The sequence below is a fragment of the Giraffa tippelskirchi genome, chromosome 1 (genome assembly GCF_054371585.1).
Source record: "Giraffa tippelskirchi isolate mGirTip1 chromosome 1, T2T-mGirTip1v1.2.pri, whole genome shotgun sequence".
Taxonomy (NCBI): Eukaryota; Metazoa; Chordata; class Mammalia; order Artiodactyla; family Giraffidae; genus Giraffa; species Giraffa tippelskirchi.
Genome location: NC_137275.1, coordinates 209,121,934 through 209,255,687, shown reverse-complemented (window position 1 = coordinate 209,255,687; position 133,754 = coordinate 209,121,934). Strand labels below are relative to the sequence as shown.

The 133,754-nt window shown below is 36.5% G+C and overlaps 5 protein-coding genes, 2 long non-coding RNA genes and 1 pseudogene across 7 annotated transcripts in view; 5 read left to right on the top strand and 3 right to left on the bottom strand.

Moving 5' to 3' along the window:
- Positions 1 to 16,126: 16,126 nt before the first annotated feature.
- On the bottom strand, positions 16,127 to 26,000 carry LOC145519821 (olfactory receptor 13C8). The gene is made up of 2 exons (XM_081524652.1): positions 25,970 to 26,000; positions 16,127 to 18,142 (listed from the first exon to the last, which is right to left on the bottom strand). Exons 1-2 carry the CDS (start codon positions 25,998 to 26,000, stop codon positions 17,211 to 17,213), a joined length of 963 nt encoding a protein of 320 aa, XP_081380778.1. The 3' UTR covers positions 16,127 to 17,210.
- A 15,664-nt stretch (positions 26,001 to 41,664) lies between these two features.
- Positions 41,665 to 45,822, bottom strand: LOC145519825 (olfactory receptor 13D1-like). The gene has a single exon (XM_081524667.1). The coding sequence runs from the start codon at positions 42,598 to 42,600 to the stop codon at positions 41,665 to 41,667; it is 936 nt and encodes a 311-aa protein (XP_081380793.1). The 5' UTR covers positions 42,601 to 45,822.
- Positions 45,823 to 66,029: 20,207 nt separating this feature from the next.
- On the top strand, positions 66,030 to 70,568 carry LOC145519812 (olfactory receptor 13C3). Its single transcript, XM_081524580.1, has one exon. It carries the CDS (start codon positions 69,579 to 69,581, stop codon positions 70,566 to 70,568), a length of 990 nt encoding a protein of 329 aa, XP_081380706.1. The 5' UTR covers positions 66,030 to 69,578.
- Positions 70,569 to 90,099: 19,531 nt separating this feature from the next.
- LOC145519817 (olfactory receptor 13C9-like) lies at positions 90,100 to 91,062 on the top strand (annotated as a pseudogene).
- Positions 91,063 to 105,079: 14,017 nt separating this feature from the next.
- LOC145519813 (olfactory receptor 13C2) lies at positions 105,080 to 109,294 on the top strand. Its single transcript, XM_081524594.1, has one exon. It carries the CDS (start codon positions 106,377 to 106,379, stop codon positions 107,349 to 107,351), a length of 975 nt encoding a protein of 324 aa, XP_081380720.1. The 5' UTR covers positions 105,080 to 106,376; the 3' UTR covers positions 107,352 to 109,294.
- Positions 109,295 to 111,377: 2,083 nt separating this feature from the next.
- LOC145519861 (uncharacterized) overlaps positions 111,378 to 133,754 on the bottom strand; it is a 34,148-nt gene continuing 11,771 nt past the window's right edge. The window contains exon 4 of the long non-coding RNA XR_014063976.1: positions 111,378 to 111,673. This is a non-coding gene — a long non-coding RNA (uncharacterized LOC145519861). The remainder of the gene's footprint in view (positions 111,674 to 133,754) is intronic.
- Positions 119,758 to 120,717, top strand: OR13F1 (olfactory receptor family 13 subfamily F member 1). The gene has a single exon (XM_081573729.1). The coding sequence runs from the start codon at positions 119,758 to 119,760 to the stop codon at positions 120,715 to 120,717; it is 960 nt and encodes a 319-aa protein (XP_081429855.1).
- The window catches only part of LOC145519872 (uncharacterized), a 53,561-nt gene continuing 46,987 nt past the window's right edge, over positions 127,181 to 133,754 (top strand). The window contains exon 1 of the long non-coding RNA XR_014063991.1: positions 127,181 to 127,282. This is a non-coding gene — a long non-coding RNA (uncharacterized LOC145519872). The remainder of the gene's footprint in view (positions 127,283 to 133,754) is intronic.

Sequence of the window (133,754 nt, the reverse complement as noted above, 5' to 3'; positions counted from 1 at the left end):
TCTCTCTGGGTGTTCTGGGCTGTGGAGAACACTTAGGGAACTGATTACTGGCTAGATTGGTCTCTCCTCTTTTGACTCCCCCTCTTCTCCTCCTGGTCACCTCTATCTCCCTCCTCCATATTCTCTTCTCTGTGTAACTCTGTGAACCTCTCTGGGTGTTCCAGACTGTGGAGAGCACATAGGGAATCGATTACTGGCTAGATTACTGGCTAGTCCTTCACTGTGGAGAATCTTTTCACCATTAACCTAGATGTTTTATCATCTGTGCTGTATGGATGGAGAAGCCTTGAGGCTACTGTAAGAATAAGACTGAAAGCCAGAGGCAGGAGGCTTAAATCCAAAACTTGAGAACACTAGAAAACTCCTGATTCCAGGGAACATTAATTGACAAATCTCATCCAAAAGCCTCTGTACCTACACTGAAACCAGGCACCACCCAAGAGCCAAGAAGTTCCAGAGCAAGACGTACCATGCTAATTCTCCAGCAATGCAGGAATACAGCCTTGAGAATTAAAATACAGGCTGCCCAAAGTCATGCCAAACCCATAGACACCCCATAACTCACTACTGGACACTTCATTGCCCTCCAGAGAGAAGAGATCCAGCTCCACCCACCAGAACACAGATGCAAACGTCCCTAACCAGGAAATCTTGACAAGCCGCTAGTCCAACCCCACCTACAGGAAGCAACCTCCACAATAAAGAGGAACCACAAACTTCTACCTACAGAAAGGCCACCACAAACACAGCAATCTAAACAAAATGAAAAGGCAGAGAAATATTCAGCAGGCAAAGGAACATGGTAAATGCCCAACAAAACAAACAAAAGAGGAGGACCAGAGAGTCTACCTGAAAAAATTCAGAATAATGATAGTAAAGATGATCCAATATTTTGAAAAAACAGATAAATAGACTAGAGACAAGGATCGAGAAGGTGCAAGACATGTTTAACAAGGAACTAGAAGAAATAGAGTCAATCAATAATGAATAATGCAGTAACTGAGATCTAAAGCACTCTGGAGGGAACCAACAGTAGAATAACTGAAGCAGAAGATAGGATAAGTGAGGTGGAAGATAGAATGGTGGAAATAAATGAAGCAGAGAGGAAAAAAGAATGAAAAGAAATGAGAACAACTTCAGAGACCTCTGGGACAATGTTAAATGCTCCAACATTCGAATCATAGGAGTCCCAGAAGAATAAGACAAAAAGAAAGGCCATGAGAAAATACTTGAGGAGATAATAGTTGAAAACTTTGCTAAAATGGGGAAGGAAATAGCCACCCAAGTCCAAGAAACCCAGAGAGTCCCAAACAGGATAAACACAAGGCGAAACACACCAAGACACATATTAATCAAATTAACGAAGATCAAACACAAAGAGCAAATATGAAAAGCAGCAAGGGAAAAGCAACAAATAACACACAAGGGGATCCCCATAGGGATAACAGATGATCTTTCAATAGAAACTCTTCAGGCCAGAAGGAAATGGCAGGACATACTTAAAAGTGATGAAAAAGAAAAACCTACAACTCAGATAACTGTACCCAGAAAGGATCTCATTCATATATGAAGGAGAAATCAAAAGCTTTACAAATAGCAATAGCTGAGAGAATTCAGCACCACCAAACCAGCTCTTCAATAAATGCTAAAGGATCTTCTCTAGACAGGAAACACAGAAAAGGTTTATAAACTCAAACCAAAAATGACAAAGTAAATGGCAACAGGATCATACTTATCAATAATGTAAATGTAAATAGGTTGAATGCCCCAACCAAAAGACAAAGACTGGCTGAATGGATACAAAAACAAAACCCCTATATATTCTGTCTACAAGAGACCCACCTCAAGACAAGGGACACATACAGACTGAAAGTGAAGGGCTGGAAAAAGATATTTCATGCAAATGGATACCAAAAGAAAGCAGGAGTAGCAATAATCATATCAGATAAAATAGACTTTGAAATAAAGGCCATGAAAAGAGACAAAGAAGGACACTACATAATGATCAAAGGATCAATCCAAGAAGAAGATATAACAATTATAAATATATATGCGGCCAACATGGGAGCACCATAATATGTAAGGCAAGTGCTAACAAGTATGAAAGGGGAAATTAACAGTAACACAATAATAGAGGGAGATGTTAATACCCCACTCACACCTATGGATAGATCAACCAAACAGAAAATTAGCAAGGAAACAGAAACTTTAAGTGATACAATGGACCAGTTAGAACTAATTGATATCTATAGGACATTTCACCCCAAAACAATGAATTTTGCCTTTTTCTCAAGTGCACATGGAACATTCTCCAGGATAGATCACATCCTGGGCCATAAATATAGCCTTGGTAAATTCAAAAAAATTGAAATCATTTCAAGCATCTTTTCCGATCACAATACAGTAAGTTTATGTGTCAACTACAGGGAAAAAAAACTATTAAAAAAACAAACATATGGAGGCTAAACAACATGCTTCTGAATAACCAACAGATCACAGAAGTAATCAAAAAGGAAATCAAAATATGCATAGAAACAAATGAAAATGAAAACACAACAACCCAAAACCTATGGGGTTCAGTAAAAGCAGTGCTGAGAGAAGGTTCATAGCAATATAAGCTTACCTCAAGAAACAAAAGAGAAATATCAAATAAATAACCTAACTTTGCACCTAAAACAACTAGAAAAAGAAGAAATGAAGAACCGCACGGTTAGTAGAAGGAAAGACATAATAAAATTTAGGGCAGAAATAAATGAAAAAGAAACAAGGGAGACTATTGCAAAAATCAGCAAAACTAAAAGCCAGTTATTTGAGAAGATAAATAAAATAGACAAACCATTAAACAGGCTCATCAAGAGAAAAAGGGAGAAGAATCAAATCAACAAAATGAGAAATGAAAATGGAGAAATCACAATAGACCACACAGAAATACAAAGGATCATAAGAGACTACTATCAGTAACTATATGCCAATAAAATAGACAACTTAGAAGAAATGGACAAATTCTTAGTAAAGTGGAACCTTCCAAAAGTGAACCAGGAAGAAATAGAAAATCATAACAGACCCATAACAAGCATGGAAATCAAAACTGTAATCAGAAGTCTTCCAAAAAACAAAAGCCCAGGATCAGACAGCTTCACATGTGAATTCTACCAAAAATTTAGAGAAGAGCTAACACCTATTCTACTCAAACTCTTCCAGAAAATTGCAAAGGAAAGTAAACTGTCAAACTCATTCTATAAGGCCACCATCACCCTAATACCAAAACTAGACAAAGATGCCACAATAAAAGAAAACTACAGGCCAATATCACTGATGAACATAGTTGCAAAAATCCTCAACAAAATTCTAGCAAACAGAATCCAACAACATATTAAAAAGATCATACATCATGACCAAGTGAGCTTTATCCCAGGGATGCAAGGATTCTTCAATATTCGCAAATCAGTCGATGTGATAGACCACATTAACAAATTGAAAGATAAAAACCATATGATTATCTCAATAGATGCAGAGAAAGCCTTTGACAAAATTCAATATCCATTTATGATAAAAAAAAAAACCTTCCGGAAAGCAGGCATAGAAGGAACATACCTCAACATAATAAAAGACATATATGATAAGCCCACAGCAAACATTATCCTCAGTGTTGAAAAATAGAAAGCATTTCCCCTAAAGTCAGGAACAAGACAAGGGTGCCCAGTCTCACCACTGCTATTCAACATAGTTTTGGAAGTTTTAGCCACAGCAATCAGAGAAGAAAAAGAAATAAAAGGAGTCCAGATTGGAAAAGAAGAAGTAAAACTCTCACTGTTTGCAGATGACATGATCCTCTACATAGAAAACCCTAAAGACACCACCAGAAAATTACTAGAGCTAATCAATAAATACAGTAAAGTTGCAGGATATAAAATTAACACATAGAAATCTCTTGCATTCCTATACACTAACAATGAGAAAACAAAAAGAAATTAAGGAAACAATCCCATTCACCATTGCGACAAAAAGAGTAAAATACTTAGGAATTAATCTAGCTAAAGAAACAAAAGACCTGTATATAGAACTATAAAACACTGATGAAAGAAATCAAAGATGACACAAATAGATGGAGAAATACACCATGTTCATGGATTGGAAGAATCAATATAATGAAAATGAGTATACTACCCAAAGCCATCTATAGATTCAGTGCAATCCCTATCAAGCTACCAATGGTATTTTTCAGAGAAGTAGAACAAATAATTTCACAATTTGTATGGAAATACAAAAAACCTCGAATAGCCAAAGCAATCTTGAGAAAGAAGAGTGGAACTGGAAGAATCAACCTACCTGATTTCAGACTATACTACAAAGCTACAGTCATCAAGACAGTATGCTACTGGCACAAAGACAGAAATATAGATCAATGGAACAAAATAGGAAGCTTAGAGATAAATCCACACACCTATGGACACCTTATCTTTGACAAAGGAAGCAAGAATATACAGTGGAGAAAAGATAATCACTTTAACAAGCAGTGCTGGGAAAACAGGTCAACCACCTGTAAAAGAATGAAACCAGAACACTTTCTAACACCATACACAACAATAAACTCAAAATGGATTAAAGATCTAAATGTAAGACTAGAAACTATAAAACTCTTAGAGGAAAACATAGGCAAAACACTCTCTGACATAAATCACAGCAGGATCCTCTATGACCCATCTCCCAGAGTAATGGAAATAAAAGCAAAAATAAACAAATGGGACCTAATTAAACTTAAAAGCTTTTGCACAACCAAGGAAACTATAAGCAAGTGAAAAGACAGCCTTCAGAATGGGAAAAAATAATAGGAAATGAAGCAACTGACAAAGAATTAATCTCCAAAATATACAAGCAGCTCATGCAGCTCAATACCAGAAAGATAAATGACCCAATCAAAAAATGTGCCAAAGAACTAAACAGACATTTCTCCAAAGAAGACATACAGATGGCTAGCAAACAGATGAAAAGATGCTCAACATCACTCATTATCAGAGAAATGTAAATCAAAACCACCATGAGGTACCATCTCAGGACGATCAGAATGGCTGCTACCAAAAAATCTACAAACAATAAATGCTGGAGAGGGTGTGGAGAAAAGGGAACCCTCTTACACTCTTGGTGGGAATGCAAACTAGTACAGCCACTATGGAGAACAGTGTGGAGGTTCCTTAAAAAACTGGAAATAGGACTCTCATAGGACCCAGCAATCCCACTGCTGGGCATACACACCGAAGAAACCAGAATTGAAAGAGGCACGTGTACCCCAATGTTCATTGCAGCACTGTTTACAATAGCTAGGACATGGGAGCAACCTAGATGTCCATCAGCAGATGAATGGATAAGGAAGCTGTGGTACATATACACAATGGAATATTACTCAGCTATTAAAAAAGAATGCATTTGAATCAGTTCTAGTGAGGTGGATGAAACTGGAGCCTCTGAAAGATGGTAACAATAGCCATATATGCAAGACAGCAAAAGAGACACAGATATAAAGAACAGACTTTTGCACTCTGAGGGAGAAGGCGAGAGTGGGATGATTTGAGAGAATAGCATTGAAACATGTATATTACCATATGTGAAATAGATCGCCAGTCCAAGTTCGATGCATGAAACAGGGCACTCAAAGCCAGTGCACTGGGACCATCCTGAATGATGGGTTCACGAGGGTGGTGGGAGGATGGTTCAGGATGGGGGACACATATACACCCATGATTGATTCATGTCAGTGTATGGCAAAAACCACTATAATATTTTAAAGTATTAGCCTCCAATTAAATAAATTAATTTTGCAAAAAACAAGAATATCAGTGGAAATTTGCGTGTGTGTGTGTGTGTGTGTGTGTGTGTGTGTTATGTGTGTGTGTGTGTGTTTGGGGAGGAAGGTGGTATTTCTGAGGACAAGTTAAAAGGAATGGCCTGAGATTTTAATGAGGCAAGGTCTTTGGATGCAGACCCTAGTGTTTGTGCTCCCTGAGTGATGGCAGTGGATGTCTTCCTAAGGAATCATTTCAAGTGAGAGGTGTCAAAGAATAGATCTACAAAAAGACATCTTTTTGATCACAGTCTTTCTATGTGTCCCCTTCCACTGGACTTAAGCAGTGGCCAGTTAAAATGGCAGTTAAAGTTGTTGCATTAAGAGAATGAGAAGACAAGTCACAGACTTGTAAACAGTATGTGCAAGTATATATCTGATAATGTTTCGTAACTGGACTTGATAAAGACATCTCAAGACTCAAAAATTAAAAAACAAGTCACAGACTTGTAAACAGTATGTGCAAGTATATATCTGATAATGTTTCATAGCTGGACTTGATAAAGATATCTCAAGACTCAAAAATTAAAAAAACAAACAACCCAATGAAAAATAAGCAGAAGATATGGACAACTCTCTTCCCTGGTGGCTCAGATGGTAAAGAATCTGCCTGCACTTCAGGAGACCCGAGTTTGATCCCTGGGTTGGGAAGATCCCCTGGAGAAGGGAATGGCTACCCACTCTAGTATTCTTGCTTGGAAAACCCCATGAACAAAGAGGCCTGGCAGGCTACAGTTCATAGGGGTCACAAAGAGTTGAACACAACTAGGTGACTAATTCTTTCTTTCTTTTTATTAAAGAGAATACATGGATGGGATAAAACCTCAAACTATACTCATTAGGGAAAGGAAAAAATTAAAATCCTGATGAGATATCACCACGTACCTATCAGAATGGGTTAAAAATGTATATATTGACAGTATGAATTATGATCAGGATGGAAAACAACTAGAACTCTAATTCATTGGAATGGAAAAATGATAGAACCACTATGGAAAATGGCTTGACAGTGCCTTATAAAATTAAATATTCTTGTCTCATATCATCTATTAATAGTATACTATCCCAGGATCTTTACCCTAGAAAAATAAAAAGTTGTAGTCACATAATATCTGGGCAGAAAAATTAATAACAGCCTATTCATAATTGCCTCACTGGAAACAGCCTGAATATCTTTCAACGGGTGTAATAAACTGTATTATAGCAATATTATGATGTGTGTGTGTGTGTGTGTGTGTGTGTGTGTTAGTCCCTCAGTCATGTCTGGCTCTTTGCAACCCCATGGACTGAGCATGCCAGGCTTCCCTGTCCTTCACTATCTCCCGGAGTTTGCTCAAATTCGTGTCCATTGAATTGATGATGCCATCTAACCATCTCATCCTCTGTTGCCATCTACTACTCCTGCCCTCATCTTTTCCAACAATAAGGTCTTTTCTAATGAGTCAGCTCTTCACATCAGGTGGCCAGACTATTGGAACTTCAGTTTCAGCATCAGTCATTCCAATTAATATTAATGGTTGATTTCCTTTAGAAGTGACTGGTTTGATCTCCTGCTTCAGTTGAAGGGACTCTCAAGAGTCTTCCCCAGCAGTTCAAAAGCATCAATTCTTCAGTGCTCAGCTTTCTTTATGAAATTTTAGTCTTAGTATGCATACTTAGACTCTGATTTTTATCTCACAATTTGAGTCAGCTCTTTCCATAAACTCTCTGGGATTACTGATTTAGGTCCTAGTCTTATATCAAATTTATAAATTTCAGCTAGAATATTACTTAAAGCAAATAGAAATTTTAATGTGCCTATTTCTCATCATAAAGTAACACCAGAAAGATTTTCTCCTGTCACAGAGTTGCAGAATCAAGGTCTGAAGTAAGGAAAGGCAAGTCACCTGTTTTGATATACCCACGTGTTCAAATTTGCTGGGCAAATACACTATCATTATAATACTGATGCACTTATTTAAAACTTGAGTCTCTGGAGGGTCCTTCATTCACAAAATTTATCTTGAAAGCTTTTCTATATTTTTCTAACTTCTCAATTTTTCTTACGATTTGTGATTTGGAAAGCATGAGTTTCTTGAGAAGGAATGGTAACACCCTCACTCTAATAATAATAATAGTTAATGAAATCATGTAATAGTAATAGTAGATGAAATAATTTCTTTCTGTTTGAATCATCCAGAGCATATTCTAATATTTTTAACTAAGCCTTGATTGACATTTATGGCAAATGAGGCACTCTTTGGTTTGTTTAGTTTCATTGTTCACTAACCTAATCAATCTTTATTTAGGTTCCTTTGATGCTGAGTTATTTTCTTTCTCCGCATTCATCATGACATGTCTTGTCTTTCACCCCGTTGTTTTTGGTTCTGCTTCTTGGACGGTCCTTCCCTATATTACTTATTTCTCAAACTTTTACTCACAAATTAAGAATCAGTTCAGTTTTCACCTCTCCTGGAAATTATTTCTTGATTCTGAATTGCCAGTTTCATTTATACTTTCATAGCACAGCATCATCGTTTTTATTGTAGCATTTACCACTTTTTTGTAGAAGTCATCTGATTATATGGATATTTTTTCCCTACCTATCAGGTTCTTGAAGGTAGAAACTGTGTCTTGGACATTTTGATATTCACAGAGTTTCGTGAGCTTTACTGAGTATGTGTGCAATAAGTTGGATTAAATGGAGGTGATTAGAACATATAAATCATCTAATACAAATATAATTCTGATACTATGGCTCAGATGGTAAAGCATCTGCCTACAATGTGGGAGACCTGGGTTCAATCCCTGGGTTGAGAAGATCTGGAGAAGGAAATGGCAACCCACTCCAGTGTTCTTGCCTGGAAAATCCCATGGACGGTGGAGGCTACTGTCCATGGGGTCGCAAAGAGTCGGTAGAGGACATAAGTACACAACATATAAAAAAGAAAAACAGCCATTAAAGACACACAAAATGTTAAATATCTCTAGTAGTTAAAAAGGCCATTTGAAACAATATTGAGATATCATTTTAAGCCCTTTAGATTAGAAAAATATCTGATCTATTGACAACATCTAGTGACAAAAAAAGAGAAGAAAATCAGCTGTACCATAACTCTGGTGAAACATATAGTAGTATTATCTTATGAATTCATACAAATCTTCATTTATTTTGACCCATTTATTTCACTACTGGGCTTTCCTAGTGGCTCAGTGGTAAAGAATCTGCCTGCTAATGCAGGAGATGTAGCTTTGATCCCTGGGTCCAGAAGATCCTCTGGAGAAAGAAATGACAACTCACTCCAATATTCTTGCCTGGGACATCCCATGGACAGATGAGCCTGGTGGGACACAGTCCATGGGGTTGCAAAACAGCCTGACATGACTTAGTGACTAAACAATGACACGACAACATTTCACTACTAGAATTCTATCCTAATGAAAGAATGTAAGCTTACTTTGTAAAAAAATATATTAAAAAAATGAAGTAAGAAAAAAGAAAAAAAAAGCATTGAAAAGTATCCAGCCTAAGGTACTTCAGTGGCTGCTCAGAAGAAAGGTGGAAATCATTTAGCTTGAATTATTGTTTTATAATGCAGACTGGTCTTCTTTCAGAACTGTGGTTATCACCAGGTTCTTTAATTATAACTTATTTTCAGCTTTTTCTTTAAACATAAATATATTGCCTGAGAATATCTTTTATTTCCTTGCCCTACCTTCTTTTCCCTTCCTCCGTTTAAAAAATTCTTTTTTTTAAACAATGTGTATCACTTTTACAATATTTGCAATATAATTATGTTTATTTAAAAAGTCAATATTTACCATAAGTAATAAATAAATTTAATAAATAAATACATAAATAAATAAATTTATAATAATTTATAAATAATAAATAAATTTATAAATAATAAATTTAAAATATAAAATATAATTTAAAATTAAAAATATAAAAAATAAAATTATAAATAAATAAATAGATATAAATATAAATTATAAATAAATAAATAATAAATAAATTTATAATAAATATTATTATTTATTATAAATAAATAATAAATAAATTTATTTTTAAAAAGTTGCTTGTATATTTAAAAAAAAATATTTACCATAAGTGAAATGTATAAAATGAACAGAAAATTTGTATAGTAAATAATCATTTATACTTTGAAAATGGTGTGTGTGTGTGTTTGTGTCCATGTATGTGTGTAAGAGAGAGGTGGGAGGGTGAGATTTGAGAGAAAAAGAGAGAGAGGAGAGCAGAGGAGAGAGGAGGGGAAGAGGAAGAGATTGAGAGAGAATTCACCTGGGGAAACTGATTACAATACATAAGCCCCTTACTGATTTTGTGTATGAAGTAGAGTAATAGGCTTCCTGTAATTAGGCCTTTAGCACTTTGTTTCTAAAGCCTTGTAAGTTTTACATGTATTTCATCTCTGAAGTAAAGTTGTACATAGAGGTTTAGAAAGGTCTTTGAAAACATTTAAGTTTTGTCCTAAAACCTGAAGCAGTTTCTTTAGGTATTTGTGGGTCTCCACGATGGGGTTGTGTTTCAGCTTGGGCTTGGGGGGCAAATTGCCTTCCTAAAATTTATTGCTAAACATTAATTATCTTCCTATTTTTAACTAGAGGGAATCTAAAAAGATGCTTTTTTTTAAATAGAGAATTTTTTTTAACTTTATTCTTGGCTGCATCAGGTCTCAGTTTTGGCACGTGGGATCTTTGTTGTAGCATGCAGGATCTTTTCTTGCAGCTTGCAAGCTCTTCATTGACTCACATGGGCTTCTCTCTTGTGTTTCTAGGGCTCCAGAGCATGTGGGCACTGTAGTTTGCTGCAAGCAGGCTCTCTAATTGAGGCATGTGAGCTCAGTAGTTAGAGTGGGTGGGCTTAGTTGCCCAGTGGCATGTGGGATGTTAGTTCCCCCTCCAGGGATGGAACCTGAATCCCCTGCATTGTAAGGTGGATTCTCAACCACTGGATGACCAGGGAAGTCCTTGAGATAGAATTTATTTCAGTTATCATACCTGCAATAATCATATATCTATAAATGTCACCAAATCAGTGAATTTCTCTGGCAAAATGATTACTCATCAGTAGCTGCCTCTTTAGAGGTTCAGCTATGAGTGAGGAGTCATGAAAATTGGCTGCAAGTAGAAAACCAAGATAAAAATATCTGGTGTTTCTACAGTCTAGAAAGAGAGGCAATCTCTGGTTTGGAGGTAAGTTATTGCAAAGACAAGAAGCAAATTTTATCAGCTATAAGAAAGAGGTGGACTTATGGGTTAAAGGTATGAAGTTTGAAATTGAGATGTTCTCACTAAAGACAGAGTATTAAAAATGAAATTTAAGGGTTTATCCATTGAGATGTAGCAGGAAAAATAAAGACCTCTGAGACCACAAGAGCAGTTCTGCATGCAAAGGCAGTTGGCAACCAACTGAAAGCAATTTGCCCAGCAGGTATGAATTACTTTTTGTCAACATGTAGCTTTTAGTGCATCACAAAGTATTTGTACACTCTGTTAATCATTTTTAGCTAATTAAGGCTCATTGCACAATAGACAGCAGACTCTGTATTCTGTAGTATAAAATTCATAACAAGTAAGTCTTTCCTGGTCTCCTAGCAAGAATTCTGATCCATTTGGCTCAGTCAGCTGAGAACAAAGTGAACTACGTGCCAAGTACTGTGCTAGGGACTCTTTATGCAGAAATAATGAGGAGACTGTGACCAGTTTGCATTAAAAAACCTGAACATAATCACTTCCTGAGATATGAAAAGGAATTTACCAAAGAATGAATAACCAGAAAGAGACCTGCTTGAGCATTATTCTAGCGTGTTTGCATACAAGATGGGTGACTATTTTGAATATAATTGTAAAAGTGAGTGTCTTTTCCCTTTATTTTTTGTGTTAAATAGTCTCAGTCAAAAAAGTTATCCATGTTTTTAAGATAAGGAACATGCTGACACTTTCTTAAAATCCTACTTTTTATGGAGTTAGTTGGATCTTTTAGGTGATTTTTTTTTTCTTTTTTCTTTTTGCCACATAATTGCTGGCATCTAAAGTTCTTGCCTTAATTGTGTATTCTCAGAAGAGATTGCAGGTCATTGGTGCTTAGAACAGTACTGTCAGTAGAAGATGTAATTCATATTTGTTGATGTTTCAAAGTGGACTGGATCCTAGATGTCTTTTCACACAACTCCTAATCTTTTAGAAGAAATAACCACTCTGTGGTTCAATGATGTGGGACTTCATCCAGGCACCATTTTAGTGTTGTAACAGATATAAATGAAAGTCTGTAATTTTTTAATCTGACTCTAATTTTCTAAAGCTCTCTAATTTTCTTTTTTCTCTCTAGTGTCTTTCTTTTTCTTTTTTTCCTAATTTTCTTGAAAGACCTCTAACTTCTAAGAATTTTTTTTTTTTTTTTTTTGCTTTGTTCATTGACTTGGCTACTTGAATATCTAACATTTAAAGTACTAAGATTTTTCTTTGAAAAACAGGTAGCATCTATACTATAATATCTTACCTGAGGAAATAATTATTTTATTCTCTCCAGTTCTTCTAAAAATCAATTAAGACAATTGATGTTTTGTAAACATAATTGGATTTTCCAGGTCTCAGTTTATAGACTTAGAATCTTATAAACTTTAATCTTCAACTGAAATGACATAGGGAAAGATTTATTATTTTATCTCACCAAGAGATGAGTAGTTGACAGCAGAGAGGTCCTAGTCTGTTTAGGCACTTCATATAATTTTTATCATTTAACTCTCAGAATAATCCAAATATTTTTGTGAGTTTTTTAATAATGAAAAAATTATTTTGAGATTTCAAAGGTCAAGTATAATTTTCAATATCTTATAGTTTATAAATACCAGAACTATGATGTAAAACCTTATCTTTATGATTCTCAAGCCCTCATTTTACCACTGTGTCACAATGTTTGCTTATTTATAAATTGTTAAATAAAAATTACAATTTAATAGGATGTATTTAACTTTCATTAAGGACCCATATGGTAAATATGCACATAGAGTAAATATTTGCTTCTTTTGAAAACAATGAAAACAATTTATTCTTTTCTATATATTTGTTATCTTACTTTTGATTTCCCTGGGTTTTTGTTGCTGCACAGGCTTTTCGGTAGTTGTGGAGAGCAGGGGCTAGTTGTGGAGAGCAGGGGCTACTCTCTAGTTGTGGTGTGCAGGCTGTCACTATTGTTGCCTCTCTTGTTGGGGACATAGGCTCTAGGGCATGCAGGCCTCAGTAGTTGTGTCATGTGGGCTCGGTAGTTGCAGCTCCTTGTCTCTAGAGTCCAGGCTCAGTAGCTGTGGCCCACAGGCTTAGTTGCTCCAGGGCATGTGTGATCCCAGGACCAGGTATTGAACCAGTTTCTCCTGCATTGGCAGGCAGATTTTTTACCAGTGAGGCACGAGGGAAGCCCTATTTGCTATTTGTATAAAACATTACTTTGCTTAACTTTTTATTCCTATGGTTGCTAATTGGTTTACCATTTCTTCTATACTACTATTTATATTTACCTTTTTATTATTCATCTGTACCCTTTGCTTAACTATCTTGGTATTTTGATAATTTTCCTCTTAATTTATATGAACACTTAATAAATTACCACTTTCTCTGCAAATTTTCTGCAAATGCTTTTCCAGTTTGTGGTTTTCCTTCTTATTTTTGACATGCTATATAAATTTTCTTTAAGATTTTCATATTATCCCTAAAAATATGAGTGAAATTTTCCTCTATGGTTTTATTTGGCTTTGTTTTAGCCATATGATAACTATATTGTTTTGTGTCTAATGTGTGAAATAGACTGATATTTAAAAAATATTAAGTAATTTTTCCAAAATATTTTATTAAAAACATGTCATGTTATTTTCCATTATTCACTTACCAAGTATTTTTTGAGCACCTGTTAAGGGGCAGGCCTTATGGTCAACATTGTGATGAACTTGGTCATAATTAATAGAAAAATACAGTTTCAAAAACTTTAAAGATAAGCATGGGAAACATTATGTTATAGATCATAAAATTTCTGTGTTTATCTATAATTTACATCCTGTTAGGTTGAACAGTAAATCATAAGCATTTTTCACATGTAATCAGATACTCAAGGCATATGTTATAATGCCTATTTAGTTTTCTATTAGGACTTTCCAGGTGGCACCATGAAAAAAATCACCTTGGCAATGCAGGAGACTCAAGAGACACTATTTTGATCCCAGGGTTGGGAAGTAGGAAATGGCAACCTGCTCCAGTGTTCTTGCCCAGAAAATTCCATGGACAGGGGAGCCTGGCGGGCTACAGTCCACAGGGTCACAAAGAGTTGGACACAACTGAGTGACAGAGCATACACACATATTAAATACATGTTTCAAGATTTATTTAATCTATTTTCAAGTAATGGATATATACATTGCTTTTATTTGTTTATTTATCTATTTTTACCATTATAAGCAATGGTGCCATGATAATTCTAATATAGGGGGAATGCATGTATTTTATTTATTTTGGAAAAATCTCAATAATGATAAAGTTAATTAAATACATACTCTTATACAGTCATACTCTTACAAAGTCAGACTTTATTTTCTTGGACTCCAAAATCACTGCAGATGGTGATTGCAGCCATGAAATTAAAAGATGCTTGCTCCTTGGAAGAAAAGCTGTCACAAACCTAGATAGCATGTTAAAAAGCAGAGACATTACTTTACCGACAAAGGTCCATCTAGTCAAAACTATGGTTTTTCCAGTCGTCATGTATGGATGTGAGAATTGGACTATAAAGAAAGCTAAGCACCAAAGAATTGATGCTTTTGAACTATGGTGTTGGAGAAGACTCTTGAGAATCCCTTGGACTGCAAGGAGATCCAACGAGTCCATCTTAAAGGAAATCAGTGCTGAATATTCATTGGAAGGACTGATACTGAAGCTGAAGTTCCCATACTTTGGCCACCTGATGGGAAGAACTAACTCATCTGAAAAGACTCTGATTTTGGGAAAGATTGAAGGCAGGAAGAGAAGGGGATGACAGAGGATGATTGTTGGATGGCATCACTTTCTAAGCCTCAGTTTCCATGTCTGTACAATTAGGAACTTAAAGATACCTGATATTGTTATTATGAGAATTAATGAGGCAGTGCATATGAAAAATTTAAGGTAGGTATGGATACATACTAGGTATTCAGTAAGGGTGCTTGTTATTCTAATTATATTGATGATTCAAAATATGCATTTTGCAATTATAAAATGAGAATGGCTTTGGAGTTCAGTATTCTAACTCAGAGGAGGCCTTACAAATGGCTGAGAAAATAAGAGAAGTGAAAGGCAAAGGGGAAAAGGAAAGATATACCCATATGAATGCAGAGTTCCAAAGAAGAGTAAGAAGAGATAAGAGCACCTTCCTAAGTGAACAATGCAAAGAAATAGAGGAAAACAATAGAATGGGAAAGATTATAGATCTCTTCAAGGAAATTAGAGATACCAAGGGAACATTTCATGCAAAGATGGACATAATAAAGGACAGAAATGGTAGGGACCTAACAGAAGCAGAAGATATTAAGAGGCGGCAAGAATACACAGAAGAACTACATACAAAAAAGATATTAATGACACAGATAACCACGATGGTGTGATCACTCACCTATTTCCAAACATCTTGGAGTGTGAAGTCAAGTGGGCCTAAGAAAGAATCACTACAAACAAAGTTAGTGGAGGTGATGGAATTCCAGCTGAGCTATTTCAAATCCTAAAAGATGATGATGTGAAAGTGCTGTACTGTATATACCAGTAGTGGCCACAGGACTAGAAAAGGTCAGTTTTCATTCCAATCCCAAGAAGGGCAATGCCAATGAGTGTTCAAACCACTGCACAATTGCACTCATTTCACAGGCTAGCAAAGTAATGCAGAAAATTCTCCTATGCTAGGTTTCAACAGTATGTGAAACAAGAACTCCCAGATGTTCAAGCTGGGTTTAGGAAAGGCAAAGATACCAGAGATCAAATTGCCAGGATCCACTGGGTCATAGAAAAAGCAAGAGAGTTCCAGAAAAACATCTACTTCTGTTTCATTGACTACGCTAAAGCCTTTGACTGTTGGATCACAACAAACTGGAAAATTCTTCAAGAGATGGGAATGCCCAACCATGTTACCTGCCTCTTGCAAAACCTGTATACAGGCCAAGAAGCAACAATTAGAACTGATCATGAAACAATGGACTGTTTCCAAATTGGGAAAGGAGTATGTCAAGGCTGTATATCGTCACCCTGTTTATTTAATTTATATGCTGTGTACATCATGAGAAATGCCAGGCTGGATAAACCATAAGCCAAATCAAGATTGCTGAGAGAAATATAAATAACCTCAGATATGCAGATGATACCACTCTTATGGTAGAAAGCAAAGAGGAACTAAAGAACCTCTTGATGAAAGTGAAAGAGAAGAGTGAAAAATCTGGCTTAAAACTCAACATTCAGAAAACGAAGATCATAGCATCTGGTCCCATCATTTCATGGCAAATAGATGCACATTATAGCAAATAGATGGGAGAAAAATGGAAACAGTGACAGACTTTATTTATCTGGGCTCCAAAATCATTGCAGATGTTGACTGCTGCCTTGAAATTGAAAGATGCTGGCTCCTTGGAAGAAAAGCTATGACCAACCTAGACTGCATATTAAAAAGCAGAGACATTACTTTGCCAACAAAGGTCCATGTAGTCAAAGCTATGGTTTTGCTAGTAGTCATGTATGAGTGTGAGAGTTGGACTATAAAGAAAGCTGAGCACCGAAGAATTTATGCTTTTGAACTGAGGTGTTGGAGAAGACTCTTGAGAGTCCCTTGGACTGCAAGGAGATCCCATCAGTCCATCCTAAAGGAAATCGGTCCTGAAAATTCATTGGAAAGACTGATGCTGAATCTGAAACTCCAATACTTTGGCCACCTGATACGAAGAGCTGACTCATTTGAAAAAACCCTGATGTTGGGAAAGATTGAAGGCAGGAGGAAAAGGGGACAGCAGAGGATGAGATGGTTGGATGGCATCACCGACTCAATGGACATCAGTTTGAGCAAGCTCCAGGAGTTGGTGATGAACCGAGAAGCTGCAGTGCTGCAGTCCATGGGGTTGCAAAGAGTAGAACATGACTGAGTGACTGAACTGAAACTGAATGATCCTGCCATTACATTCCTCATCGTATATCTGGAGAAAAACATGACCTGAAGCGACAGTTGCAGTTCAGTGATCTTGTAGCACTGTTTACAATATCTTATAGTTTTGAATGACACTTTGTGAAATTGTTTTCACATGGTAATTTTCTCTATTTGAATTTTGTGTCTTCAGCAGCTTTGAATTCTGAGTTGCATAGTGTAAATCAGTACTCATATTCCATCAGAGAAGTTTTTCCTACCCAGCATGTTCCTCACAGCAATCTTTACATCCTTATTCCTCAGACTATAGATGAGAGGATTGAGCATGGGGGTCATCACTCCATAGAGGAGAGAGATGAGGGCCTCAATGATGTCTTGATTATCTGTACCAGTGGAGCTTTTAGATTTGGGCTTAGCATACATGAAGAAGATAGTTACAAAGAATACAATCACCACTGTAAGATGGGCTGAGCAGGTGGAGAAGGCCTTACGTTTTCCTTCAGTGGAAGGAATTCTTAGAATAGTGGCAACAATGAAAATGTAAGAGATGGAAATTACTAGTAATGGAACAACTAGAACAATCAGATTTGACCCTGCCATGCTGATCACATTAATTGAAATATCAGCACAGGCCAATTTTAGGATAGCCAGAATTTCACAGACGAAATGTTTAATGACATTGTCAGCACAGAATGGTAATTGCATTGCAAGAGATGTCTGCATCACTGAGTCAACAATACCCACAGCCCAGGATCCAGCTGCCATGGGCACGTAAACACCTTTTCTCATGATGACAGGGTATCTCAGTGGGTAGCAGATGGCCACATAGCGGTCAAGTGCCATCATGCCTAGAAGTACACACTCTGTGGCTCCCATGGCAAATGAGAGAAACATTTGCACCATGCACCCAGAGAAGGAAACCCTTTTCCTTACTGTAAGAAAACTGTTAAGAATTAATGGGACAGAGGAGCTTGTGTAGCAAATGTCCAGGAAGGAAAGATTACAGAGGAAGAAATACATGGGGGTGTGCAAATGAGAATCACAGATGATTACAGAGATAAGGACTCCATTTCCCAGCAGGATCATCAGGTACATACACAGAACTAGCACAAAGGAAACTGTCTGGAGCTCTGGGTGAGCAGAAAGTCCAACCAGAACAAATTCTCTCAACACAGAATCATTGGTTCTTCCCATATTGTGTATATCCTTTCTCCAACGGCACTCTATGGATAATACAATAGATATTTGTTCATACAGTGTCTCCAAGAGCTCCTGTTTAGAGAATCACATTCTTTGTTATTAAAGTGTTAGTTGTTCAGTTGTGTCCGACTCTTTGTGACCCCATTGACTGTAGCTCAGCAGGCTCCTCTGTCCACGGGATTCTCCAGGCAAGAATACTGTAATGGGTTGCCATTCTCTTCTCCAGGGGATCTTTCTGACCTAGGAAATGAACCTGGGTCTCCTGCATTGTAGGCAGTTTTTTTACTGACTGAGCCATCAGGAAAGCCCTTTGTTATTATAGCTTTATTTGAAAGCAATAGGATAACTCTGGTACAATTTCTTACTCTAAGCCTTGACCATTAGAGCAGGAATCCTAAGCTAATTTTCTCAGAGTTAACAGAGAACACTTATTGATTGTAGGATGCTTGAATCTCAAGCCAGCTTATTGCCATTTCTAGTGGTTCTACTTCTTAACACATTGATTTAATATCGGTAATCTGGATGCAGCAGGCAGATAGAATTTATTTGCAGCTGGTGCCTTTGCTGTGTTTATTGAATTTGTAAATTTGAATTACATTTTAAAAACGAGTGGTTTAAAGGTAGGATATAAGCTATAAAATTATTTTCAGCTTATATTCAAAAAATTGTAGTATTTGAAAACATTAGATCCATTTCCATGATGGAGCTCAGGTATAACTGACTCATTGGGTCTGAAGCACACTCTCCATTTTATCAGAATGTACCAAAGTACCCTCCTCTCTCTCTTCTTTGCTTGTCAGTGGAGATGATTATTAGTTGCCAATTGGTGGCTCAATGGTAATGAATTCACCTACCTATGCAGGAGCCGTGGGTTTGATCCCTGGGTTGGGTAGATCCCCTGGAGAAGGAAATGGCAACCTACTCCAGTATTCTTGCCTGGGATATCCCATGGTCAGAGAAGCCTGGTAGGCTACAGTGCATGGAATCACAAAGAGTCAGACACAACTGAGTGACTAAACAACACTTAGTACATCTACATTAATACCAACATAGATGAAAGGTTTAATCTTATTTTATGGAAGAAAGGGCCCATGAAGACAAAAAATGTCTAGGGCTCATCAAAGTCATAATGCAGTCCTGTGTGACTAAGTCTCTTTTTAGAGCTCAGTATCCTCTGGTGGTAGTTAGTCATTGCATATTGCCCCATGAGGACAGTGGCCTCACTGAAGGGACATGTCTTTGTATTGCTACAGTATCTAATTCCCTCAGTATAATGAGGAATTAAGTGTTCAAGTAAGTGTTTTTTCTTTTTTTAAATAGAAAATAAAGGAATATATTTAGGAAGTCATTTTTATCCTGAATAGAGACTTTAAAATTGTGTATTGTAGGCCTCACATAATTTATTTTTACCTATGCACGAACTGTCACTTAGGGAATCAACTCTAGTAACAATGCTTTTATTCAAAATATGTTTAAATACTAGTGACATGCAGCTATCATTTTTTTCCCAAATAATATTTATAAGAAGGATAATATACAAAGCAAATAAAAGAGAGTTTCTCTGATATAAGTTACAGTGATTTGGAGGGATGAGAAAAGAAATATCTCTTCAGTGTCTTATTCACTCTTCCTCCTTCAATTTGATTTTTATAGGATTCCAAAGGACATAGTTTGAAAACCACCAATGCAATAAATAATAGATAATTTTAATAATCTGCATTTTAAATAATTTTATTAGCAACAATAATTATAAAATAATAATATATGTATTGATTACTTTATGCCATATACATTTCTAAAAGTTTGTATTCATAACAATCCAAGGAAGGACTGTTATTTTATGGCATATGGATTGTTCTTCCTTGGACTTTTGTTAAACATCACCAGTAAATCATGATATCAGTAGATGAAGGAAAATAAAAAGAAAAGAAAACCATAGAAAAAATGAAAAGACAACCTAAGAAAAGGGAGAAAATATTTGCAAATGATGAGACAGATAAGAGCTTATTCTCCAAAGTGTAGAAACAGCTCATACAACTCAATAACAAAAAGCAAACAACACAACTGAAAAATGGTCACAAGACCTTAATAAATATTTCTCCAAAAAAGACAGATATGGTCAGTAGGCACATGAAAGAATGCTCAACATCCTTAATTATTGGAGAAACACAAATCAAAACTACAATGGAGTACCTACCTCACACTGGTCAAATGGTCTTCATTAAAAAGTCTACAAATAACAAATGCTGGAGAGAATGTGGAGAAAAGTGTTGGTGGGAATGTAAGGTGATGCAGCTACTATGGAAAACTGTGTGGATGTTCCTCAGAAAACTAAAAACAGAATTTCCATATGATCCAGCAATCCCACTCCTGGATTTATACCCGGACAATATTATAATTAAAAAAGATCCATGCACCCCTATGTTCATAGCAGCACTGTTCACAATAGCAAGACATGGAAACAAACTAAATGTCCATCGATAGACGAGTAGATAAAGAAGATATGACACATGGATACTATTTAATACTACTCAGTCATATAAGGAATAAAAGAATGCTATTTGCAGCAACATGGATGCAACTAGAGATTATTATACTAATCAAAGTAAGTCAGAAAGACAAAATACCACATGATATCACTTATACATGAAATCTAAAATATAGCACAAATGAACCTATCTACAAAACAGAAAGACTCAGTGACATAGAGAACAGACTGTGGTTGCCAAGGGGAATGAGGGTTGGGGAAGGAAGGTGTCAGAGTTTGGGATTAGCAGATGTAAACTGTTGCATATAGGATGGAGCAAAAACGAGGTCCTACTGTATAGTACAAGGAACTATATTCAACATCCTATGATAAACTATAATGCATAAGAATATAAAAAGAATGTATATGTGTGTATAATTGAGTTACTTTGCTGTACTGCAGAGATTGGCACACATTTAAATCAACTATACTTCAATTAAAAAAAATTAAACAAAAGAAAATAAAAAGCAATTATTTCAAGAGAGGCACAAAATAAATTTGGTGAAGATCAATTCTAATTTTCATATAAACTAGTTGAAGTTCACAAACAGAAGGTTACTTCCTAATCTTGAAAGGAAACTATATACTAAAAATCTATAGGAAATTACTATTCACTAATAATTAATGGAAACAGGTTATACATTCTAATTGAGATATGGATTAAGATAAGGATGCCTAGTTTTACAGCTGCAAGGGCTTTACACAAATCATTAAAATTTAAATAGCATAGCAAAACAGGAGTAATTCAAAAGTATAATATGTTAAGAAATGGGATACAAATATAAGGCTTCCATTTTCCCCAAAATTAGTCTACACATTCAATTAAATACATCCTAATTTTAGCTGGATTTTTTTGAGGTATATTATTACCTGTTCTAAAATGTATATGGAGGAATAAAATTGTACAACTTGCACACAATTTTATAAAAGAAAAGGAAGGGGAAAATCCATATTTAAAATACACAAGAAAGCCACAATAACAAAAATCTTATGATAATGGTTCAGGAACATTTAAATAGTCTGGTAGAAAAGAAAAGAGATCTCACATATAGACACATGGTTTTATTGGAATGTGGCAAATTGTAAAATTGTCATACTAAAACAGTGGGGAAGTGATAGCTCAGTCGGTTATGTTAAGAAAATGTCTTTATATATGAAAAAAATAAAATTTGATCCTTGGGTTATCATACATACAGTTGGAAATCAAATATATTAACAACTTACATGTGAAAAAATTATTAAATTAATAGACAGTATAGAAAATCTTGGAGACTTTTGGTGGAGGAAAAACTTTTAAAATATAGAGCCTTAAGCTAATAGAAAATTGGTCAAAGGATATCAACCAGTGATTCACAAAAGGGTTGACAAGTACATGGAAAGATTCTAAAACTTGGAAAATCTGAAAAATGATTACTAAATGTTCCATATCAGAAAAATTCTCATTGAAATATCCATAAAACATTCATTTTTCTTTGAAAAAGTAGATGTATCAAATGTTGGCAAGTATGTGGGCAGGTAGAACTCGAATGGGAGTGTACACTGATATACTGGAAAATGCTATGGATGTATTAAAGTTGGACAGGACCCAGTCATTCCAGTCCTGGGAATATGCCTCAGGTAAGTTCTTGCCCATGACTGTAAGGGGATAAGCATGAGGATGTTCATCCTTGTGTTGTTTCTGGCAAAAGCAGTTTGGCAGCATCTTTGATATTCATTATCTGAGGAATGAGTCTATCATATGTGAGTATGCATTATGGAACAGTTTGCATAAGTGAGGAACAAGTGAACTAGATGTCAACGTAGCAACATAAATAGATTCTTGTAAAAGTGTTGAAAAAAAGTAAGCAATGTTGTGGTTTATAGCATGGTAAAATTTATGCATCAATTTTAAATACATATTTTACAAGGGTTCATTCATTTTTAGGGACAAATCAAAAACACAGTTTTTGGTTTGGAGGGAAATGATAGTGGAATCAGTAGTTATGGGAAAATGTAGGGTGACTTTTTAAAGACTGAGGAAAATAATGTACATTATAAAAAGAAAAAATACAGAGGAGCATGATTAACTAAAACCTAAGTTTTAAAGCAAAACAGACAAAAACACATGTAAAATCATAGAGAGCAACATAAGGCATATACATATGAAGGAGCTCTGATCAATAATATAGTTTAATAGAAGGAACTCATATATGTAAAAGAAAAGGAAAGTTGAGTTAAATGTCCAAGAAAAGGAAAATTGGGTTCTGACACCATAAAAACAACACATAATGGATTGGAAGGAAACATAAGGCATTTAAAACTAGTTTAAAGCTTAGTTAGACAAGATATTGCAAATAGTTTATAATATAGTTAAAAAATATCAGTGATAGATTGGTTGGTCAGCACTGAAGAATGAAAGGATGTTTCCAGGCTCAATGAGATGCAGTTGCTCATCCAGCAAATTTTAAATCAAGTATAACTTTGGAGGGACTTGGTGGTCCAGTGGTAAAGAATCTGCCTGACAATGCAGGGGACTTCAAAGAAGGGGAGATCATGTGAGAGAGATCTAGGGCAATGTTTCATTGCATCAATTGAGTTTGACCTTGATGAGCTGAGGAGGAATAGTTTTAGGTAATGAGTTGAGATCAAAATGAATCAGTGGGGCTTCTGATGTATAGGGGTGCGATGTATAGGGGTGCAATAGTCAGAAAAATAAAGAAAAAGAGGAACAAAGAGTTGCCAGTTTGTAAAGTACATTAAATATAGTATTCAGCAAATATAATTTATTCTCCAGGCAATTGAGAAGCTTTGGAATTTTGACAAAGGGAATATTAAGATGAAAAGACAGAAGAAGGTTAATATAGAGACATTCTTCAGGGTCATGTACTTTTCTCACCAGTATTGAATTGTGTTTGGTGGGTCTATAAACATTGTTTTTGAGGGCAGTCATTGGCTCCTCCTCTAGCTTTTAGAGAACCTGACTCATTTGGACGTACACACAGAATAGAAGTAATAACTTTATAGAGCTATTGTCAACTGGGTGAAGAAGAACATATTCATTTTGTCTTCAGTTATTCTCCATATTCCCTAGGATGTGTTGAACATTATAAGCAATAGTAGCCAAATGTACATGAGCTTAAAAAAATCTGGTTGTATCTCTTATGAGCTCTGTGACATTATGCTCACATTTTTAAGCTTCTCTCAGCAGCTATGTGCTCACCTGTATAATGGAGCAGCTTGGTCTCGATTTATCTATTATCACATGTACTAAGTTTATGGAATAGAGTAGGAACTTAAGAAACATTTGACTCTTCCTGCAGTCATAATTGTTGTTGTTCAGTTGCTAAGTCCTGTCTGACTCTTTGTGACCCTATGAACTGGAGCATGCCAGGCCTCCCTCTCCTTCACTATCTCCCTGAGTTTGCTCAAACTGATGTCCATTGAGTCAGTGATGCCAGCTAACCAGCTCATCCTCTGTCATCCCCTTCTCCTTCTGTGCCCAATCTTTCCCAGCATCAGGGTCTTTTCTAATGACTCTTCGCATCAGGTGGCCAAAGTATTAGAGCTTTAGCTTTAGCATCAGTCCTTCCAATGACTATTCAGGGTTGACTTCCTTTAGAATTGACTGATTTGATCTTGCAGTCTGAGGGACTCTCAAGAGTCTCCTCCAGCACCACATTTCAAAAGTATCAATTCTTCTGCGCTCAGCCTTCTTTATGGCCCAACTGTCAAATCCATACATGACTACTGGAAAAACCATAGCTTTGATGAGATGGACCTTTGTTGACCAAATGATGTCACTGCTTTTAAATATGCTGTCTAGGGTTGTCATAACTTTCCTTCCAAGGAGCAAGTGTCTTTTAATTTCGTGGCTACAGTCACCATCTGCAGGGATTTTGGAGCCCAGGAAAATGAAATCTACCACTGTTTCCACTTTCTCCCTATCTATTTGTCATGAAGTGATAGGACCAGATGCCATGATCTTTGTTTTTTGAATGTTGAGTTTTAAGCCAGCTTTTTCACTCTCCTTTTTCACCCTCATGAAGAAGCTCTTTAGTTACTCTTTACTTTCTGCCATTAGAGCGGTATCATTTGCATATCTGAGGTTGTTGATATTTTTCTCCCAGCGTTCTTGATTCCAGCTTGAGCTTCATCCAGCCCTGCATTTCGCATAGTGTACTCTACATATAAGTTAAATAAACAAGGTGACCATAAACAGCCTTGATGTACTCCTTTCCCAATTTTGACTGAGTCCATTGTTGCATGTCCAGTTCTAACTGTTGTTTCTTTTTTTTTTTTATGTGAAAAAAGTCCAAGTAACTGTTGCTTCTTGACCTGCATACAGGTTTCTCAGGAGGCAGGTAAGGTAGTCTGATATTCCTGTCTCTTTCAGAATTTTCTTCAGTTTGTTGTGATCCACACACTCAAAGGCTTTAGCATAGTCAATGAAGCAGCAGTGGATTTTTTAAAAATTCCTCTGCTTTTTCTGTGATCCGATGAGTGTTGGCAGTTTGATCTCTGGTTCCTCTGTCTTTTCTAAATACAACTTGTACATCTGGAAGTTCTCGGTTCATGTACTGTTGAAGCCTAGCTTGAATGATTTTGAGCATTACCTTGCTAGCATGTGAAGTGAGTGCAATTGTACAGTAGTTTGAACATTCTTTGGCTGTGTCCTTCTTTGGCATTGGAATGAAAACTGACCTTTTCCAGTCCTGTGGACACTGCTGAATTTTCCAAATTTGTTGGCATAATGAGTGCAGCGCTTTAACAGCATCATCTTTTAGGATTTGAAACAGCTCAGCTATAATTCCATCACCTACAGTAGCTTTGTTTATGGTTATGCTCCCTAAGGCCCACTGACTTCACATTCCAGGATGTCTGGCTCCAGGTGAGTGACCACCCTGTTGTGGTTTCTCAGCTCATTAAGACATTTTTTTTTTTTTTTTTTTTACAGTTCTTCTGTGTATTCTTGCCACCTCTTCTTAATCTCTTCTGCTTGTTTGGTCCTTGTCATTTCTCTCCTTTATTGTGCCCATCTTTCCATGAAATGTTCCCTTGGTATCTCTAATTTTCTTGAAGAGATATGTAGTCTTTCCCATTCTCATATTTTCCTGTATTTCTTCGCAGTACTCACTAAGAAGGCTTAAGGTGTCATAATTAGTTGTAATTCAAAGAAGATGTGACCTTAAATTATATTCTTAGGAAACTGAATTCCAGTTTCTGTATCTTTCACATGCTGTGGAGGAGAGGACTACACTACTTTGCAGAATCTAGGTTTACTCACCTGTTATCACAAGCTTATTCATAGATTCCATGAGTGAATCCAGAGATACGATATAATGAAAGCACTTTGGAAGCTAAATGTAATATCCAACATTAATTCACTCAACATATGTGTAGCAATGGCTTTTTGTGCCACAGAATATAATAAGGGTTGGTGGGGAGTAAATGAAGTTATTACAACCATCTATTTTTCTCAAGACTAAAGGAGAATTCTTCATACAAATATTTTAGTATTTGTTAAACAACTTAATGTTTTCTTTCATATGACTTTACAATTTTGAACCTTACAAGGCATTTTCCTAAGCTCCTGACTTTTCATTTTAGAACCAAAGAAAGCAATTCTGAATGAAGGTAAATTACTTAGTCAGTGAAGGTAAATTATTTACTCTGTTCTGTGCCTAATTAATTGTGTGTAGGAAGCAAGTGTTGACTGGCTTTAAAGATCACTCTCTTTCCAAACACTGCGTTATCTCACACAGGGGAAGTGTGCTGTGTTAAGTCTATTGGTTTTAATTTTAATGGCAATTGGAGAGAGGCTAAATCAAGTAAACTTGGAATCCAAACAGAATAATGGGCATATGAATTATATGAAAACCACAGATTTATTTGATCCAATGAGCCAAATTTCCCCTACAAATTATATAGCACTTAGCACAATGTAGGAATAGATGGAATAGATGCTTTTTTCCCTGTAGCATTTGTGTTATACAAAGTTAGTAGAGTAATCCAGGCCAGTAGTAATCAAAATGAGAGATAAAGGGCCTATGGTGGACTTTTGCTTCTACATAATTTACTCTCTGAAGTCAAAGTTCACTCTGGAGCTCAGGGGCATTTGATTAAGAGGTACTGATTTTGTTATCCTGTCCCAAGGAGCTTCCAGAAAGCATTCATGGAAGAGGTGGTTTGTGTTTATTCATACGTACAGGTTTAGATATAGGAATCATATTGTTTGTCTTAATTTGAATTCAATACTTATTTTGAATATAATTTAGGTGTTATGGTATCTCAGGTATTTTTAAGAGCTTTTAAAAACATATTTTTAAATATAGTGGTCATGGAAACAGCTAAAATGATTCCATTGCAGTTCCATACATTTGAGACAGATTAATTTTTTTGGCAGATTATAGGTCTGATATTAGCATTCAGATTGCTTAGATGTTAAAGAAAATATCAGATAACATCTGTTTTTCAGTAATGTCTCTAAGATCACCAATTAAAGGAATCTAATGTTCTCATTCTATTTGCTGTGGGGAGGGTGGGAGAGGCAGAAATGTTTTTGAAGAGGCAGATGTAGCAAAGAGCACTGTATTCTATTTTAGAATGTCTAGATTTGAAAATGATTTGGAATTTTTTTTCTATTCTTTAAATGCAGCCAAATCATACCTCAGATCTTTGATATGAAAATTACCCGTCAATGGGTCTAAAATATAGCATGGAACATTATGACACTAAATGATGAAAACTTGAAAGTTGAGAAATTAGACGTATCCAGTTAAGCATATAAAATTGATATCTTACCGAAATCTGAGAAACAGTATTTATAGCAGGCAAATATGGAACCTTTTATCATTTATGTACCTTTGAGCCTGAGGAATGGTTTCCTTTTCTTGGTTTGAGATCAGTCTTCTTCCTTAGTTGCAGATTTGCTTTACAGACTCAAAAAATGCTTTCAGTTTTATGTATAATATTCAGGATAAAGAGAGGAGATATTGGTAAGCATTAGATAATAATCAAGGTGCTATAATTACTTTCTTCAAGTTTTGACTTATCAATAGATTATTCCTCAGGTAAAACTGATAGATGAATCTATTAAAACTATCTTTCCTCTAAAGTCCAGAGTTTCTAGTTTAAGCTTAGGAAAAAATACGTAAAATTACTCAGAGATTCTTGGGGACTTTGTGGTTGTCTAACTGCTTTTCCACATTTTGAACTCCAGAAACATCCTCCAAAAGACCAGCCATTAGCTTTCTAAGACAATTTATAAGCTCTTTGTGGCAAGTTGCGGGGGGGTGCGTTCAGTATTTGAAAGAAAATAAAAGTAAGAATGTAAACATGGAGGATTAAAAACTTTCCCAAACTCCAGAGGGAATGGAGTTAGATCCAATTATATCATATAATTAGCATGTTCTTGTAATGCAACTCAAATATGAAACACGTATCACTGTCTACATTACCACAACATTTGAGGATTTTAAGACCCAAACAGAAAAAAAAAGTCTTTAAATAAGTAATAGTGTTTTGGTGGGGGAGAGGGGTGTTATTTGAAAACTTGTATTGTTTTCATTTGCATAGTGCTTTCAAATATCAAATGTGTTTCTTAGAATACTACCATGAATTAGTCCAATTATTCCTATTACACAAATGTAGAGGCTCAGACTCTGAAAGTTGAAGTATTTTGCTCAAAGTTGTTCAGCTATTATATGAGAAGGTAAAAATGATCTCAAATTCAGCTTTCGTGACTTTTTAGTCCCTGCAGTCTGTCTGTAACACTGCCCCATCTAGCACTGATAAGAGCCTGAAATGAACTTTTAGAATTTTACATCCCCACTCTGCAATGGATGCAGGAAAGTTAGTAGAGAAGAATGTAAACAACTGAAACTGACAATTAAATGTCAATAAAAAGTTACAAGTGAACTTCTTCCCCCTCTAGATCCAAGTCAAAGTTGAAACAGATGGAAGAATGTAATCTTTTATTAAAAACAATTTCTCTTTGATTTTAATAACAAAGACTCAGACTCAACCTTTGTCCAGAAATGATTTTGCCTTTCTCAATCACTTCCTGGTAAAGCTGTTTAAGATAAGCCTACTTTTTCAAGTTGGTAATTTCTTTTTAACCTTCTAAATATTTTTTTTCTAAATTTAGTTCACTTCAAATGCTATAATTTGTTTTCCTTGGGCATCTGACATTTAATACCAAAGAATAATAAATAACACAAAATCAAGTGTCAAGAGAAGAGCGTTTTTCTATATACTTTTCATGTATTTAACAGCAAAAGATGCTGGAGAAAGGGTGTTCAAGTCCTCATCTTTCCAACATCCCTTAATTATTTATCCTTTAATTATTATCCCTTAATTATTATTATCAGATTATTTCTGATCTTACAATCTTAAGAGATACATGCTTTTATTATCTTCATTTTAAAGATTTCAAAACTGAGGAGATAAAAATAGTATTCATTGCTTGAGATACACACACACACACACACACACATGCACATATATATGAAACAAATTTTCCTAAAGGGACAAAAAATATTTGGTGGCAGAAAACTTTCTGTTTTACTTTTCTGTATAACAACATGGTGGAAACTCAGAATATATACTTATAAACCAGTGGACAATATACCGTATACATTTAGTTCTTCAAATACTGTGTATAGTTTGTATATTATGAACTTATATGTTGCTTTAATATTTACAGCAACTACAGTAGTAATTTCTACTAAAAGACCACCAAAGAATTAAGGGATGTTGGAAAGAGGAAGGACTTGAACCCTCTTTCTCCAACATCTTTTGCTGTGTATTCAACCTGAAAAACTCAAAATCTGTATATTTTATGTGCTATTCTGCATTGTTATTGACACTGAATTGACACATAACATTGTATAAGTTTGAGATGTGCAATGTGTTGATTTGATACACTTATTTATTAATAATGCAATAGAATACTACCATAACATTAGCTTACACTTTTATCACATCATATAATTATTTTTTTGATGATAAGAACTTTTAAGATCTAGTCTTTTAGAAACTTTTATGTGTATAAGACAGTTTTGTTAACTATAATAACAATGCTGTGCATTAGATTCCCAGAATGTATTCATCTTGTAACTGTAAGTTTATACACTTAGACCAGCATCTCCCCAGTTCCCTTACTCCATAACCTCTGGTAACCACCATTTTACTTTCTGTTTCTATGAATTCAGCACTTTCAGATTCCACATGTAAATGATATCAGATACTTACTTTGTCTTTCTTTGTCTGACATCTCACTCACCATAATGCTGTCAGAGTCCTCCATCCATGTTGTTTCAAAAGGCAGGATTTCTTTCTTTCTCATATCTGATTATTGTTTCATTGTTTATATATACTATATTTTCTTTATCATTCACCACTTTGACAGATACTTAGATTGCTACCATACCTTGGCTATTGTGAATAATGCTATAATAAACAAGCAAGTACAGGTATCTTTTTGATATCCTGCTTTCATTTTCTTTGAATGTATACCCAGGAGTCGAATTTATGGATCATATGGTAGTTTTATTTTTAATTTTTTGAGAGATTTTCATACTATTTTCCTGGTGGCTGAAGCAATTTTTATTTCCACTGACAGTGTACAGGCCTTTCTTTTTCTCCAAATCCTTACCAACACTTGCTTGCTCTTTTCTTTCTGATGACAGCCATTCTGACTAATATGAAGTGCTCTCTGATCATGGTTTTGATTTGCATTTCCTTGAAAATTAACAGTGTTGAGCATCTTTTCATGTACTTGTTGTCAGTTGTATATCTTCTTCGGACAATGTCTGTTCAGTTCCTCTGCCCATTTTTTAATTGGACTGTTTACTTTTTGTTATTGAGTTGTATGATTTCTTTATATATTTTGGATATTGACCACTTTTCTGATACATTGTTGTATATATAATACATAGGTTGTATTGTATTCTGTTGTTGTTTCTTTTGCTGTGCAGAAGCTTTTTAGTTTGATGTAGTCCCACTTGTTCATTTTTCCTTTTGTTCCTGTGCTCTTGGTGTCATATGCAAACCTGATTGCCAAGACCAATGTTAAGAAAATTTTTCCTTATGTTTTCTTCTAGGAGTTTTATAATTTCAGGTATTATATTTAAGTCTTTAATTTATTTTGAGTTAATTTTGTGAGTGGTGTAAGATAGGGGTACAATTTCCTTTTACTGCATATAGCTTTCCAGTTTCCTGACAGAGTTTATTGAAGAGACTATACTTTTCTTATGGAGTATTTTTGGCTGCCTTGTCAAATATGTTTTGACTGTATATGTGGGGGTCATTTCTGGGCTCTTTCTTTTGTTCCATTGGTCTATGTGTCTGTTTTTATGCCAGTACACGCTCTTTTGATTACTAGAGTTTTGTAATATAGTTTGGCCCCAGGAATGCCTTCAGATTTGTTCCTATGTCTCAGGATTACTCTATTTGGGATTTTTTTATGATCCCATACAAATTTCAAGATTTTTTCTATTTCTGTGAAAAATGTCATTAGATTTTTGATAGACATTGCATCGAATGTATAGGTGACTTGGGTAGTATGGATATTTTAACAGTATTAATTCTTCTCATATAAAAATTGAACTATCTTTGGATTTGTGTCTTCTTCAGATCTTTGATTTCCTCAGAGTCTTATAGTTTCACCTCCATGGCTAAATTAATTCCTAAGTATTTTATTATCTTTGATGACATTGTAAATGGGATTGTTTCATTTATGCTTTTTCAGATATTCTATTGTTAGTGTATAGAAATGCACTGAATTGTGTTTCTTCAAAAAGCTTATGTTGAAAATCTAACCCCCATTTCCCTCCTCCCCCCAATTCCTAGTACCTTAGAAAGTGTCTTCATTTAGAGAAATGGCCTTTAAAAAGATGGTTAAATTAAAATGAGGCCGTTAGTGTAGGTCCTTATACAATCTGAGTTGTGTCATTATAAGAAAAGAACATTTGGATGCACAGATACATCTGAGAAGGTGAATATCTATAAGTTAAGGAAAGGCATTAGAAATCAAACCTGCCAACATCTTAGACTTTAAGCTTCCAGAACTGTGAGCAAATAAATTTGTTTTTTTAAGACATCCAATCTGTAATGTTTTGTTATGGCAGCCTTATCAAACTAGTTTAACTTCTTTTTCAGCATTGTTAGTAGAGGAAAACAATAGAATAAGAAAAGCTAGAGGTCTTTTAAAAATAACTGAAGATACCAAGGGAACATTTCATGGAAAGATGGGCACAATAAAGGAGGGAAATGGCAAGGACCTAACAGAAGCAGAAGAGATTAAGGAGATGTGGCAAGAATACACAGAACTGTACAAAAAATATCTTAATGACCTGGATAACCACAATGGTATGGTCACTCACCTGGAGCCAGACATCCTGTAGTGTGAAGTCAAGTGGGCCTTAGGAAGCATTATGATGATCAAAGGTAGTGGAGGTAATGGAATTACAACTGAGCTATTTCAAATCCTAAAAGATAATGCTGTTAAAGCACTGCGCTTATTGTGCCAACAAATTTGGAAACCTCAGCAATGGCCACAGGATTGGAAAATGTCAGTTTTCATTCCAATCCCAAAGAAGGGCAATGCCAAAAAATGTTCAAACTATTGTACAAATTGCACTCGTTTCACATGCTAGCAAGGTAATGCTAAAAATCATTCAAGCTAGGTTTCAACAGTACATTAACTGATAACTTCCAGATGTATAAGTTGACTTTACAAAAGGCAGATGAACCAGAGATCAAATTGCCAACATCCTTTGGATCACAGAGAAAGCAAGAGAATTTCAGAAAATTTCTATTTCTGCTTCATTGACTATGCTAAAGCCTTTGACTGTGTGGATCACAATAACCTGTGGAATATTCTTTAAGAGATGGGAATACCAGACCACCTTACCTGCCTCCTGAGAAACCTGTATGCAGGTCAAGAAGCAACAGTTATAATGGGACATGGAACAATAGACTGGTTCAAAATTGGGAAAGGAATATGTCAGGAATATTTTCATTATGCTTATTTAACTTATATGCAGAGTACATCATGGGAAATACAGGGCTGGATGAATCACAAGCTGGAGTCAAGATTGTTGGGATAAATGTCAACAACCTCAGATAAGTGGAAGATACTGCTCTAATGGCAGAAAGTGAAAAGAAACTAAAGAGCCTCTTGATGAAGGTGAAGGAGGAGAGTGAAAAAGCTGGCTTAAAACTCAGTACTCAAATAGCTAAGATCATGGCATCTGGTCCTATCACTTCATGGCGAATAGATGGGAAAAAAGTGGAAACAATGGTAGATTTTATTTTCTTTGGCTCTGAAATCATTGCACATGGTGACTGTAGCCATAAAATTAAAAGATGGTTGCTCCTCAGAAGAAAAATTATGACAGATCTAGACAGCATATTAAAAAGCAGAGACATCACTTTGCTGACAAGGGTCTGTATACTCAAAGCTATGTTTTTTCCAGTTGCCATGTATGGATATAAGAGCAGGACCATAAAGAAGGCTGAGTGCAAAAGAATTGATGCTTTCAGAATGTGGTGCTGGAAAAGACTGTTGAGAGTTCCTTGGGCTGTGAAGAGATCTAACTAGTCAATCCTGAAAGATATCAACCTTGTGTTCACTGGAAGGACTGATGCTGAAGCTGAAGTGAAGAGCCATCCTATGTGAAGAACTGACTCATTGGAAAAGATCCTGATGCTGGGAAAGATTGAGGGTAAGAGGGGAAGGGAGCAACAGGATGAGATGATTGGATGGCATCACTGACTCAATGGGAATAAGTTTGATTAAACTCCAGGAGATGGTGAAGGACAGGGAAGCCTGGAATACTACAGTCCATGGCATATGGTCCCATCACTTCATAGCAAATAGATGGGGAAAGAATGGAAGCAGTGGCAAACTTTATTTTCTTGGGCTCCAAAATCACTGCAGATGGTGACTGCAGTCATAAAATTAAAAGAAACTTACTCCTTGGAAGAAAAGCTGTGACAAAATTAGACAGCGTATTAAGAAGCAGAGACATTACTTTGCCAACAAAGTCCATGTAGTCAAAGCTATTGTTTTTCCACTAGTCATATATGGATGTGAGAGTTGGACCATAAAGAAGGCTGAGTGCCAAAGAATTGATGCTTTTGAATTGTGGTGTTGGAGAAGACCCTGAGAGCCCCTTGGACTGCAAGGAGATCCAACCAGTCCATCCTAAAGGAAATCAACCCTGAATGTTCATTGGAAGGACTGATGCTGAGCCTGAAGCTCCAATACTTTGGCCACCTGATGTGAAGATCTGACTGATTAGAAAAGACTCCGATGCTGGGAAAGATTGAAGGCAAGAGGAGAAGGGAATGACAGAGGATGAGATGGTTGGATGACATCACTGACTCAAAGGACATGAGTTTGAGTAAGCACTGGGAGACAGTGAAGAACAGGGAAGCCTGGTGTGCTGCGGTCCACATTTTTGCAAAGAGTCAGACATGACTGAGTGACTGAACAACAAACAATCATAAGCATATGTAAGTAACAGCTATCACAGTGGTGAAATTAAGGCAGTTATTAATTCCAACTAGTCATATTCATTCATCTGCCTTCATTCAAAGATTAGGCTTTCACTGTCTTTATAAGACCAGGGTGTATCTGATCTATGGATGAGAAGATAAAAATTATCCAATCGTCAAAAGCCCTATTTCTATATGGACTCTTCCAAATTAAAGTTCGTATTGCTTTTAAAGTTTTCGGTTGTCTGTCCTTGGGTCTATTACCTCCAAGTGGGTACATTTCTGCAACTGACTTCACCAAAATCTGTAAGCATATGGTTATGCCTTAAGAGCTGTGAGTTCGATCCCTGGGTTGGGAAGATCCTCTGGAGAAGAAAATGGCAACCCAGTCCAGTTTCTTGCCTAGAGAATCCCATGGACAAAGGATCCTGGCGGGCTACAGTTCAGGATGCTGCAAAGAGTCAGACATGACTTAAGCAACTAACACTTTGATTTTTTTTTTTCTTTAGTTCATGAAGATGTCTTAAGGCTTCCGAAAGTATTATCAGTATTAATATTGTGGCTTGGTCTGCCCAATTTTAATAAACTTTAGTAGTACACATTGTAGATAATCGTGATTTTCTCATTATTTTATTGCTTATGATTAGTATTTGATTTTTTGGTTATTTTAATACATTTAATATTAGGATGGGATAGCATTACTTTTTTCTTTTTAAATACAATGAAATGGAGGGATTAGAATCCAATGTTAATGGTTTATCCCGTATGAGAAATAATCAATTCCTTTTAAAGTCAACACATAGAATGCCTCTGTATTAAACAGACATTGGAATAGATTATTATAAATAAAAAGGTTTGTGAACAAAGTGAGAAGCAGTGTTTAGACATATTAGTAAAGAAGAAGACAGATTAGTAAAATCCAGGAGAGAAATCAGGACTAAAGCTATATATCTAAAAGTCCTTTGCACAGAGATAGAAATTGAGCCCTAAGTGTAAATAATATTGTCTATGGAGAGTTTTAGGACAAATATGTATAAGATGATTGGTTATGTTTTTCTATAATTGATCAAAGTTGTGGTGTAGGGAAAGAACAGTATACTTGGAATCTGGAGTAAAGAATTCAAATTTGGTTTTCATATAAATGCTGAGTGGTATTAGGTTATTTTTAAACATCCTAATCTAATTTTCTCTTCTATGAAATAGGCATAGTTTATTTAATATAATAATAATGAAAGTTCTTTTTTGCACATCCAAAAGACCACCTGTCTGTCATCTAATATGTTAGATTTATCACTTTGATACAATCAAGGATTATTTGATACAGTAAGTTTTTGATCTTTATTCTGGCTAGATTCTGACTTCAGTTAGTCTAAATTTACTTGTGATTTCAACTGTATTGAGCAACACATATTACTGTATTATAAGTCTAGGCCTATTTACTCTGGTCACTTAGAGACATAAGCATAAAATACCCCAAGATCTCTCTCCCTCGATTTTGCTGTCTCTCCATCTCTTCTCTTTGTCCCACATTATCTACCTCTCTTTCTCAGCTTTACTCCATTGCCACCCATGGTGGAATATACAAAAAATATTTTTTTGCAGGGGACAGATAGGTGGGGAGGAGTTACATTTCTGTTTCTAACCAAGAAGGAGTTCAGTTCAGTCGCTCAGTCGTGTCCAACTCTTTGTGACCCCATGAATTGCAGCACACCAGGCCTCTCTGTCCATCACCAATTCCCGGAGTCTACACAAACCCATGTCCATCGAGTCGGTGATGCCATCCAACCATCTCATCCTCTGTCATCCCCTTCTCCTCCCGCCCCCAATCCTACCCAGCATTAGGGTCTTTTCCAATGAGTCAACCCTTCGCATGAGGTGGCCAAAGTATTGGAGTTTCAGCTTCAACATCAGACCTTCCAATGAACACCCAGGATTGATCTCTTTTAGGGTGGATTGATTGGATCTCCTTGCAGTCCAAGGGACTCTCAAGAGTCTTCTCCAACACCACAGTTCAAAAGCATCAATTCTGCGGCGCTCAGCTTTCTTCACCGTCCAACTCTCACATCCATACATGACCACTGGAAGAACCATAGCCTTGACTAGACGGACTTTTGTTGGCAAAGTAATGTCTCTGCTTTTAAATATGCTATCTAGGTTGGCCATAACCTTCCTTCCAAGGAGTAAGCGTCTTTTAATTTCATGGCTGCAATCACCATCAGCAGTGATTCTGGAGCCCCAAAAAATAAAGTCTGACACTGTTTCCACTGTTTCCCCATCTATTTCCCATGGAGTGATGGGACCAGATGCCATGATCTTAGTTTTCCGAACGTTGAGCTTTAAGCCAACTTTTTCACTCTCCGCCTTCACCTTCATCAAGAGGCTCTTTAGTTCTTCTTCACTTTCTGCCATAAGGGTGGTGTCATCCGCATAGCTGAGGTTATTGATATTTCTCCCGGCAATCTTGATTCCAGCTTGTGTTTCTTCCAGCCCAGCATTTCTCATGATGTACTCTGCATATGCAAGAAGGAGTAACAGGGACCATATCTGCCATACCCGAAGCACTAAAAATACCACCCCTCCTAAAATGTGAAATACCATTTTTTCAGATGTTGAACATCAAGCAAGATAGGACAGTGATCCCTGGGAGATGAGAAATTAATGAAGTGAGCCCTATAATTTTCCCAGCTTACTTTCTTGAGTGAGTTTCCAGGTAATAAAATAGGGAGAGGAAACCTATCTGGAAAGGGTTTAGGGGATGGAGTTGAGAGGCCAGGGAGAACAAGATAGCTAGTTTTCAAGTCAAAATCCAGAGAGGAGGAAGCAACAGAAGAAAAGAACTCTGGAGATCTAAAGCAACAGCCCTGCACTTTCAATGAGTACTTATCACTGCAGATATATGAGGAAACTAACTGGGGCCTGGGAAAGCATCATCCAAGAAGATTGGAGGGAATGATTTTAAGAGGTCACATAAGGTTGAAAATAAAACCAACACATTATACACTTAAAAAAAATCCACTTTGTACAACCTAAATAGTTGTACTTTTTAGTTGTTAATAATAATAATAAAGCTGAAAAAGGAAAGTAAATGTTTAAAAAAACACAAACGTAGCACTGATATAATTACTGGATATGGCATTTAAAAGTTATTCTGACTGTATTTCATATAGTTAAAAAGGTAGAGAAAAACTCAAGCATGTCATTTGAGATACAAAAGATGATATTTAAAGATATAGCACATGTCTTAAAAAGATAATTAGATCTAGGAATGAAGGATATATCTAGTATAAATATACGTACAATACTTTGAGTGGGATCAAAATAATTAGACACTGCTGAAGGAAAGATTAGTGAACCTGAAATCAGGGCAATAGTTACTCTTTATTTTTTTAAAGTTTATTTATTTTTTAAAAATTAATTTATTTATATTAATTGGAGGCTAATTACTTTACAATACTGTAGTGGTTTTTGCCATACACTGACATGAATCAGCTATGGGTGTACATATGTCCCCCATCCTGAACCCTACTCCCACCTCTCTCCCCATCCCATCCCTCAGGGTCATCCCAGTGCACCGGCCCTGAGCACCCTGTCTCATGCATCAAACCTGGACTGGTGATCTATTTCACATATGGTAATATACATGTTTCAATGCTATTCTCTCAAATCATCCCACCCTAGTCTTCTCCCACAGAGTCCAAAAGTCTGTTCTTTACATCTGTGTCTCTTTTGCTGTCTTGCATATAGGGTCATCGTTACCATCTTTCTAAATTTCATATATATGCATTAATGTACTGTATTGGTGTTTTTATTTCTGACTTACTTCACTCTGTATAATAGGCTCCAGTTTCATCCACCTCATTAGAGCTGATTCAAATGCGTTCTTTTTACTAGCTGAGTAATATTCCATTGTGTATATGTACCACAGCTTTCTTATTCATTCATCTGCCGATAAACATCTAGGTTGCTTCCAGGTCCTAGTTATTGTAAACAGTGCTGCGATGAACATTGGGGTACACGTGTCTCTTTCAATTCTGGTTTCCTCGATGTGTATGCCCAGCAGTGGGATTGCTGGGTCCTATGCGAGTTCTATTTCCAGTTTTTTAAGGAATCTCCACACTGTTCTCCATAGTGGCTGTAGTAGTTTGCATTCCCACCAACAGTGTAAGAGGGTTCCCTTTTCTCCGCACTCTCTCCTGCATTTATTTTTTGTAGACTTTTTGGTAGCAGCCATTCTGATCGTCCTGAGATGGTACCTCATGGTGGTTTTGATTTACATTTCTCTGATAATGAGTGATGTTGAGCATCTTTTCATAAATGGAGGATAATTATTTTACAATATTGTGATGGTCTTTACCATACAACAACATGAATCGGCCACAGGTGTACAATAGTAACTCTTTAAAATAAGATGAATGAAACAAAGAGAAAATGAACAGATTTGGTGAGAAAGCTTTAAGTAGTCTGATATACATGTAACTGGAGTACAGAAAAGAAAATGCGTTGGCAAAAATGTATTTAAAGAAATAATGGATGAAAATTTTCTAAATTTGATGAAAACAATAAATATACAGTCACAAGAATATCAATAACCAGAAGAAAGAGAAACAGGAAGAAAACCACATCAAGGTTAAGGTTTTTGCCAGCACCATTCTTGACGTTAGCCTTAATTCCTTTTTAGTGAAGAAAAGTATTACATTTAGAAATCAAGATCTGGCAATATATGTACAACTACTATTAACTTATCACTGATCCCAAGCCCTCTCAGTGGGCATATTTTGGGAATAAATGTGTTTTTTTATGTACATGTGTACATGTAAATATACACACATTTACAAACATTTACATCCATTGTTAATTTCTAAATATATACCTATATCAATCTATCTCTCTTATCTTTCTATAAGGATATTGCTCTCTATATGTATATATCGAAGGCAGTGAGCTCATGCTGTCTCTAATTCTAATCCAATACCACAGAGCTTATTCTAGTTTTTCCTTTTTCCTTGTGTCTTATGACTTCACTAGTAGAAACCTGGCTCTCACTATACCTCATATGTGTACTTGTTGTTTCATCCCCTGTATGTAATTTTGCTTCCATTTCTTTTGATTCACATTACCTTCTGTCACTTCACTGTCCCTATGCTAGTTTCCTTCCATTTTTTCTTACAAAGTGGTAATACTTTATTTGATCACAAGTAGAATTTTAATTTCAATACATCCTTATAGTCAATAAATTTTAATATATGAAACTACAAAAGGCAAAATGTATATGGTGATGTTTCTAAAAATACATTTTGGAAAGAAGTTATAGCTCACAAGAAATTAATTGTAGAACCACTTTCCTTAATTACTCCCACCTCTCAGAATAATACATGTACATGCACATCTTTCTAATACAGGACTGAAGGATGAAAGTGTATATCTTTTGCAGGGAACCAATAGGAGGGGGAGGATTTAGATAGAAGTTTAGGGCTTTATTCCTTATTTTTATTTCCCCTTTTTTATTGAAATTTAGTTGATTTACAGTATTAGTTTCAGATATACAACATAGTAATTCAATATTTTAATAGAATAGATTCAATTTTCTCTTCAGTCCTGTCCAACTCTTTGCAACCCTATAGACTGTGGTATATGTCTCAATTTAGAGTTATACAAAATAGTGGATATATTTCTCTCTTCTGCATAATATATCCTGCTGCTTTTTTATTTTTTTTTTTTCTTTTTTTTTTTTTTTTTTTTTGGTGATACCATTTACATGCATTTAGATGCAGTGAGGTAGAGTTTCAAAGCATTTCCATATTAGCTAAGTTAGTTGGACTAAAATCTGGTTTGAATCAAATAATTCAATTTTTTAAAATTTCCATTTGGTTATGAGCAAGTTTCTCAAAATTAATAAAATTAGATTTTAAAGAAATGTATTTTGCAGAAAGACAGCATTCATAATGATAAGAAGTCAAATAATGTCACTAATTTTTCTCCCTACCTTTTTGTTCTTTCTCTTCTTATGTGGAGCATTCTAGAAGTTCAGGCTTATAATGAATTTTTGTTGGTGATGTACATTTGTGTTGTTAGTTTCTTGGAGGCCCAATTGCAGAGAATTTAGTTTCAGATATTCCCTCCAGGAGGAAAAAATCCTTCCATATTTGTGTCTCTTAATCCCATACCCCTATCTAGCTCCTTTCCCTTTCCATCTCCACACTCTCCACTGGGGAGCGCTGGTTTGTTCTCTGTATCTGTGAATCTCTTTCTATTTTGTTACATACACTCGTTTCATTTTTTAGATTCCACATGAAATTGATAACAGTATTTTTCTTTTTCTGACTCATTTCACTAAGCATAATAAACTCTAGATCCATCCATGTTGCTTCAAATGGCAGAATTCCATCTTTTTGTGGCTAAATAATATTATTTATATATATATATATATATATATGAAAGTTAAATTTAAGTCACTCAGTCATGTCCCACTCTGCGTACCCATGGACTGTAGCCCACCAGGCTCCTCTGTCTGGAATTCTCCAGGCCAGAATACTGGAGTGGGTAGCCATTCCCTTCTCCAGGGAATCTTCCCAACCTAGGTCAAACCTAGATCAAACCTAGGTCTCCTACATTGCAGGCAGATTCTTTACCATCTGAGTCACCAGGGAAGCCCGAAATATATGTGTGTGTGTGTGTATGTGTATATATATATATGTGTGTGTGTATATATATATATATATATATATCCCTATATCCCTATATATATATATATATATATATATCCCTTCATCTCTTGTTGGACACATAAGTTGCCTTCATATCTTGGCTATTGTAAATAGTGTATTACTTTAGGTAAATTTTGGAAGGATTTTCAGAAGATGTAACAGTTAGGTGATGATGATGTCACCTTAGGAGATCTATCATAGTGGGGTAAAGTGACATACACTGTTGTCCTTAGGGATGAAAGAACATGATATATTTGGATAACTATATAGTGAATGCAGCATAGTGCATGCAGAGCAGGTTGGAGAAAAACAGCCAGGGAAAGAAAAAGGAAAAATATGTACTAGAAGAAATTGGTTGGGACCAGATAAAGTCTCTGGGTAAAACAGAAACCAAAAATAAACAAAAAACATGAAAACAAGTACTTCTCTCAAAAAGGGGAGTGAAAAATATATGTTTTATGTATTAAGCAGACATGTGCTCTGGATTTTTTCTTTAAAGTTTTATTTCAATTTTTGTGTACTAAAATTTTGTGTCAAAATTTGTGTCAAATTTTGTGTCTAAAAGTTTACTCCCTCTTCTAACACTAGTTGTCCCTACATTATGTTATTTTCATAAATGACAAAGTTGGATTATTACTATGAAATTTCTTTTCAACACTTAAATTCTGTGATTTTACATATATCCTTTATTTCCATTCTTATATTTATATTGAAAAACTTATCTCCAATATATGGGCTGATATTTGTGCAAAAACTCAAAGATGTAATTTCCTCATCCTTTCTTCCACAACCGTCTAGCTGTCAATTTTCTCATAGCGTCATGCACTTCTGTATTTCTCAGGCTATAAATAATAGGATTGAGCATGGGTGTGACTACTCCATAGAACAGAGCAATCAGTTTGTCAGAAGCAGTATCTTTGGACTTTGGCTTTATATACATAAAGAGGATTGACCCATAAAACATAGTCACCACTGTAATGTGGGCTGAGCAGGTGGAAAAAGCCTTTTTTCTTCCTCCAGCTGAATTGATTCTTAGTACAGTAGAAAGGATGAAAATGTAGGAGATGGAAATCAACAGTAATGGAACAAACAAAAATATTACATTGCCTAACATTAGCGTAATCTCATTCAAGGAAATATCTGTGCAAGCTAGCTTGAGAAAGGCCAATATTTCACAAACAAAATGATTGATGACATTTTTCCCACAGAAGGGCAACTGTACTGCAAGAATTGTTTGTGTCAATGAGTTGAGAAAGCCCAATCCCCATGAGAGAGCTGCCATCTGAATACAAAGTGCCTTGCTCATGATGATAGGGTATCTCAAAGGGATGCAGATGGCTATGTAACGGTCATATGCCATCACTGCTAAAAGTACACACTCTGTGGATGCCATGGTGAAGGAGACAGACATCTGAACAACACATCTAGTGAAGGAGATGTTTTTTTTCTCTGATAGAAAGTGTATCATTGTTGAGGGGATAAAGGAGGATGTGTACAAAATGTCAAGAAAGGAAAGGTTACCGAGAAAGAAGTACATAGGGGTGTGAAGGTGGGAATCCAGGAGAGTGAGGATGATCAAAGTGCTGTTCCCCAGGAGGATCACCATGTACATCACCAAGAAAATCATGAATAGGAGTTTTTCGGCTCTTGGATACTCAGAAAGTCCCTGTAAAGTGAACTCAATGTCTGTCCAGTTGGTTCTTTCCATTGTATTTTGTGCCTGGAGTAATTCAGAAGAGACGTGGGTTTAAGGAATCTATGCAATATTATGATATGAAGTAAGAGATGATTGCAGGAAGGCCAATAAGTGTGTCAGTACTAGCTGCAGTGTGTTTATAGTTGTGAGTTTAGCCTTTCAAATTCCTCTTCTAGCTCATAAATCAGGGGATAAAAGAGACACAATAATTACAGTGGTAATTTATTAAAATACAAACTCCTGAAACCCATTTCCTGAGATTATGATGTACAAATTCTGAGTTAGGGAAGAACTATTTGCATCTTAATGAACTTCCAGATGTTCAAGCTGGTTTTAGAAAAGGCAGAGGAACCAGAGATCAAATTGCCAATATCCGTTGGATCATCGAAAAAGCAAGAGAGTTCCAGAAAAACATCTATTTCTGCTTTATTGACTATGCCAAAGCCTTTGACTGTGTGGATCACAATAAACTGTGGAAAATTCTGAAAGAGATGGGAATACCAGACCGTCTGACCTGTCTCTTGAGAAACCTGTATGCAGGTCAGGAAGCAACAGTTAGAACTGGACATGGAACAACAGACTGGTTCCAAATAGAAAAAGGAGTATGTCAAGGCTGTATATTGTCACCCTGCTTATTTAACTTATATGCAGAGTATATCATGAGAAACGCTGGGCTGGAAGAAACACAAGCTAGAATCAAGATTGCCGGGAGAAATATCAATAACCTCAGATATGCAGATGACACCACCCTTATGGCAGAAAGTGAAGAAGAATTAAAGAGCCTCTTAATGAAAGTGAAAGAGGAGAGTGAAAAAGTTGGCTTAAAGCTCAACGTTCAGAAAACTAAGATCATGGCATCTGGTCCCATCACTTCATGGGAAATAGATGGGGAAACAGTGGAAACAGTGTCAGACTTTATTTTTTTGGGCTCCAAAATCACTGCTTATGGTGATTGCAGCCATGAAATTAAAAGACGCTTACTCCTTGGAAGGAAGGTTATGGCCAACCTAGATAGCATATTTAAAAGCAGAGACATTACTTTGCCAACAAAAGTCCGTCTAGTCAAGGCTAGATGGACATGGGTTTGTGTAGACTCCGGGAGTTGGTGATGGACAGAGAGGCCTGGCGTGCTGCAATTCATGGGGTCACAAAGAGTCGGACACGACTGAACGACTGAACTGAACTGAACTGAAACGTTTGTTGTTTCAAACTCAGTTGACTCACATACATATTTTGAATATTGTTATTTTGGAGATAGCATGTTTAATCTCTTAAAAGTGCTGATTTATTTGATTTTATACCTGTCAGTCATTAAGAGTAACTTAGTTTAGAATTTTACAGTTTATTAATATGTTCACACCTATTACTTAATTTATCATCACTGTAATTCTTTGAGGGAAATAAAGTTTATAGTTTAAATGTATTTTAAAGCAGAGTAAGTGAACAAATTACTATTGAAATCTACACTTTCTGACTTTACATTCCCCCTTTTTCAACTGCATGGTTGTTGCCCTCCCAAAATTATGCAAGTTGACTAAGGGGTGAGAATAAGGTATCTTTTGAAATAGAGCTCTCCAGTTGATTCTATTGTGCAACTGAGGAAGAAAATCAGCCATCTAGTGGAATGTAAAACCACCTATCTAGTGGAATATTTACAGAGTTAATATATATATGGATGAGTCACATGGAAAATCTTTGTAAAAAATTCTCCATCAGTGGATCTGAAGTGAGATCTAAGATCTGAGTTTATTAACATGTTTCCAGGTGCTGTTAATGCTGGTTGTCTAGAAGCACATGAATAACAAGGCCTTTTTGACCATCTCTCTCTGATATCATTGGAATATACCACTGGTGTTTCAATTCTATGTAGGATTGTAACTGAATAGCAGACAATACAAAACTAAACATTTTGGTGGGACTTTGAGGTGAGACTTCTGTGTGAATATATTGCAATTCGTTTTGGGTTCTTTAGAATTTAGAGAGATACAAACAACAAAACTACACTCAGAGGAGTTTGCCTTTTATTTCTGCCCATATGAAAGTTAATCCTCTTCTATTTGTTGAATTTTCAGTTAGGCTCAATATTTTCCAAAACAGGAATTTGAAATTGGCTCAAGATCTGAGTTGTGCACCATGGAGTATGGATATAATAACTTTAATTTGGAAAAATCTAACTAGTAGATATTAGTAGATGACCTCCTTCTTTAAAATAAATAAGTGAATGACTGTTATTTTCAAAACACCTCTCCAACCCCAAGACAATCTACCTAGCTTAAAAAATATCACTAGAGGAAAAAAATGATCAAATGCAGAGGATGAGATTGTTAGATAGCATCATCAACTCAGTGGACATGAACTTGAGCTCACTCCAGGAGATAGTGCTGGTTAGGGAAGCCTGGTGTGCTGCAGTCCATGGGATCGCAGAGTCAGAGACAACTTAGCAACTGAACAACAATATGCTGCTTTCTGTGAAAAGTCCAGTTTAGGATGTTGAGACAATTCAATCAGCATAATAGAATTTTTACATATCTATTGGCTATAGGAAGTAGGAGTGTCAACGTATTGAAGTTGAAACCCACTTTGTAGGTATACATTTCAAAGAGGATAAGAAGTGTTGGGTATGGCAGGATATACTTTTACTTGGTACTAAGACTGGAGTTTGATTTGCTGTAGGCAAACAGTATCAACTTACTTTTTCTCTGGGAATAAATATATAATATAGGCCTTGAAGGAACTTCAGTCGTCTGGGGTCTGAATGGACTGCAGTTTCAGAAGGGATATGCGAACCAAGTCACATGCCCTCTCTATTCTTTTCTATGGAATATCTTAGTGTTGTAACAAATCTATGACTTTTCTGTCCAAGATGTAACTCAAGCTCTCTAATTTTCTTTAAAGACCTCTGACTTTCTAGATTTTTTTCCCCTCTGTTCTATGGAATTTAAAGATCTAACATTTAAAGTGATAAGATTTCAGTGAAAAACAGATACCATCTATACTCTGAATTTTCACTCGAGTAAATAAGTCTGTTATCCTCTCCAGTTCCTATAAAAAGATCAGGTAAGACATTGATATTTTGCAAAGATGAATGGATTTCCCAACTCTCAATTTATAGTTTTTATGAACTCTGATTGAAAAGAGTATTATTTTAACTCACCAAGAGATGAGTAATTGAAACGTGAAGTCCTAGTCTCTTAGGGACTTCATATAATTTTTATCATTTAACTTTCAGAATAGTCCCCATATTATTATGAATTTTTTAACAATGAAGAAATTATTTTGAGTTTCAAAAGTCAAGTACAATTTTCAGTATTTATAGTTGGTATGTACCAGAACTGATTTAACCCTTATATTTATTATCCCAAACTCCCCTTTTTTACCACTGTGTAACAGTATTTACATATTTATTAATTATTATGTAAAATCACTATTTAATATGATGCACTTAACTATCATAAGGACCCATATAGTAAATATATACATAGAATATATATTTGCTTCTTTTAAAAACATTGAAGACATTCATTGTCTTCCACTTATGAAGACATTATCACAATAATGAATTCAAATAAAAAACATGCCCCAAACTTTTTTTTTCCTGGTTTAGTATAGAGAATTAATCTCTAGGTAGTGAAATTGATTAATTATATTTATAAGAACTCAAAAAATTTTAGTATTTTCATTTGCTTTGGCCTTCCTGACTCACACTAACCCTCATATTTACTTCTGAATTCTATTGCATATTTTTTGTGTCTAGTCCTATTTTTATCATAAGCATCTTTAATTAATGTATCCTCAAATTCTTATTGAGCATAGTTTATGTATGCATAATGTATAAATCACCAGGCGGTCTTTCTCTAGATACTTTTTTCTTAAGATTTTAGTGAACTCGATACTTGTCAGTACTCAAATAAAGTATTCATTAACCTATTATTTGCAAGGGCCTTTTGCATTGCAGGCAACTTTCTTTTCCTCACTTTTCCTTGGAATATTTTGGGATTTAAATGAAAATTAAGTGATATCCTGGTCTGGGAGATGGTGCCTATTTTTTTATTTTTATTTTTTATTTTACACATGTATAAACATATATGCATATTTTCAAAATCCCAGGTGCAATGGTCCCCTCACTCAAAAGTTTTTATATTTATTAATAGACCATTTTTCTTTTGAAATAATTTAAATAAGAACTTCTCAATTTTTCTTACCTTGTGGCTGAGTTTTAAAGTCATTCACACCATTCCATTCTATTAAATAATAGAAAAAATTCTCAAGAATTTGAATTTTTTGTGCATAATTAAAATAAGGCCAGAAGATTCTAAATTTGAAAGACAATTTATTTCTTCTCAAAAAGAAACATGAGAAAGAATAGCCACAATCAGTCTGTACATGAATATTCTTAAGAGGCACGAGGGAAATAAAACATAAAAAAAGATCAGTGATGCAACTCTAGTTTCCTATGATTTCCCTTAAAGTTGACACTTACTCAAGAGACTCAGACTTTTTTGGAAGATAATTTAGTACTTATTTTTACAAACTTGTTTAGTCCCTAAGGTTGTGAGTCAGAAACTTAGTATTCTCTAGAGATAAAGTTCCCCACTTCTGCTCCATATGAAACTCCAATTATCCTGACTTAACAAAAATCTTTCCCAGCCATACATTTCTTGGAGTATTCCATAAATACATATATTTAATGGCCTCAACATATATTGGGACTTAAATCAAAATATGTCCAAAAGTTCTCAGAAATGTTAAATTTTCACCTAAAAATTTATCTTTATATTCCACAAATAATCCTAGGTCAATGTTGAAAAAATCCTAAATAAGTCTCATTCTACCTCTTTAAACTATTTTTATCATCCATATTTTTATTAATTCACAACCACATAGAAATAATTTTTCTTTATACCAGTATGGATAAATTTTAATTAGCATTTTCTATTTTAAGTCAATAATGTTCTATGACTTTTCAGTCTTATAACCATCCTTTTTAATATTTGAAGGATAATCTAGCCTTTACTTTTAATATAGCTGGATATTCTAATTTGTTTTTAATATTTTGAAATTTTGATATAATGACCATTGATATCTATATATCAGGGCAGTCTAATCTGCTTTTCCTTGTATTGGGAATAACAAGGTTCAACTCTGAATATGGGATTATAGAATGGGGAGATATGAATTTAGAGAATTCTTAGTACATATGCAAAGTTATTTTTCCAAAACTTAACTTTTTATTACCTTGCTACAGCTATATTTGCAGAAACCATTTGTATATATTTTACAGAACTAGAGAATGTATTTATTTTTTTCTATTTGTATAAAATATTACTTTTTCTTTTTATTCTTATGATTGCTAGTGAGATCTACCATTTCCCCTATATTTGTTACTTATATTTACTCTTTTATTATGTATCAATACTCTTTGCTTAACTATCTCTTAGTATTTTGATAGTTTTCCTCTTAATTTGTATGAACACTTAATAAATTACCATTTTTCTCTTAAAATTTCTGCAAATACTTTTCCAGTTTATGTTTTCTCTTCTTAGTTTTGAATAATTTAAATGGTATTTAAATTTTCATTGATATTTTCATATTGTCCCTGAAAAATATAAGTGAAATTTTCTTCTATGATTGTATTTGGTTTGTTTAATCCATATGATAATTATGTTGTCTATGACTAATGCATGGAATAGATTGATATTTTAAAAATATTAACTATTTTTTCCAAAATACTTTATTAAAACATATCATGCTCTTTTCCCATTATTCATTTACCAAGTATTTTTTGAGCGCTTGTTATGGGTCAGGCAGTAGGATCAACGTTGGGCTGGAATGGGACATAGTTAATAGAAAAAGACAGTTCCAAAATTCTAAAAATAAATATGGGAAGCATTGGAAAAGACCCTGATGCTGGGAAAGATTGAGGGCAGGAGGAGAAGGGGATAACAGAGGTTGAGATGGTTAGATGGCATCACCAACTCAATGAACATGAGTTTGACAAACTTTGGGGGTTAGTGAAAGACAAGGAAGCCTGTCATGCTGCAGTCCATGGGGTTGCAAAGAGTTGGACATAACTTAGCGACTGAACCACAACAATGGGAAGCATTATATTGTAGGTCATGAAATTTCTATGTTTATCTGTAATTTATATCCTGTTATGCTTAATAGTAAATCATAAGCATTTTCACATATCATCAGATACTCAGGAAATAATTCATAATGCCTATATATTACTCTATTATATTCATGCTTCAATATTTATTTAACCTATTTTCAAATAATGGACATATACCATGCTTTGACAGGTTTTCAAAAAATTAGGATTGTGAGGTTTTTAGGATTGTGGGAGTGTTTTAGGATTGTGAGGTTTTCTCTGAGAAAGAAAGACCTTTCAGTACACTAGAGAGAATCAATAGCAGAAGAAGTGGGGCAGAAGAATGGATAAGTGACCTGGAAAACAGAATGGTGGAATTCACTGCTGCAAATCAGATTATAGAAAAAAGAATGAAGAAAATGAAGACAGTCTAAGATACCTCTGGGACAACATTAAACACCCAAACATTCATGCTGTGCTGGTCTCAGGAGGAGAAGAGAGAGAGAAAGGACCTGAGAAAATGTTTGAAGAGATAGTAGCTGAAAACTTCCCTAACATGGGAGAGGAAATAACCAGGTCCAGGAAGTGTAGAGTCTGGGCAGAATAAACCCAAGGAGGAACAAACCGTGACACATAGTAATCAAACTAACAATAATTAAAGATGAAGATAAAATATTAAAAGCAACAAGGGAACAAAGACAAATATAACACACAAGGGAACTCCCATAAGGTTATCAACTGATTTCTCAAGAGAAACTCTGCAAGCCGAAAGGGAATGGAAAGACCTATTTAAAGTGCTGAAAGGGAAGAATCTACAGCCAAGAATACACTTGCCAAGAATATCCAGCAAGACTGTCATTCAGATTTGACAGAGGAATCAAAAGTTTCACAGACAAGCAAAAATTAAGAGAATTCAACACTACCAAATGAACTTTTCAACAAATGCTAGAGGAACTTCTCTAAGCAGGAAGCACAAGAAAAGGAAAAGACCTACAAGAAATAAACCCAAAATAATTAGGAAAATGGAAATAGGATCACACATGTCAATAATTACCCTAAATGTAAATGGATTAAGTGCTCCAACCAAAAGACAATGAAAACATGTACATGTATGCACTTTCACTTACCACATCACTCTACTTAACCCCCAAATTGTATGTAATTATTTTGTATTGTTAGGTTAATCATGTTTCCATTATGGCTTGCAGTTTTAATTATCTTTTATATTTTTGCCTGACTATTGATTATGGAAACTTATAAACATCTTTTACTATTGTGATTATGTAACTATTCTACTTGCTGGTGCTGTCTGAGGGTGACTGAGAGTTTTATTTTCTAAGAGGATATACAACTTGGTGAGTAATAAGGGCTCATGGCCTCCAGAAACTACATCTGAACATGTCCATTTGTCTGCATACAAGGCAAGCCTGGCTCGCCTAGCACAGGAGGGGTCTCCTGATCTCCTCTCAGATCCTGGGCTCCACGCAGGGATCAGACTTTGCACCTGGAGGCATGAGGCACGAGAAGGTGGACATTGTGGGGCCAGAACATTAGCAAGAGCTTCAGCTCAAGCTGCCTTGAACTCTAGCCTCAGCTTTTCCACAGTCCCATGGAGACATGGTCAAGAACCTACCTTGGTTTGTTCTGCTTCCTTAATAGCTCACTTGGTAAAGAATCCACCTGCAATGCAGGAGACTCTGGTTTGATTCCTGGGTTGAGAAGATCTCCAGGAGAAGGGATAGGCTACCCACTCCAGTATTCTTGTGCTTCCCTTGTGGCTCAGCTGGTAGAGAATCTGCCTGCAATGTGGAAGACCTGGGTTCAATCCCTGGGTTGGAAAGATCCCCTGGAGAAGAGAAAGGTAACCCACTCCAGTTCTGGCCTGGAGAATTCCATGGACTGTATAGCCCATGGGGTCGCAAAGAGTCGGACACAACTGAGCAACTTTCAGTATGTAACTATTATTTGTTTTAATACCACTATATCATGATTGATCAACAGAAAATAATAGAATTCTTTATCACTACAACTACCATTTAATAGAAAATCCTGTAATCACTTTTTAAAATCCAAATGCACTTTAGAATTTTCTTGGAATTTGTTTAAAAAATACAAATGCCCTGGTATTGGTTTTTTCTCCAGAACTCCAGATGTGATTCTAACAAGCAGCTCTGTTTTAAAAAACTGAACTATATGATGATCTTTAACTTTTATCTAGTTTCAATTTTCTATTTCATAGTCAGTGCTCCTATTTCATTAAGTTTATGTTTTCCAATTTCTCCGTCTCTTTTTGTTGTTCTTTCTCAAGCCTTTATCAAATGTAGTAGACAGCTTTTATATACATATATATATATATAAGTAGTATGTATAATATATACATATATATTAGAAAACTTATGAATTTTTGCTTAGCTAAAAAATTCATGCCAGTTTGGTCCCACTTGTTTGACTAAGTATGAGATTTCTAATTTATGTTCACTCAAAAACTTTGATATAGTTCCATTTATTCTTTCATCTGGTATTACTGATGAAAGTCTAGAAAACTTTTGGTGATTTTTTAAAAAAATGAATGAGGCTTGAAACTTCTAATTCAATTCTGAGAATATAAAGAAATACTATGTTGTAAAAATAATACCAGGAAATTAACACTTGATAAAGTTCAGTTCAGTTGAGTCACTCAGTCGTGTCTGACTCTTTGCGACCCCATGAACCTCAGCACGCCAGGCCTCCCTGTCCATCACCAACTACCAGAGTCCACCCAAACCTATGTCCATCGAGTCGGTGATGCCATACAACCATCTCATCCTCTGTCGTCCCCTTCTCCTCCTGCCCTCAATCCTACCCAGCATTAGGGTCTTTTCCAATGAGTCAACTCTTCGCATGAGGTGGCCAAAGTATTGGAGTTTCAGCTTCAACATCAGTCCTTCCAATGAACACCCAAGACTGATCTCCTTTAGGATGGACTGGTTGGATCTCCTCGCAGTCCAAGGGACTCTCAAGAGTCTTCTGCAACACCACAATTCAAAAGCATCAATTCTGGCTATTATAAACAGTGCTGCGATGAACATTGGCATACTTGTGTCTCTTTCAGTTGTGGTTTCCTCTGTGTGTATGCCCAGCAGTGGGATTGCTGGGTCATATGGCAGTTCTATTTCCAGTTTTTTGAGGAATCTCCACACTGTTCTCCATAGTGGCTGTACTAGTTTGCATTCCCACCAACAGTGTAATAGGCAAAACAAATACAATATTGTAAAGTTAAAAAATAGATAAATAAACTAATTTAAAAAAAAAAGCATCAATTCTTCGGCGCTCAGCTTTCTTTATAGTCCAACTCTCACATCCATACATGACCACTGGAAAAACCATAACCTTGACTAGACGGACCTTTGTTGGCAAAGTAATGTCTCTGCTTTTTAATATACTATCTAGGTTGGTCATAACCTTCCTTCCAAGGAGTATGCGTCTTTTAATTTCATGGCTGCATTCACCATCTGCAGTGATTATGGAGCTCAGAAAAATAAAGTCAGCCACTGTTTCCATTGTTTGCCCATCTATCTGCATGAAGTGATGGGACTGGATGCCATGATCTTAGTTTTCTGAATGTTGAGCTTTAAGCCACTTTTTCACTCTCCTCTTTCACTTTCATCAAGAGGCTCTTTAGTTCTTCACTTTCTGCCATAAGCGTGGTGGCATCTGCGTATCTGACGTTATTGATATTTCTCCTGGCAATCTTGATTCCAGCTTGTGCTTCCTCCAGCCCAACGTTTCTCATGATGTACTCTGCATATAAGTTAAATAAGCAGGGTGGCAATATACAGCCTTGACATACTCCTTTTCCTATTTGGAACCAGTCTGTTGTTCCATGTCCAGTTCTAACTGTTGCTTCCTGACCTGCATACAGGTTTCTCAAGAAGGAGGTCAGGTGGTCTGGTGTTCCCATCTCTTTCATAATTTTCCACAGTTTATTATATTATTAACTAAAGATTTTGTTCAAATTTCACAAAATTTTGTGCTAGTGTCCATTATTTGTTTTCTTACCTTATTCAGGATTCTACATTGTACTTAGTTACATTGAGCAGCTTCAACTGCATACAACAAAAGCTGATAAATTCTCTTTTCAGTTTTACTATTATAAATATTTTCTAATTTTCCTTGTTATGACTTCTTAGATATACCCATCATTTAAAAGTGGACATTTAATTTCCAAATATCGGGTTTTAAAAGTATATTTGATATTAATTTCTCATTTAAATCTTTCATTCTCTGCAATTACCTTTGTTTTCTTTGAATCTTTTAGCTTTATTGAGGCTTTCAATAGCCAAGTCAAAGATCTCTCTTGGTAAATGTCACATTGCACTTGAAAATATGTGGGTTATTTTCAAATATCTTTTGATATGGATTTCTAAATATCTTTTGATATGGATTTCTAAATATCTTTTGATATGGATTTCAGAACTTTTGATATGGATTTCCACAGTGATAAGAGAACAGACTTTGTATGATTTCAATACCTTTAGACCGTGACATTTTTGCATCTTGTTTTATGTCCCTGATAAGTTCCAGTGTCTCTTGGTTTATAGTCTATGGGAATCTGAATAGAATTTGTATCCTGCTATTGTGGGAAAATTGTATCAATCTTAATTATGTTGAATTGGTTCATTGTGCTTTTCAGAGCACTATCCTACTTTTATGCCTATTCATTTTATTAATTTTTGAGAGTTGCTAAAACTCCAACTAACAATCTTAATTTATTTACTTAAAAAATAATTGTAATATGTTGTGGAACTATATGTAACTTTGTTTTGTATGTTTCAGTCAGTCAGTCAGTTCAGTCACACTGTTGTATCTGATTCTTTGCTACCCCATGGTCTGCAGCACACAAGGCTTCCCTGTCCATCACCAACTCTCGGAGCTTGCTCAAACTCATGCCCATTGAGTAGAAGATGCCATCCAACCATCTCATCCTCTGTCGTCCCCTTCTCTTCCCACCTTCAATCTTTCCCAGCATCAGGGTCTTTTCCAATGAGTCAGCTCTTCGCATCAGGTTGCCAAAGTATTGGAGTTTCAGCTTTATCATCAGTCCTTCCAATGAATATTCAGGACTGATTTCCTTTAGGATGGACTGGTTTGATCTCCTTGCTGTCCAAGGAACTCTCCAGTCTTCTCCAACATCTGTGTATCTGAGGTTACTGATACTTCTCAAACACCACAGTTCAAAGGATCAATTCTTTGGCACTCAACTTTCTTTATAGTCCAAATCTCACATCCATACATGACTACTGGAAAAACCATAGCTTTGACTAGACAAACCTTTGTTGGCAAAGTAATATCTCTGCTCTTTAATATGCTGTCTATGATGGTCATAACTTTTCTTCCAAGGAGCAAGTGTGTTTTAATTTCATGGATTCAGACACCATCTGCAGTGATTTTGGAGTCCAAAAATACAAAGTCTCTCACTGTTTCCATTATTTCCCCATCTATTTGCCATGAAGTGATGGGATCAGATGCCATGATCATAGTCTTCTGAATGATGAGTTTTAAGCCAACTTTTTCACTTTCCTCTTTTACTTTCATCAAGAGGCTCTTTAGTTCTTCTTTGCTTTCTGCCATAAGAGTGGTGTCATCTGTGTATCTGAGGTTATTGATATTTCTCCCAGCATTCTTGATCCCAACTTGTGATTCATCCAGCCCAAAATTTCTCATGATGTACCGTGCATATAAGTTAAATAAGCAGGGTGACAAAATACAGCCTTGATGTACTCCTGTCCCAATTTGGAACCAGTCCGTCATTCCATGTCCACTTCTAACTGTTGCTTCTTGACCTGCATATATATTTCTCAGGAGGCAGGTCATGTGGCCTTGTATTCCAATCTCTTTCAGAATTTTCCACATTTATTGTGATCCACACAGTCAAAGGCTTTGGCATAGTCAATAAAGCAGAAGTAGATGTTTTTCTGGAACTCTCTCACTCTTTTGATGATGATAATTATTAGTTGTAATTAAAAGAATATTAGACCATAAATTACATTCTTAGCATACCAAATTCCAAATTCTAAATCTTTCACATGCTGTGAAGGAGAGGGCTGCACTACTTTTCAGTATCTAGGTTTACTCATCTGTTACCAGTAGCTTCTTCATAGAGTCCATGGGTGAATCAAGAGATATGATACGATGAAAGCAATTTGCAAGCTAAATATGATGCCTAAATGTTTGTTCATTGATTTTCAACATATCTATAGCAACGGCTTAGTTGTATGCCACACAATATAATTAGGGATGGTGGGAAGAAAACTAAATCTCTTTTCTGTTATTCAGTTGCTAAGTCATGTTGGAATGTTTGTGACATCATGGACAATAGTACCCCATGCTTCTCTGCCCTCCAGTATCTCCCGGAGTTGCTCAAATTCATGTCCTTTGAGTTGATAATGCTATCTAACCATTTGATGCACTGCTGCCACCTTCTCCTTTTGCCTTCAGTCTTTCCCAGCATAGGGACTTTTCCAATGAGTTGGCTCTTCAAATCAGGTGGGAAAAGTATTGGAGATTCAGTTTCAGCATCAATCCTTCCAATGAATATTCAGGGTTAATTTCCTTTAATTAATTAATTCAGGGTTAATTTCCAGACTGACTAATCTGATCTCCTTGCAGTCCAAAGGACTCTCATGAGTCTTCCCCAGAAGCACAATTCAAAATTATTGATTCTTTGCTCAGTCTTATTTATGGTCCAACTCTCAAATCTGTACATGAATACTGGAAAAACCATAGCTGACCATATGGACCTTTGTTGCCAAAGTGATATCTCTGCATTTAAAACTCTATCCAGGTTTGTCATTTCCAAGGAGCAAGTGTCTTTTAATTTCATGGCTGCAGTCATTTTCTGAACTGATTTAGGAACCCACGAAAATAAAATCTGTCACTGTTTCCACTTTCCCCCTTCTATTTGCTATGAACTGATGGGACCAGAAGCCACTATCTTAGCTTTTTGAATGTTGAGTTTTAAGCCAGCTTTTTTCACTCTCCTCCTTCATCTTCATCAAGAGGCTCTTTAGTTCCTCTTCGCTTTCTTCCATTAGAGTGTTATCTTCTGCATATCTGAGATTATTGATATTGCTCCCAGCAATCTTGATTCCAGCTTGTGATTCATCCAACATGGCATTTCGCACGATGTACCCTGCATATAAGTTAAATAAACAGGGTGACAATATACAGTCTTGTTGTACTCCTTTCCCAATTTTGAACCATTCAGTTGTTCCATGTCTAGTTCTAACTGTTTCTATTTGACCTGCATTCAGGTAAGGTGGTCTGGAATTCCCATCTCTTTAAGAATTTTCCACAGTTTGTTGTAATCCACACAGTCAAAGTCTTCAGCATAGTCAGTGAAGCAGAAGTAGATATTTTTCTGGAACTCCTTTCCTTTCTCCATAATGCAAAAAAAAAAAAAAAAAGTTGACACTACGATCTCTGGTTCCACTGCCTCTTTGAAACCCAGCTTGTATATCTACAAGTTCTCGGTTCACATACTGCTGAAGCCTAGCATGAAGAATTTTGAGCATAAACTTGCTAGCTTGTGAAATGAGCACAATTGTACTATAGTTTGAACATTGTTTGATATTGCCCTTCTTTGGGATTGGAATGAAAACTGACCTTTTCCAGTCCTGTGGCTACTGCTGAGTTTTCCAAATTTCCTGACATATTGAGTGTAGCACTTTAACAGCATCATCTTTTAGGATTTTAAATAACTCAGCTGGAATTCCATCACCTCCACTTGCTCTGTTCATCATAATGCTTCCTAAGGCTCACTTCACTTTATACTCCATGATGTCCAGCTCTAGGTGAGTGACAACAGAATCATGGTTCGGTTCAGTTCAGTCGCTCAGTCATGTCCGACTCTTTGTGACCCCATGAACTGCAGTGCACCAGGCCTCCCTGTCCATCACCAACTCCCTGAGTCCACCCAAACCCATGTCCATCGAGTCGGTGATGCCATCCAGCCATCTCATCCTCTGTGGTTATCGGAGTCATTAAGAACTTTTTGTGTCATTCTTCTGTGTATTCCTGCTGCCTCTTTTTAATTTCTTCTGCTTCTGTCAGGTCCTTAATGTTTCTGTCCTTTATCATGCCTATCCTTGCATGAAATATTCCTTTGCCATCTCCGATTCTTTTGAAGAGGTCTCTATTCTTACTCATTCTATTGTGTCCTCTATTTCTTTGCATTGATCATTTAAAACGGCCTTCTTATCTTTCCTTGTTCTTCTCTGGAAGTTTGCATCAGCTGGGTACATCTTTCCCTTTCTCCCTGGCCTTTTGTGTCTATTCTTTTGTCTGCTATTTGTAAAGCCTCCTCAGACAACTACTTTGCCTTCTTGCATTCGTTTTTGTTTTGTTTTTTTTTCCCCTTTGGAATGGTTTTGTTTACTGCCCCGTTTACAATGTTATGAACTTCTGTCCATGGTTCTTCAGTCACTCTGTCTACCAGATCTAATCCCTTAAATCTATTTATCACTTCCACTATATAACTATAATGGATTTGATACAGATCATACCTGAATGGCCTAGTGGTTTTCCCTACTTTCTTCGATTTAAACTTGAATTTGCAATTAGGAGCTCATGATCTGAGCCACAGTCAGCCCCAGATCTTGTTTTTGCTGACTTTATGGAACTTGTCCAGAACTTCTCTTTGATTGCAAAGATCATAATCAGTCTGTTCTTGATACTGACCACCTGGTGATGTCCATGTGTAGAGTCGTCTTTTGTGTTGTTGGAAAAGGGTGTTTCCTATGACCAGCTTATTTTCTTGACAAAACTCTGTTAGCCTTTTCCCTGCTTAATTTTGCACTCCAAGGCCAAGCTTGCCTTTTGTTCCTGGTGTCTCTTGATTTCCTACTTTTGCATTCCAATCTTCCATGATGAAAAGGACATCATTTTTTGGTGTTAGTTCTAGAAGGTCTTATAGGTCTTCATAGAACCATTCAACTTCAGCTTCATTGGGATCAGTAATTGGGGCATAGACTTCGATTACTGTGATGTTGATGGTTTGCCTTGGAAATGAACTGAGGTCATTCTGTCGTTTTTGAGATTGTTCCCAAGTACTACATTTCAGACTCTTTTGTTGACTATGAGGGCTACTCCATTTCTTCTAAGGGATTCTTGCCCACGGTAGTAGATACAATGGTCATCTGAATTAAATTTGCCCATTCTCATCCATTTTAGTCACTGATTCCTAAGATGTTGATGTTCACTCTTGCCATCTCCTACTTGACTGCATCCAATTTGCCTTTATTCATGGGCCTAACATTCCTGTTTCCTGTGTAATATTTTTCTTTACAATGTTTGACTTTACTTTCACCACCAGACACATCCACAACTGAGCATTGTTTCTGCTTTGACCCAACCACTTCATTCTTTCCGTAGTTATTAGTAATTGCCCTCCAGTCTTCCCAGTAGCGTATCTGACACCTTCCAACTTGGGGGGCTAATCTTCTGATGTCATATCTTTTTGCCTTTTCATGTTTATGGGGTTCTCCCAACAGGACTATTAGAGTGCTTTGCCATTTCCTCTTCCAGTGGACCACATTTTTTCAGAACTCTTCATTATGACCCATCTGTCTTGGGTGGCCTTGCATGGCATGGCTCATAGCTTCATTTAGTTACACAAGCCCCCATGCCACAACAAGGCTATAATCCATGAAGGGGAAGTACCACTGACTTATTTGTTTCTTGATGAGAAGCTTTCCACGTTTAACCGTGAAATATAATGTCAGCTTTGATTCTGTTATATGTAGCCTTTATTAAGTTGAGATGTGTTTCTTATGTACCCAACTTACTGATTTTTTTTTATCATGAGAGAATATTGTAATTTTGTCAAATTCTCTTTTCTGCTTCTATTGAGATTATCATGTGATTTTAATCTTTTAATATTGTGATGTATTGCATATATTGATTTGTGTATGTTGAACCATCTTTGCATTCCAGTGATAAATCTCACTTGATCATGGTGTATGATTCTTATAATATGCTTTTAAATTCAGTTTGTTAATATTTGGCTGAGAATTTTTGCATCTATATTCTTCAGGGATATTGGTCTATAGTTTTTGTTTTTCTTGTAGTGTCCTTATCTGACTTTGGTGTGAGGGTAATGTTGACCTTTGAAAATAAGTTTGGGAGTTCTCCTTCCGCTTTCTTTTTTTTTTTTGGATGAATTTGAGAATGTTTGGTGAAATTTACCAGTAAAGCATCTGGTCCTGAGTCTGTTTTTGTTGGGGGATTTATAATCATTAGTTCTTGTCAGATTTTATGTACCTTCATGATTCATTCTGGGTAAATTGCTTGTTTCTAGGAATTTATCAATTTCTTTCAGGTTATCTAATTTATTGGCATATAATTGTTCATAGTAGTCTCTTATGATCCTATGTATTTCCTTACTATTATTTTTAATGTGTAATCTTTTATTTCTGATTTTATGTATTTGAGTCTTCTCTCTCTTTTTCTTAGCCTAGCTGAAGGCTTTGTTTATCAATTTTATCTTTTTTAAAAAGCCACCTCTTATGTTTATCAATCTTTCATCTTGTTTTTCTGGTCTAATTTCATTTATTTACACTCTGAGCTACGTATTTCCTCCTTATTACTAACTTTGGGCTTGATTTTCTTCTCTTTCTAGTTCCTTGAAGTTAAAGTTAGGTTATTTGAGATCTTTCTTTTCCCTTTATATATGTGTTTATCATTATAAACTTCTCTTTCTGAACTGCTTTTGTAGTACTTTATATGTTTTAGTGTGTATTTCCATTTTCATTTATTTCAACATATTTTTTGACTTCCCTTTGGACTTTTTTTTTCTTTTACACTTTGGTTACTCATAGGTGTGTTGTTTTGTTTTCACGTATTTGTAAATTATCCAGCTTTCCTTTGGTTGATTTCTAATTTCATACCATTGGTTATGAAAAAAAGATACTTGATATGACTTCAGTCCTCTTACATATGCCAAGGCTTGTTTTGTAGCCTATGATAGACATTTTTGTGATCTATCCTGGGGAATGTTCCATGTGCACTTGAGATGAATGGATATTCTGCTGCTCTTGGATAGACTGTTCTGTATATGTCTTTTAGGTCCATTTACCTGAAAGTATGACTTAAATCCAATATTTCCATGTTAGTTTTCTACCTGTATGATCTACCTGTTGCTGAAAGTGGGGTATTGAATCCCTCTACTATTTTTGTGTTGCTATTTCTACCTTCGTATCAGTTAGTATTTACTCAATATATTTAGGTGCTTTTTTGGTAGAGTACTTATATAATTGTTATGTTTCCTTGATGAATCCACTCCTTTATCATTATATAATGAACTTCTTTGTCTCCCATGAAAATTTCTATCTTAAAGTCTATTTTATCTGATCTAAGTATAGATACCCCCATTGTCTTTTGCATTTTATTTGCATGGAATATATTTTGCCATCCCCTCACTTTCAGTTCATGTGTGTCCTTAAAACTGAAGTTTTAAGGCAAAATATTGTTGGGTCTTATTTTTTTGTTTGTTTTTATTTTTAATTGGAGGATAATTGCTTTACAATGTTGTATTGATTTCTGCTATACAACGTTTATGAGCTCTAAGTATGACTATATCCACTTCCTCTTGAGCTGAAGTGAGGTGGATGACCCGAGATCCTGTTATATATAGTGAAATAAGCCAAAAAGAGAAAAAAAATCATATATTAATGCATATACATGGAATCTAGAAAAATGTTACTAATGAACCTATTTGCAGGGCAGAAATAGAGTTGTAGATGTAGAGAATGGACTTGTGTATGTAGTGGAGGAAGGAGAATGTGGGAAGAATTGAGAGAGTAGCATTGATATGTACACTACCATGTTTAAAAAAGATAGCTAACAGGAAGAAGCTATATAGCATAGGATACTCTGCTCGGTGCTCTGTGATGACCTAGAGGGCTGGGAGGGAGGCAGAGGCTCGAGGGTCCTTTTTTTTTTCTAAATTCATCCAGCCACTTGGATTTTTTGATTGGAGATTTCAATACATTTACATTTAGAATAATTTTTGATATGTAGTGACTTACTAATAGCATCTTATTAATTACATTATGGATTTTACATATTTCCATTGTTCCTTTTTCCCTCTTGCTGCCTACTTTTATGGATGCTGATTTTCCCTGTGATATACTGATTCTCTTCTCTTTATCTTTTGTGAATTTATGATGGTTTAAATTTCAGTTCAGTTCAGTCTCTCAGTCGTGTCCGACTCTTTGCGACCCCATGAATTGCAGCATGCCATGCCTCTCTGTCCATCACCAACTCCCAGAGTCCACCCAAACCCATGTCCATCGAGTCGGTGATGCCATCCAACCATCTCATCCTCTGTTGTACCCTTCTCCTCCTGCCCCCAATCCTACGCAGCATTAGCATCTTTTCCAATGAGTCAACCCTTCGCATGAGGTGGCCAAAGTATTGGAGTTCAGCTTCAACATCAGTCCTTCCAATGAACACCCAGGATTGATCTCTTTTAGGATGGATTGATTGGATCTCCTTGCAGTCCAAGGGACTTTCAAGAGTCTTCTCCAACACCACAGTTCAAAAGCATCAAATCATTGGCGCTCAGCTTTCTTCACCGTCCAACTCTCACATCCATACATGACCACTGGAAAAACCATAGCCTTGACTAGACGGACTTTTGTTGGCAAAGTAATGTCTTTGCTTTTAAATATACTATCTAGGTTGGCCATAACCTTCTTTCCAAGGAGAAAGCATCTTTTAATTTCATGGCTGCAGTCACCATCAGCAGTGATTTTGGAGCCCAAAAAAATAAAGTCTGACACTGTTTCCACTGTTTCCCCATCTATTTCCCATGAAGTGATGGGACCAGATGCCATGATCTTAGTTTTCTGAACGTTGAGCTTTAAGCCAACTTTTTCACTCTCCTCTTTCACCTTCATCAAGAGGCTCTTTAGTTCTTCTTCACTTTCTGCCATAAGGGTGGTGTCATCTGCATATCTGAGGTTATTGATATTTCTCCCGGCAATCTTGATTCCAGCTTGTGTTTCTTCCAGCCCAGAGTTTCTCATGATGTACTCTGCATATAAGTTAAATAAGTAGGGTGACAATATACAGCCTTGACGTACTCCTCTTCCTATTTGGAACCAGTCTGTTGTTCCATGTCCAGTTCTAACTGTTGCTTCCTGACCTGCATACAGGTTTCTCAAGAGACAGATCAGATGGTCTGGTATTCCCATCTCTTTCAGAATTTTCCACAGTTTATTGTGATCCACACAGTCAAAGGCTTTGGCATAGTCAATAAAGCAGAAATAGATGTTTTTTCTGGAACTCTCTAGCTTTTTCAATGATCCAGCGGATATTGGCAATTTGATCTCTGGTTCCTCTGCCTTTTCTAAAACCAGCTTGAACATCTGGAAGTTCACGGTTCACGTATTGCTCAAGCCTGGCTTGGAGAATTTTGAGCATTACTTTACTAGCATGTGAGATGAGTGCAATTGTGTGGTAGTTTGAGCATTCTTTGGCATTGCCTTTCTTTGGGATTGGAATGAAGACTGACCTCTTCCAGTCCTGTGGCCACTACTGGGTTTTCCAAATTTGCTGGCATATCGAGTGCAGCACTTTCACAGCATCACCTTTGAGGATTTGAAATAGCTCAACTGGAGTTCCATCAGCTCCACTAGCTTTGTTTGTAGTGATGCTCTCTAAGGCCCACTTGACTTCATATTCCATGATGTCTGGCTCTAGGTGAGTGATCACACCATCGTGATTATCTGGGTCGTGAAGATCTTTTTTGTACAGTTCTTCTGTATATTCTTGCCACCTCTTCTTAATATCTTCTGCTTCTGTTAGGTCCATACCATTTCTGTCCTTTATCGATCCTATCTTTGCATGAAATGTTCCTTTGGTATCTCTAATTTTCTTGAAGAGATCTCTAGTCTTTCCCAATCTGTTGTTTTCCTCTATTTCTTTGCACTGATCTTTGAGGAAGGCTTTCTTATCTCTCCTTGCTATTCTTTGGAACTCTGCATTCAGATGGGAATATCTTTCCTTTTCTCCTTTGCTTTTCCCTTCTCTTCTCTTCCCAGCAATCTGTAAGGCCTCCTCAGACAGCCATTTTTGCTTTTTTTGCATTTCTTTTCCATGGGGATTTTCTTGATCCCTGTCTCCTGTACAATGTCACGAACCTCTGTCCATAGTTCATCAGGCACTCTGTCTATCAGGTCCAAGGTAAGAGAAACCCAAGTAAGACGATAAGTGTTGCGAGAGGGCATCAGAGGGCAGACACACTGAAACTAGAATTCCAGAAAACTAGCTAATCTGATCACACGGACCACAGCCTTGTCTATCTCAATGAAACTAAGCCATGCCATGTGGGGCCACCCAAGATGGATGGGTCATGGTGGAGAGGTCTGACAGATTGTGGTCCACTGGTGAAGGGCATGGCACATCACTTCAGTATTCTTGCCTTGAGAACCCCATGAACAGTATGAAAAGGCAAAAAGATAGGACACTGAAAGATGAACTCCCCAGGTCAGTAGTTGCCCAATATACTAATGGAGATCAGTGGAGAAATAACTCCAGAAAGAATGATGGGATGGAGCCAAAGCAAAAACGATACCCAGCTGTGGATGTGACTGGTGATAGAAGCAAAGTCCGATGCTGTAAAGAGCAATATTGCATAGTAACCTGGAATGTTAGGTCCATGAATCAAGGCAAACTGGAAGTGGTCAAACAGAAGATGGCAAGAGTGAACGTCAACATTCTAGGAATCAGCAAACTAAGATGGACTGGAATGGGTGAATTTAACTCAGATGACCATTATATCTACTACTGTGGACAACAATCCCTTAGAAGAAATGGAGTAGCCATCATGGTCAACAAAAGAGTCCAAAATGCAGTACTTGGATGCAATCTCAAAAACGACAGAATGATCTCTGTTTGTTTCCAAGGCAAACCATTCAGTATCACAGTAATCCAAGTCTATGCCCCGACCAGTAACGCCGAAGAAGCTGAAGTTGAACGGTTCTATGAAGGCCTACAAGACTTTCTAGAACTAACACACAAAAAAAGATGTCCTTTTCATTATAGGGGACTGGAATGCAAAAGTAGGAAGTCAAGAAACACCTGGCATAACAGGCAAGTTTGGTCTTGGAGTACAGAATGAAGCAGGGCAAAGGCTAATAGAGTTTTGCCACGAGAACACACTGGTCATAGCAAACACCCTATTCCAACAACACAAGAGAAGACTCTACACGTGGACATCACCAGATGGTCAACACCAAAATCAGATTGATTATATTCTTTGCAGCCAAAGATGGAGAAGCTCTATACAGTCAGCAAAAACAAGACCGGGAGCAGATTGTGGCTCGGATCACAAACTGCTTATTGCCAAATTCAGACCTAAATTGAAGAAAGTAGGGAAAACCACTAGACCATTCAGGTATGACCTAGATCAAATCCCTTATGAGTATACAGTGGAAGTGACAAATAGATTTAAGGGTTTAAATTTATAGTTACCATATAGCTTAGATAAAACATACAATAGTCTATTTTATGCTGATAGAAACTTAAATTCAGTTGCATACAAAAACTCTGCCCTTTAAATCCTCCCTTTTATGTTTTTAACAGGACATTTTGTCCATTTTTATAGTCTATATTTATCACAGTAATTTTTAATGCCCCTTTCCTTTAGTCTTTATACTATATTTAAATGGCTAATATAGCATCCTATTATGGAATTAGAATTTTATTAAACTGACTGTATCAATGTGCTGAATATTTTTACATGTTTTCATGTTACTAATTCAGTTCAGTTCAGTTGAGTTTCTCAGTTGTGTCTGATTCTGCAACCCCATGGACTACAGCACACCATGCTTCCCTGTCTATCACCAACTCCAGGAGCTTGCTCAAACTCTTGTCCATCAAGTTGGTAATGCCATCCAACCATCTCATCCTCTGTTGTCCCTCTCCTCCTGCCTTCAGTCTTTCCCAGCATTGGGGTCTTTTCCAATGAGTCAGTTCTTTGCATAAGTTGGCCAAAGTATTGCAACTTCAGCTTCAGCCTCAGTCATTCCAATGAATATCCAGGACTGATTTCCTCTAGGATGGACTGGTTGGATCTCCTTGCTGTCCAAGGGATTCTTAAGAGTTCTCCAACACCACAGTTCAAAAGCATCAATTCTTTGGCACTCAGCTTTCTTTATGGTCCAACTCTCACATCCATACGTGATTACTGGATTTATATGGATTAGATTATATGGACCTTTGTTGGCAAAGTAATGTCTCTGCTTTTTAATATGCTGTTTAGGTTTGTCATAGCTTTCCTTCCGAGGAGCAAGTGTCTTTTAATTTCATGGATTCAGTCACCATCTGCAGTGACTTTGGAGTTCAAGAAAATAAAGTCATTCACTATTTCCATTGTTCCCCCATCTGTTTGCCCTGAAATGATGGGACCAGATGCCATGATCTTAGTTTTTTGGATGTTGAGTTTTAAGCCAACTTTTTCATTCTCCAATTTCACTTTCATCAAGAGGCTCTTTAGTTCTTCTTCATTTTCTGCCATAAGGGTGGTGTCATCTGCGTATCTGAGGTTATTGATATTTCTCCCAGCAGTCTTGATTCCAGGTTGTGCTTCATCCAGCCCAGCGTTTCTCATGATGTACTCTGCATATAAGTTAAATAAGCAGGGTGACAACATACAGCCTTGACGGACTCCTTTCCCAATTTGGAACAGTCCGTTGTTCCATGTCCGGTTCTAACTGTTGCTCCTTGACCTGCATTCAGTAACTCAGGAGGCAGGTCAGGTGGTCTGGTACTCCCACCTCTTGAAGAATTTTCCAGTTTGTTGTGATCTACATAGTCAAAGACTTTATGCATAGTCAGTGAAGCAGAAGTATATGATTTTTCTGGAACTCTCTTGCTTTTTCAATGATCCAACGTATGTTTGCAATTTGATCTCTGGTTCCTCTGCCTTTTCTAAATCCAGCTTGAACATCTGGAACATCTTCTCAGTTCACATACTGTTGAAGCCTCGCTTGGAGAATTTTGAGCATTACTTTCCTAGTGTGTGAGATGAGTACAATTGTGTGGTAGTTTGAATGTTCTTTCGCCTTTCTTTGGGCTAGGAATGAAAACTGACTTTTTCCAGTCCTGTGGCCAGTGCTGAGTTTTCCAAATTTTCCAGCATATTGAGTGCAATACTTTCACAGCATCATCTTTAAGGATTTTAAATAGTTCAGCTGAAATTCCATCACCTCCACTAGTTTTGTTCATAGTGATGCTTCCTAATTGGCCTCTGTCATTTCATCTTGAAGAACTCCTTTTAGCATTTCTGGTAAAGTGAGTCGTGGTGCTAAATTCCTTCAGCTTTGTTTGTGTGGAAAAGTCATTATTTCTTCTTTATTTCTGAAGAATAACTTTGGCAAAGGTTGGTATTATCTGCAGTATAACTCAATAAACTTTCCTAAAACATTTAATTCAGTAATGAGTTATTTATCTACCTGAATTCATACCTTTAACTGCCCATTCTGTACTTCTCCCCCTCTTCCTCCTCTCTCTCCTGCTTACCCTCTTCCTCCTACTCTTTTTCTCTTTACTTTTGTGGCCTTAAACATATGGATTCCCTTTTGTGCTGTGAATTTATTTTATTGCTTTTCAGTATCTTTTTTCATTACAAAAATGGTGATGCCATCCCGCACAAAATCGACCTATCTAAAACAATGAATATAAAAAAAGCAAAAACATAAAATTTGTCATTGAATTCACAATGAATTGAATTGATCAATTGAATTGATTACTTTTCAATTCAAGCATTTCATTTTGATAATTTTCATTTGAATTAACATTATTTTGGTAATAATAATTTGAACTAAAATGCTCTCACATTTCATGAAATTACTTTGGTGAACATTTGCTCCTGTTTTCAAATGTTACATGGGTAGGCGAATGTCATTTCAATTTGGAGTTTTAGTTCAGCCACAGTTTTTTCCCAACACCACTCTTAATTGTGTCTGTGGGACAATGTCCCTAATGCACCAGAAGTTTCCCATTCCACTGATCTCTCATTCCAACTTTAAATTGCTTCGGGAACAGGGGAACAATTACAACTGTTGCATAACAAATATTTATTTTTTCACATCTGAGGAATCAAGCATTGTTTGTTGAACCTGATCTTAATTCAGAATGCTGACAGTAGGTATTGACAAGAAAAGTGGCAAGTTCTTTTAGGAGGTAGAAATAATTTATCAATAATAATGGTAAATCTTGATTGTCATGGCACTGTATCTTTTCAGTCTATAGTTAAAGCTATCATTTAGTAGTAATTTGTAATGTGAATAGCCTGATGAAATACAGGTATCAGTTCATCACTAAAATACAGCTGTGAATCATTATGACTATTACTATTTCATTATTATGCATACACTCTGTTAATCCTTAATTTACATATGCTATCTCATTATTTCCTAAAATTATTCCTCTAAGGAAAGTAAGGCAAATATTTTTATCATTTTACAAATGAGAAGACAGCTATAAACTAGAGGCAGAGAACCTCAAACCAAAGACTTTGATTCTAATCTGAGATGTTTTCCACTATACAAAACCCATGTCATATATATTTTTAATAAATATTAAATGATCCTCTATACTTACAATGCATAAATGGTAATAATTTATATAAGATGGTCGTTAGTATTGACTGAAAGATATAAAAAGCTAAAACCTGATGTTGATGAACAAATGTGACATGTTAAAGTTTTCCTGATCATTAATTCTCAAATACTGCATGCGAAAATTGCTTGAGTTTAGAAAATAAGCCTTCACCAATTCCGTCAGAACCCATCTATTATGTGCTGCCACTGTATTAGACTTAGGTGTAGAAGGATGAACAAGACAAATAAGCTCCTTCCCCCATGTCTCTCGTTACCTCACAATATAACAACATAAACAGTTTAAAGTGCTGGGAGCAGAAGTAAACCAAAGGTAGCAAAACAAGCCTAGTTCAAGGTGTGTTTTACTTAGTGAGAGATTTCTGCCTAGGATGGAAAAGCTTGGAACAGATGGCTGGAAGAAGCAGTTTAGATAGCCTCAGAGACATTGTCATTGCAATTGTCTGGAGAAGAAGGACAACAGTCTCTGCAGTACTGGATTCAAAGAGCCTGGTTAAAACATCTTCATGTATCCTGGTAAATCTGGCTGTCTTCTTCCATTTCTGTTAGTGATTGTTCTGATCAGGGTGTCCCTTATCCAATGCATCCTCTCACCAATTTCTGAGCCTCACTGGAGAGAATTTTGACTTGTCATGTGAAGTAGTATAGGATAAGTGTTGGATCTTTGCCTCCTTGTTCCTGGCACTGTTGAATGAAGGTCAATTTGACTTTGTGACCCTGACTATTCTAAAGTTCTCACTAAAAATAGCCTGCTGTTGACACATGATTTTTATATAAATGTCAATGCTACCAGTTAGGCAAAGTTGTAAGGTAAAGATAATGAACTATGAATATTGCTTGCTCCTGATTTTAGTTGTGTGACATCAGCCAAGTCAACTTATTTCAAGCCTAAAATATGACACACAAGATCCTGAAGTAAGAAATTGTTGCATAAATGAAATGAAGGTTTTTTTTCTCCTCTTTCTCTTCTTTAAGGAAAATTCTTTCCTTAAGCTGAACAAATAAAAATTTACAGTGTCATTTGGGCTAAAGTTTTCATCTCCAAAATTGAGATTTTATGTTTCCTTATTGTCTTTCTCTTCAAAGTTGTGATATTTCTGTTGTATATTCTTAATTAAATTATTCCTTAGTATGAATCCCTCTGTTGAATTGGATTTTTATGAAAAGATCAGTTTTCACATCCAGTCAGTAATGTGACAAACGCATTAATCTAAATATCTTAATTACTTTTATTATGTTTCTGCTAAAAGTCTCATAAAATCCTACCATGTGATGACTCATGTGTATACTAAAAGTAGCAGTGCTGTGAACTACACTTGATCTGAGCTTTGAGCTCCACTTTACTCTTTACTATGTAGTCAACCTTGGGAAAATTCCATTTTTTAATATTTGAAAAATGGGGATAGTATAAACAATGATTATATTCTGTTAAACATAAAATAGTACACATACCCATGTATACCTATTTATAAAAAATATTTAAACCTTTTTGCTGTGTTCTTAGGTTGACTGAAGTGAGTAAATTATGAAGATACACTCTGAAGCCACAGAGTAAAAATAAGTGAAGAGACTATGTAATGTTCTCCAAAGATTGTCTGTAACATTCGTGTGGAGCTGGTCTATGAGTGGTCTTGTCATAGGAACAGTCACATAAGAAACTAAGAAGAGCTGGAATATGAAATCAACAGATATCTGTGTTTAAACAGATATTGAATTTCAGTTTATGCTATTCAATTTATTATTACTAGTTGTCTATAAAACAATTAAGATGACTAATATATACTATGCAGTGTCAGGCATAGAAAGATGTATGCTCCCCAAAAATCAGGGTTTCTGTGAATTTTGACCATTGTGAATTGCCATTTAAAATTTCCAGTCCTATTGAGTGGTTTTTTGCCATCTCCACTTTTTACTTTCTAGGGCAGATGAAGTTAGGCTTATAATTACTAATTAGTCAGGAGTTCTAGAAACCTCAACCCAGAAACATGTCCTCAACAGCAGGAAAAGTTACTTCTATATGTTTCTTTGATCATAGGTAGATCTTTACATAGTGACAATGGCATAGATACTTTAATCATTTCCAATTTTATTGTATTTGGTTGATACACATTGTTGAAGATAACTTGATGTCAGGGCTTCAGGCAAACACCCCTTATAATGCATTCTTTAAAAACCAATTGTTCAGGTAATGTGTAACATGTAACACTTGTTTCCTGGCAGGGAATATATCTTATATGAGATCTTCCTTTGACATCCTGAAAACAGAGGACATGGAGAAAATTAACCAGACATTTGTGCTAGAATTTCTTCTTCTGGGTCTTTCTGAATACCCAAAGACTGAGATTGTTTACTTTGTTGTAATTCTAAGTATGTACCTAGTCACTCTAATTGGCAACTGTGTTATGATCACAGCAAGCATCTTTGATTCCCATCTTCACACCCCCATGTACTTCTTTCTGGGAAACCTCTCTTTTCTGGATATCTGCTATACATCTTCCTCTGTTCCTTCAACTTTGGTGAGCTTAATCTCAAAGAAAAGGAACATTTCCTTCTCTGGATGTGCAGTGCAGATGTTTTTTGGATTTGCAATGGGTTCAACAGAGTGTTTGCTCCTTGGCATGATGGCTTTTGACCGCTATGTGGCCATCTGTAACCCTCTGAGATACCATGTCATCATGAGCAAGGTGGTGTATGTCCTGATGGCTTCTGTGTCATGGCTCTCTGGTGGAATCAACTCAATTGTGCAAACATCTCTTGCCATGCAGTTGCCTTTCTGTGAGAATAATGTAATCAATCATTTCACATGTGAAATATTAGCTGTTCTCAAGCTAGCTTGTACTGATATATCTCTCAATATTATCACCATGATAGTATCAAATATGGCATTTCTAGTTCTTCCACTGCTGGTCATATTTTTCTCCTACATGTTCATCCTCTATTCCATCTTGAGAATGAACTCAGCTACAGGGAGACATAAGGCCTTTTCCACCTGCTCAGCACATCTGACTGTGGTAATTATATTTTATGGTACCATCTTCTTTATGTATGCCAAACCTAAGTCTCAAGAACTGCATGGAGAAAACAAGTTGCAAGCTTCTGACAAGCTCATTTCCCTGTTTTATGGTGTAGTGACTCCCATGCTAAATCCTATAATCTACAGCTTGAGGAATAAGGATGTAAAAGCTGCTATAAAGTATTTGCTAAACCAAAAACCTATCCAATAAGTATTTCAAAAAATGTAGACCTCTGTGTAATAGACACAAAGATGGACTTCTAGGTAAATAAATGTGACTCTTTTGGGGGAAAACATGGTTTAGGAGAGATTTTTATTCTTCCCTTCACTGACCTTACTCAGCTAGAATTACTCAGAACTATAGTTTGCTACCACCTTGGCTTCCAGTGTTTTCAGATTTCACAAGTACCATCAGTTCAGTTCAGTCACTCAATCGTTTCTGAATCTTTGCAACCCCATGAACTGCAGCACGCCAGGCTTCCCTGTCTATCACCAACTCCTGGAGTTCACACAAAACCATGTCCATTGAGTCGGCGGGGCCATCCAACCATCTCATCCTGTCGTCCACTTCTCCTCCTAGCCTCAATCTTTCCCAGCATCAGGGTCTTTTCAAATGAGTCAGCTCTTCGCATCAGGTGGCCAAAGTACTGGAGTTTCAGCTTCAACATCAGTCTTTCCAATGAACACCCAGGACTGATCTCCTTTGGGATGGACTGGTTGGATCTTCTTGCAGTTCAAGGGACTCTTTAAGAGTCTCCTCCAACACCACAGTTCAAAAGCATCAAATCTTCAGCGCTCAGCTTTCTTTGTAGTCCAACTCTCACATCCATACATGACTACTGGAAAAACCATAGCCTTGACTAGACAGAAGTTTGTTGACAAAGTAATGTCTCTGCTTTTTAATAGGCTGTCTAGGTTGATCATAACTTGGCTTCCAAAGAGTAAGCGTCTTTTAATTTCCTGGCTGCAATTACCATCTGCAGTGATTTTGGAGCCCCCCAAAATAAAGTCAGCCACGGTTTCCACTGTTTCCCCTTCTATTTGTCACTAAATGATGGGATCAGATGCCATGATCTTAGTTTTCTGAATGTTGAAAGTGATGCACTCAATATGCTAGCAAATTTGGAAAACTCAGCAGTGGCCACAGGACTGGAAAAGGTCAGTTTTCATTCCAATCCCAAAGAAAGGCAATGCAAAGAATGCTCAAACTATCGCTCAATTGCACTCATCTCAGACGCTAGCAAAGTAATGCTCAAAATTCTCCAAGCCAAGCTTCAACAGTACATGAACCGTGAACTTCCAGTTGTTCAAGCTGGTTTTAGAAAAGGCAGAGGAACCAGAGGTTAAATTGCCAACATCCGTTGGATCATTGAAAAAGCAAGAGCGTTCCAGAAAAACATGTGCTTCTGCTTTATTGACTACGCCAAAGTCTTTGACAGTGTGGATCACAACAAACTGGAAAATTCTGAAAGAGACGAGAATACCAGACCACCTGACCTGCCTCTTGAGAAATATGTATGCAGGTCAGGGAGCAACAGTTAGAACTGAACATGGAATGACAGACTGGTTCCAAATAGGGAAAGGAGTATGTCAAGGCTGTATGTTGTCACCCTGCTTATTTAACTTCTATGCAGAGTACATCATGCAAAATGCTGGGCTGGAGGAAGCACAAGCTGGAATCAAGATTGCCGAGAGAAATATCAATAACGTCAGATATGCAGATGATACCACCCTTATGCCTGAAAGTGAAGAAGAACCAAAGAGCCTCTTGATGAAAGTGAAAGAGGAGAGTGAAAAAGTTGGCTTAAAACTCAACATTCAGAAAACTTAGATCATAGCATCCAGTCCCATCACTTCATGGCAAATAGATGGGGAAACAGTGGAAACAATGACAGACTTTATCTTTTGGGGCTCCAAAATCACTGCAGATGGTAACTGCAGCCATGAATTTAAAAGACATCTGCTCCTTGGAAGAAAAGTTATGACGAACCTAGACAGCATATTAAGAAGCAGAGATATTACTTTGCTGACAAAAGTCCATATAGTCAAAGCTTTTGTTTTTCCAGTTGTCACATATGGACGTAAGAGCTGGACCATAAAGAAAGCTGAGAGCCGAAGAATTGATGCTTTTGAGCTGTGGTGTTGGAGAAGTGTCTTCAGAGTCCCTTGGACTGCAAGAAGATCAAACCAGTCAATCCTAAAGGAAGTCAGGCCTGAATATTCATTTGAGCAAGCTCCAGGAATTAGTGATGGACAGGGAAGCCTGGCATGCTGCAGTTCATGGCGTCACAAAGAGTTGGACGTGACTGAGCGATTGAACTGATATGAACAGACAACTATCTTCCATGAGTAAATCATGAACATTTTACCTGATTTTGAAGGATAAGTAATCTTTTTCCAAGTGCAAATTTGAGGACAGGCATCCCATGTGAAGAATACGGTAGGACAGCATTTTCAAAGGAAGATAGGGATTTGACTCTTGGGGCATGTTAAAAAGATGACAGGAGTCAGAACAAGGCTTAGGTATTTTATTTAATAAGGATACAGGAGATTTATTTTAACAATGAATAAATGATTAGAAAAGCTAATAAGATCGACCCAATATATAGATTTTGTGAATTCAGAATTAAGGCTTCCTTATATACTCTCACGTATTTGGATCTCTTAAAGTCCTGCTTGGCTCCTGCCCGACACTTAGAAGAGAGACACACTGCTATGGTTTTCCTGTAACATTCTTGGGAAAAAGCTCCTCATGAGGGTGTTAAGTGCGAGGGAGGATTCTTCTGCCCAATTTTACTTACAGCCTACTCCATATGGTTTTAAGAAACTGAAGTCAGGATAATGGATATGGGCCATTAGAGAGATTAACTTTTTTCATCATATAACTGAACATATCTATTGTGTTAACAAATGGAATAGATTATTTTTATGGATCCACATATATTGTTGCCCTTATTAGAAAAAAATGTAGTAGTTTCAAATGAAGACAAATATTTTTAGATTGTCAGATTTCTTCTAAATTGATCTACAATGTCTTGCCTAAGAGGATTCCATCTGTGTGTAATGAAAATATATCATTTATCCACAGACATGCATTTGTAAAGAAAACTGGATATTAGCTCTGTGTTTCAGACTTCTTGGTGGGACACACATGGTAAATAAAAGTTAAAGACCATAAAGATCTTCTGAAACAGACCCCAGTGATATCAAGGGGCAGGGGCCTGAGCTAAAAGCATGATTACTACCTTTGGTCAATGAAATATGCCACTAACACCAGGAAAATAATGTTCTTTCAAATTATATTGATGGCATAATCTCTGTGACCATATAGTATGATTTGCATATGGTGATCCAAATTTATGCTTAATGTCCAAGCATAATTGTTAAAAAACACTCTATTTCAGTCTCAGAAGTGTCCTAGTTTGGATTATAAGTGATGTCTGGCCCTTGTCACAGAGTAGAGTTGCTCAGAAATACTAGTTCTCAATTTCTACCAATCTGAGAAACTGGGGTATTCTAAGGGCTTCTTTCCTTTCTTTCTTTTTTAGAATTTTTAAACAAAAAGTTGGATGGTAGCAGTTTTGGGTGGTGAAAATTATGTTCTTAGTACTTAGCTCTTTTAGGTGTACCTATATTAAAAACCAGAGGCATTATTTTGCCAACAAAGTTTCATATATTCAAAGCTATGGTTTTTTCAGTGGTCATGTATGGATGTAAAAGTTGGCCCATAAAGAAGACTCAGCACTGAAGAACTGATGCTTTAAAATTGTGGTACTGGAGAAGACTCTTTAGGGTCCCTTGAACAGCAAGGAGATCAAACCAGTCCATCCTGAAGGATATCAACCATGAATATTCATTAGAAGGACTGACGCTGAAGATGAAGCTCCAATACATTGGCCACCTTATTTGAAGAGCTGACTCATTGGAAAAAACTCTGATGCTGGGAAAGATTGAAGGCAGGAGGAGAAGGGCAGGACAGAAGATGAGATGGTTGGATGGCATTGCCAGCTCAATGGTCATGAGTTTGACCAAACTCTGAGAGATAGTGAAGGACATGGAAGCCTGGTATGTTGCAGTCCATGGGGTCACAAATAGTCAGACATGGTTTAGTGACTGAACAACAATAGTCCATAAGGGGGATCCATGAAGGGGGAATTCACGAGGTTTCTGGTGGATCGCTTGCCCAAATTCCTGGACAGATATCCCTTCAGCTGTATTTGTCTGCCTTTCTTCCTTCTTCATTCCCTCCTATCTCTCATTATGGTTTCTTCTCAGAGAGCAATGGGTCCTTTCACCTGTAAAATGCATGGTAGGGGCGGTATCCTACTCACCATCTTCACCTACCACCTCCCCTGCCAGAAAGATTATGCTGACTCTGTGCCATTCCAGCCACTGCTGCCTCTGCTGTTTCTTCCTCTGGCACCACTCCTCTGGCTCTGAAGCCTCCTCTGAAGTTTAATCCATCCACCCAGGTGGCTCAGTAGTAAAGAACCCTCCTGCTGATGATTGAGCCACAGGAGACTCTGGTTTGATCCCTGGGTCAGGAAGATCCCCTGGAGGAAGAAATGATAGCCCACTCCCACATTCTTGCCTGGAAAATCCCATGGACAGAAGAGCCTTCCAGGCTAAGTCCATAGGGTTGCAAAGAGTCAGACACAACTCAGTAACTGAGCACCTAAGCACTTTCACATGTACAGATAGATGGATATCTTGGGTGTCTTGGTGGGTTGTGTAGAGCTTTTTTCATTTGTTTATGAGTGTCTAATTACTTGTAAAATTAAGTAATTTAATTTACCTAATTAAAGGAGAGGTAAAATAATGATTCATGGTGTTATGATACTGATGTTATTGCAAATCTTAGATTCTTTATCACCTCTATTCTGTTGTTTAACCCATTCTAAGAATTTTAGATTTCTGATATTATAAATTTTGGTTCTAGATCTCCATTTCTTTCTTTTTGTAGTTAATTCTTTACTGAGATTTGGTTTCTTTTCATCTCTTGTGAATATTTTTTTTCCTTTACTTTATCTAAATAGTTATTTGTTGTTGTTTAGTTGATCAGTCACATCCGACTCTTTGCAACCCCATGGACTGCAGCATGCTAGGCTTCCCCATCCATCACCAACTCTTGGAGCTTGCTCACACTCATGGCCATTGAATCAGTGATGCCATCCAACCATCTTGTCCTGATGTTGTCTGCTTCTCCTCCTGCCTCCAATGTTTCCCAGCATCAGGGTCTTTTCTAATGAGTCGGCTCTTCACATCAGGTGGCCAAATTATTGGAGCTTTAGCTTCACCATCAGTCCTTCTAATGAATATTCAGGATTGATTTACTTTAGGATTGACTGGTTTGATCTCCTTGTAGCCCAAGGGACTCTCTCAAGGGTCTTCTCCAACACCACAGTTCAAAGGCATCATTTCTTCAATGTTTAGCCTTGTTTATGGTCCAACTCTCACATCCACACATGACTACTGGAAAAACCATAGCTTTGACTAGACAGACCTTTGTCGGCAAAGTAATGTCTCTGCTTTTTAATACACTGTCTAGATTTGTCATAGCTTTTCTGCCAAGAAGCCACTTCTTTTAATTTCATGGCTACAGTCACCATCCACAGTGATTTTTGAGCCCAAGATAATGAAGTCTGTCACAGTTTCCATTGTTTCTCCATCTGCCATGAAGTGATGGGACCAGAAGCCATGATTTTAGTTTTTTGAATGTTAAGTTAAGCCAACCTTTTCACTCTCCTCTTTCACTTTCATCAATAGTCTCTTTAGTTCTTCTTTGCTTTCTGCCATAAGGGTGGTGTCATCTGTGTATCTGAGGTTATTGATATTTCTCCTGCCAGTCTTGATTCCAGCTTGTGCTTCATCCAGTCTGGCATTTCGCATGATGTACTCTGCATATAAGTTAAATATGCAAGGTGACAATATACAGCCTTGGTGTATTCCTTTCCCAGTTTGGAACCAGTCCATTGTTCCATGTCAAATTCTAACTGTTGCTTCTTGACCTGCATTTAGTTTCTCAGGAGGAAGGTAAGGTGGCCTGGTATTTCCATGTCTGTAACAATTTTCCACAGTTTGTTGTGATCCACACAGTCAAAGGCTTTAGCATAGTCAGTGAAGCAGAAGTAGATGCTTTTTTGGAATTCTCTTGTGCTTTTTCTATGATCTAACACATGTTGGCAACTTGATCTCTGGTTCCTCTGTCTTTTCTAATCCAGCTTGAATATCTGGAAGTTTTCAGTTCATATACTGTTGAAGCCTGGCTTAGAGAATTTTGAGCACTACTTTGCTAGTGTGTGAAATAAGTAAAATTGGGTGGTAGTTTGAACCTTCTTTGGCATTGACTTTCTTTGGGATTGCAATGAAACTGATCTTTTCCAGTCCTGTGGCCACTTCTGAGTTTTCCATATTTGCTAGCATATTGAGTGCAGCACTTTCACAGCATCATCTTTTAGGATTTGAAATAGGTCAGTTGGAGTTCCATCACCTCCACTAGCTTTGTTAGTTGTGATGCTTCCCAAGGCCCATTTGACTTTGCACTCCAAGATGTCTGGTTCTGAGTAAGTGATCACACCATCATGGTTATCTGGGTCATTAAGATCTTTCTTGTATAATCCTTCTGTGTATTCTTGCCACTTCTTCTTATACTAGTTGCTTTGTCATGCTTTCTGAAAATTTCAGCATTTGGACTATCACAGAGTTGGTTTCTGTTGATTGACTTTATTTTGGGAATGTGTGACATATTTCTCATTCTTTATATGATGAGTAATTTGGGGTTGTATTTTGGATAACGTGATATTGTGGAGACTCTGAATTCCATTAACTTCCTATGACTACTAGTGTGTTGGTCTTGTGATGAACGTGGTTTGCCTGAAATTGCAAAGCAGGTCTTTTTGTTAAGAGTTGATATTTGAGTTCAACATGTACTTTATTTTCATCTCTGGCTGACTTGTACATACATGGCACGGGAGTCAATTACAGAACTTGATCAAGATTTTAACGTAGAATTTGATGCTTCCTCTTCTCTACCTCACCTTTGTGGGATTTCTCACTTACATTACAATGGTTGTTTTCCCAGAAGATTGCTAGCTTTTCCAGAAAGAGTGCCAGTTTAATATCAGAGTTTTGTTTTTTTTTCCCCACTCCATACAATGCTTAGCTCAGCCTATAGCCATACAAATGTGAAACTCACACAAAAACATTACTTCTTCTCAGCAATTTTTTTGATACTTTGTGCAAAGCTTATAGTTGTCATCTCTGATATGCTTGAGTCTTATAGGAGCTTATTCAGCCACAGTGAGCACAACAGAAATCAGAAGTCCGCTGCTTCATATTGTATGACTAGAAGGTTTACATCTCTTCCTTTCTATGAGATGATCCCCTTTCTAATTCATTAACTGATCATACTTAATGTTATTTCCTAGTATACATCAAAGCGAAGTAATGCTTATATTTGAGATGGAGAATATGCTACAGTGAATTAGGAATTTGAAATATTCCTGAGGCTAGAGTTGAGCATACCATAAGGGTTAAACAGTAAAATATAACTTAATAGTCAAGTTTAATATTGTCCTGCTAAGTGTTAAATGTGGCATTATTTGAAAACATCTGGCTCATAGGAAGGCCTCATTACATTTTGTAGCTTTCTTTTTCCTATCTTCCCTTTTAGTCTCTTTGCACGCCAAGTCGCCCCATCATCCATTCCTTCCTTGATCAGGTAAAATGAAGGCTGAACTCCAGAGTTTACTTCCTTCGGCCAACACCTCCTATTTGCTCACTTACTGCTAGTACTTCCTTCAATTTCCACCTTTCTTAAATGTAGACCCCCAGCAATTCATGATTAGCTACCCTATTTTTCAAATCTCAGAGAATAAATGAGGATGGTGAGTGATTTATACATAAAATGTACTAGGTAAAAAACATAACTAGGAAATTCATATATGCTATTTTAAAGTTCCTTATAATTAAGTAACAATGGTGAAAAGTGCAACATAAGATTGTCTCTCACTGTCCCTTTCAGATACAGATAACCAGGAATCCTTGCTTAACTTCCTTATTTTCAAAAACCAGAGAGCAAATCAGTAATGCAATAAGTGGAAGATGAGTATAATTTAATTAACGTATAAGATCTACTATGTGGTGTGCTAGGTGTCATATATATATATATACACCATCTTTTAAAATTTTTTCACTAGTTAATAATGATAGATTATGTTAGTGTATGTAGTGATTTTGGGTTGGCTTCTTCTTTCATTTATTCAACACTGTGTAAGTGCCTGGTATGTGCTGGGGATTCATTATGGATATGAATTTTCCCTACTATTAAGGATTATCACCAGATAATGTATGATAGATAAGAAAATTTAGGCTTGAATAAAAATCACACAGGTCATACATGGTGGCCAAGACTTGAACCGATTGTATGCCTATATTTCCTATATTACTTTTAGAATACACTTGAGGAATAGGTAAAATATGAAGAGATATTTCAGAAGGATAGGAACTGTGAGAATTTCTTAAAAAGTGAAAAAAAAATTTTTCTATTAGTCATGCGGTCATTTCTCTGGAAGATGATTATAGTTTTGATTCTGAAGTTTTATTTTGAATCAGGAAAATCTCCCCACTTGTGGAAATAAAAACAGCAAAGAAAATCTTTATCTTCCAAGGAATTTTGATAGCATTCTTATCGTCAGCATATATGTAGAGTTAATTTAAAATTTGTTCTTAAAAATAAAACCTAAGTTTATAGTGCAGAATTGGAGCAGAAATACAAAATCAGAGGGTCAATGAGATCTTAAGAAACACTACCATATCTTTACATTAGTCATTCACAGGGGACATTTTTGACCTCTTCAGTATGTTCTACTCCGTCCTTTATCTCCCCTTGTTCTATCCTGCATTTAAAGATTATGTTCTCTTTTACAAAAGCATGTGAAATCATGGTTTAGGGGATGAATAGTATATAAAGTTCATTTCTCTTATTTTCTTGTGTAGTATTTTAGATACTTTGACTTCTATTTTAACCATTTTTTCCATTTAAATTATTTCAGCAACGAACAACTGCCCCCTACTTTTAGTTAAATTGGCATTGGACTTTGGACAGAGAATAGTGAGTGATAGTGTGCCACTGGGAAGATTTCAGAAGCTAAGTGGTTACAGCATAAAATAAAAATTGCTGGTGTAGGTAAGGGTAAGAGTAGCATAGAGGAGGGAGCAACTAACATAAGCGAGTATTGGGAGGATTTGCCAATAGAGGATACAGATAGAGATAGAGGATGTATCACTTGACTTATTTCTTCTGTTATTGCTACGATTCTACTAGAGAAGGAGAAATTTAGTAATGCAGAGGAAATAGTGTGCATTATTGTCCTTAGGTGAGAAAGAACATGAAATAATTGGGTAACCACACTGAATGTAGGACAGTATGTGTGAAGGAATGGGGGCAATGTGGGCAGGAAACCAGAAGGTGAAATATGTGGTTCAAAATGTAGGCTGAGGCAGATGAGGTCTCTGGGTAAAAAAAAATGTCAAAAGTATTTCAGATAAAGGGTACTGAAAATGTATGTGTTGGGTTTTCTGGAAAAGACTTAATTTTAAATATGTTTTTTGTCTTGTCCTCATAAGTTTACTTGAATTTCTTAGACTACTTAATGTTTACTTTTATGAGATCACAGTTGTTTTCAGAACATGGTATAATTAGACTTGTGATATTGACATTTCTAACTCTGAATTTCTATAATTCTATGTATGACTTTCCTTTGTTCTGTTTATATTTAAAACCCTTGCCTCAAAACATGACAGCTTGTTTTGTTCATAAACTCAAAGATGTCAGTTTCTTATTGTTTTCTCCAGAAACAGTGCTTACTTGCTGTTTTTCTTATAGGACTTCCTTGTTCCTCAGGCTACAGATGATAGGAGTGATCATAGGGGTGACTACACCATAGAACGACTTCACTTTCACTTTTCCCTTTCATGCACTGGAGAAGGCAATGGCAACCCACTCCAGTATTCTTGCCTGGAGAATCCTGTGGACAGGGGAGCCTGGTGGGCTGCCGTCTATGGGGTCGCATAGAGTCGGACACGACTGAAGCAACTTAGCAGCACACCATAGAATAGGGTAATCAGTTTGTTCGAGTCATTTCTGGAACTTTAGCTGCATGCACATGAATAAAATTGTCTCATAAAACACAAATAACCACTGTTACGTGGGCTGAGCAGGTAGAAGGGGACTTTTTCTTTCTTCAGCTGAACTGATTCTCAGTAACAGCACAGACGATGAAAATACAGGAAACAAATTAGCAGTAATGGAGCAAATAAAAATATTGCATTGTATAACATTATTATATTCTCATTCAAGAAAATACTTAATGCAGACAGCTTTAATAAAGGCAGTATTTCACACACAAAAAACTATTACTTCTATTCTTTCACAAAAGAATACTCATAATGTGAGTATATTTTGTGCCAATCCATTGAGAAAGGTTAGTCCCCAGGAGATAGCTGTCAGCTAAACACAAAGTGTCCTGTTTATGATGATGAGTTATCTCAGAAATTTGTTGATGGCCATGTAGAAACCATATGTCATCACTGCTAGGAACACACACTCTGTGGACCCCATTATATAAAGAGATAGACATTTATATAATTGTTTGTTGTTGTTATGGTTTAGTTGCTAAGTCGTGTATGACTCTTTTGCAACCCCCTGGACTGTAGCCTGAGAGGCTCCTCTGTCCATGGGATTTCCCAGGCAAGAATACTGGAGTTGGTTGCCATTTCCATCTCCAGGGGATCTTCCTGACCCAAGGATCGAACCCATGTCTCCTGCATTGCAGGTGGATTCTTTATCACTGAGTCACCAGGGAAACCCATATATATATATAACATAGGCTACTAATGAGATAATTTTTTCAATAATGGGAAGAGGAGACAAATAAGGATGTGTACCACATATCCAGGAAGGGGAGACTACCAAAAAGAAGTCCATGATGTCCATGGTGTGTGGAGAAGCGGTTCTTAGAAGGTTAAGAAGACTAAGGTGCTGTTCTCCAGGATTACCAGGCACATCAGTAAAGATATGACAAAAAGAAATTTTTGTCAGTTCCTTGGTACTCAGAAAGGTCTCTCAGAATGAACTCAGTTTCAATTTTCTAGTTGCTCCTTTCCATTTTTCTTTTTCATTCTTGAAATGACTCAGATAACAAAATAGCACATGATTTAAGTGAGTGGTCCCATGTTACATTTAAGATGTATTAATAATTGGGGCAGAGGGTGTAACAACTATGTGAGCACTAGCTGGAGTAGTGGTAATAGCAGTGAGATCAGCTCATGGTATTCATCTTCTAGCCCACAGAGCAGCTGACCAACACTGGTAACTTATTAAAAAAACAAACTGCTGTATTCCGTATCCTGGGATTGTGATATACAAAGTCTTCAGTGAGGAAAATGATTTGCATTTTTTGTAAATAACTGTTAAGAGATAGGCTAAAAAATAGTAACTAAAATTTCTCTGTCCAAAAGTAAAAGAATAATTCCATTTGCTTGAAACATTTTTCTGATGTGACTTATCTGGGTGCTTCACTTAACTAATGTTGGACATAGGATTTTGAGACCCACTTGTGACTTTAGGAGAAGAAAGGAAGAAATGGTTAAAGAGCTCTGTTCTTGTGAAGGAAGCTTAACCACACAGAAGCAGAACATGTCCAGAAAGCAGTTCCTTCTAATCAGGTCAACTTCAGAAACAGTGCTGTTGGACACCCAATTTTTGTTTTACCTAGGTTAGTGGTTTAGTGGTGAACAACTTGTGTTCACTATTTGGGTGAAGCAGTTCAAGGAAAGGTGAGCACTATGTGCAAGAATGACTGAGAGCACCTGGGATGGCTGAGAGCATACGGCCTTTCTGCTATATTTTCAACAGACAGAGTCAGGACAAAAATATCAGAATATGTTAATGGTTTAGGGGTTACAGCAGTATGTAGTAATAGATTCAAAGTGAGATAAGATACATTTCCAAGACTTCTGGCTGCTTATTTGAAATACAATAATGGATCTGATATAATTAAGCCTTTAAGGCATTATTCCTGAAGTTTTCAAAAAAATTTTTTTTTTTTTTTTTTACCATTTTTCCCCTGAGGATTTTAAACTTATGGCTTGGAAAATTGCATGAGTCCCTGAGAGCAAGAAATATTTAAGTTTCCTTGCTGAGCCTAGAGAACATTTAAAGAATTTCCTGGGTCATCACAATGGGGCAGTATTTCTACTTGGGTTTGAAGGACAAGGAAAATCTTTCATTTTCTCAAATATTCATTTTTTTCTTTGTACTAGCAGAACCAAAATATACTCCCTTTGTAAACAGTCAAATTTGGCTCTAATGTATGGAAGCTTTTGAAACAATTTTAATAGAATGTTTGCTATCAATAGTTTTCCGAGATGTTTGGTGACATTATAGCTCCTCAGTGGTAGCATGTTCAGAAATTTATCAACATCATGGAAAATTTTGTATGATAGACTGCAAATAGAAGACCAGTGCAAAACTATCTGCTGTGTTGCAGCCTAAGTGGCAACTCAACCTTCCATTTAAGGTAATTGCTGAAAACATACTAATAACATACATTCAAAGGATATCAGTTAAGTGAACTGAGTTGAAGTAAGCCATGTGCTTTTGTAATAGAGTATTTCTTACTATGAAGCATCCATAGGGAATAGGAATATAAAACATTCTAAGATTATATTATCTTCAATATACTGAAATGCAGAAAAATAAAAAAAAATATGACCAAAAGAGTAATTTGAAATCTGAAATAATAATTTGAATATCCAAAAAAGCTGGGCATTTAGATTGAGTCCATCTTACTGGGAATAAAGATTCATTTAATCAGAATATAGTTTTCTGGTCCTTGGTACAGTATAAGTGCATACATGTCTACTGGTGTCATTTACTGGTACAGTGAAGTTGCTGTGAAATAGACAGCAGATTTGCACTCTTATCCAGGACATATAGTAGGGTGGCATCACCAAAGTTCAAATTCTGTACTAGTTTACCTCATGGCACCAATTCAGTTTTATTTGGTTCAGCTTACAAATGTTTTTCCAGCTTTAATAATGAACAGATATATAGTCCATGTCCTGGAGCCTCTCACTGGGGGTGCTATTTGGAAAACTTTGTTACTTATTCTTGAATACATCTTCTGGTTTGTGTGAAAAGGAAATGAAGAGAAATAGTGAGTCCCTTGACTAACAGGAAATAATTTTGACTTTCATAGTTATTTGTGCATGAGTATTTTGGGAATTGTTCAGAGAAATTTTAATTTTTTGTGTTGTTGCTGGTGGTGCATTTCTATAGTAACTTTAGATATAATATTTGTCACACACACACACACACACACATACACACACTCACTCATTTAACTTTTAACAGAATGAATTGAAATAGTCTTTTAAAAAATGTCAACCTGTGAGTTCCTGGTTTTAAATGGTGCTGGCCTTTGCTATAGTGGTAAAACACTCTTCACTATCAAGTGAGAAGGGTTTGATAAAACATGCATCAATATCATATCATGTTGCGATGAAAATTATACATGGTTGGTTGAGTAAGAAGAGACCTGATACCTGAACATGTATGACTGATAAAAATTTAAAGGTACTTTTGTAGGCGTGTGAAACTGGGACAGAAATGTGAAAAACTTGAAAAAAATGAACAAGTCAATGGAAGATGAAGGAAACCAAAATAGTGTTTACCATATGCCAGATGCTTTTACGCATGTAAAAATTCTCTCTCCCAAGAACATCACAATGAGGCTATTAAAATCCCCGTGGTATAGGTAAGAATATTGAGACATTAAAATTCAGTAAATTGTCCAGGGTCACAACTAATAACTGGCCCTGTTAGCAGAGAGCGTATGGATGAAGGACCCTATCCCTGTAGTCACTGCTGGCCAGAGACAGGCTTATTCCATAGAGAAGTCGTGTATAGTGTGTGTTCATATGTTCTTCACAAACACAGAGGCTGGTCACCAATCCAGTACATTTACGAGAGGGTTTCAGCGAGCCCTGAGTTGAGCAGCATGGACTAAAGCTACAGCTTTTAGTGGTTTGAGCTACCAGGTAGGATAATTTGGCAAGAGATAAAGTTGGGAAAATAGGAAGTGGAGGCCTTCATAGCAGAGGCCTTCATAGCTGTTTCTTCAGCACAGACTTGCCATAGGCCCTCGGCTTGGGTAGTGCTTTGAGCTTCTGCCTGTCCACTGTGAAGGTCATCTCAAAGCATGTTTCCCTCCAAACTTGATAGCTGCCTACTCCTCTCTATATTTGGGGCTATGGAGAGTGTAGTTACATTTATTGTGATATAATATTTTTAACATCTTGTGACTTCATGCTAGAATTTTTATATTGTCTTTAGAACCTTTTCACAGAAATATTAAAGCACATCTGCATATTAGTAAAAAAATCTCAACTTCATACCAAAAAAATGGATATTCTTTCCAATAGACATAGTGAGTTTACAGAGTAAAACTGCTTGTTAGTCATCATTTACCAGGTAATTTGGAGAAGGAAATGGCAACCCACTCCAGTATTCTTGCCTAGAGAATTCCATGGGCAGGGGAGCCTGGTGGGCTGCTGTCCATGGGGTCGCACAGAGTTGGACACGACTGAAGCAACTTAGCATGCAAGCATGCATGCACCAGGTAATTGGTTCTTGAGTGCCTTTGTTTATCACCTAGAATTAAGAAAGCTAAATCTGGGACTCAGAGTAAAAGAAGCATACATCTTTAGGGAATAAAAATATCCAAAAGCATGAAAAGTTAGATTGATTGAAGTATGGGAAATAGGATGAAAGGGGAAGTACCCTAATAGTGGCCCGATACAGGTACATCAGAGGAGAGGATGGCAAAACACTCCAATATTCTTGCCTTGACCACCTCATGAACACTATGAAGTGGCAAAAAGATACGATTCTGAAGATGAGCTCCCCAGGTCAGAAGGTGTCCAGTGTGTTACTGAGGAAGAGCGGAAGGGCAATTATTAGTAGCTCCAGAAAGAATGAAGCAGCTGGGACAAAGAGGAAATGACATTCAGTTGTGGATATGTCTGGTGGTGAAAGTAAAGTCCGATGCTATAACCAACAATACTGTGTAGGAACCTGGAATGTTAGGTCCATGAATGAAGGTAAATTGGAGGTGGTCAAGCAGGAGATAGAAAGAGTGAACTGTGACATCTTAGGAATCAGTGAACTAAAATGGATGGGCTGGGCGAATTTAATTCCGATGACAATTATATCTACCGCTCTGGGCAAGAATCCTTTAGAAGAAATGGAGTAGCCCTCATAGTCAACAAAGAGTCTGAAATTCAGTATTTGGGTGCAGTCTCAATGACTGAATGATCTCTGTTTGTTTTGAAGGTAAACCATTCAACATCACAGTAATCCATGCCTATGCCCCAACTACTAATGCCAAAGAAGATGAAGTTGACTGGTTCTAACAAGGCCCCCAAGACCTAGAACTAATACCAAGATAAAGATGTCTTTTTCATTATTGGGGACTGGAATGCCAAAGTAGGATGCCAAGAGATACCTGGAGTAACAGGAAAGTTTGGCCTTAAAGTACAAAATAAAGCAGGGCAAAAGCTACAGAGTTTTGTCAAGAGAACACACTGGCAAATAACCTCTTCCAACAACACAAGAGACAACTCTACATATGGATATCACCAGATTATTAATACAAAAATCAGGTTGCTTATATTCTTTGCAGCCAAAGATGGAGTAGCTCTATACAGTCAGCAAAAACTAGACCTGGAGCTGACTGTGACTCAGATCATGAGCTCCTTATTTCAAAATTCATACTTAAATTTAAGAAAGTAGGAAAAACAACTAGGTCATTCGGGTATGACCTAAATGAAAACCCTGAAGATTATTATACAGTGGAGGTGAAGAATAGATTTAAGGCATTAGATTTTGTACACAGAGTGCATCTGTAATGCATTTAGAAGCATTACTATGAATAAAGCTAGTGGAGGTGATGGAATTCCAGCTGAGCTATTTCAAATCCTAAAGGATGATGCTGTTAAAGTGTTGCACTCAAAATGCCAGCAAATTTGGAAAACTCAGCAAGACTGGAAAAGTTCAGTTTTCATTCCAACCCCCAAGGGCAATACCAAATAATGTTCAAACTACCATACAATTGTGCTCATTTTACATGTTAGTAAGGTTATGCTCAAAATCCTTCAAGCTAGGTTTCAATAACATGTGAACCAAGAACTTCTAGATGTACAAGCTGGGTTTAGAAATGGCTGAGGAATAAGAGATCAAATTGCAAATATTCAGTGGATCACAGAGAAAGCAAGGGAATTTCAGAAAAAAACATCTACTTCTGCTTCACTGACTACATGAAAGCCTTTGACTGTGTGGATCACAACAAACTGGGAAATTCTTGAAGAGGTGGGAATACGAGGCCACATTACCTGTCTCCTGAGAAACCTGTATGCAGGTCAAGAAGCAACAGTTAGAACCAGACATGAAACAATGGACTTGTTCAAAATTGGGAAAAGAGAACAACAAGGCTGCATATTGTAACCTTGCTTATTTAAATTTTATGCAGAGTACATCATGTGAAATGCTGGGCTAGGTGAATCACAAGCTGGAATTAAAATTGCCAGGAAGAATCTCATCAACCTCAGATATGCAGTTGATACCAATCTAATGGCAGAAAATGAAGAAGAACTAAAGAGCTTATTTATGAGGGTCAAAGAGGAGAGTGAAAAAACTGGCTTAAAACTCAACATTCAAAAAATGAAGCTCATGACATCTGGTCTCATCACTTCATGGCAAATACAAGGGTAGAAAGTGGAAGCTGTGATAGATTTTCTATTCTTAGGCTCCAAAACTGCAGCCATGAAATTTAAAAAAAAATGCTTGCTCCTGGAAAGGAAAGCTATGACAAACTAAACAGTTTATTAAAATCACTTGGTCAACAAAAATCCATATAGTCAAAGCTGTGATTTTTCCAGTAGTCATGTACAGATGTCAGGGTTGGACCATAAAGAAGGTTGAGTGTTGAAGAACTGATGCCTTCAAATTGGGGTGCTGGAGAACACTATTGAGAGCTCCTTAGACTGCAAGGAGATCAAACCCTAAAGGAAGTAAACCCTAAATATTCATTGGAAGGACTGATATTGATGCTGAAGCTCCAGTACTTTGGCCACCTAATGCAAAGAGCCAACTCATTGGAAAAGACTCTGATGCTGGGAAATATTGAGGGCAGGAGGAGAAAAGGGGTCAGAGGATGGATTATTGGATGGCATCACCAACTAATTGGAAATGAATCTGAGAAAACTTTTGAGATAGTAAAGGACAGGTGGGCCTGATGTGCTGCAGTTCATGGGGTCGCAAAGAGTCAGGCACTGCTTAGCAACTGAACAACAGCAAGCACATACAAGCTGTTTGCATAGTTCCAAAATTGTTAAAGACTAAATGCACCAATTACTTGAGTAAGGAGAAATGGTCTATATGTTAAGTGCCTGTGTGACTGGTAAATGAATTAGAGCAGTTTCAGTGGATTCTGTGACCATGAACAATATTACTGGAAATGTGTATGTGTGTGTCTGTGTGTGTTGAGGGAGAGAGGTGCTGTTTCTGAGGAAACTTTAAAAGGAATGGCCTGAGGCTTTAATGAGGCAAGGTATTTGGATGCAGGGCCTATTGTTTGTGCTCTCTGGGTGGTGGCAGTTGGTGTCTCCCTGAGGAATCACTTCAAGTGAGATCTGTCAAAGAATCGACCTGTTGGAAGATGTGTCTTTTTGGTCACAGTCTTTCTGTGTGTCCCCTTCCATTGGACTTAAGCAGCAGCCAATTAAAATGGCGGTTAAATGTGTTTGCAATACAAGTCACAGACTTACAGACAGTATATTCAAGTCATATATCTGATAACATTTCATATTCAGACTAGATAAAGAATTCTCAAGCTGCAATGAAAATAAATAACCCAATTAAAAATGAGCATAACACATGAATGATGCTTTACTAAAGAGAACATAAGGGTGGCAAAACCCCAAAACAATAGTCATTAAGGAAATGACTATGATATTATATCCCCACATATCTAGTAGAATGGGTAAAAAATATATATAGTGACAATACCAATTGTTGATCAGGATGGGAAGCAAATCGAACTCTTATTTGTTGAAATTGAAAAATGACACAACCACTCTAGAAAGCTGTTTGACAGTGTCTTATAAAATTAAATATTCATGTCATATATCATCTAGTATGCTATCCCTTGATTTTTACCCTAAAAAATGGCAACTTGTGTTCACACAAAAATCTGAGCATAAAAGTCTATAACAGCCTATTCATAATTACCCCAAACTGGAAAGAACCCAAATGTCTTTCAACAGGTAAATAGATAAACTGTATCAGTACAATATCAATCAATATCAATACAATGAAGTACTACTCACCTATAACAACTTTAATGAATCTCAAAGGATTTATGATAAGTGAAAGAAGCCAGATAGCAATGACTCATGTGATTCCTTTTATATGGCATTCTGCAAAAGGTTAAACTATAGGGATCAAAAACATATACATCTTCGCCAGGATTTATGAATGGATGAAATGAGTGATTATTAACCCCCTAAAACAAAGGGATTTTAGGGTGAGAGAAGAATTCTATGTTTTGATTACTGTGATAGTTACATGAATCTGTATACGTGTTAGAATTCATAGAGCTATAAGCTGAAAGAGACAAAATTTTTCTGTATATTTTACTGCCTGATAATTTAAAATAAAATTCAAAAAGTCACTCTATATCTCACCAAGAAAGGTATTTGCATTGTAAGAAGACTTTAGATTACTGGGCTTCACATGAATTGCAACTTTTTTTTTTTTTTTTTTGGCAATTAGGCAGTCAATAACCACTGCTGCTGCTGCTAAGTCGCTTCAGTGGTGTCTGACTCCGTGCGACCCCATAGACAGCAGCCCACCAGGCTCCCCCGTCCCTGGGATTCTCCAGGCAAGAACACTGGAGTGGGTTGCCATTTCCTTCTCCAGTGCATGAGAGTGAAGCCGCTCAGTCGTGTCCGACTCTTGGCCACCCCATGGACTGTAGCCTACCAGGCTCCTCCATCCATGGGATTTTCCAGGCAAGAGTACTGGAGTGGAGTGCCATTGCCTTCTCCCAATAACCACTAGTTGGGTTTATTGCTAACCATTCTGTCATCAGATTGACACACTTCTTTCAGTGTTTCAGTATGCAATGGGTTACTGTTGATCCTCCTCACCCAGGAGCTAGGCTGCCTAACTCTCAGATAATTATGGGCTACAAGCAGGCTTGAATTTGAGCCCAGGTTTTGCTACACATCAGTTATAAGACTTTAGACTTTAACTGTCTTAGTTTAACTTAGATAAGATTCTTATCTTTAAAGTGATATATATTGTGAAGTTTAAATGAGATAATGCGTGGAAGAAAACCTCATACACAGTTGCCGGTTCACAAAGAGTGATCTGTACAATAGTTTCTCCCTCATATTTCTCTTCTTGTATTATTCCTGTATTATTTACTTCTTTATTCCCTTACACCTTCTCTCTTCTTCCCCTTCCTTATTTTCTTTCTTCCCTCTTTTCATTAGGTTCAGAAAAATTTCTGCATTTGAAAGCTTCTTCATTTGTTCATTGATGAACTTGGACTTATCATAGTAAATAAACTTAAAAAAAATTATTTGAATTCTTCCAGGTAAAAGAGAGATGTAAAATGGTGTGGGAAAACAAAACCATTCTGGTGAAATTGAAATTTTTTCTGAAGGGGCTTTCTGGTTATCCAAGGCTTGAGCTACTCTTTTTTTGTGCTAATCTTAATAATGCATGTGGTCATCCTTCTGGGAAATGGCACCCTTATTCTCATCAGCATCTTAGACTCCCATCTTCACACCCCTATGTACTTCTTCCTGGGGAACCTCTCCTTTCTGGACATCTGCTACTCCACCACTCCCATTCCCCCCGTGCTGGTGAGCTTCCTCTCAGAAAAAAAGACCATCTCCTTCTCTGGCTGTACTGTGCAGATGTTCCTTGGCTCGGCCATGGGGACAACAGAGTGTGTGCTCCTGGGCATGATGGCCTTTGACCGGTATGTGGCTATCTGTAACCCTCTGAGATATTCTGTTATCATGAACAAGGCTTCCTACGTGCCCATGGCAGCTGGCTCCTGGTTTACAGGGATTATCGACTCTACTGAATGAACTGCAATTGTGGTACAGTTGCCCTTTTGCAGGAATAATGTCATTAATCATTTCTCCCATGAAATTTTGGCTGTCATGAAACTGGCTTGTGCTGACATCTCAGGCATGCATTCATCATGTTTGTGGCTACGACATTGTTCACATTGATACCCCTTCTCTTGATTGTCATCTCTTACTCATTAGTCATTTCCAGCATTTTGAAGATCCACACTTCTGAGGTGAGAAGCAAAGCCTTCTCTCCCTGCTCTGCTCATCTGACTGTGGTTATAGTATTCTTCAGAACTATTTCCTTCATGTATATGAAGCCCAAGTCTTAAGAGACACTCAATTCAGATGACATGGATGCTACTGACAAACTTATAACTGTGTTCTATGGAGTGATGACTCCCATGATGAATCCTTTAATCTACAGTCTCAGAAACAAGGATGTGAAGGAAGCAGTAACACATCTATTTAATAGAAGTTTATTCAGCAAGTGAATGGAAGAAGTATAGGATTGGAAACATGTTTGACAGTGTTGAAACTTGAGAATTATGTAGTGTTTTGGTTATCTTGACTTCTTTTTGTATTTTTTATATTTTAACTTTTTTATATTTTAAAAATTCAATAATGGCAAATTGCTTTCCAAAGTTATTTCATGCTCTTTATAAAAAATTTGCAAGATACAAGACAGTAGAATGAGAAGAAGAGAGAGATCACCTGTTACTCTAAAACTTTATGAATATGCTATATTCATTGCAGTATTGGCATTGTGTGTTATATGCCCTTTTATGTTCACTTTTTATGCAACATTATTTTATAAGCATTACTTCATTAAATCTTTCAAAATAAATAATTGTCTTTGTTGGGAAAAAAAATCTAAACAGAAATCTCCCAAAACACTGTACCCACATTCCAGTTGTAGTTTCCCACTAATCTCCAAATAGTCCTAAACCAGTAAATGCTATTTTCTTGCTCAGTATTTAGAATCTTTTTTTCCTATGGAATTTAATGATATTGAACATTTGCAACTATAGAGGGAGTGGGTAAATGGAGCTTTTGGGTGAGCCCTATGCAATCAATCAGGATTTCTTTTGTGTTTCCTTAAAATTTTTTTCAGCTTACCTGATAGTATTATCATAAAGAACATTTTGCAGAATTAAAACATAGTTTGAAATTCAGTCTGCTGATCCAAGTAAAAACGTGAACAAATGTTGAGTTAGATGGGAGGTCACATCAGTGTGATTTAGAAGACCAGATTCTTTGATATCCTGAGGATCTTAATTACTTTTCTACATCTTAGAATATCCAAGCTCTTGGTTTTAGTGTATATCTGCCTTTATGTCTTATCTCTGTTACTAACTAGCATACTGATCTTTGGAAGCAGAGGATTGGAAGATGTCAGAAGAAGATAAAATTATCTTGATTTTCCTTGGCTTTCTCTTCAAATTTTCACTCTGTCTAAAGTGAACACTTCTAATTTACAGTCTAAGATGAATGATAGGTTTGTTCAAGAATGAGGCACATCCTAGGAAATTCATTTGGTTGGATACATTTTATATTGATAAATCTGTAAATTCATAGGATGTTGAGCATAAACATTTTTTGCATAGACAAATAAGAAAAAAATGTTTGTGGAATTTGAGGTATATTTATTTTATTATTCCAAGTTTACTTTTTAATTTTAGTAGAAGGAGTAGTAAACAGTCATGAACTATATTGAATTCCCTCTAGCTTCCATCATCATCATTCACAGATTAAATCTGATGGCAAAAGTTGAGACCATTGATGTATCAGATTCATACTGTGACAAAATAAGTTACGAGAACCTATTACTTCCCATACACCAGCTCATAGAACTCCACCCACCCCAACTAAGAGTTCCAAGTAAGTGGAAAACTTACGAAGTTAGGCATGTTATGTTTGACCCATAGGATATCCTGTATACTAATTTTGTCTTTTCTAAGAACTTGAGTCCAGCTGCTTCCAGAAACTCTCTGAGATGACTGATCTAGGTCCTAGTCTTTTAACAATTTATAAATTTCCTCTAGAAAATTTATTAAAGCAAGTAGAAATTTAATGTGCATATTTCTCCTCAGAGTATAATACCAGAAGAGTTTCTCCTTCAAAGGGTTGTGGAATCAAGATGTGGAGGAAAGAAGGGCAAGTCACTTGTTTTGATGTAGCCATGTATTCAAGTTTACTTGGCAAATACACTATCATTATGTTAAATACACTATCATTATAATACTGATATACTTGTTTAATACTTGAGCCTCTAAAGGGTTCTTCATTCAGAAAATTTATTATGAAAGTCTTCTATATTTTACTAATTTTTCTTAGAATTTGTGATTTGGAAAAAAACAGTTTCTGAGAAGGAATGATAACACCCCCACACTATCATTTAATAATAAAATTAAATGAAATAATTTCATTCTGGTTAAATCATCCAGAGTGTATTCTCTCATTTGTAACTAAGCCATGATTGACACTTACGGCAAATGAGGCCCTCTTTCCTTTGGTTTGTTTAGTTTCATCCATCTTCCCCTAACCCCTATCTGCCTCTTTATTTAGGTTTCTTTGATGCTGAGTTTTTCTTTCCCTGGATTCATCATGCCATGTCTTGTCCTTCACCCTTGTTGTTATTGGTTCTGTTTCTTGAAATTTTCTTACCATATTCCTTCTTCCTCAAGTTTTTACTCACAAATTAAGGATCAGTTCACCTATCACCTCTCTTGGAAATTATTTCTTGATTCTGAATTGCCTTCATTTATACCTCAATAGCACACAAAGTCATCATTTTTTTCACTGCAGCATTAGGTAAGTGTAAGCTTCCTAATGGGAGGGACTGGCAATGGGAAAAGCTGGGTCTTGCCATGATGAGCAGGGCCTTACTCAGTAAAACTTTAATCCAATTATTTGCTGATGAGTGGCATTGAATTCCCTCCCTGGTAGTTATTTGGCCTAAGACCAACTTCAAGGCCAGATTCCCTGGAGATTCCTGAGATGGGAACCCGAGTTATTTCTGGAGCTGAACTTCAAGAACAGAACATACAGACACTCACAGTTGCATGCAAGCGAATAGGATTTATTTTAAAGAGAAAAAAGTACAAAGCTCTCAGCACAGACACTCAGTCAGTTCAGTTCAGTTGCTCAGTTCAGTTCAGTTCAGTCGCTCAGTCGTGTCCTACTCTTTGCGACCCCATGAATCGCAGCATGCCAGGCCTCCCTGTCCATCACCAACTCTCGGAGTTTACCCAAACCCATGTCCATCGAGTTATGATGCCATCCAACCATCTCATCCTCTGTCGTCACCTTCTCCTCCTGCCCCCAATCCTTCCCAGCATTAGGGTCTTTTCCAGTGAGTCAACTCTTCGCATGAGGTGGCCAAAGTATTGGAGTTTCAGCTTCAACATCAGTCTTTCCAATGAACACCCAGGACTGATCTCCTTTAGGATGGACTGGTTGGATCTCCTTGCAGTCCAAGGGACTCTCAAGAGTCTTCTCCAACACCACAGTTCAAAAGCATCAATTCTTCAGCGCTCAGCTTTCTTCATCATCCAACTCTCACATTCATACATGACCACTGGAAAAACCATAGCCTTGAGTAGACGGACATTTGTTGGCAAAGTAATGTCTCTGCTTTTAAATATGCTATCTAGGTTGGTCATAACCTTCCTTCCAAGGAGTAAGCGTCTTTTAATTTCATGGCTGCAATCACCATCTGCAGTGATTTTGGAGCCCCCCAAAATAAAGTCTGACACTGTTTCCACTGTTTCTCCATCTATTTCCCATGAAGTGATGGGACCAGATGCCATGATCTTAGTTTTCTGAACTTTGAGCTTTAAGCCAACTTTTTCACTCTCCACTTTCACTTTCATCAAGAGGCTCTTTAGTTCTTCTTCACTTTCTGCCATAAGGGTGGTGTCATCTGCATATCTGAGATTATTGATATTTCTCCCAGCAATCTTGATTCCAGTTTGTGCTTCTTCCAGCCCAGCATTTCTCATGATGTACTCTGCAAAAAAGTTAAATAAGCAGGGTGACAATATACAGCTTTGATGGACTCCTTTCCCTATTTGGAACCAGTCTGTTGTTCCATGTCCAGTTCTAACTGTTGCTTCCTGACCTGCATACAGGTTTCTCAAGAGACAGATCAGATGGTCTGGTATTCCCATCTCTTTCAGAATTTTCCACAGTTTATTGTGACCCACACAGTCAAAGGCTTTGGTGTAGTCAATAAAGCAGAAATAGTTGCTCAGTCATGTCCAACTCTTTGCAACCCCATAGAATGCAGCACGCTGGGCTTCCCTGTCCATCACCAAGTCTTGCTCACACTCATGTCCTTTGAGTCAGTGATGCCATCCAACCATCTCATCCTCTGCCGTCCCCTTCTCCTCCTGCCCTCAATCTTTCCCAGCATGAGGGTATTTTCCAAGGAATCAGTTCTTTACATCAGGTGGCCAAAGTGTTGGAGTTTCAGCTTCAGCATCAGTCCTTCCAATGAATATTCATAACTGACTTGCTTTAGGATTGACTGGTTTGATCTCCTTGCATAGACAGCATAAACACTGAGAGGAGGGTAAATGGTCCCCCAGAAAGACAGGACTTACAGCAGTTTATATCCTTACTAGTATTGATCTGTGCATTTTTGGTTGGCTCCTGTCCTTAAAATATGTCATTTATAACCAATTAGTTTAAAGATCACGTTTTAACTTAACATCTTTATGGCCCTTGGATAGCAAGAAGATCAAACCAATCTATCCTAAAGGAAATCAGTCCTGAATATTCATTGGAAGGATGGATGCTGAAGCTGAAGCTCCAATACTTTGGCCACCTGATGCGAAGAACTGACTCATTAGAAAATACCTTGATGCTAGGAAAGATTGAAGTCAGTAGGAGAAGGGGATGACAGAGAATGAGATGGTTGGATGGCATCACCAACTCAATGGAGTTTGAGCAAGCTCCAGGAGTTGGTGATGGACAGGGAAGCCTGGCATACCGCAGTCCATGGGGTCGCAAAGAGTCACTACTGAGCAACTGAACTGAATGGCTTATATTGATCCTTAGATTAAGTTGCCACCCTTTATCATGCCCACTGGCCATTTAAAAGTGGACCAGATGTAAGGGCTAAAGATTAATGGATCACCAGTTGTTTTTCCCTCAGGCATATGGAACAGATGTTAATTATTGCCCTTTCCTGGATCTGAGTGCTGATAATTTATCAGACCAAGGACACATTTCAGGAATTCGGAACAAAAAGTATGGATTTAGGTTAATGGAGTGAGATATTTATTGAAAATAAGCCTGAGGTCTCAGAGTCCTACACTGACTGCCTCGCAATTTCTACCTCATTCCCAGTCCCTTTGTTGGATCCTCAGGAGGGGAAGCCTGATGTGGGTTTCAGAACTTTCACAAGAGTAGGAGAACTTATTGGGTATTATTGTTCTCCAGTTTGTGGGTCACCCACCTGGCGGGTATGGAATTTGATTTTACCATGCTGCTATCATCTCGCTGCAGCTTTGTCTTTGTGCAGCTTCTTCTTTGTCTTTGGATGTGGTGTATCTTTTTTGGTGGGTTCCAGAGTCCTCCTTTGTTGGTTGTTGAACAACTAGTTTAATTTTGGTGTTCTCTCAGGAGGAGATGAGTGCATGTCCTTCTATTCTGCCATCTTGAACCAGAAATCTCAATTTATTTTCACCTTTGTTCTTTACACCTCTGTGTGTGTATTGCCTAAGGATACACTTTCTTTCCTTGCCTTAATTTCTCTTCCTTCCTTTTTTCTTTCTTTAAATTTTTTTTTCTTTTTCTTTTACAGTATGTATCAGTTTAAGAAATTTATAATATGTTTATTAAAAAAGTTAGCATTTATATAAGCTAAATATATAAAGTGAATGTCTATAAAATCTATAGTTTCTAAAAAATCTATAAAGAAATTTTGTACTGTAAATAACCATTTATACTTCAAAAATTGTGTTAAGTGTGTTTGTGTGTTAATATGAGTATGTGTGTAAGAGAGAGCCAGGGGGAGAGATAGACAGAGATAGAGAGAGAGAGACAGAGAGATAATTCAACTGGGGAAACTTTGATAACATTGCACAAGACTCCTCCTGATTCTGTGTGAAGCAGAGTAATAGGCTTCCTGTAATTAGGTCTTTAGGGCTTTATTTCTGGAGTCTCATAAGTTTTATACATATTTCATCTATGAAGCAATTTAAAATTTTGCACAGAGGTTTAGAAACATCCTTTAGAACATTTAAATTGTGTCCCAAAGCCTGAAGCAGGTTCTTTAAGTATTTGTGGGTCTCCACAATGGGGTCGTATTTCGGCCTGGGCTTCAGGGGCAACTTGTCCTATTCCTAAAATTTGTTGCTAAATATTAACTTTCTTTCTATTTTGAACTAGAGGAATCTAACAATTATTTATTTTAACTAGAGAAATTTATCCTAGTTATCATACCTGCAACCTTCATATTTCTATAGATGTCAACAAATCAATGAATTTCTCTGGCAAAATGATTACTCATCAGTAGCTGCTTCTTTAGAGGTTCAGCTACTAATGAGGAGTCATGAAAATCAGCTACAAGTAAAAAAGAAAGATAAAAATATCTGTTGTTGCTCCAGCCTAGAAAGAGAGTCAGTACCTGGTCTGAAGGTAAGTTATTGTAAAGATAAGAACCAAGTCTTATCAACTACAAGCAAGAGTTGGACTGATGGGTTAAATGTGTCAAGTTTGAAATTAAGATGTTTTTTCTCACTGATGAGAGACTAAATATTGGAAATGGAATATAAGGGTCTAGTCACTAAGAGGTAGTAGGGAAAAATAAAGACTTTTGAGATCACAAGAGCAGTTTAACATGCAAAGGCATTGAGCAAGGAACAGAATGAAATTTGCCCAGTAGTTATGAATTACTTTGTGTCAGTGTGTAGCTTTTCAGAGTAGCAGACAGTAAGTATTTGAACACTCTGTTATCATTTTTAGCTAATTAAGGCTAACTACACAGTAGAGAGGGAACTCTGTGTTCTGTAGCATGAAATTCATAACAAACAAGACTTTCCTGGTCCCCTAGCAGCAACTCTGATTCATTTGGCTCAGTCAACTGAGAACGAGGTGAACCACATGCCAGATACTGTGCTAGGGAAGCTTTGTGCAGAGAAAACACGTGAGGAGGAAAACTATGACCAGTTTGCCTTAAAGAAACGTCATATCTGAAATTGATGATTTGCCAAAGCAGTGAATAGCCAGAAAGAGACCTGATTGAGCATTATCCTAGTGTGTTTGCATACACTATTGGTGACTATTTTGAATATTTGCTTTTCTACTATTAGGTTATAATTGTAAAAATGAGTGACTTTTCTATTTATTTTTTTTTATGTTATTGGCTTGCTAAAAATGTAACAGTCTCAGTAAAAAAAAAATCAGCCATCTTTTTAAGACAAGGAACATACTAATGCCTCCCTAAAATCCTATTTTTTTATAGAGTGAATTGAACCTTATGAGTGATTTTTCCTTTTTGCCACTCAATTTGCTGACATCCAAAGGATCAGAGTATGATAAAGGACTGGAGTGTTATATACTTTGATAAAGTGTATTAGGATTTGATGGTAAGATAAGCATAATACCATTTGTCAGAACACTGTGTGATGTGATTAAACTTTTCAGCTGTATATACCTGGCCATATGAAAAGATGATCACTGGTTCAAGATGTAAAAAGACTCTAACAAAAGGAAGAACCATGATAGAGAGGCATAAAGGAAACTACTAATAGTGGAAACCATTATTGTGGTAATTGTATAATATATACTATCTCATTTAATCTTATCAACAAATATATGGTACAGGTGCTATCTTTATCTTGATGCTATAGCTGGGGAAGGTGATGATCAGAAATATGTCCAGGCCACCCTGGTTAGTAAGGGGCAGAGATACCATTTAAACTAAGCCTACCTCCAAGGCCTGTGTTCCTAATAATATTATGGAATATGTTTGGTAGAATATCATGTAGCACGGAGGCAGCTCATGGAACAAGGGTTTTTGCAGAGATGATTTTTACAGGTGTAGGTATAACCTCCATTATTCAATGAACTTCACATGTATCTACTGCGCTTTTGGATCTCAAGTAGTTTACACAGTAACCCAGAAAATATGAAAAATTCTAATAAGATACAAATTTTATAAAAAGCTACAAAATGTTAAGAGCTGGGGATAGGAGATGTTTAGAATGGAGAAATGAAGTTGAGTTTGGAGTGATTCTGAGGGGACTAATTATGTCCAAAAATTGGGAAGATAGACCTGAGATTCAGGGCAAAGTACCTTTTAAAGATAGGTGGACAAAGAATTTTGAAGAGGCACGGCTCTTTGGACTTGTGAATGAAACAAGAATAATAGCTAACATTTATTGAGCTGTAATTTTGTTCCAGGAATTTTACTAGCTCCTAAAGGTAGTAGTACATTTAATGGAAAGGAAATGACCGGGGTAGAAGTATAGATTCTAAACCAGATCAGAGAATAGCTTGCAGTTTGATGGAGGGAAAGCAGATCCATATGGGCCTGAAAATCCTAATCATACTACTGAAAGTATCTTGAATATTATATTATGACTATATTTAAAGGACTTGTTAGTCTTTAGCAGTTCCCATTTAAGGTGTGATACCGAATAAGAACAATTTTTAATGTATGTAGTTGTGTCCCATGGCAGTGGATGGTTTGATGTAGTGTGCCATCAGAAAAGTGAAAGGAAAAAGGTTATATATCTCAAAGACAAGAACTCTTTAGCTTAAATGTAATTTATTTTATGATAGGTATTATAGTCACAAGATTCAAAATTTTTATTTTTATTTTTTTTTTTTTATAAATTTATTTATTTTAGTTGGGGGCTAATTACTTTACAATATTGTAATAGTTTTTGCCATACATTGACATGAATCAGCCATGGGTTTACATGTGTTCCCCTTCCCGGACCCCCCACCCACCTCCCTCCCCATCCCATCCTTCTGGATCATCCCATTGCCCCGGCCCTGAGCCCTTGTCACATGCATCGAACATGGAATGGTGCTCTGTTTCACATATGACAATACACATGTCTCAATGCCATTCTCCCAGAACGTCCCACCCTCACCTTCTCCCTCAGAGTCCATATAATTGTTCCATGCATCTGTGTCTCTTATTCTGTCTCTCATATAGGGTTATCGTTACCATCTTTCAAATTCCATATATATGCATTAGTATACTGTATTGTTGTTTTTCTTTCTGGCTTACTTCACTCTGTATAATGGGCTCCAGTTTCATCCATCTCAGTAGAACCGATTCAAATGTATTTTTTTTAATGGCTGAGTAATATTCCATTGTGTATATGTACCACAGCTTCCTTATCCATTCGTCTGCTGATGGACATCTAGGTTGCTTCCATGTCCTGGCTATTGTAAACAGTGCTGCGATGAACATTGGGGTACACGCGTCTCTTTCAATTCTGGTTTCCTCGGTGTATATGCCCAGCAGTGGGATTGCTGGGTCATATGGCAGTTCTATTCCCAGTTTTTTAAGGAATCTCCACACTGTTCTCCATAGTGGCTGTACTAGTTTGCATTCCCACCAACAGTGTAAGAGGGTTCCCTTTTCTCCACACCCTCTCCAGCATTTATTGCTTGTAGACTTTTGGATAGCAGCCATTCTGACTGGTGTGAAATGATACCTCATTGTGGTTTTGATTTGCATTTCTCTAATAATGAGTGATGTTGAGCATCTTTTCATGTGTTTGTTAGCCATCTGTATGTCTTCTTTGGAGAAATGTCTGTTTAGTTCTTTGGCCCATTTTTTGATCGGGTCGTTTATTTTTCTGGAATTCAGCTGCAGAAGTTGCTTGTATATTTTTGAGATTAATTGTTTGTCTGTTGCTTCATTTGCTATTATTTTCTCCCATTCTGAAGGCTGTCTTTTCACCTTGTTTATAGTTTCCTTTGTTGTGCAAAAGCTTTTAATTTTAATTAGGTCCCATTTGTTTATTTTTGCTTTTATTTCCAATATTCTAGGAGGTGGGTCATGGAGGATCCTGCTGTGATTTATGTCGGAGAGTGTTTTGCCTATGTTTTCCTCTAGGAGTTTTATAGTTTCTGGTCTTACGTTTAGATCTTTAATCCATTTTGAGTTTATTTTTGTGTACGGTGTTAGGAAGTGTTCTAGTTTCATTCTTTTACAAGTGGTTGACCAGTTTTCCCAGCACCACTTGTTAAAGAGATTGTCTTTTCTCCATTGTATATTCTTGCCTCCTTTGTCGAAGATAAGGTGTCCATATGTGCGTGGGTTTATCTCTGGGCTTTCTATTTTGTTCCATTGATCTATATTTCTATCTTTGTGCCAATACCATACTGTCTTGATGACTGTGGCTTTGTAGTAGAGCCTGAAGTCAGGCAGGTTGATTCCTCCAGTTCCATTCTTCTTCCTCAAGATTGCTTTGGCTATTCGAGGTTTCTTATATTTCCATACAAATTGTGAGATGATTTGTTCTAGTTCTGTGAAAAATACCATTGGTAGCTTGATAGGGATTGCATTGAATCTGTAGATTGCTTTGGGTAGAATACTCATTTTCACTATATTAATTCTTCCAATCCATGAACACGGTATATTTCTCCATCTGTTTGTGTCCTCTTTGATTTCTTTCATCAGTGTTTTATAGTTTTCTATATATAAGTCTTTTGTTTCTTTAGGTAGATATATTCCTAAGTATTTTATTCTTTTTGATGCAGTGGTGAATGGTATTGTTTCCTTAATTTCTCTTTCTGTTTTCTCAAAATTTTTAAAAGGTGCTGAATAACATACAGTAAACAGCCTCCCTTCCATTTCCGTTAATGAACTATTCATTTCCTTTCCTAGAGATAACAAGCTATTCTGTTTATTTTTCTACAGGTATTCTGTGTGTTTGTGTTAGTCACTCAGTCGTGTCCGACTCTTTGTGACCCCATGAACCATAGCCCACCAGGCTCCTTTGTCCACGGGATTCTCCAGGCAAGAATACTGGAGTGGGTTGCCATTTCCTTCTCCATAGGAGCAAAAAAATGTTGGTGTGTGGGTGTGTGGGTATGTGTGTGTACAGACACATATAGTGACTCAGACAGTAAAGAGTCTGCCTGAAGTGCAGGAGACCGGGGTTCAATCCCTGGGTCAAGAAGATCCCCTGGAGAAGGGAATGACAACCCACTCCAGTATTCTTGTCTGGAAAATCCCATGGACAGAGGAGTCTGGCAGGCCCCAATCCATGGGGCTGCAAAGAGTCAGACACAACTGAGATACTAACACACACACGCACATGTGTGTGTGTGTGCGTGCGTGTGTACACACACATATATGTAAAATGTTTATACACAAATGTTACTGTGCCTTATATACTATTCTGAACATTCGTATTGCTGTCTAGTCATTAAACCATGTCCTACTCTTTGGCAACTCCGTGGACCGTAGCCCACCAGGTTCCTCTGTCCTTGGGATTTCCCAGGCAAGAATACTGGAGTGGTAGTCAACAAGAACCCCTGGAGAAGGAAATGGCAACCACTCCAGGGAAGTCAGTTCTGAATATTACTTTTCCACTTAATAGTTCTTGATGATCTTTCCATATCAGTGCACAAAAAGTCTCTTAATCTTTTTGACAGCAGACCGGTATTTCATTATTTCTGTGTCCCCTTCTCATAGAAATTTAAATTGCTTCCACATCTGCTATTACAAATGATACTTTAATGAATCAATTTTTAATAAATTACTTTACACATGCACAGGCATAATTGTGTGGTAATTACCTAGTGGTAAATTCTGTAGTCAAAAGTTATATGCATGCCTTTATGACTTTGTTTAACACTGCCAATTTGTCCTCCACAGAGGATGCACCAATTTATGTGTTCACTTAAAATGTATAAGAGTGCCTGTCTCCTTACCTTTAGAAGGCAAGATCATCAGAAATGAAACCATGGCTTGTCCCTGTAAGATATCAGTGCAGTGCTAGCTAAAGGATAAGTCACAGTGAGTGATATTAGGAAATTTCTCTGAGCAGAAGTTCTTTAGGAATTTGGTCACTAAGTTTCTTAAACATTCCTTTCAGTATATATATGTATGTGTGTGTATATTATATATATATAAACATATAAAGTACCAAATAGAGTAACAACATGCCAATTAGCAATAATAGTCTCAATTCATGTATCCATTTGTGTGTTTCTAGCTAATATATATTTTTGATCTTCAAATTAATCTAAATTTGATTCTCCTAATTTATCTTGGTAGCATCTTGCAATTGTGGGGTAGGGATAGAAATGGAGGAATAAAACTATTCTTGTAGTTCTGTCTTCATTTTCTGTTTGAGGGATAATTTAGGAGTATTCTAGTTGAAAAAGTTTATTTGGATTTATCTGTAAGCTGGTGCAGAAACACCTGAATGAAATTTTTGGCCAACACAATAGTTATTTTTTACAAGCAAATGTTTTGTCTGTATGTCAGATTGTGAAAGTAAAGAAGGAAGGTAACTCACCACTCATGGAATGGAAAAAATGAACAAAGTGTTCAAGTTAAGGCAAACAATTGGTGAATGACAATTTAATCAGCCAGCAGAAATAAGAAAGTGGGAAATATAAGTAATGCAAAATAAGTATGTAATAAAAATAAAGTATATGGAAGGAAAGAAATGAAGTACATTTATAACTGTATTCTAAAGTGAATGGAGTGAATATGCTCATAAAAAAGCAATGACTGTAAAAAGAATTAACAGCTTACACCCACATATATGTTACACATACGTAGTGATCAGATATTTTTATACAATTATTATTATATTTAATTTGTTTTAGTATAATAAAAAATGTGACCTGTAAGTCTATAGTTATGTATTTTTGGCAGCAAGTTACTTGATCCATGTTGAAAATGTCAACAAAAAATATGAATTCTCTTTGGGGGAGATATTATGGTTTATATATATACACACAATACATGTATACACATAATCAGGGCATTTATTGAATGCCCTATTCAAATCTTTGAGATAATTTTCTGTTGTCTATATTAATCAATTCTATATAAATATTTATAATCAAGTTTTACTTGTGTATCTAGGATTAGTTTTATATGGTTAGTTTCTGTGTTGTTTAGTGTACACCTGTTTATGGCTGATAAACTTCTTCATAAAAATTGTGAATGTTATAGTTAATTGACATATTTTTATCACATTTTGTACTTTCCTGGGTCAGGAAGATCCCCTGGAGTAGGAAATGGCAACCCACTCCAGTATTCTTGCCTAGAAAATCCCATGGACAGAGGAGCCTGGTGTTCTACAGTCCATAGTGTCGTAAAGAACTGGACACAACTGAGTACACAGAACAAAGAGAGCTAAAGATGGGCTTCCCGGGTGGCACTGGTGGTGAAGATCCTGCCTGCCAAACACAGGAGATGTAAGAGATGCGGGTTCAATCCCTGGGCCAGAGAGATCCCCTGGAGAAGGAAATAGCAACCCACTCCAGTATTCTTGCCTGGATATCAATATCATAAAAGTGGAATTTAAATTTAAAGTACAAAATGTGATAAAAATTAATTGTAACATTCACAATGTATGAAGAAGTTTATCAGCCATAAACAGGTGTACACTAAACAACACAGAAACTAAGTGTATAATTCTAGATACACAAGTAAAACTTGACTCAGTTCAGTTCAGTAACTCAGTTGTATCTGACTCTTTGCAACCCAATGGACTGCAGCACGCCAGGATTCCCTGTCCATCACCAACTCCCGGAGCTTGCTCAAACTCATGTCCATCAAGTCAGTGATATCATCCAACCATCATTATATAGAGTTAATTAAGTATAGATAATAGAAAATAATCTCAAGGATTTGAATAGGGCATTTAATAAACCTGATTATGTGTATACATGTATTGTTGTGTGTATATATACATATATATAAATAATATATCTCCCCCAAAGAGAATTAATATTTTTTGTTGACATTTACAATGTGGATCAAGTAAATGGAGTAGATATATAAAATGTAAATATATAAAAGTAAATATATAACTTTAGAATTACAGGTCACATTGTTTATCGTAATAAAATGAATTAGATATAATAAAATAGAATAAAAATATCTGATCATTAGGTATACATATCTAGATAACACTTGAATTAAAGACAGAAGGAGAAAAAAATTATCTGGAAACCAGTAGCAAGAACATTTCATATTGAAATCTAAGTCTATAGTAAAACAAAGTGTTTTAAATGACTTAGAGCTAGAAAGAGGATAAAGATAAAATATTAAGACTTTTTTTCTTATTTCATGAAATTATAAAATGCCAAATAAGCCTAAAGAAATTTACAAACACAAAAACCTACATTAATGAAACAAAGTGGAAAGGACAAATCTCTCCAAAAGCATTAAAAATTTTTTTGGAGAAAACTTGTAATAGGGGAAAACCTCTTGTGAAACTCATGAAAAGAGAAATCAATTAAGAATAGCAGTGAAAAAGTACATAGAACTACTCATAAGGGGAGACTACAGAATTATGAAGCATTATACACTAATAGATATATTTTTGTCACAGAAATGAATAATTTCCTTCAAATATAAAGAATTAAAGTGCTCTCAAATCACCATATTGAAATCTTCTTTCTGACTAATCCCCTATTTTGGTCTGATATTTCTTTTGAAATATTAGTATTGTCTACTAGATTACAAGGTGTTCTAGACTGTGGGTCAAGTTCTCTGCAAAATGAACAATTAAGTTTGAACTCCACAGCCATGTGGCTTGGATTTAAGTTCTGGCTCAACCACTTATTTAGCTCTGACCTTGACCTTGACCTTAGGCAAATTACTTATTTTCTTCCTTTTTTATAATGAAAATGACAATGCTAATAATAGCAATAATTGCCTAATAGGGTTGCTTCTCAGACTAATTTAGGTAATGTACAAATAAAATAATTAGTAGAGTAAGAAATATTAGTCATTTGGTCCTTGACTGTATTCATTTATTCAACAAATATTTCTGAACCTCTTATCTCTGTGTCTGTTATATTGTAGATACTGGTATTGTAGAAGTAAACAAGAAAAAGTCCCTGGCTTAATAAATTTTTCATGCTAATGGACAAGTCAGATAATAAGCATAACAGTATAACATGGAAAAGTGACAAGATCATTAATTTATTGTGTGGTGGTTTGTTGTTGTTGTTTAGTCACTAAGTTATGTCCAACTCTTTGTGACCCCAAGAACTGCAGCCCACCAGGCTCTTCTGTCCATGAGATTTTCCAAGCAAGGACATTTGAGTGAGTTGCCCTTTCCTTCTCCAGTGGTGGTTTGTAGCCAATAAAAATAGTTTATTTTTCAGTTATACATAATGCAATACTCGTATTTATTTTAAACTCTAGTTAACTTGTGGTGACAAATATGACCAAAAGCTCAGGCTTCAGCAAGGAAGACTTGGGTTTGAATCTTACCTCTACTCTAAATTTACATTTAATTAAGTTTACTTAATATTTTTGCTCTGATTTAGTTATTGTAAAATGTGGATGATGATACCTCTCTCCCAGAACCTTGATGAGATCCAATAAATTACGTGGCATATTGCTTGTAGCTTGAAATATGTTCGTTTCTCTTCCCTTCCCCCTCTCTATTCTATTTGGTCCACTTTATTTCTTTTCTTCTTTCTCTGGTCTATTCCTTTTTATATTTTCTTTTCTTCCTATGAGTATACAGTACTTTTACATTGGTACATAGTTGAATATAATCATAGTAGAATACATATTTTATCTTAACATATTCTAATGTATTACAGGTGAAAAAGAAACCGTACAATGGAATGGGAAAACCAAACCATTCTGGTGGAATTTTTTCTGAAGGGGCTTTCTGGTTACCCAAGGCTTGAACTACTCTTTTATGTGCTAGTCTCAATAATATATGTGGTCATCCTTCTGGGAAATGGCACCCTTATTCTCATCAGCATCTTAGACTCCCACCTTCACACCCCTATGTACTTCTTCCTGGGGAACCTCTCCTTTCTGGACATCTGCTACTCCACCACCTCCATTCCCCCCATGCTGGTGAGCTTCCTCTCAGAAAAAAAGACCATCTCCTTCTCTGGCTGTGCTGTGCAGATGTTCCTTGGCTTGGCCATGGGGACAACAGAGTGTGTGCTCCTGGGCGTGATGGCCTTTGACCGGTATGTGGCTATTTGCAACCCTCTGAGATATTCTGTCATCATGAGCAAGGGTTCCTATGTGGTTATGGCAGCTGGCTCCTGGATCATAGGAGTTGTCAACTCTACAGTACAAACTGGGTGTGTAGTACCATTGCCCTTCTGCAGGAATAATGTCATCAATCATTTCACCTGTGAAATTCTGGCTGTCATGAAATTGGCGTGTGCTGATATCTCAGGTAATGAGTTCATCATGCTTGTAGCCACAACCTTATTCATAATGACACCATTATTATTAATCATTATCTCTTACACATTAATTATTATCAGCATCGTCAGAATTCGCTCTTCTAAGGGGAGAAGCAAAGTCTTCTCTACCTGCTCAGCCCACTTGACTGTGGTGATAATATTCTATGGAACCATTCTCTTCATGTACATGAAGCCCAAGTCTAAAGAGACACTTAATTCAGATGACATGGATGCTACTGACAAACTTGTATCTGTGTTCTATGGAGTGGTGACTCCTATGATTAATCCTTTAATCTACAGTCTCAGAAACAAGGATGTGAAGGAAGCAGTAAAACATCTATTGAGAAGAAAATTTTTAATAAGTAAATGGAAAAGGAACAGGTAACTTTTATAATCACAATGTAGAAATCAATTAAGGAAATCAAAGTGTCAAATAGATTCTTACTGCTGCATCAAATTTATCTCTCTAAGCTCTAAAGCTCTAAAATATTATTTTTGGTACAGAGCATAATGAAAGTAAGCTAAGAAATTTCAGTGTTTTAAGAGTAAATGATTATAGTTTGTTGTTGCTGAAGAGCTTGATTATGAGGCTAGTAGAGGGATACTGTAGTAGGAAGAGAGATTTTAAGACAGGAAAAAGATATATTAGTATCAAAACCTTAAAAATATTTTTGATAAAATATTTCCAAAACCAATTCCATACTTCCTTACTTTCCTTACAAGACAGAATGATACCTACTTTCAGATTTTTAAAACTAAGTTAAATTTATTAATTTGCAGTACTGTAACTGCTAAAATAATTCAATTTACTTGGAGTACTCTAACTGCTAAAATAATTCAATTTACTTGGAGTTTGTCCAGATACGTAATGCTGATTGTTCTCTGTCTAGGTCTCTGTATACTGTTATACTTTTTGCTTCTAGAGCAAATTTATTACTATTATTTAAAAAATATTTATTTTTGGCCACTTCGGTCTTAGTTGTGGCACATGGGATCCTCCTAGTTGTGAGGCAAGTAGCATGTAGGATCTTAATTCCCTGACCAGGGATCAGTCTGGCCTCCCCTGCACTGACAGGTGGATTCTTAATCACTGGACCACCAGGAAAATCCTTAGGATAGTATTATTTTTGTTAAGTTTTTGTTCATCTCCAGCTATTGTTTTTGTTGGTTAGTTGCTGAGTCTTCTCCAACTCTTTTACAACCCAGTGGGCTGTAGCCCGCTAGGCTCCTCCGTCTATGGGATTTCCTAGGCAAGAATATGAATGGGTTTCCATTTCCGTTTCCAGGGGATCTTCCTGATCCAGGGATCAAGCCCTCATCTCCTGCATTGGCAGATGGATTCTTTACTACTGAGCCACCTGGGAAGTCCCTCATGTCCAACTAGGAGACATTAAATTATTCTTTTCTACTTTCAACATGTCTACTTTGGCATTTTTTTTTTTTAATATACCTTCTGATACATGGGATCTAATTGCTTTGGTCTTACAACCAAATCAGTTCAGTTCAGTTCAGTCACTCAGTCATGTCCGACTCTTTGCGATCCCATGAATCGCAACACGCCAGGCCTCCCTGTCCATTACCAACTCTCGGAGTTTACCCAAACCCATGTCCATCGAGTCGGTGATGCCATCCAACCATCCCATCTCTGTTGTCCCCTTCTCCTCCTGCCCCCAATCCTACACAGCATTAGGGTCTTTTCCAATGAGTCAACTCTTCGCATGAGGTGGCCAAAGTATTGGAGTTTCAGCTTCAACATCAGTCCTTCCAATGAACACCCAGGACTGATCTCCTTGAGGATGGACTGGTTGGATCTCCTTGCAGTCCAAGGGACTCTCTAGTGTCTTCTCCAACAATCCAGTTCAAAAGCATCAATTCTTCGGCGCTCAGCTTTCTTCACCATCCAACTCTCACATCCATACATGACCACTGGAAAAACCATAGCCTTGACTAGACAGACCTTTGTTGGCAAAGTAATGTCTCTGCTTTTAAATATGCTATCTAGATTGGTCATAACCTTCCTTCCATGGAGTAAGCATCTTTTAATTTCATGGCTGCAATCACCATCAGCAGTGATTTTGGAGCCCCCAAAAATAAAGTCTGACACTGTTTCCCCATCTATTTCCCATGAAGTGATAGGACCAGATGCCATGATCTTAGTTTTCTGAACGTTGAGCTTTAAGCCAACTTTTTCACTCTCCTCTTTCACTTTCATCAAGAGGCTCTTTAGTTCTTCGCTTTCTGCCATAAGGGTGGTGTCATCTGCATATCGGAGGTTATTGATATTTCTCCCGGCAATCTTGATTCCAGCTTGTGTTTCTTCCAGCCCAGCGTTTCTCATGATGTACTCTGCATATAAGTTAAATAAGCAGGGTGACAATATACAGCCTTGACGGACTCCTTTCCCTATTTGGAACCAGTCTGTTGTTCCATGTCCAGTTCTAACTGTTGCTTCCTGACCTGCATACAGGTTTCTTAAGAGACAGGTCAGGTGGTATGGTATTCCCATCTCTTTCAGAATTTTCCACAGTTTATTGTGATCCACATAGTCAAAGGCTTTGGCATAGTCAATAAAGCAGAAATAGATGTTTTTCTGGAACTCTCTTGCTTTTTCGATGATCCATCGGATGTTGGCAATTTAATCTCTGGTTCCTTTACCTTTTCTAAAACCAGCTTGAACATCTGGAACCTGATAATTAAATCTGTTTGGAAAGTTAAATATAAATAACTTTTGAATCAAATTATCCACTGGTAAAAATAAAGCTATATCTTTTTCTCTGTTCCATTTGTTCTCTATCCATGAAGTATTTAATGTATTGCCAATCCAAGAGGAATCTGTTATTAAGAAATGTGAATCTATCTTTTAGATGATTTTTACATTTGATTTTTATCTGGGATTTATATTTCTTTCCTCTATTTGTAACCTTCAACCTTTAAAGAAAATTACCTTTGTCATTTTATTTATTTTTATTTAAAATATTTATTTATTTGGCTCTGTTGGATCTTAGTTGCAGCATGTGGGATATTGCAGCACATGAACTTTCTAGTTATGGCATGTGGACTCCAGAGCTCATGGTCTCAATAATTGCAGCACTCAGGCTTACTTGGTTTGTTTGTCCCAGATGTGTGGGATTTTAGTTCCCCAACCAGAGATCGAACCCATGTCCCTTTCATTGCAAGGCAGGTTCCCAGCCATTGGACCACAAAGGAAGTCCCTATTTCTTCTTGATCTGAGTTGCACACTTCAGATTTTCATCTTAGACCCTAATGTCTATTTTAATATTACATCTCTTTTCTCTGTAACTGCTATCATAGTCGGAGAAGGAAATGGCAACCCACTCCAGTACTCTTGCCTGGAAAAATCCTATGGACAGAGGAGCCTGGTAGGCTACTGTCCATTGGGTCGCAAAGAGTCGGACATGACTGAGCAACTCACTTCACTCACTTCATACTTTATTACTGGAGAAGGAAATGGCAACCCACTCCAGTATTCTTGCCTGGAGAATCCCATGGACAGAGGAACCTGGCGGGCAATGGTCCATGGGGTCACAGAGAATTGGACATGACTGAAGTGACTAAGCACTAAGCATGCTATCATATTAGCCTCTGAATTTTAAATTTTATTTAGTTTTGATTATGTTTATTTTAGAATTAAAAAAAAAAACTTTGAGGTACTAAGTTACTTGGTTTTATTTCTCTTTGATTGCTTTAGCTTTTTAATGCTAACAAAAATCCCATAATACTTAATTGTTCATTTTTATTTAGATTTTAAAATATTCTTGGTTTTCTATCTTATCCTTTAATTTTTTTTAAAATCTTGTATTTATTTTCACTATAAGGAAGGCATATGTTTCTCCCCTCATATTTCACAAATGAGGCAGTGAGGAGCATTATACAGACTACCATACCACAAAGAGAGAAATTGAGTTTATTTCTATTGAGTCCTTTCTATTTCTATCTCTATCTCCTTGAAATGTTGTTTTAACTCTATTAGTAATTTTCTGAGAATGTTCTCTAAGAAATTTGAGATAACCATCAGTTAATCATTCCCAGATCCTACATATAACTAAAAAAAGAAAAAACAAAAAAGACCTAACTGACTTCCTCTTGGAATGGTATGTTTTCTGAAACTGTACAGGGAATAAAATGAGTTCTTGGGAGTTTCTTTTCTGAGAAGTTTATATAGATATTATTTTGTGTGTTATTCTTTTACATTTACTTCTTTCATCATGATGGTCAATGAGAAGCTGCCCCAAAGATGTTTTGTTTTCTTTTTTGAACAATGAGATCAGAGTTGTTTCACTAGTTCAGGTTTTCTCAATAGTTGGATTCAATGTTGGTCATTATGCACCCTCCCAGAAAGTGGAAACACCATAGAGAAGGTTGGTCTTTCTTTGGGAACAGAGACTAGCAATTTTTGAACTTTATTTGACTTTATTGGGACAGAAAAATGTGCCATTCAGAGGGAGATAGAATACAGAAGTGTGAGGGAATAGTTGTTTTTAGAAACTTCTGGCTGTGGCTAATCATTTATTCCTGATCACTATTTAGGCTTCATTGCTAGTCACTTGTGCCTGTTCTTCAGTGTCATCAATGTTGATCTGGTTCTTTTTCCAGTTTGTTTTATGCCATGTGTGGATTATTTTCTCTTTGCTTCATGAGCTATAGCTGGTTCTGGACTTCTTTTTACTAACCGAAGATTTGAGGAAGCTATAAGGAAATTACAATGCAGAAAAGGAAAAAAGAAAACCTTAATTAGACATGACTTCTCTTTCTTCCTAACCTCCACCATAAGGAAGATTCTTTATCATCTAACTCTCTTCTTATCCCTGGTCTCCTATTATATTAATAGGGTTCACTGTGCCTCAGATTAGAATGATATCTTAAGTGTATTATCACCCTGAGTTCCAAGGATGTATGATATTGTCAGAGATTGATTGTTTTCCTAGCTTGACTCCATGGACTTAGATCTGGTCCTTGGAAGTGATCAGGTGTAGACCAAAGTTTAAGTAGTTTTCATCAGCCATGGCAAAAACAGTACTGTTTTAGGGTGCTGGTAACAAAATATGATGCCAATATTTTGTGTGTGAAATATCCTGTGGTCTTGGAACATGATGACCCTAATGGAAACAACCTGGAATGGTGACCATATGTTTTGATTTGCTCAGAACTAGTCTAATTAATAACAGCTGCTACAGTGTAATTAGTAATTACTCATTTCATGTCAAAAGTGCCCTAGTTTGGATCATCTAATTTATGGTCACACTAAACAGTAGGGCCTATTTGAGACAATGTGAGAATCAGATTCAGGGGAGTGATAGGAATAGCAGATCATAAGAGTGTGATAGCAGTATCCTGAGGGGGAAAAGGTGGACATATATTCAGCACATGTGAGATACTTCCAGGGACTCTTCAAATTAATTGGGAAGGTCATTCATCAAATTTGGAGATAGTCCACTATGAAAACATGCTACAAATTAGATTTTGAATTGTCACTAAAAATTATGTAATGCCTATCCATAATAATAACTTTGTATGGATCTATGAACATTTAGGCAGTAATTCACTAGAAGAGTCATTATTTCTGGCAGCTCCTCATTAGGATACTAATACCATATCATCTATTTATTTAAAAAGTGTTATTTTCTTCATTATAGAGGCACTGACAACCAACTAATCTAAAATGATATGTAAGCATTAAATAACAAGTAAAAAAATATGAGTCCAAAACAAAGAGACTGTTTTCCCAGTGAAATTGTTAGTTTTTTCATCAGAAAATCACTCTTTTAAAAAAAATAATTAAAATATTTAAAAATACAATTTTAAAGGTTATATAATATTTAGTTATTACTAAATATTGGCTATATTTTCCATGTTGTAAATACATATTCCTAGCCTATCTTACACTCAATAGTTTCTATCTCCCACTTGCCTGCCCATGTATCCTGCCCCACTCAATACCACTGGTAAGCCCTCCTTTGTTCTGTTTGTTGTTGTTCAGTTGAGAAGTCACATCCAACTCTTTGTGACCCTATGAACTGTGGCACGTCAGGCTTCCCTGTCCTTCATCATCTCCTGGAATTTGATCAAACTCATGTCCACTGAGTTGTTGACTCCATCCAACCATCTCATCTGTCACCCCATTTTCCTTCTGTCCTCAATCTTTCCCAACATCAGGGTAGAGGGGAGATCTAGATCTGTGAGTCTTCTTTTCTGTTACATTCACTAGTTTGTTGTATATTTTAGGTTCCATGTATAAGTGATATCATATCATTTTTCTTTCTTTTTCTGACTTGTTTCACTTAGCATAATGCCCTCTGAGTCCATCTGTATTGCTGCAAAAGGCAAATCTTTTACCTAAGTGTAAGGCCAGATACTACACAAATCATAGAGGAAAACATAGGCAGAACACTCTTTGACATAAATTGCAGCAATGATTCTTTTGGATATGTATCCTAAAGTAAAGGAAATAAAAGTAGAAATAAACAAATGGGGCCTAATTAAACTTAAAAGCTTTTGCAAATAAAGGAAACCATCAGCAAAATGAAAATACAACTTAGTGAATAGGGGAAGATATTTGTAAATCATATGACTGATAAAGGATTAATATCCAATATATGTAAATGAGTCATACAACTCAACCTCAAAAAAGCAAACAACCTGATTTAAAAATGGGCAGAAGAACTGAATAGATATTCTTCAAGAGAGGAAATGCAGATGGCCAACAGGTACATGAAGCGATGCTCAACATAGCTAATTATCAAGGAAATTCAACTCAAAATCATAATGAGATATCACCTCACACATGTCAGAATGGCTATCATCAAAAAGAACACAAATAACAAGTGTTGGTGAGAATGTAGAGAAAAGGGAACCCTTGTACACTGTTGGTGGGAATATAAACTTGTGCAGCCACTGTGAAAGACAATATGGAAATTTCTCAAAAAACTAAAAATAGTACTACCATATGATCAAGCAGTTCCACTCCTAGATATACATCCAGAAAACATAAAAACACCAATTCAAAAAGATATGTGCACCCCAATGTACATAGTGGCACTATTTGTAATAGCCAAGACTGTATGTTGTCATCCTGCTTATTTAACCTATATGCAGAGTACATCATGTGAAATGCTGGGCTGGATGAATCAAAAGCTGGAATCAAGATTGCTGGTAGAAATATCAACAACCTTAGATATGCAGATGTTACCAAGCAGAAAGCAAAGAGAAACTAAAGAGCTTCCTGATGAAGGTGAAAGAGGAGAGTGAAAAAGCTGGCTTAAAACTCAGCATTCAAAAAATGAAGATCATGAAATCTGGTCCCATCAATTCATGGCAAATAGACGGGAAAAAAGTGGAAACAGTGATAGATTTTATTTTCTTGGGCTCCAAAATCACTGCAGATGGTGACTGCAGCCATGAAATTAAAAGACGCTTGCTCCTTAGAAGAAAAGTTATGACAAACCTAGACAAGTATATATATATAGTTTTTAACGAATTAGATTGCTTCTGTATGAGTCAGGATATGAGGAGCTAAGGTTCTAGAGAGAGTCTAGAGACATGCTATTCTGAACTGAAGGGAGGCCAAGTTTCTGAATTAAGGAAGTTAGAGATAAATGATCTCAACAGGTGAAATTCATTTACTGCATGAGCACTTGCTAATTTTTAGGCTGCCCAGAGTAAGAGTGCTGGAAATTGAGCAAAAAGGGGTTAAATATGTTAGGTGAAGTTTTAGCAGTCCCACAGTGGGTATGAGATAAAAATTGAAGTCCATTGACTCTTGAAAGGGAAATCTCCCTTGTACAAACTCCAGGTTCTCAGTTTGGAACCTAGAGGGATAAATCTAAAATAGGACATGAAACAGATTTTTGGCCAAGTTCTACAAAACCTGAAATCCATCTCTAACTTGTCTCAGTGACTCTTTGGATTAAGGCAATCTTTCCCAATCTAGGCTTGTATTAAAGGATAAAGGAAATTCTCTTTGTATAAATAAAACATCATCCAGAGATTATATGTTTTTTATGTATGAAAACTGGTAAGCATAAGATCAAAAGATGAAAACAGGTGATTGAAAGTCTCTCAGGATGATCCAAATATAGAAGTTACCAGACCTATTTGAAAATAACCACTGTTAACATGTACCTCAAGATACATTACAAGATGACAAGTTTACTATAGCATTTGATGTTATATTAAAAAGTCAAGTAGAGGGTGCTAGGGGCTGGAGCACTGGGATGACCTGGAGGGATGGGATGGGGAGGGAGGTGGAAGGGGGGTTCTGGAAGGGGAAAACATGTATACCCATGGTGGATTCATGTCAATGTATGACAAAACAAATACAATATTGTAAAGTTGAAAAATAGAAAATAAACTAATTAAAAAAAAAAGAAAAATTATGAAAAAAAAAAGTCAAGTAGATATTATGGAGCTGAAAAATACAACCAGAATGATGAACTAAAGAGATGGATTTACCACAACTTAGACAAAGTTGAAGAAAGGCTTAGCAAATTGAAAAGTTAATCTGTAGAAAATATCCAGACTGATGCATGGAGAAAAAAAGAATGGAAAATACAGAAAGAACTGTAAGAGCTGTATGGGTCATGTTGGAAAAGTCTAGTATGTATAACTGAACACTCAGAGGGAGAGGAAAAAGGGGAAATGGGGTAGAAAAGAAATTGGCTAATACTGAATAATTTTATCAAACTTAAGAAAGACATCAAGCCTTAAACTCAAGGAGATCTATAATGTCAAGAAGGGTAAATAAAAAGAAAGCCACATTTAAGAATCTCTTTGTAAAATTTTAGAAAACCAATAATAAAAATAAATATAAAATTCAGTCAAAGTAAATAACGGACATTTTTCCTCAAAGAAGTATCAAGAAAACAATCTAGGGCCCAAATCTCACTTTGTGGCCATTTAAAAGTGGAATAAGAATGTTTTACCTTTTATTACTCTGATAACTGAGATAATTGTAGAGATTGGTGAAAATAAATGGGTCACATTACAAGCTCAGAGGCTATTTGGGATGGCATCTCTACAGTTCTATTAATTGGAATGTTTGCTATATAATTCAAGGGCCATTTTCAGAGGAATGGAATAGGCAAATAGTCTCCTCTAGTTCTGCTTGCACAGATATTTCTCAAGAATCAGGCCTTGTACTTAGCCAAGTGCCTTGAAATAATTACAAAAATTTTACTATTTTTTTTTTTTTTTTGCCCTGAATTTCTTAATTGAGCTTGGAGAATTACACCCAGGAGAAATGGAGACTTTCTTAACTTCTTTAGGTTTCAGAATAACAAAGTTAAATTATTAAGGGAGTTGGAAGGTCCCTAAAAGCAGTAGGAGACTTTAGTAGTGAAGTTCTAGGGATTGCCCTTTGGAAGATTTTTGGAGAAAATCATAGAGGGTGATTTGGGCAGAACAAATCTTCATATCATTATCTCTCTTAAGAAATTATTAAACAGTTTTTAATTAACATGAGCTGTGTATGTTGACACAGTGAGTCAGGCAAGATTTGGGTTGATTTTTTTGCAAACTAGGAACATCCATGTCCTTTTCCATTACAATCTTCTGAGTAAAAATACCTCTGCACAGCCCACTTTAATACAGTTTTCATAGAGTACTATCAAAATTGCAAAATTTAGAATCTTTTACTCTTTTGAGCCCTACAGTAGACTCTCAAGAAAAACTTTGCTGAAGATCACCTTTAAATATGGAAGCACACTTTAACCAAAAGTGAAGATGTGCATTCCATGTGCTGAGGTAAATGGGAACAGACATTAGCCATCTCCTTCTGTAATCTCAGACTTACAAAATTTATTAATAGGTATCAGCTAGTCCAGGAAACCAGAATAAAGATATTTACTTTAAAAAGAAGTACTAGTTGGTAGGAAAAATATTGAGATGAAGAAATGAGGTTTGAAGTTGGGATAAAACTTTTGACTATGTGTTCCAGATTTTCTCATTTGCCTAGACAAGTCATTGAACTCTCTCAAGTGTATGTCAACTGTTTTTTTGCATTTAAAATTTTTTATTGATGTATAGTTGATTTACAATATGTGTCAGTGTATAGTGTATGGCAAAGTGATTCAGTCATATATGTACACATATTCTTTTCCATTATGGTTTATTATAGAATTTAAATATATTACAGTTCCCTGAATTATCTGTCAATTTTAAAATGAGAAGGTTGGGTTAGGAGTTTAGAGTCTATTCTGGCTCTGAAATTTAGAAAGAAAGAGAGGGATTTGTTGAAAAAAATTTAATTGTCTTAGCAGTGTAATCAGACATCATTTTAGAGAAAGAGAAAATATAAAGTGACTTGGAGTAGGGGAGACCCTGACAAAGATCTAAGATAAGAATGAGGGAATGATTTGGACTCAATCTGGATGAGAAAAGGAGAAGACTTCATTGTTTTGTTTCTAAAAGTAGACAAAAGAGCAGGTGAAGGGAGAGGAAACAGGAGGGCCCAGAGCCAGAAAAAGAAAACTGGGTGCTGGGTGGGGAAAACCCAATAGAGAAACACTCATTGGAATGGAGGTATATGCTGACCAAACTGAATGTTAGAGACCAGACATGTCTAACTTATGCCTTTCTGGAAATAATCAGTAAAGTGTTTCATTTTCATACATGGATTTGAGGTTGAAATTTTAATAGATTTTGAAAAATTTGCTATGTTTTAAAAATCTGAGTCAATGTAGGCCAGCACTGTAGCAGCATAGAGGCAATTATGCTTCAGGAAAGCAGGGAGAACATGAAATCATAAACCACTATTGTGATTCTGTGAAACATTAAAGTGATCATGGAATTGGGCTTATGGAGGGAGAATTTAAAGCAAGTTAATCTAGATCTTGCAAATCTGCACAAGATAGAAACTATTACCCTTCAGTTGTGTCCAACTCCTTGTGACCCCATGGATCGTAGCCCACGAGGATCCTCTGTCCATGAAATTTTCTTGACAAGCATACTGGAGGGGGTTGCCATGTACTCCTCCAGGCTTTCTTCTTGACCCATGAATCAAACTTGTGTCTCTTGTATCTCTTGCATTGCTTGCAGATTCTTTACTGCTGAGCCACCAGAGAGCCCGTAAAATCAAGTTTCAAAGAGGTCAAGTGATTTGCTAAATTTTGCATGCCAGTAAATAGCATGGTTGGTTTCAGAGCCTCAGATCTCACACTCTGAGGACAGTGCTCTAATTCCTTACAGAATGTATGCAAAAACTATTACAATATTGTAAAGTAATTAGCCCCCAACTAAAATAAATAAATTTATTAAAAAAAATAAATTAAAAAATAAATAAATAAATAAAATAATTCCTTACAGAAGATGACCTTTTGGCAAGTATTTCTTCCTCTTCTAAGAGCACAAGTGATCATTGCCTTTTTCACATCTCACTGTATATCAAATACTTAAAACTAAGAGCTAATCATTTTGTTTCTTAATTCAACTAGTTTCTTTAAGATCAGAGAAGTGATCAGAGAAATTTGCAGATGTGTATAACAAGTTCAGAGGTCTTCAAGCTTTTATGTTGACACAGAGAACCACAGTGAAAATGCACTTATCTTAACACATATCAAAAACTTGCCATGTTCAAGGCAGCCATGTGCAATTAAAAATCTTAAACATGACTTATTACTTTGCTATTATTGTGAGGAACAATCTCTTCACAAGCTCAGCGTCCACTGCAGCAGCAATAGGGATGTGCATATCTGGGTATAGTCAGTGTGATATACTTGAACAACATAACTGTGTACAAAGAATGAAGCTGTACTTATGATTTATGGCATACAGTTTTTATAACTAATTGAAATATTCAAGAAAGTTAAGGTTAGAGCTGGGAAGGAAAGGTACTTCAGATAGATAATTGTATATTAAAATATATAAAAAATAAATTGGCATGCTAAGAATGTGGAACACAGAGTGGTTGTTGTTTTAGACCAGAAGGTAGAAGTAGAGTATTGGAAGATGAGATCAGAGAAGTAGGCAATGATGAGAATGTGAGGCTTGTGTAATTTGTGACTGAATTTGTTTGAACTCTGTCTTGAAAGACGGTGGTTTTCAAACATACATCCATATGTGGTCAGCTGTGAGACATATTGTAAATAATTTGCTTTACATTATGAATTACTTAACTTTGTAATTAAGGATGGGTTCAAGATTATTCCATAGTCAAAAATGCCTTCTTGAAGACAGATATCACATAGCGTTAGAGTGAGTGGACTCTTGCTGATCTTCTGTTTATATTCTTTAGTGTGTGGCATTTCCATCTGTTGTTTTTTTTTTTTTTCTACATAATCTGAAACTTTTTGGAGTGCAACCAAAACCTTCCCTGTTGCAACTTTTACAACAACAACAAAATGTTTCTTTGCCCAGAAACTTCTTCTGATCTTTAACTTGACTGAGACCAGTTCATATTTTGATTAAAACAAATCTCAAAATATCTTACTAAGCAATACCCCTGGCATAGGTTAGCATTTGTCTCTATGTTCGCTTAGTATCTTGGGGCATATGTATCTCATGTTATTGTAACTTTTAATTTACTTGAGTGTGTCTTTTATTTGATTTTGATTTGCCTGAGAGAAGAACTTGTGTAACTTCACTCTAGATTCCCAGTGCCTTAGAGTGTATTCAGTAAATGTTGGATGAATGAGTGAATATTGCTAGTAATATTGGAAGGCAATGCTCCCTTTAAAGTTCCTCTAACAAAAACTCTTTGAAAGTTGGTAGAGTGTAAATTTTAAACATAGGCCATGTATACTTTTATTCACTATTACAGATGAACAAAGAAGAATATAATGGACAAGACAAATGCAACAGTCATTTCTAATTTTATTTTTCTGGGATTTACTCACTATCCCAAAGTTGAAATCACCATATTTGTGCTGTGCTTGCTGATGTACTTGATCACCTTACTGGGTGATATTATTTTGATCTCGGTTAGTGTCCCGGATTCTCACCTACACACACCCATGTACTTCTTCCTCAGCAACCTGTCATGTCTGGACATCTGGTATACTTCTTCTGCCCTGACTCCAGTGCTGGCAAACTTTATTTCAGGGAAACACACCATCTCATTCTCAGGGTGTGCTGCTCAGATGTACTTCTCTCTGGCCATGGGCTCCACTGAGTGTGTGCTCCTGTCTGTGATGGCATATGACCGATATGTAGCCATCTGCAACCCCCTGACATACCCCGTCATCATGAACAAGAAAATTTGTGTTCAGATTGCAGCTGGCTCATGGGCGACAGGTTCCTTCACTGCCCTGGTGGAAATGGTGTCTGTGTTGCAGCTGTCACTGTGTGGAAGTAGTGTCATCAATCATTTCACTTGTGAGATTCTGGCCGTCCTTAAACTGGTTTGTGTAGACACTTCCAAGGTGCAGTTAATCATGCTGGTGATCAGTGTACTTCTTCTTTCTGTGCCAATGCTCCTCATTTGTATTTCTTATGCATTCATCCTCTCCAGCATCCTAAGAATCAGCTCATTGGATGGTCGAAGCAAAGCTTTTTCAGCACATGCAGCCCACCTGAGTGTAGTGGTTTTATTCTACGGGACAGCTCTCTCCATGTACCTGAAGCCATCAACTATAGATTCACAGGAAATAGATAAATTTATAGCCTTGGTATATGCTGGCTTAACCCCCATGTTGAATCCTATCATTTATAGTTTACGGAACAGAGAAGTGAAAGTGGCTGTGAAAAAATTGCTGGTTAGGAACTTTCTTTGTGCTCTTTCAGTCTCTAGTAGCAAATAATATCTATAAATATTAAGGGATATTTAGTGCTCTATGTATATCAGGAGATAATTGGGGTAGACACTCATTTTTAAATATGATGTGCAATTTTCTAAGTCTCTTCTTTGACTAATCACTGAAAGTCTAAGTAATATCGATGTATCATACATAAGTTTATCTGATCTTAAGCAAATAGTCTCATGATGACAAATTTTAATTTTTATTTGGGGTTATAGGGTTAAATATAACTATTTTTGCTGGTTTAGTGTTATTTTGATTTCTTTCTAAAATTTTTAAAAATTGAAGTATAGTTGATTTACTTCAAGTATATAACAAAATAAGTATATAACAAGTATACAACAAAGTTGTATTTAACAAATATATAACAAAATAATTCAGTTATGTGTGTGTGTGTATATTCTTTTTCATATTCTTTTCCAAAGTAGGTTATGATAAGATATTGAATATATTTCCCCATGTATATAGTAGGTCCTTGTCATTTATCTTTTTTTTATGTAGTATTAGGTATTTGGGTATCTATTAATTTCAGGCTTCTCTGGTGGCTCAGTGGTGAAGAATTTGCCTGACAATGCAGGAGGCTCAGGTTCTATCACTGGGTCGAGGAGCTCCCCTAGAAAAGGAAATGGCAACTCACTCCAGTATTACTGCCAGGGAAATCCTATAGACAGAGGAGCCTGGTGGGCTATATAGTTTATGGGGTTGCATAAGAGTCGGACACAACTTAGTAACTAAACAACAACAGCAATCAATTAATCTCAAGTTCTCATTTTATCCATCATCCTCCTTTCTTTTTTGGTAATGATAAGCTTGTTTCTGCGTCTGTGAGTGTATTTTGTAAATAAATTCATTTTTATCATTTTTTGTAGACTCCACAAATTGGTGGTATCATCTATTTGTCTTTCTCTAATTTATTTCACTTAGTACAATTATTTCTAGGTCCAGCCATGTTACTGCAATTGACCTTGCTTTATCCTTTATAATTGAGTAATATTACACTTTATATGTCCACATCTTCCTTATTCATTCACATGTCAATGGACACTTAGGTTGCTTCCATGTCTTGGCTATTGCAAATATTGCTGTGATGAACATTGGGGTGCATGTATCTTTTTGAATTAGCATTTTCTCTGTATATATACCCAGGAGTAGATTGCAATATTCTATGGCAACTCTATTATTAGTTTTTTAAAGAACTTCCATACTGGTCTCCATTGTGGCTGTACCAATCTGCATCCTCACAAACAATTTAGGAGGGTTCACTTTTCTCCACACCTTCTGCAGCATTTATTATTTGTAGACATATTGATGATGACCATTCTGATCAGTGTGAGGTGGTACTTAATTGTAAATATAACTTTAAACATTAAGTTAGTATATTGGTGAGTATTCAAAATTGTGTACATGTAATATACAAATGGATGTGAAGAGTTGGATCATAAAGAATGCTGAGCACTGAAGACTTGATGCTTTTGAACTGTTGTGTTAAAGACTCTTGAGAGTCCCTTGGACTGCAAGGAGATCAAACCAGTCAATCCTAAAGGAAAGTAATCCTGAATATTCATTGGAAGGACTGATGCTGAAGTTGAAGCTCCAATACTTTGGCTACCCAATGCGGAGAGCTGACTCATTAGAAAGGACGCTGATGCTGGGAAAGACTGAAGGCAGAAGGAGAAGGGGATGACAGTGGATGAGATGGTTGGATGGCAACACCAACTCAATGGATGGCATTACTCAATAGTGTGCTGCAATCTATGGGGTTGCAAAGAGTTGAACATGACTGAACAACTGAACAACAACAACAACAATATGAAAATGTAATTACTAGATTTTTAGCTAATTTATTATCAGCCTCTGTTTAATGCTGAATTGTGTCCCTTCAAAACTCTAATGTTGAAGGCCTAGTCCCCATCCCCCACTCCCACACATACCTAGTACCTCAGAATGCATCTATATTTGAAGATATGACTTTTAAAAAGGTGGTTAAATTGAAATGAGGCTGTTATTGTAGGCCCTTATACAATCTGATTTGTGTCACTATAAGAAAAGAAAATCTGAGTGCACATAGCAAGAAGGTGACTCTCTAGAAGCCAAGCAGAGGCCTCAGAAGACATTAAACCTGCTAACATCCCCATCTTGGACTTCTAGTTTCCAAACTTATGACCTGATAAATTTCTGTTGTTTAAGCCACCCAGTCTCTGATGTTTTGTTATGACAGCCTTAGCAAACTAGTATGAACTCTTTTTTAACATAACTAAACATAATAGAAATAATTACGTATTCTCTAAATGTGTGACTGTGTTTTAATGTTACACATTTTAATGTAGTGTTTAATGTAATGTTACACATGTTTAAATGTTACACATGTTTAAATGTTACACATTTAATGTAAATGTGTGGATATCTTTCTGTATGCAGATATGTGTGTGTGTGTGATGTGAGTGTCTATACACAGATATAAAATATCTGCAGAAATATATCCTGAACAGAATTAGAGTGGATGAGTGCCAGTCACGAAAAAAATATCAGAGTTTAGTGGCATGTTGTTAGTCTTCAGATGCTGACTTTTTTTTTTTTTTTGGTAAATTCACAGGAAGAGAAAAGGTGTTTCAGTGAAACTACTAGTTGTTGCTGTTGTTGTTCAGTTGCTCAGTAGTGTCTGACTCTTGTGTCCCCAGGGACTGCTGCACACCAGGCTCTCCTGTCCTTCACTATCTCCTGGAGCTTGCTCAAACTCATGTCCATTGAGTCAGTGAGGCCATCCAACCATCTCATCCTCTGTTGTCCCCTTCTCCTCCTGCCCTCAATCTTTCCCAGCATCAGGATCTTTTCTAATGAGTCTGCTCTTCACATCAGGTGGCCAAACTATTGGAGCTTCAGCTTCAGCATCAGTCCTTCCAATGAATATTCAGAAACTATTAATATTCTGTTTAATTCTGTTATTCCAGACACCTGGTTCCTTAAATCCAATGGTATAAATGAACTCATTTGCACTTAGAAAAAAAAAAGACATGAAATCTGTGTTATAGATGTTACAATAATGAAAGCCTATTAAATGGGTGTAAAATATTGAAACATGTGAAGTATCTTATTATATAAACCACAATATGTAAAGAATGAAAATGTATACTTAGAAACTTTCATAGTATTTGTAATCCCTCTCTGGACCAGATGGATAAATGTACAAAACTTGTTTGTTTTTTATCATGGAATCATTAATAATATCTATAGAATTGTTTTAATGGCTTGGACTCAAGTTGAGGACCACCCAATGGTATAGAAGAAAGAGATAGAAGATGTACTGGGATTAATTTTAGGACATGTTAGCAAATTATAACAAAGACTTATCTAGTCTGTCCAAAGAGCAGCAACCTCAGGTAGTTAGATTGGAGTCAATAGACTGATCAATAATTATCTGATAATAATACTCGAAAGCAATGATTCATGGCCATTGGAGCAATAATAGAAAGGTGAAAGAATGGAGGTATCATAAGTATATATAAATAAAAGTTAACACAGTGATGAGGCTTAAGATAATTATTAATTCCAACTTGTCATATTCACTCATCTGCCTTCCTTCAAAGATTAGACTTGCACTGTCTTCATAAGGTCAGAAAGAATCTGATCTATGGATGAGGAAGTAGAACTTAACCAAGCCCCCCAAACTCTATTTCTATATGGAGACTTCCTAAAGTAAAGTTTGCATTCCTTTTAAAATTTTCTGTTATCTGGCCTTGGGTTTATTATCTCCAAGTAGGTACTTTTCTGAAACTGACTTCACCAAATATCTATAAGCCTATGATTATAACTTCACTTTGTGAAGACCTCTTAAGTCTTCTGATACCATTATATGTGTTAGTATTGTGGTTTGGTCTGCCTGATTTTAATAAACTTCCATAGTACACATACTAGATAATGGTGGATTCCTTGTTATTTTATTGCCTATGACTTGTTGTTCAGTTGCTAAATCATATCCGACTCTTTGTGACCCCATGGGTTGCAGCACACCAGGCTTCCCTGTCCTTCACTATATCCTGAAATTTGCTCAAACTCGTCCATTGAGTCAAGGATGCCATCCAACCACCACATCCTCTGATGTCCCCTTCTCTTCCTGCCCTCAATCTTTCCCAGCAGTAGGGTTTTTCCAATGAGCTGGCTCTTCACATCAGGTGGTGAAAGTATTAGGGCTTCAGCTTCGGCATCAGTCCTTCCAATGAATATTCAGGATTAATTTTGTTTAGGATTGACTGGTTTGATCTTGCTATCTAAGGAACTCTCAAGAATCTTCTCCAGCATAACAATTTGAAAGTATCAATTTTTTGATGCTTGCCCTTCTTTATGGTCCAACTCTTACATCTGTACATGACTACTGGAAAAAAAAAAAAAAACTTAACTTTGACCATATGGACCATTGTTGGCAAAGTTATGTCTCTGTTTTTTAATATACTGTCTAGGTTTGTCATAACATTTCTTCCAAAAAGCAAGCATCTTTTAATTTCATGGCTGCAGTCACCATCCATTGTGATTTTGGAGCCCAAGAAAATAAAACCTGTCACAGTTTCCACTTTTTTCCCATCTATTTGCCATGAATTGATGGGACCAAATGCCATCATCTTAGTTTTTTGAATGTTGAGTTTTAAGCCAACTTTTTCCTATGACTAGTATTTCATAATTGGTTATTTTAATACATTTAATACATTCAGTTCAATTCAGTTCAGTTGCTCAGTCGTGTCTGACTCTTTGCGAACCCATGAACTGCAGCATGCAAGGCCTCCCTGTCCATCAATAACGCCCGGAATCCACCCAACCCATGTACATTGAGTTGGTGATGCCATCCAACCATCTCATCCTCTGTCGTCCCCTTCTCCTCCTGCCCTCAATCTTTCCCAGCATCAGGGTCTTTTCAAATGAGTCAGCTGTTTGTATCCAGTGGCCAAAGTATTGAAGTTTCAGCTTCAGAATCAGTCCTTCCAATGAATAATCAGGACTGATTTCCTTTAGGATGGACTGGTTGGATCTCCTTGCAGTCCAAGGGACTCTCAAGAGTCTTCTCCAACACCACAGTTCAAAAGCATCAATTCTTCTGCGCTCAGCTTTCTTTATAGTCCAACTCTTACATCCATACATGACTACTGGAAAAACCATAGCCTTGACTAGATGGACCTTTGTTGACAAAGTAATGTCTCTGCTTCTCAATATGCTGTCTAGGTTGGTCATAACTTTCTTTCCAAGGAGTAAGAGTCTTTTAATTTCATGGCTGCAGTCACCATCTGCAGTGATTTTGGGGCCCCCCAAAATAAAATCTCTCACTGTTTCCACATCTATTTGCCATGAAGTGATGGGACCGGATGCCATGATCTTAGTTTCCTGAATGTTGAGTTTGAAGTCAACTTTTTCACTCTCCTCTTTCACTTTCATCATGAGGCTCTTTAGTTCTTCTTCACCTCCTGCTGTAAGGGTGGTGTCATCTGCATATCGGAGGTTATTGATATTTCTCCTGGCAATCTTGATTCCAGCTTGTACTTCCTCCAGCCCAGTGTTTCTCATGATGTACTCTGCATATAAGTTAAATAAGCAAGGTGACAATATACAGCCTTGATATACTCCTTTTCCTATTTGGAACCAGTCTGTTGTTCCATGTCCAGTTCTAACTGTTGCTTCCTGATCTATATACAGGTTTCTCAAGAGGCAGGTCAGGTGATCTGGTATTTCATTATTTTAATACATTTAATTTATACTTAATACATTTTAATACATTTAATATTAGGATGGTGTTAACATTATTTATTTCTTTTTAAATACAATAAAAATAGGAAGTTGAAAGTCTAGGCTAATGGTTTCTTCCAAATAAGAACTTGACCTCTCTGTGCTTTGGAAGATGGACACTGCAATGTCTACATTATGAAGCTGTGACAATCAGATCAGAAAATGAAATAAAAGCCAGAAACCAATTACTAGTAATTTTTATTATCAAAAGCAAGGGAAGAGAGAGATCCTCTCAGGACTTTGAGGAGAATTCATCTAAGAGATGAAGGTGAAATGGTTTAATGAAGCCTGTTTGTCAAAAATCTTATCATACTGAGCTTTTTTCTGTAGAAAGAGCAGGTCGGTGAATATTTTCTCATACTCTTGTGATGTGATCAGGCTAAGATGCTAGGTTTAGAAAGACTGGTCTTTCGACAGTATAGAGGATTGATTAAGAATGGACCATGGAGACAGTGTACATAGAGGCAGTGAAGACTTAGAAAGCAATGAGATGAAAAGATAGGATGAATATGGGAACTTCATGGTTACAGTATTGGATTTGACAATCTTTCACGTATGGATAGTTATCAACAATGATTCTACTAGTATAAGTAAAGAACTCTTATGCAACCATTGACTGAATGAGAGGAGAAGCTTAAGGATGATGACTTCATAAAGGTAATGATGTAAGTTGGATGAGTGGTTGACTGTGTTGATGGTTAGACTTCCAGGTGAAGACAGATTAGTGAAGTCCAGGAGAGAAATCAGGACTCAAGCTGTATATTAAAAAGTCCTTTGCTCAGAGATGGAAATTGAGCTCTAGGTATGGATGTTATTGTCTATGAAGAAGTTTGGGACAAATATCTATAAAATGATTGGCTTCATTTCTTCATTTTCCTATCATTGGTCAGAGTTGAAGTAAAGGGGAAAGAACAGAACACTTGTGATTTGGAGTATAGAATTCCAATTTGACTTTTGTCTGCACAAGCTGAGTGATCTTAGGCTATTTTTTAAAGATGCTAGTTTGGTTTTCTCTTCTATGAAATACAGATAACTTATTTACTATGCTCATCATAACATTATTTCTTGCTACTTCTGAAAGACCACATGTCAGTCAACTTATTGTATTTTAGAGTGTAACTGACAAAAAATGTTGTGTTAGTTTTAAGTTTACAGCTAAGTGATTCAGTAATATGTTTATGTATCTATTCATCTTCAAATTCTTCTCCCAGTTAAGCTGTTAGTAATACTGAGCAGAGTCCCCTTTGCTATACAGTATATCCTTTCTAGTTATTCATTTCATATACAGCAGTGTGTACATGTCAATCACAAACTACTTATCTATTCCTTACCCTCCCTCCTTCCCCCCTGGTAATAGTAAGTTCATTCTCTAAGTCTATAAGTCTGTTTCTGTTTTATAAGTTCATGACTATCTTCTTTTAGATTCTACATAAAAGTGATATCATACAGTATTTGTCTTTCTCTGTCTGACTTCACTCAGTATGACAATCTATATGTTCATCCATGTTGCTGCACATGACATTATCCCATTCTTTTTAATAGCTGAGTAATATTCCTTTCTGTATATATACCACCTCTTTATCCACTCACCTGTCAAAGAACACTTAGGTTGCTTCCATGTCTTGGCTACATAATCAGTTTTTGATCTTTATTCTGGCTAAATTCTAACTTCAGTTCATTTGAATTTACTTGTGATTTCAATTATATTGAGCAGCATCTGTTACTTTATTTCATGTCTAGGCCTATCACTCTGACAGCTCTTGGAATATTAGCATAAAATATCCCAAAATCTCTCCTCCTCTCTTTGCTGTCTGTCTCTGTGTCTCTCTCTGCTCTATCTCTCTCCTCTTTGTCTCTCTATTTACCTTTCTTTCTCAGCTTTACTCCATTGCCACCCATTCTGGAATATACTGAAATATTTGTTTAGTATGGTTGGATGGCATCACTGACTTGATGGACATGAGTTTGAGCAAGCTCCAGGAGTTGGTGCTAGACAGGGAAGCCTGGTGTGCTGCAGTCCATGGGGTTGCCAAGAATCGGACACGACTGAGTGACTGAACTGAACTGATTTTTTTTCTGATGGGGAAAATAGAAATGTGGGGAGTACTAGATTTCTGCTTCTGACCAAGAAGGAGAAACAGGGACCATATTTTGCCCTTCTACCTGAAGCAATAAAAATAAAACAGAAATAAATGTGAAAAATCAATTTTAAGATATTGAACATCAAACAACATAGGACAGTGATCCCTGAGAGATGAGGAATAAATGAAGTGAACCCTTTAATTTTCCCAACTTACTTCCCTGAGTGATGAATTTCCAGGTAATAAGATAGGGAGAGGGAACCCAATGGGAAAGGGATTTGAGGATGGAATTGAGAGACCAGGGAGAAGAAGGAAGCTAGTTTTCAAGTCCAAATCCAGAGAGGAGGGAGCTACAGAAAAAAGAGCTAGAGCTCTAAAGGGACACCCCTCTGCTTTCAGCTGAGTACTGATCAGGGCAGGTGTATGAAGAAACTAAGCTGGGCCTGGGAAAGGATCATCCAAGCAAACTGAAGGGAATGATTTTCAGAGCTCACACAAGGCTGAGAATAAAATCAACATGTTGCACACCTATAAAATTCACCTTGTATAACCTAAATAAATACATCTTTTAGTTGCTAATAATATTTTAATGACACAAAACAAACAGAAAGAAAGTAGATTTTTAAAACAGCAAACAGGACACTGATAGAATTACTGGACATGACATTAAGATGTTATTCTGACTGTATTTAATATAGTCAAGAAGGTTGAGAAAAAATCATGTCATTTGAGATATAGAAAATTATATTTGGAGATATATATTTATATATACATTTATTTATATTTATAAATATAAAATTATATTTAGAGATATTTTAAAAGGACAAATTCTAAGATCTAGTAATGAAGTGTATCTAATATGAATCTATCCAGTATACTTTGGATGAAATTAAAGTAATTGGACCCTGCAGAAGGAAAAATTAGTGAAAAAGGAATCAGAGAACTAGTAACACTTTAAAATAAAACAAAGAGAAAAAAGAATGAATAAATGTGAACAGGCCATTAATTGTGTGAGACAGCTTTAAGTGATATGGTATACATATAATTGGAGTCCAAAAAAGAAAAAGTATTAGCAAAATAATATTTAAATAAATACAAAATGCAAAACAAAAATAATATTTTAATAATGGATATAAACTTTCTAAACTTGATGAAAACAATAAATACATAGACAAAATAATCTCAGTAGCCAAAATAATAAGAAACAGAAAAAAAACCACACCAAGGTTCATCATAAACAAACTGCTTAAAAATCAGAAAAGACGTACATTATATTCTTAAGAGAGAGTTTTGTTCTCACTGCAAGTCTGAGATAATGAAGAAACCACAACATTAAAGTACTGAAAGAAAAAGAGTCACTATAGTATTCTATAATCCTATAGAAAGAGAGGCAATGCCAAAAAATGTTCAAATACCACAGAATTACACTCATTTCACACTCTAGTAAAGTAATACTCAAAATTCTCCAAGCTAGGCTTCAACAGTACATGAACTGAGAACTTCCAGATGCTCATTGGATTTAGAAAAGGCAGAGGAACCAGAGATCAAATTGCCAACAATCCGTTGGATCATAGAAAAAGCAAGAGAATTCTAGAAAAAAAAATCTACTTATGCTTTATTGACTATGCCAAAGCCTTTGACTCTGTGGATCACAACAAACTGTGGAAAATTCTTAACGAGTTGGGAATACTAGACCACCTTACCTGCCTCCCGAGAAATATGTATGCAGGTCAAGAAGGAACAGTTAGAATCGGACATGGAACAACAGACTGGTTCCAAATTGGGAAAGGAGTACATCAAGGCTGTATATTGTCACCCTGCTAATTTAACTTATATGCAGAGTGCATCATGCAAAATGCTGGACTGGATGAAGCACAAGCTGGAATCAATTGCCAGGACAAATATCAATAACCTCAGATATGCAGATAACACAACCCTTATGGCAGAAAGTGAAGAAGAACTGAAGAGTCTCTTGATGAAAGTAAAAGAGGAGAGTGAAAAAGTTGGCTTAAAACTCAGCATTCAGAAAACTAAGATCATGGCAGGTAATCCCTTCACTTCATGGCAAATAGGTGGGGAAACAATGGAAACGGTAACAGACTTTACATTCTTGGGCTCCAAAATCACTGCAGATGGTGACTGCAGCCATGAAATTAAATACACTTGCTCCTTGGAAGAAAAGCAATGACCAACCTAGACAGCATATTAAAAAGCAGAGACATTACCAACAAAGGTCTGTCTAGTTAAAGCTTATGAATTTTCCAGTAGTCATGTATGGATGTGAGAGTTGGACCATAAAGAAAGCTGAGTGCCAAAGAATAGATGCTTTTGAACTGCAGTGTTGGAGAAGACTTGAGAATTCCTTGGACAGCACGGAGAACCAACCAGTCAATCATAAAGGAAATCAGTCCTGAGTATTCATTGGACAGACTGATGCTGAAGCTGAAGCTCCAATAGTTGGCCAACTGATTTGGCACCTTTTTCTTTGGAAAAGACCATGATGCTGGGAAAGATTGAAGGCAGGAGAAGGGGACAACAGAGGATGAGATGGTTGGATGGCATCATTGACCTAATGGACATGAGTTTGAGCAAGCTCTGTGTGTTGGTGATGGACAGGGAAACCTGGTGTGCTGCAGTCTATGGGGTTGCAAAGAGTCGGACATGACTGAATGACTGAACTGAACTGATAGTATTCTATACCCAATATACATATATTTCAAAGTTACGATTTTTTCCTTCATCATTCTTAGAATCAGCACTGGTTCCATTTTAGTGGAAAACTGTATTTAGTAATCAAGATCTGGCAATAGATTTACAATTACTATTAATACATCAGTGCTCCCAGGTGCTCTTAGTGGTCACATGTGGAGAATAAACGTACTTTTATATGCACCTATGTACATGTAAATATACACACTTTTACAAATATTTGCATTCACATTTTGTTGTTGTTCAGTCATGTCTGACTCTTTGTGACCCCATGGACTGTGGCCCACCAGGCTTCCCTGTGTTTTGCTAACTCTCAGAGTTTGCTCAAACTCATGTCCATTGAGTTGATGCCATCCAATCATCTCATCCTCTGCCACCCTCTTCTCCTCCTGCTCTGGATACTTTCCAGTGTCAGGGTCTTTTCCAATGAGTCAATTCCTTGCATCAGGTGACCATAGTATTGGAGCTTCAGCTTCAGCATGAGTCCTTCCAATGAATATTCAGGGTTGATTTCCTTTAGGATTGACTGATTTGATCTCCTTGCTGTCCAAGGAACTCTCAAGAGTCTTCTTCAGCACCACAGTTTGAAAGCATCCCATTCTTTGTTGCTCAGCCGTTTTTATGATCAAATTTTCACATCTGTATGTGACTACTGGAAAAACCATAGCTTTGACTATATGGACCTTTCTTGGCAAACTGATGTCTCTGCTTTTTAATATTCTGTCTAGGTTTGTCATAGCTTTTCTTCCAAGGAACAATCGTCATTTAATTTCATGGCTGCAGTCATCATCCACAGTGATTTTGGAGCCCAAGAAAATAAAGTTTCTCACTGTTTCCTTTCTTCCCCCCCATCTATTTGCCATGAAGTGATGGGGCTGAATGCCATGATCTTAGTTTTTGGGATGTTGTGTTTTCAGCTAGCTTTTTCACTCTCCTATTTCACCCTCATGAAGAGGATCTTTAGTTCCTCTTTGCTTTCTGTCATTAGGCTGGTGTCATTTGCTTATCTGAGGTTATTGATATTTTTCCCGGCAATCTTGATTCCAGCTTGTGCTTCATCCGACTCAGCATTTCTCATGATGTACTCTGCATAGTAATTTAATAAGCAGGATGAAACTATACAACCTTGATTTACTTCTTTCTTAATTTGGAACCAGTTCGTTGTTCCATGTCCAGTTCTGTTTCTTTATGACCTGCATACAGATTTCTCAAGAGGCAGGTAAGGTAGTCTGGTATTCCACCTCTTTTAAGAATTTTCTACAGTTTGCTGTTATCCACAGGGTCAAGGCTTTAGCATAGTCAATAAAGCAGGAGTCGATGTTTTTCTGGAATTCCCTTGCTTTTTTTATGATCCTACAGATGTTGGCAATTTGATCTCTGGTTCCTCTGATTTTTCTAAACCAAGCTTTTACATCTAGAAGGTCTTGGTTCATGTACTCTTGAAGCCTAGCTTGAAGGATTTTGAACATTATATTGCTATTTAATATTATCTTGTTAACATGTGAAACGAGTGCAATTGTGTGGTAATTTGAACATTTTGTGGTAGTTTGAACATTTGTGTAATCCATATTAATTTCTATATATAAGCATGGCCATTATCTATATCTCTCTTTTTCTGTATGCATATTGCTCTATGTATATACTGAAAGCAGTGAGTTCACACTGTCTTCTTACCCAGTATCACATGGTTTATTCTAGTTTTTCCTCTTTCTGTGTGTAACTCCTCTGTCAGTGGTAAGCAGGCTCTCACTATACCTCGTATGTTTGCTAATCTCTTGTGTCATCTCTTGTATATAACTGAGCTCCCATTTCTTTTGATTCACTTTACCTTCTATCTCTCTACAGTACCCACACTAACATTCTTTTCTTCTTATAATGTGATAATGATCACAAGTGGAATTTTAATTTTAATATTTGCCCTCACACTCAATAAGTTTTAATATACAGAACTGCAAACAAAATATGTGTGGTAAGTTTTATGAAAATACATTTTAAAAAAAGTTATAGGTCATAAAAAAGAGATTAATTGTAGAACCGTTGTCCTTAGTTACTCCCACCTCTCAATATAGGTACCTGAAAATCCTTATGTTACATGGATGAAGGATGCATCCTTATTTCCTTATTTTTAATTTTTACTTCTTTATTATTGAAATATAGTTGATTTACAATATTATATTTGTTTCAGTTATACAGCATGGTGAGTCAATATTTTTATAGATCGTATTCCATTTAAAGTATTAATGGACAATAATGGATATATTTCCTCTTCTGGATAATATATCTTGTTGCTTATTTATACATAATAGTTTGTGTCTCTTAATTCCATACCCTTGGCTCATTCCTTCCCATTTCCCTCTCTCACTGATGACCACTAGCTTGTTCTCTATATCTATGAGTCTGTTACTGTTTGTTAACATAAATTCATTTGTTCTATTTTTTAGATTTCACATAAAAGTGATAACATAGAGTATTTGTCATTCTCTG

What these genes read in the sequence shown, in the direction of transcription:
- LOC145519812 (XM_081524580.1), top strand. Translation starts at nt 69,579, where the DNA reads ATGAGATCTTCCTTTGACATCCTGAAAACAGAGGACATGGAGAAAATT.
- OR13F1 (XM_081573729.1), top strand. Translation starts at nt 119,758, where the DNA reads ATGGACAAGACAAATGCAACAGTCATTTCTAATTTTATTTTTCTGGGA.
- LOC145519821 (XM_081524652.1), bottom strand. Translation starts at nt 26,000, where the DNA reads ATGGAATCTATGAATAAGCTTGTGATAACAG. An exon ending in GAATAAGCTTGTGATAACAG is followed by an intron (nt 18,143 to 25,969) that starts GTGAGTAAACCT and finishes CTGTGTTGAGAG; the next exon opens with AATTTGTTCTGGTTGGACTT.
- LOC145519825 (XM_081524667.1), bottom strand. Translation starts at nt 42,600, where the DNA reads ATGGAAAGAACCAACTGGACAGACATTGAGTTCACTTTACAGGGACTT.
- LOC145519813 (XM_081524594.1), top strand. Translation starts at nt 106,377, where the DNA reads ATGGAATGGGAAAACCAAACCATTCTGGTGGAATTTTTTCTGAAGGGG.